At 32.8% G+C, this 109,918-nt stretch overlaps 11 protein-coding genes and 2 pseudogenes across 17 annotated transcripts; 7 read left to right on the top strand and 6 right to left on the bottom strand.

Moving 5' to 3' along the window:
- Positions 1-9,271: 9,271 nt before the first annotated feature.
- On the bottom strand, positions 9,272-10,184 carry LOC114413505 (indole-3-acetic acid-induced protein ARG7-like). Its single transcript, XM_028377960.1, has one exon. The coding sequence runs from the start codon at positions 10,025-10,027 to the stop codon at positions 9,575-9,577; it is 453 nt and encodes a 150-aa protein (XP_028233761.1). The 5' UTR covers positions 10,028-10,184; the 3' UTR covers positions 9,272-9,574.
- Positions 10,185-13,244: 3,060 nt separating this feature from the next.
- Positions 13,245-20,781, top strand: LOC114411404 (isoamylase 1, chloroplastic-like). The gene is made up of 9 exons (XM_028375097.1): positions 13,245-13,259; positions 15,148-15,321; positions 16,529-16,615; positions 17,423-17,533; positions 17,833-17,991; positions 18,912-18,995; positions 19,203-19,283; positions 19,363-19,445; positions 20,230-20,781. Exons 1-9 carry the CDS (start codon positions 13,245-13,247, stop codon positions 20,354-20,356), a joined length of 921 nt encoding a protein of 306 aa, XP_028230898.1. The 3' UTR covers positions 20,357-20,781.
- Positions 20,782-21,792: 1,011 nt separating this feature from the next.
- On the top strand, positions 21,793-23,636 carry LOC114413504. Its single transcript, XM_028377959.1, has 3 exons — positions 21,793-22,009; positions 22,103-22,247; positions 22,991-23,636. Exons 1-3 carry the CDS (start codon positions 21,914-21,916, stop codon positions 23,356-23,358), a joined length of 609 nt encoding a protein of 202 aa, XP_028233760.1. The 5' UTR covers positions 21,793-21,913; the 3' UTR covers positions 23,359-23,636.
- Positions 23,637-24,053: 417 nt separating this feature from the next.
- On the bottom strand, positions 24,054-28,161 carry LOC114413503 (ethanolamine-phosphate cytidylyltransferase-like). 2 transcript variants are annotated; one of them, XM_028377957.1, is made up of 10 exons: positions 27,928-28,161; positions 26,950-27,384; positions 26,581-26,816; positions 26,321-26,472; positions 25,941-26,012; positions 25,723-25,790; positions 25,513-25,633; positions 25,133-25,192; positions 24,922-25,044; positions 24,054-24,510 (listed from the first exon to the last, which is right to left on the bottom strand). In XM_028377957.1, exons 2-10 carry the CDS (start codon positions 27,306-27,308, stop codon positions 24,439-24,441), a joined length of 1,263 nt encoding a protein of 420 aa, XP_028233758.1. In that variant the 5' UTR covers positions 27,309-27,384; positions 27,928-28,161; the 3' UTR covers positions 24,054-24,438. The 2 variants fall into 2 exon arrangements, with proteins under 2 accessions (XP_028233758.1, XP_028233759.1); XM_028377958.1 differs by lacking the exon at positions 27,928-28,161 and adding an exon at positions 27,765-27,877.
- Positions 28,162-32,919: 4,758 nt separating this feature from the next.
- LOC114413502 (ABC transporter I family member 6, chloroplastic-like) lies at positions 32,920-36,464 on the top strand. Of its 2 annotated transcripts, XR_003666918.1 has the most exons (6): positions 32,920-33,244; positions 33,328-33,549; positions 33,802-34,101; positions 34,633-34,736; positions 35,408-35,561; positions 36,046-36,464. XR_003666918.1 is itself a non-coding variant. In XM_028377956.1 (5 exons), the coding sequence occupies exons 1-4, from the start codon at positions 32,987-32,989 to the stop codon at positions 34,720-34,722; spliced, it is 870 nt and encodes a 289-aa protein (XP_028233757.1). In that variant the 5' UTR covers positions 32,920-32,986; the 3' UTR covers positions 34,723-34,736; positions 36,046-36,464. The 2 variants fall into 2 exon arrangements, 1 of the variants encoding a protein (XP_028233757.1); XM_028377956.1 differs by lacking the exon at positions 35,408-35,561.
- Positions 36,465-37,759: 1,295 nt separating this feature from the next.
- On the bottom strand, positions 37,760-46,927 carry LOC114413501 (homeobox-DDT domain protein RLT3-like). Its single transcript, XM_028377955.1, has 17 exons — positions 46,776-46,927; positions 46,213-46,548; positions 45,679-45,737; positions 45,365-45,595; positions 45,169-45,246; positions 44,870-45,086; positions 44,651-44,751; positions 43,186-43,272; positions 42,916-43,047; positions 42,616-42,756; positions 41,632-41,754; positions 41,081-41,533; positions 40,492-40,860; positions 39,689-40,306; positions 38,997-39,101; positions 38,704-38,905; positions 37,760-38,281 (listed from the first exon to the last, which is right to left on the bottom strand). Exons 2-17 carry the CDS (start codon positions 46,520-46,522, stop codon positions 38,259-38,261), a joined length of 3,249 nt encoding a protein of 1,082 aa, XP_028233756.1. The 5' UTR covers positions 46,523-46,548; positions 46,776-46,927; the 3' UTR covers positions 37,760-38,258.
- Positions 46,928-47,971: 1,044 nt separating this feature from the next.
- On the top strand, positions 47,972-48,618 carry LOC114413500 (mitochondrial import receptor subunit TOM7-1-like). Its single transcript, XM_028377954.1, has one exon. The coding sequence runs from the start codon at positions 48,062-48,064 to the stop codon at positions 48,278-48,280; it is 219 nt and encodes a 72-aa protein (XP_028233755.1). The 5' UTR covers positions 47,972-48,061; the 3' UTR covers positions 48,281-48,618.
- A 14,237-nt stretch (positions 48,619-62,855) lies between these two features.
- Positions 62,856-69,745, top strand: LOC114413499 (auxin response factor 19-like). Of its 5 annotated transcripts, XM_028377950.1 has the most exons (15): positions 62,857-63,185; positions 63,281-63,396; positions 63,486-63,584; positions 63,665-63,721; positions 63,926-64,081; positions 64,160-64,244; positions 64,352-64,442; positions 64,619-64,783; positions 64,937-65,059; positions 65,334-65,409; positions 65,574-65,712; positions 66,298-68,108; positions 68,234-68,424; positions 68,885-69,054; positions 69,207-69,745. In XM_028377950.1, exons 1-14 carry the CDS (start codon positions 63,131-63,133, stop codon positions 69,018-69,020), a joined length of 3,300 nt encoding a protein of 1,099 aa, XP_028233751.1. In that variant the 5' UTR covers positions 62,857-63,130; the 3' UTR covers positions 69,021-69,054; positions 69,207-69,745. The 5 variants fall into 5 exon arrangements, with proteins under 5 accessions (XP_028233752.1, XP_028233751.1, XP_028233750.1 ...); XM_028377951.1 differs by having other exon boundaries at positions 62,856-63,185; positions 66,298-68,081; positions 68,885-69,745; XM_028377949.1 differs by having other exon boundaries at positions 68,885-69,745.
- A 1,172-nt stretch (positions 69,746-70,917) lies between these two features.
- Positions 70,918-83,759, top strand: LOC114413498 (annotated as a pseudogene).
- A 1,791-nt stretch (positions 83,760-85,550) lies between these two features.
- LOC114413496 (biotin carboxylase 1, chloroplastic) lies at positions 85,551-93,819 on the top strand. Its single transcript, XM_028377946.1, has 16 exons — positions 85,551-85,722; positions 85,822-86,150; positions 86,262-86,403; positions 87,090-87,188; positions 87,290-87,346; positions 88,246-88,317; positions 89,012-89,101; positions 89,835-89,894; positions 90,461-90,646; positions 90,748-90,840; positions 90,906-90,987; positions 91,138-91,244; positions 91,825-91,900; positions 92,216-92,262; positions 92,385-92,447; positions 93,436-93,819. Exons 1-16 carry the CDS (start codon positions 85,666-85,668, stop codon positions 93,493-93,495), a joined length of 1,620 nt encoding a protein of 539 aa, XP_028233747.1. The 5' UTR covers positions 85,551-85,665; the 3' UTR covers positions 93,496-93,819.
- A 114-nt stretch (positions 93,820-93,933) lies between these two features.
- On the bottom strand, positions 93,934-97,975 carry LOC114413497 (U-box domain-containing protein 35-like). The gene is made up of 10 exons (XM_028377948.1): positions 97,710-97,975; positions 97,429-97,547; positions 97,165-97,286; positions 96,833-97,056; positions 96,677-96,737; positions 96,134-96,422; positions 95,826-95,927; positions 95,313-95,723; positions 94,450-95,229; positions 93,934-94,359 (listed from the first exon to the last, which is right to left on the bottom strand). Exons 1-10 carry the CDS (start codon positions 97,885-97,887, stop codon positions 94,276-94,278), a joined length of 2,370 nt encoding a protein of 789 aa, XP_028233749.1. The 5' UTR covers positions 97,888-97,975; the 3' UTR covers positions 93,934-94,275.
- A 2,205-nt stretch (positions 97,976-100,180) lies between these two features.
- On the bottom strand, positions 100,181-103,473 carry LOC114413495 (pollen receptor-like kinase 1). Its single transcript, XM_028377945.1, has 3 exons — positions 102,222-103,473; positions 101,282-101,875; positions 100,181-101,154 (listed from the first exon to the last, which is right to left on the bottom strand). Exons 1-3 carry the CDS (start codon positions 102,886-102,888, stop codon positions 100,517-100,519), a joined length of 1,899 nt encoding a protein of 632 aa, XP_028233746.1. The 5' UTR covers positions 102,889-103,473; the 3' UTR covers positions 100,181-100,516.
- Positions 103,474-104,543: 1,070 nt separating this feature from the next.
- LOC114413494 lies at positions 104,544-109,121 on the bottom strand (annotated as a pseudogene).
- Between the last annotated feature and the right edge of the window lie 797 nt (positions 109,122-109,918).

The raw sequence follows: 109,918 nt of genomic DNA, 5'->3' as shown, positions 1-109,918 counted from the left end.
TTTAAGTCTTTTCTCAAAATTGCATCCATTGAGTTATTATTATTATACAGTATATTTATTTAATAAAAAAAATAAAGTTAGGATCCCGTGTAAATTACCTAAATCATTTACCTGTAAGCCATCTCACTAAGTTTGACAATCAATGTCTCTATATTTTAAAATTATATTATGTAAAAATAATAACACGTGGTGGTATATTTTTTATTAATATTTTGTAATGGAGAAATATCAGAAAAATGTTTTTGAAAATTTACTAAAAATACAATAATTAAGAAATGCAAAATCTCTTAAAAAAATATTCCAAACTAGAGGACAAATCGGATAAGATTGTCTACTAAGCCTTGGCTGTATGCAGCAGTGTGAAATTTTTTAAGGTCGGTTGTTTTCTTGCGTCAAATGACACTTGGGAAATATAATTGTTTCCCGTCGTTGGATGATCTAAGAAGACTTTTAAAGTCATCTAAATGAAGGGTATATGATCTGTTGCATGTAATATCTCAGTCTCTCCCCAGTACAGTGTATAGGTGTGGGACCCGATTCCGTATCTCCGAATCATACCTACGAAGCCACTTTTCACGTTTTCATTGAGACAATATATTCTAGGCAGGGAAATGAAAAATGGAAAATGCGTGCTCATATTTCAAGATGTGGGTTTAATTTTTTTTAATTAATGTAAGCATCTTGTTAATAATTTGTAAGTCTTTTTAAAAACATATTTTCACTCTTAAAGTATATTTTAGTTATGATGAGTTCTGGGGTCCAACTTATCAAAAAATAATTCATAAAAAAATAAAAGATAGTGACACATGTCTATTAGTAATAGGTCATAAATTTAATAATAATATATGTTATATTTTTCTTAATATTTTATTATTTAATATTTTGAAAGTACAAAACACATTTTATATTTATCATGTCAAAAAAGTAGGAGAATCAGTAAAACAAACTTATTTAAAATTATTGTTTAATAATGGAAATAGAATATTTAATTTATCTTAATTAATTCTAAAAATCACCTTTGAATCAAACCGTTATTAGAAAAAAAAACTACTCAAATATAGTTATTAGAAGGGAAAAATAACTCTTTCAGTGTGATAGTTATTTACATCTTTTAACTATTTTTATTTTTAATTTAAAACTAAAAAAAATGTTTTGTTTCCAACTAGTCTATAACAATGGTAAATAAGAAATACTTGATTTTGGTTTTTATTTTTTTACCTATTATAAATATGCATTTTTTTTTTAAGTAACGTTTCAAATTTAAATATAGTGTATGAAAAATTAATGTTGGAAGGATGTATTGTACCAAAGATGTTCTCTTAACAAGATTGTCTTTTAGAGATACATATATTATGATCTTAAACTGAAATTAAAAGAAAGTTAAAAAAACATTTAACAAATAAAATTTAATTTTAGTGCATTATTTTTCACATTAATATATTGTATTAATTGCTTATTAATTTAGTGATTATATAACATTCGTAATTATAAAATCTAACTTTGTTGAAGTCACTTCACAACCTCAACCCATCATTGAAGATGCCTTGGCCACGGTCAATACTTTCAACACTCTTCGTGAGATAACTCCCTTGACTGTCTTTGCTCCTACGGGTGTATTCGAAGAGAGAATACAAGAATTGTTACATTTTCAACAAGCCAACCTGGGAAAAAACTATGAAAGAAATGTTCCTTGCTAAAAGCATGGAAATCAATCTACCGATCAAGAACACACTAGATTCCTCACTCAAGTCCTTCAACGACTTTGTGCTCTTTAACATGAACATGCTAATACAACAGAGGTTGCCTCCCTCTGTCCAACCACTTTCGCCTCCTCCAACCACTACTCCTGCACCTTCAACCGTTGCAAATCTTGTGCATGTGCCTCTACCTTCACCACAAAAGTCACCACTAGTTATCCCTCAACCTCCGTCCATTGAAGGTTGACCATGATGTCCAAAGTCATTTCCTTTTTCTCTTCAAACCCATGTCTCTTGATAATGACAAAGGGGGAGAAAGTAGAATAGGAATTTTGATTTATACAACACTTGTACTTATATGTTTTTTTATAAAACAGGTGCTTTGGTGTTCACATATGTGTGTTTTTCATGTTTTTTTTATTTCTCTACATATACTATGTATTTTTTGATTAATACATATTCTCTAATACATGCGTAAGATAATGAACTCAAGCAGAGTCTCATTTATCCTCACATAATTTTCCCATTCATTCTGATGACGTATTTGTCCTAATTATGCAATATCTACTCGAATTATGTCTTTGAAAGATCTCCTCATGTTGTGATGTTTAACAAGTTTGTTGTATATCAAAGTTATATTCCTCAAATACACAAACCAACAGTAAGTGGTGTGCAAAGTACAATCTAAATTGCTCTGATACTCTAATCTTTATCTCATTGTCTTACTCTTTTGGTATCAAAATTTATATTGTTTGTAATCATCGAGAAGTGAGAGATTATTAAGTTTGGTTGCGTCCAAGTCACATTGGACTAAACTAAACAATTAAATCCCTAAGATTTTGATGTTAACAAAGTGTAAATTTTATGTATTAACCTTTCATGCTTAAGCTACAGGTTCATCTATCTCTATGAGATACAAACAAAAAATCATAAACAAAAAGACTTTGGATGATATTGCTTAATGTCCAATCATGAGAAGACAAGTGTTTTAGCACTTGGCTCGTAGTACAAAAGCAATGGAACAGTTACTCAATTATCAAATACTAAAAATAATCATCAGAAAATAATGTCAATAGGTTCAATAAGAAACTCGTGGCATAGCACACAAAAAGGAAGATTTAAATTGTCTTGTCTTAACATTCTTAATTCCTTTAGTCTCATGATGTTAACGTTTCTTTCAATTTGTATGCTGAAAGTCAGCTTTAAACACTAGACGACACTAACATATTGTACTCCTCTGAAGATATGCTACATAAAGTGTTTATGGTCCCCAATCTATCTTTGCACGGTAGCGGCCAATTGGGATCTTTCAACGGATCAAAGCTCTGAAGTCTACATAAAATTTGAAGATTGATGTTCGTATTAAAGTTGTTGAAACAGAAGAGAATAATATGAGATAAAACAAATAAAGTGTTGTAACGCTGTTAGTTTACCGGACAAAGAAAACTTGAGCAAATTAAGTGAATCTTAGCTTTGCTAAGTTAGCGAGTTTCACTATATTTGAGTCTATTGTGTAATCACTCTTTGTGATTATAATATATTTTCTATCAAACATTTATTGTTTGTAAGAGCCAAAAGTGACTTAATAATAAAGGATACTTGAGTTTTAATATTAGGGGAAGTTAAGGATAGTATTAGGAGTGACCTAGAGAGTACTCCTCGTAGCAAGAAGTGATATAGAAAAATACTTAATTGTAATTAAAGAATTTATTAGTGGAATTCTTCAAGGTTTGAAGGACAACTAAATGTAACCCAAGAGTTGGAGTAAACCAATATAAAATCTTTATTTTTTTTTTACTACTTCTATATAATTAGTTTTTTTTTTAAGTTACTTCTACACTACTGTATTCAAGTTTTATGAACTGATTTTGAAGCACAACATGATTTTGAATCCTTTGGACGAAATTCATCTTCCATTAATATTTGTTTGTGAAAAACTTTTAAAAGACTAAATTTTTATCTATTATATTATTTAATTTTCCCCCTTTTAGTGTGTTTCAAGTATTTCGATCTCAGTGCCAAAAACATTTACTTAGTTTAACAAATCTTGCACTGTGACAAGCAAATTCTATTGTTCATAACTTAACTAGAGGAATTGATTCTTTTGTTGGTCTCCTCAATATATATGTTGATTTTCCATCACGGTGTTACTGATCATATTTTGATGGGGAAAAAAAATATTTTTGTTTTTAGAAAAAAAAAAGAAGAAGGAAGGGGAGTTGCCCACTGCCCTAATTATTCTTTAGTCTATGTTATTTTATTCATCCTAAAAAATTAGTCTTTGCCAAATAATTATGACAGCACTTTCCAACCTTCCATGCTTTGCTCTTAAGTTTGATCAGTATATGATAAAGATGACGGGAATCAAGGTCGGAATGACCACATTGATTACTTTCTCCTAAATCCTCATATTTAATTCTTTTTATTTACAGTTTTGAATTATAGTACCTTATTTAAGAACAACGGAATTCCTTATCTGTCAAATTATTTAATATTAATAAAAGCGTGTGATTTTTTTGGTGCTCAATAAAAGCGTATGATTGTTGGTGTTTCTTGGTACAATATAATTATTTGTATTTGTACTTGTTTGTTAGTAATTGCCACCAAAATAATTGTTTAATAGTAATCAATAAGAATAATAAAATTTTAAAATGTCTCTTCTTTAACTTTTGATCAAGTGTTTTAAATCGTAGGTTGGGAATTAATAGACTAAATTTTGTTTTATTTTTTAAACACAATAAACATTGTTTAGGCAAAAAAGTTAAATGTAGAAAAAAGAAAAACGATACCAGAATTTTTACACAAAAATATATTTAATGTGGGTAAGAAGAAATCAAAGATTAATTCAACAAAATATCTATATCATATGAAAGTATGATTATAAAATTTGTCTTTTCTTTCTCAAAATATACAAAAGTTTTTATACTCTCGTTACTTAACAATAACGGTTGACATATCACTTTCTATTTTTTCTTAAAAGATGACTTGTTGATGGGATAATTCAACTTCCTATTGTCCTTTAATAATGAAAGGATATGATATCATTTATGAGCATAAGTCTTCATATAAAAAGTGGATATCAATTGTCTATTATCCAAATTTCTCGTCTCCCTCATCCGTTATTAGTGGTAGCAATCTGGAATTGTGTAAGGGAAATGTTATTCTCACTCCCAAATTTTCTATTCTCACCCCATGTATGTAAAATAAAAAATTCATTCTAAAAATATTTTTTTAACAGAAATAGTTTTTGTTATATATTTATACAACATAAATACGTTTTAATTGTATACTTTATGCAACAGAAACATATTTCTAATGAGTATTTTATTCCACCTCCTTTTACACGACAAAATACATTTCTGTTTTGTTAATTTTGCAGAAAAATACAATTAATTATAGATATAAGTTAAACTAATCAAATTAATGGTGATATGAATTATATTTTTTTAAACTAAAAAATAAATTAGTTAAGATACAATTTGTCCTTTTTAATTGTAATAAGTATCATATACATTATCATTTATAAAAGTAATTAAATTAATTATTATAAAAAAATAAATTTATTAATGGTAACCAAATTAAACATGACACTAAATTTATATCATAATTGATTTGATTATGATTAAAAAAGATAACTTATGTCGTCATTAATTCAAATTTCAATTAAAAAGGTAACGTGTGTCACCATTAATTTGATTAGCTTAAAAAATAATTTACACCTACAATTAATTAATTTTTTCTATTCCTAAAAATTTAACAAAATGGAAATATATTTTTGTTGTGTAAGTAAAGATAAAAAAGCTACACCACGAAAATATGTTTTCATCGTATAAAATATATAAGGGAAATACATATTTCCCTTGTGTATTGTTTTGCATCCATTTTAAATAATGAAAAAGTATTTTCATTAAAAGGATAGTTTTGAAATAATAAAAATTTAGAAGCATGTGGGAGGTGAGAATGCAATCTATGAGATGAGAATAACAACTACCATTTTGTAATCAGAACCTTAACTTGAATTGGACCTCCTCAATGTCGGGTAGTCCTAAGTTAACTTGGGCCTTAAATTAGCATTAGATGTCTAAATAGGATTATGGTGTTTTTCTTTTTCATTTTCACCTCAATCCGTTTTTTCCTTTTTTTATAATTTTTCTTTGAATTTTTTTACAAATTTGAGATGTTAGAATTTTCTTGCTCTCAATTCCTTGACAATATCCTCAACCCTCTTAGTAAACATTATCCTAGTCTGATCATACCAATTGAAATATGTATATTTTTGGTCAAATTTTGATTTTAGTCCCAGAAATTTGGGATGAATTTGATTTTGGTCCCCCAAATTCATAGAAGAAAATATTTTATTTTTTCAAATTTGAATAAAAAAATACAATTTTAGTTTCTTAGCTCTGGCTATCAACAATAACAAAACTACTAACGTGACTAAGAGGAGTCATGTTAGCAATTGCAACAAAATTTAATATGTTTGTCACTAAAATCCACAGAAAAAAAAATACAGGAGTGGTAAAAAATAAAAGATGCAAAATATAAAAGCCCAACTCCCCTAGCAGTAGAGTGGTTAAGAACAACCAAAACACATAAATACAAAAAGAGACATTGAAAGGCTTAATTCCCTATATTTTGTGAGCGTTATGTTCTTGTCAAAGGCAAAAGCCAAGTGAAACATAGCCCTGCAGTTTGTGCGCATACCCATATGAAAAGGCTTAATGAATAAATGTGTAAAATCCCACACCAGGCACAGTATTGCATCAATTGCACTCAAACTAAAGGTGATAGACTGATGGTCATCAATATCGTGGCATTACAAAATAGACTTATCGCATATACACTCTCCTTAGACTCCTCGTACCCTAGATGAAAAGTCAGCATCAAATAGATGTGGAAAAGACTAAATATCACTTCTAAATTAGCAAATAAGGGTTTTAGGTTGGTGAAGGTTTTCTGAAAGGAAGAAAAAAAAACAAAGAAAAAATAGATAAAAGGATTGTTCGCACTTGATGTCATTTAATTGAGATGGTAAAAGATGATTTGATTTTGAGTTAGTCACTTTAACATAAAATATATATTATATACCTACTAAAGGAAAAGACTAAACCAACAAGTTATTTATTCAATTGTTCATGAGTTCAATTTTGATAAATAAGATTTTGGATTCGAGTTTTGTTTAAAAAAAAATGTCATGAAGAAGAAAAGAAGAGAAAAACTAAAAAAAAAATTGTTTTAAAATGTTATAGAAATTAATTAGGAGAAATTTTATAACGAACAAAAGAAACTTTTATATTTACAAGAACTTAAAATATATTTAGGGCTGATTTGGTAGCTTAACAATATTAATAAGGCTTAATTATGGGTTTGGATTTTATGATATTTTTCTAATATTTTGCTTTTGTTCGGTTGAAGATTTTGCAACTGTTTGTCTGTTTTCTTTTCTTGCATTTCAAAAGAAAATTATTTTTGAAAAAAGAAATGATATAAATATATGCTTTAAACATATGTATAGTATATTTTTATTGTTAAACTATTTTTTTTAATTAAAAGTTCATATTATGATCAAGAATTAGGCTGGACACGCGTTAGATTTAATAAAGAACAATTTGATATGATCGTCTAACTCATCCTCTTAAAAAAAATTAATTACTAAATTATGTCAATATTAGATACTATATTTTTAAATACACCAATAATTGTTAAGATGATACCTAACATAATGTCATTTTAGTAAAATTATACAATTTGCATCATTAGCTACTTTCGGATTGTGTATGGTCTCATATGTTCTTATTGTTTTTTTTTAACAATTTACTTTTTATGAAAGAACTTTATTTGAGTTAGATAAAAATTATTAAGAGTGATAAGTTTGTTTCTCCAAACATGTAATACACTAGCATATTCAAAATGTTAACCGATTAAATTAAAACAAACCAATTTTGTATAAATTAAGATAACCATATGTAATATCCGATTTTTGGTTATATGGAAAAATCTGAACCCAAACTTATAACTGGTCAACTCGGATATTATTAGTTAAAATCAGAACGAATTCGGATGGATATCCACGAATACGGATTTTCTTGCCATATCTACATGCAATGACAAGACCCATTGATAAAATACAAATTTTGAGGGTTGTAAATGAGAACTGGCTCAAAATCCATATCCCTATCTTGCAAGGGCCAACAAATTTCAAGAGCCCAAACAAAAGAATGAGAATCTGATCAAATTCATCACCTGTGTAATCATGTGGAAAAAACTTAATTGGAATCTGATCAATTTAAGCTAAAGGAGAAGAAAACACTTTTATTTTAAAACTAGAAAGATCATTGGAATCTCTCACGCCAACGACTGACACATGCCCAACATTTTCTCTTATAAGAAACAAAAAGAAAAGGGAAAAAAATAAAGTAGCGGTGTTTCGTTGATATCTGCGGAATCTAAGGGTTGATAGGTAAGGTTGAATAGGCCTCAGTATACAATTCTAAAATTAGATAAAATAACAGAAAGATGAGATTCCATTGCTAAAATTCAATGTGAAATTTTTCACAGAATCTCTTTGTGCCTGTTTAGACTCTAATAATAAGAATGGCAACAAATCAGGTTGAGTAGTATTAAAAAACACGAAAGTGGGTCTAGTTGCTCAAATATCATACAGAATGACAGATTAGACTTTTCCATGTACAGCTCATTTTGATTTTATTCACTTCACTAAAACAAGGCTCTTCCTCTTCTAATTTTCAAAATGCACGTTAGATTAGAGAAAAAAACGTGTTTACTTTGCTAACTCCATGACTATTTATTCTAATTGCAAAAACATCTATAGTTTCTCTACCCACAAATGGTATACTGACGCAGCAAATGTCACTCAAGAGAGGAAAAAATTGCGTGTTCTTGAAAGTAAAAGTATTAATCAATTTAATTTCTAAAACCACAAAAATGTTGGTTAGAAATTTTATTTTCTAAAACTTTTTTTCGTTGTTACAAGTTTTTGTAAAACTTTTTGCTGATACCACCATCTCTGAACACCACCTTTGTATTCTCCAGAGAAGATAATGAATACCACATTTGTATTTTCCAGAGAAGATAAATTTTATTGAAATAATCGGATAAAACTATTCTTCATAAAAAGCCAATCTTATTTGAATTCGATTGAATCATTGTGAACGATAGAACAAAAAACTTGTGTTCTTAAAAAATAAAGGCATCAATCAATTTAATATCTAAAACTATAACAATGTTAGTTAGAACGACTAATATTTTTGTAATTTCATTTTGTTGAGACCACATCTATGTTCCAAAAATAAATCTCTATTCTTCATGCAAGACAATATTACCCAAGAGGCCACGACTATTCTCCAGAATCTCAACAACAAAACAAAATTTACTCGAGTAAAAAAAAAACTATATATGACCAAATTTTTCTCCTAAATATTTATTATAACTGCGTATTCAAGATTCAAAACTGATACCATCAATTAAGCTGAAATAAATTGCAAACAAATGATATACAACATTTAAAAAAACAAACACAAATGGAGAGTATAAGTATAAACACAGATCCATAGTTACCGTAAAATTCTTCATTGATCACTAAAAATTGATCATCATCATGAAACTGGGCATCCGTTGTAACAAATAGTGAAAGATAACCCAAAAAGCCTAAGGACTAGTTCAAAGACATCTCACTGAAACCCACCCACTAAAATTTTTGGGGGAATGGATCCAAGGATGAGTAGAACCAAAAAAACCCATTCCATTACAAGGGGGCAAAAAAGAGATTTTACAAATTCCTGAGTTCATTTACAAAATTCAGAGAGGCTAAGAAACGAAAACAGGGGAAATCTGAATCGGAATGGCAATCGAGAATGTCAAACCTCTGCTTTCTGGAGCAGAGGAGCAAAAACGGCGACGTTTTCCTTACAGGAATCGGAGGAGGAGGCGGAAAGCATGTTAACGAAGTCTTGAAGAGAGAGACTTCCGTACTTGTGTTCGTCCTTGTGGAGGTACTTGACGACGTTAGAGAAGAACGGGACTTGGCAAGGGAGGACCAAACCGCCGTTACCTCGGAGTCCGAACTCTTCTTCGGTTTGTTTGAGGAGGCCCTCGAAGAGAGCAAGGTTGAGGAAGCGCGCGGGGATGGCGAAGCGAGTGCGTTCGGGGCCCACGTACACGAAGATGAAGCCGGAGGGAGGGCGTCGCACGGCGGAGGGCTCGTCGGAGGAGCGGCGGCGGAGGCTGATGTGCTTCCAGCGAGTCATCAGCTGCTTGAGACGCACGATTTGGCGAATCTTGTCGACCTTCATACCCATCGCACCCGCCATGGCACCTCCTGCTGGTCGCGAGAGAGAGAGAGAGAGAGTGAAGCAAGTGCTATGGAAAGAGTTTTGAAAATAGAACAGTGTGGGAGAAATGAATGAGAATGGGAATTGATACTAATACTACTACTACTACTCCTCCGCTTAGGTTAGGAGAAAGAAAGAATTATTGTCTTTTTCCCCAACCCAATCACTAACCTTAACTGCCTTTATCTTTCCCAAAATCTCAATATTTTTTTATTCCTAAAATTAAATAATAAAGTGTCTGCGTACAAGGTTTTTTTTTTTTTTTTATTAATAATAACAATCAAAGATAAATAATTTCAATCGTTTAAATTAAGTTTTTTTTTATTGTATTCAATTTATATCAAACAACGGAAATTCACTTTAACCATAAAATAAATAAAAATCAATCTTTATGTAAAATATACCGTACTTTTCCTACTATGGTAATAATAATTACTTTTAAATGTGTATTTTTATATAATTTTAATTAATTATCAATTGTGTATCTACTTTTATATGATAAAAGTAAAATAAATAATTTAGTGAATGAGATTTTCACAATCTCTATTAAGCATGATTAATTTTTTAAAAAACTGAAAACATGCTTATATTATATCATTTATAATCAGAAAACGAAAAAAAAAAAATTGGGAATCAAATCAAATACATGTTGGCTAGTATAAAACTTAAATATCCTTGTTAAACAATGACCGAATTACTTTGTTTCTCAACAAACAAATTGAATTGAACAATTTTGAATGTTTTGTCACTTCTCCGAGCATCCTTGCAGTATGATTCCAATTTCATTGTCACTGGAACACGATCACATGATCAATATTCTTAATAATCTAAATTATTACCCTTTTATTTTTATCTACAAATATAATTTTTTAAATTATTCATCTCTATCTATTACCCTATTTTACCTCCAGATTTTGTCAATAGTTTTATTGTAAGGATTTAAAAAGAAATACAAAGGATTCATAATATATACATGTAACTTTCATATTTTTAGTTGGTAAGATAAAGAAAATTACTTTTAAAAAATAGTTTGAGAGAGAGAAAAAAGTTACTGTATAAATTACTTTACATATGTATCCTAAATTTTTTTTCTTCTGCAAAGCTATTCTCATAATTAAATTTCATGAGACTAACACTTAGACATAAAAATTACTGAAATAGATCGATCTTATTTCTCCAAACAAATTATACTAAAAATATTAATTTCCTATAGTATGTATAAAAAAATCCTAAATTCCTGGTATGCAAAATTATGTTTACACATAATATTTTTTAGATTTTATACATCATTAAATCCAATAAATTTGTATCGATAAATATGTTAATTATTTTTCAGATGATAATCTCTATATCTTTTCATTTTTTTTGTTTTTTTAGAACATATATTTTTTCTATTTAATCTCATGTCACATATTATCTTCCCAATAATTCTTTTTATCCTAGAATATTTAATTATTTTAATTATTTTCACCATTTTAGCTCATGAGTAAGTAAAACATTTAGTTTAAATAAAATAAAATTCTAATAGTTTTAATTTATACTTCAAACATCACACTCAAATTAAAAATATCATACAAAAAAGTAAAAAAAATAATTAAAAATAGCAAAAATACTGTGAAAACCTTTGCAGTTCAAGTTGGGAAAAAATACAAAAAAAAAAAAAACTGTCGAAGTTTAATACAGAAATGTATATTGAAATAAATTTTAAAAAAAGAAATTAAACTTTTATTCAACCAAAAGTAATTAGTTTAGCTGAAAATTAAAAAGGAAAAGATACTGTGACCGTACAAAAGCAAAAGAAAGTTAGTGCACGGCCGGAGTTTCTCTGAAAACGCCGTAGTACTTTTCCGTATGCATGCGGATACTGAAAAAATGGCCATTCTCACATGGATTCATAATAACATATTCTGTTTTGGTTGGCTTGTCGGGTTCTTTAACACAATTTCTACCACACGAGTTTCTATGAAATTTAATTTTATGCTAGAAGTAGAACAGTGATTATTATTTCTAGACCTGTTGAGAAAGCAACTCAAGTTTAAAAAGTGGGAGAAAAATATTCGGATTTACCGGTCAAGTCTTCTAAGTCACTTCACATGGGATCCGTGATTTCTTCACCCGCTCCTCTCTCAAAAACTTTACTTTTCCATTGCTTCAAATTAAACCTTACTCTTCTTTTTTTACGGATCCGCTGCCGCAAATCACTCTCTTATCACTTACCAAAATACATTACAATACTCACCACGTGAAAACTTTTTTATTTGCGGGAAACATTTATTTCACATGATGATATGATATTGCATTTTAGAAATTATATTTTCAGGAATCATATTATTCTTTGATATATTTAAAAATGGTTTGGTTATATTTTAACATAAGTTTAATGTCTATGACATGTATAAATATTTAATTATAAATTATTGATTTAATTATTTTAAAATAATTCATTTAAAAGCCATTAAATTTATTATGATAATTTTTTATTGAATGACTATTAGTACATAATATTTTTTTCTTTTAATATTCCTAGGGTTATTTTTTTCTAATTAAAAAAATTTAAATGAAATAAATAAAAAAATAGAAGTTACATGCATATTAGAGAATGACTTTTCATGTTTTTATGGGAATAGAAACACGAAAAAATATATTAAAAATAAAATTATGGTATCACAGGAATAAAAAATACATGAAAATAAATTTTTAAAACTTATAACCAATATAAGAATGTTATATTTCTATGTTTACATGTGTAAGAATAATCTCTTAATCCGTGATTACGCAGCATTTCCCACCACTAAGTTGATTTGAATATGAGGATCAACAAAGGATTCGGTTTGTTTTTAACAATAAGATCTATTACGTAAATACTACTACTATTTATTATTTTTATAATACATACAAAAATGAAACACAAAAAATAAATAATACATACAGAGTAAAAAATAATTTTTACACCATGGTCCAATAATAAAATATCATGCATATTAAGTTTATTAATTTTAAAATATTTCCCTTAAAGATTATAAAAATAATAATTTCTGATTAATTCACGTCATGAATTTTTTTTATATTGAATTATTACAGAGAATTATACTTGTTTTTTTTTATATAATTAAGAAATATGACTTTAATAGAAAATGAAAAAGTGTGATGGCATGCAGAAGAAAAGATAGTAGTTTTGCGCAGGAGAGCACGGAGCATGCAGAAAGCAGAGGTTAGTGTCGGGTAAAAAATGGAAGGACGCTCAGCAAGTACAGATTCGTGGACCCACTGTTGTGTAGATACGTGTGGTGCACGGTGCACCACCACCGGAGGAGTGGGCTGTTTCGGTAACACGCTGCTCGATCTGCGCGTCATGCTATGATAACTCATCCATCCCTCATCAGTTTGGTGCACCACACCAGAGGATCACAAATTAATAACTATGATCATCCACGCTAGGGGAGACTTCACTTTCTTTTTCTTTTTTTCGTGAACAAAAAAAGTTAATCACTAATCTTTGGAGTTATTAAGATTTGTTTAAGAAATTAATATTTTTTCAACTATAAGAGTCAGAAATTCAACCCGTAATTACATAAATAATAAGATTATATATTAATTATGTCATGTTGTATTGGTGGGAGGTTTCACATTGTTTCTCCTTCTTTATTTCCAGATCTGTTCCGTCTCGTTCGTCTGCAACTGCTGGAATAATAATAAAGCGGTTTTAATATTATGATATCTTTGGTTTAAGAAAATAAAATAAAAGTGAAATGATTGATTAAAAAATATTTTATAGAGATGTGTAAAAGTAAAATAAAAGTATCTGTATAAAATTGTTTAAATATTATATGAGTAAACATATTTTTAGTCTTTTGGTGTGAATAGTCTGTCACGTTCGAAATTAAAATCAAACATAAAAAATATGTCAGTTATTTTTTAAAAACTAATTTATATTTGAATAGAAACATATTATACGGATTTGAATATTGAGAGGATAATAACTTCGTAAGAGAATATCATTTCTTATTTGTATTAGCTACAGAATTGAATAAAACTCAGGTGTTGCTAAACTTTTTCACATGTTAAGAAATATATAAAATGTGACCTTTGGTTGCTTCAAAAAAAATAAAATTATAGAATAGAATTGAGAGAGGGATAAGTTTTCACGTGAAGATTCATTAGGAACATAGAAATGGGATACAATGCATTAAAAACTCCTTTCGTCGTGGTGACATGGGATCGTTCAAACTCGTCACAAAAAAAAAAAAAAAAATGCCGTTAGTCTCCTATTTCAAATAGGGGGGCATATGCAAAAAAAATACCTTTGTTTTCATGTTCAGTTGCTATCAAATAGGGTCATCTGCTTGGGGCACCCGGTATTTTTTGTTGAAACACCTAACACATTTTTAAAATATCAAAAATACCCTTTTTGGTTATAAATAACAGGTTTTGTTTTTTCATTTTTGCAGGATCTTTTTCTTTTCCTTAAAATCCCACTCCCTTGATGTAATTTGTTTCTGTTAGTCTCCTATTTCAAGCATTTGTTGTCTCTGATAGTGTATGTGTGTTATTTATAAATATACGGTGAAGTTGGGTAGGTTTTCATTGTCGGAGAAAAAGAGATGCATAATTTAAAAAAAAAAACATATGAGTATTCGACATAAGGGTATGTGTGTTATTATCGACATACGGATAGTCTCCTATTTCAAGCATAATTTTTTGACATACATTGTAAGAGACAACAAGTGCTTGAGATAGGAGACTAATGGAAACAAATTACACTAAGGGAGTGAGATTTTAAGGAAAAAAAGATCCTTCAGAAATGAAAAACGAAACCTGTTATTTATAACCAAAAATACCCATAAGGATATTTTTAGCATTTTGAAAATCTGTTGGGTGTCCTAACAAAAATGCTGGGTGCCGCAAGAAGATGTCTCTGTTTGATAACAAGTGAACATGAAAACAATGGGCTTGGGTTGCATTAGAACCATGACTTTTACTTCCTGCACTTCCTCAATTGCTTCCTGCACCTTCCAAATGACTTGAATGGACAGAACTATCCCTCACTAGAATGGCACCCCTACCCCAACCCCCTCATTATTTCTCAATTTTTTCTGTAGACTGATACATCTTACTGTTCTTATTTCCTCTCCCTGGTTGTTATCAGTCTCTGGGATGGAGCTAATGCATTTGGTGCTCCAATAGAAGGTGACTTGCTGACAACAGGAGCCCCTCTAAGCAGCCCACCATTGATTGACTTGATCAGTAACGATCCTATACTTTGTGGAGTGAAGGTATTTCAACTTAATTCTTTTAAATCATTTGTGAAGCTTTATCTGTTATCAGTTTGAGGACATACATTGAATAATTTTCAAAGTATATCAAAGTAAATTTTGAAATGAAAGAATTTTTTATGGCAATTTTCATGAAATAAACAAATTTCACGAAAATGATAGTACAAACTTTGTTGGAAATTGAGATCTTCTGTAAGTTAAACGGGATTGTACATCATATATGATTTGTCTGTTTACCTGGCAGATAAAGGGGTTTAAAGCATATGCATTAAGTTTTCTTCTATATAAGTGAGGCTTGATTTTGGGGTTTGATCTGGGATTGAAACTTTCAACGGTAGAGTGGCTAGATTGCTTTGATAATTCTCGTTTCTAAAAAGAAAAGATGAATTCTGACATTTCTGTTGAAAGAAATAATGAAAGGAAAGATCAGTGTGCCTTGTTGGTCATGTCCATGTTTTATGGTTAAATTATGTGATTAGTATAAATTGTTTTCAGTGAAACAACGAAAAAAGTTGGCATTGTTAAGGGGCAGTAGACAATACAAGGAATAAGGTCACTTAGGAGAAAAGAAGTACGGGAAACAGCAGAATCATTATGCTAATGAAAGAAATTCATCAAGTACCCCAAAGATTTGGTAAGGAAAATTTTAAACAATTTAATTTCAATAGTTGCTTAAAGATTCTTCTAATCTAAATAGATGATTAAATAATTTAAAAAGATGGACTAAACTTGGTCAGAAAAGTTAATTAGGTGATAGAGCTGTGTTTTGCAATGGCACTTACATTCAGTGGCTATTTACATCACCTTTGGAACTTGGATAGTTACAAGTAAAAGTCCACTGATCTGAATTGATGTATATGCTTGATTGAGTAATTTTAAAAGAGATGGGTAAACGGTCATAGAAGTTATTTAGGTTATTGAGCTGTTATTATTTGCAATAGGTGCTTAGTTTTGGTGTTTATTACCTTATCTCACCTTTGGAACTTGAATAGTCACAAGTAAATTTTTAAGGTGGTATTTCCTTCTAGGTGCTGTTTACTATCTGCCTCAGATTGAGTGCCTAACACAAGTCGCCGGCTTGACTTCGAATTCCCTTAAAAATATTTTGATTGGTCATTGTAATCATTATATGTTATATAGATTAGTTTTTCCCTCATTTGGAAGCAGTTAGCTAATATGCAGAGTTTCTTAATTTATCTCTTTATAGCTTATAGCTGAAGCCTGGGATGCTGGTGGCCTCTATCAAGTTGGCATTTTCCCTCACTGGGGTATTTGGTCAGAATGGAATGGGAAGGTCAGTGCAGACATAACTGTTGGATTCTTAACCCCATTATTATTCTGCGACAAGAGGATGTAGTAACGCAGTTTGAAATGGAACTGTGATTTGGAAAAAGAGAACTTGATAACACAACACTGAAATATCAAAATTGCTTCCGTTTGACATCAGCATATCATATGTATCCTGTAGTCTATTTAAGTGAAAGTGTAAGAATAATTGCATCAGGTTTCATTTTTATTGAAAATTACCTGGTTTTGAATTATATAAACTTGTCAACATTGGAATGGAGTTAAACTTTGCATGTAGTTTATATTTGTCTTCACTATTTCTTTCTAGAATTGTAATTTATGATGGGATCTGCTATTTAATAAGTGGATCACTGTAAACTACATGGTAGTGGTGACTTCTTCAAATGTTCAATCTTGAAAAGAACTGTTGGACTGTGGACTTGGCATAAAAGCAGTCAATTAATTTGTCTGACTAAACTGCAATGAATTTTCTCCTTTTCTTGACCAGTCTGCAATGTTTGTAGTTACTAGGACAACTAGACAAGTGGTCATATGTACACATGTAACTAAATTTTTCTTGATTCCCTTCATGCAAGCTAAATTGTTCAGAATTTAACCAAAGTCTATGAACTGTTTACCTTCGACTAAATGTTTTCCCCCCTCTACATGCTCCCTTCTTCTGCTTTCAATGTATGTTAATCTCTTCAACTAAATATTGACTGTTGTATGCTCACCAATTTTCTGAATATAACATGCACTGGTGGTGATGTGCATGAACTATCAAAATCTAATGTGCAATTCTTGCATTTTGCAGTATAGAGACACGGTGCGCCAGTTTATCAAGGGTACAGATGGCTTTGCTGGAGCTTTTGCTGAATGCCTTTGTGGGAGTCCTAATTTATATCAGGGTTATCTTCCGTCTCATGTTATACTACAATAGTAGTTTTTTTTATGTATAAACTCCCACATCTATTCTTATTAATGCTATCATTTTTATTGTCAAAATCATTAATTGTCTGAATGGGTCCTGTTGTTGACTTCAACTTTATACAGTGAACATCCTGTTTGACTGCCTTTGAGCTTGCTCAATTATATTTTATTCTCAGGATATTAATATTTGTTTCAGCTAATTATGAAGCTTTAGGTCTTTTGTTGATATCATATTTTCTTCTACTTCATTCTTTATTTTAGTAGACATGACTTTATTCTATATCTTTGGCACAGGGAGGAGGAAGAAAACCATGGCATAGTATTAACTTTATATGTGCTCATGATGGGTTCACTCTAGCTGATTTGGTGACCTATAACAACAAGAATAATTTGTCAAATGGAGAAGACAATAATGATGGAGAAAATCATAATAATAGCTGGAACTGCGGACAGGTAGATGTTTAGAAACCTGCTTCAGAGTTGCATTTAAAGTTATTTCCCTTTCAGTTTTCTTTCTACTGAATGGAAGTACTTCGTTTCATGATTATTTCTTTTCTCCAACCTGAATATCATTAATATTATAATATTCATGGCAATATCTACACCCAAATATTCAATGGTTATGAATTGGACGTGCTAGATTCATGTAGATGGTAATATGTAAGTCAAAACTGTTCACAGGGAATGAATAAAAATAATTTATGGAGCTAAGAGAACTTTTTCTTTTAAGTCACAAATTTCACACTCACTGACACAAACTTGTCCAGTGTGCTCCCTTCATTATAAAACTTCACCAGAATCCTCCAAACTTTTTCATGATTATTTCCTCTTTTTCACTCACCGACATTATTATGAAAAGTATAATTCAGGTTATATAATCCAGATCTTTGGTTTGCTGATTCAGGTTGGTTAGCTTGTATTAGGTCACCATAGTTCTGCACCTTGCAAATGCTAGGATGTATATACAACAGTACCCCTTGTACTAATTTTAATGTTCTATATATATACTTCTGCTGATAAAAAAAAAATTATGAAAAGTATAATGTGGCTACTGGCTTCTTGAAAGAAAAATATTTTTAGATTGTGCGCTAGGCTTTAGTCCAACATACTTGCATTCACCTCATTTCCTGCCTGATATCTTTGTCTTGTACATCATATTCTGTAGAGCCTTGACTGTCGTTGTCAGTTTTCTTCTATTTTCTCCCATGTGTGTGTGTATGCATTCCTGGGCTTAGTCTTTATGGGGGACATGGAGCACTTTCTGATTCCTTAAAATTGTTTTCACCCATAAGTATTAGAATTGTTATGTAAAGTTAAATGAGTTAACAAGACCTTCGTATTGAATTTTAATCCCATTTCCGTTACTAATGTAGGAGGGGGAGTTTGTCAGTACCTCAGTGAAGAAATTGAGGAAACCACAAATGCGAAATTTTTTTCTTTGTCTCATGGTTTCCCAGGTAGAGTCCAATTAACACTGGTCATCAGTTGGACTTTTAACTATAATGTGACTTTTATTAGGCAGACGGAGAAGCAATGAATATGTAAAACTACTTTAGTTCAATGCTGTTGTGCTGTGTTGGCATTGTTAAATTGATCAAATTATTCTTTATTTAAAGATTTAACAGCAAGAGTTCTGTTTACTGACTTTTAGTTTATCATATCAGGGAGTTCCAATGATATATATGGGCGATGAATATGGACACACAAAAGGGGGAAATAACAATACCTATTGCCACGATAATTATGTGATCCTCTTATCTACTAGAAAGTTCCATTGCACATCCCACCACATTGTCAATTCTATTAACTTCAACCATTTTGCAGCTTAATTACTTCCGATGGGACAAAAAGGAAGAATCCTCATCAGACTTCTTCAGATTTTGTCGCCTTATGACTAAGTTCCACCGGTAAGTACCTTGTGTTTTCTTGTGGTCTGAAACCAGCCGTTTTGTGGCTTTTACCATGGTACAATAATTTTGTTGCCCATATTTCCATGTGGATATAAGAATTCTTTTCCTGTTGAAAAGCTACAAGAATCACATGTTAGGTTCCATTTCTTATAATGTTCGCCTAAAAATATGGAATTACCAGTAACTAAACTTTGAGCCTCTACTTAAACCAAGAAACTCTGCATCTGACAGTGGTAGCATGTGCATCCTAGCTAGGTTGAGGAATAAGCATTATGGGGTTGTTGTTATAACGACAAAGATTTTAAGGTTAGCAGTCTCCTGGACATTAAGATTGGCAGAATATATATGTTGAGTCAAGAAAAGTTAGAATTCCCATTATGATTGTTTGTTACGTCCCTGGTACCAATTTGAACACAAGTAAAGAAGCATTTATTCTAAGCCTGGGTTTTGAATTTGAAAGGCCAAATAATTAAATATGATATATATATATATATATATATATATATATATATATATATATATATATATATATATATATATATTGCCCTATGGTATAAAATATAGGTTTAGCTGCTCCTAGACATAAACCAATACCTTCTCATGCAAAGTTGTCAATGCAACGCTCAGATTAGCATCAGTAGAGAACTTTTAATCCTCAGTTGCTTCATTTACTTTGAGTTCTTTTGTCTTAACGAAAATGTTAGATCCTGTACGTTCTATTATCGAGTACTCTCCATTAGTGACTAATACCCTTGTTTGGCATGAACTTGAACCCAGGTAGACTCAGTGAAGGGAGAAATTTACATTGCTTTGAATATGAGTCATTTACCTTTCAGAGTTACCTTGCCGGATTGTCCTGGATACAGATGGGAGCCTCTTGTAGACACCAGCAAGCCTTCACCATATGATTTTCTCACTCCTGACCTCCCTGGAAGAGATATTGCAATACAACAGTATGCTCAGTTTCTGGACGCCAATATGTATCCCATGCTTAGTTATTCTTCCATTATCCTCTTGCGCATTCCAGATGAAAATCCTGCTTCCTTGTTATTATCAGCTATATATATAATCCTGTTCCTAGTATGCTGGAAAAGAAATCGTTTGATCAGTAAATAAAAAATAAAAAATGCATTGAAAATTTTCTTTTACCTTTACCTAGGAAAGAATAAGAAGTAGAAAAAAGAAGCTGCATTAGTGATGTAATGACACGATGATGGAAAAGTGGCTCAGTTGTATTTGAGCAATTTAGATGTGAGTTTGCTCCACGTTTTTGTAATGTGTGATTGAGTGAGGGAACAAGGTATGAACCTGGTGTCTGGGCACCTTCAGGTAAGCCTCCTGTGGCCACTCTATTCCTACTAGCAACCAAGAGTATCTCCAACCGAGAACCTCCATTTGGGTGCTTCGCTGACTTTTGAGGCAGAAGTCATTCTGCCAAAGGATCAAATTCTTAATTTTACTTTTATTCTTTAGATATGCATTGGAATGCGCATCACAATGATTTTAACTGCAAATCCAAATCCATTATACATAAGATTCATTTTCACTCTAGTCTTCCCTCTACAAGCACCTAATAAAACACTTTTTCTTTCCAATCCAACACCTTTGTCTGTGTTCGTCCCACAAAAAGACTCACATCCTTATATTTTATTAATAATTTATTTATTAAGTTATATTTCTTTTTTACAAAATAATGAAAAAATATAATCAAAATATGAAAATATTTTTTTATCACAACATAAAATATTTTTTTATTGATAATACAAAACAAAAATTGATGTTACTCATTTACATATATGATAATATTAATAATTAATATGTAACGATAAACTAAGAAAAGTTAAATTACATAATTATCCTTATATATTTTATTGAAAAAAATTTAGATGAATTATTTCTAAATAATATATATATATATATATATATATATATATATAAGAATGATAATATATCTTAAATCTATTATCATTATGATCATTTTATCTTTATTTTATATATATATGGGGCTTATCATATGAAAATGATCGATCCCATCAAATTAAAATGAAAGATAGATTTTATTTAATCACAAAATCACTAAAAGATTTAACAAATAGAAAATTAAATATATATAAAATTATCTAAATTTTTTTCAAAACTTTTTATATATATTGAAGGATAATTTAAGAATAAGAAATCTATACACAAGAGAATAATTATTTTTATTAATTGTTATAGATAGATAAGGTAAAATGCACGGGTTAATAAAATTTTCAAAAGAATTAGTGAAGATTATGACACGTGGTTTAAGAGGTGTGTGGAAGGTTTGGGGATGCAAGATTTAGCACTGAAGAATTCCAGAAAAATCTAGACCCCACTCAATAAATACTCCTTCCCTTCTTTCTTCAATTCAACATAAAAATCACAACACACCAACTTCTCCATCGTCTTCGTTGGCTCATTCGATTCCTTAGCTTCACATCTCCATGGCGCTGCACCGGTTACTGAAGAGGAAAGGAGGCGTCGATGAACTTAACGACGATTTCCCTCTCGCTTCTCCGGCAACCAAGATTCGCCGTCTCGTTAGTACTTCCTCTCTCTATTCTTCGCCATCAACAACCAACCAAACTTGTTTGTCATTATTTACTAATCGATTCCGTTTGTTACCGTTTCAGGACGCTGAGTTGCCGCCAATTTTGGAAGAGGACGAACCGTTACCTAACGAGGAGAGAGCTCTCGTTCTCTTCAAGCCTCTCGTCCATTCCCCTTCCTCTTTCTCTCTCACTCTCGATTCTGACCTTATGAAAGGAATTAGGAACAGTAAGTCTTTTATTCCATCAAATCAAATGTGTTTTACGTTTCTAAATTTTCACTTAAAATTTATCTTAATTCCTATTGTAGTTAGGTCCACTCTTTATAATAGATTAATTTGATACTTAGCATACTAGACTGAGGGATGAAATTGATAGGTGAAAGAATCTACTCTACTTTTACTCCTATCATTCTATGACTATAAAGAGATAAAAAAAATATTTCTGTTTCTTCATTACTCAATGGAATTACAGGGATATATAAGCAGAGCACCAGCAATTGCTAACAGAATTCTAAAAATAATATTCTAGAATCTACCTGAGATATTTATTCTAACAACCAAAAAAGGTCTATTTGTAAACATCATAACCGTTCCATTTCTTAGCTACTGAAATGATCCTCTTGGGGGCCAAATATATTAGATGGATCGTAACAGAAATTCACCAATTATGAAAAATACAAGGACCGTAATTATTTGTTCTAGCGAGAATTGTTACCCAATTGATGTTTCTGACGTTGTTTATTTTGTCGGAATTGTATGACAACCTTATTTAACTTGAACGTGAGTTGCGGAAGACTGACCTAATTTTCCAAGAGGACCATGAATACCAAAGATATCGTTTAAAATACAGTGATTAAGGTTATTTTTTGATAGAAAATTGAGGATGTAAAACTCATTTTTATCTAATTTACTTGTGTCATCTTATTTATTATTAGTGTTCTTAATTGAGATAGCATGATTCTAATTGCAGATCAATATCTGTGGTCCAAACAATGTGAGCGCGTGACAGAGTTAGAATCACGTGAGGAGGAAAATGATGATGAATTGGCTCTTGTGCCTTGGGTACCTTCACCTTCTTACCAGTTCTCCGCTGTTGATGATTCTCTCAACACAAATGTCGAGTTGATGGAAGCTGATGAAATGGGAGAAGGAGAAGGTGTGGGATCCATGATGATGGATATTGAACAAGAAGATGACACTGACACTGACGCTAAAACTTCAACATCAAGCATTCACTACCCAACGACACACGGTGGAATAACAGAGGGGTTCCAGCAACACTGCTTGTTACCAAAGCTTCCTCACAACACCTCAACTCCCATTACATGGACCCGCTGAAATTTGTTTTGTTTTTTATTTTGATAGTATATACCACTATTTTCTTTGCTGTTAAGCAAGGTTTTCTCCTATTTGGGATAAAGGGGTACTAGACTAGAACCTAGTGGACCAAACTAGTATTTAGCTTGCTTTTGCGGTATGGGAATCTCTCCTTGGAAGAGGCCATCCAAGTGCAACGAAGAAAAGAAATTAATGTATATAATGTCTTGTTGTCGCCATCTTTGAATTGCTGCAAAGGAATGATCTGGATAAGAAAAGCCAATTTATTACTACAGTAACTGTCATTGTGCCGAAGTGGAGCTCTGTTTTGTTTTTAGTGTGCTAAACTGTAAACTACTAAATCCATGGTTGAAATTACGATGACACAGATCACTAGACTGAAATTATTGAGAGAGATTTTAGGCTTTGGTAAAAGGAAAAAAGATAACCATAAGGAACTCTATTTAAATTCTGTTTTTCCTTGTTTTGTCATTTTATGTTGTTATTTTTACCAATAAATATTAATGTTCTCGCTTCCACTATGATTAATTGTCATTGTTATATATTATATATTATCATTGCTATTATCATCAGTAACTCTGTCATTGCTATTGTTATTATCGCCGTGTATGTGTTGGTTCGTGCCTTTTATATGCATGTTAGCGTGTGATTTTCATGTCAAAAACAAAAGCTTCAGAATAGATCCACACTCCAAATCAAATAACTCTGCTGAATAGAAATAAATAAAGGCAAGGCCCTTCTGATGCGTATAACTTCTGATAGTCACAATACATACTATCAGAGTAAGGAATCTCTAATTGGAGTACACTAAAAACATCAAAACCACAGCAAAAACCAAATGGCATAAAACTGGTGAGCAAACCACATGGTTGCCTTTCAGAAAACAGAAATAAAACGTCAGGACATTAAAGTACATCGGTATTCCCGAGTTATCGCCACTCCTATGTTATACATACCCTGTACTAATGTCCTTCACAAAGTGTGTATAGATTCAATTCATACTATAGTGGTGGCATCTCTGTGACAGGGTCAAGCTTGAAGAGCAGTACCGAACTAATGTAAAAGATCATTATATACACTCTAGTCTCCAGAGACGTATTTTTTCTCTTCATAGTATCTCTGCTCACTCCTAGTTTTCTTAGCATTGCGTTTCTGCATCAGACAGTAATAGGAAGCAGACAATTATTTCATCTTTACAGCTGAAAAATCTATCACAATTTTGACTGAAAAGATAAAAGAAAAAAAGATCCAAAAGGGTGAATGTAAAGCATACATATAACCCTTTCAAATGCTTCAGCAGTATGGAATAACTCTTTGGTTGATCACATCAGATTCCAGCAAGTGGAGTACACTTTCAGATATAGATGTTTAATAAATCTTTGACTTGATAGGGAAACTATGTAAATTGTGAAGGATTATAAAATTAACAGCACCTTAGACAAATTTGATATTGGCCTTAGATATTAGAATAACCGATTAACCATATCAACAAAATTTGCAGGTTGCTCAAATATTGAGAAAGCAAAAACGGAAGAAAAAAAAAAGTTGCGTTAAAGAAATTACCACATAAGCTTCATGATTAGCCATTATCCTTTGGGCAACTGTGGCAGTAGTAATATCTTTTGGGCTTTCGAGCAAGCGGAATATTCCCATGCTCTTAGGGATCTCATATGGATCTAGTTCACACTGCATATTACAACTTGTTCAGTAATATGCCAAAAATAGGAAAATGATATTGTATCCCAAGTAAACAGTAAAAGTACAGCACGCTTACATTTAATGACTTCTCAGAAACAGTACCATGCACAACTACTGAGATATTGAAAGTGGTGATCTGTTTGATTCCAAAAAATAAACCTCATCATAAAGAAAATATCCAATGGATTCAAGTTATGATCAAGAACACTTCAGATGAAGCAACAAACGTGTTAAAAAAAATAAACCTCATGATAATGAAAATATCCAATCGATTCAAATTATCCAAAAAAAAGATGTATTTGCAATGTATGCGTTCAACAAATATACAAGAGAAAAGGTGGAGATGAAGTTTCATGAAACCACAGTTAATATTAGCCAATGCACCAAGAACAATTTCAAATTAAATGGCGAAGTTACTTCAATGAAACCCAGAAAAATGTAGAATCAGAGACTTACCATGTCGTTTGTAATTTCCCAAGGTGAACCAATAATAACTTCATCAACATAACGGCAAGCTAACACACTAAGGCTACGCTCATGCAGATGCATAATTGGATAGTGATTTCCTCTATGCTCACTGCAGAAGAGTTGTTAGTTTCTTATCTGTGGTTAATACCACTGGATAATACCCATAAAATCAACTTTGCACAATAATAAATCATATACCTCACTGTCTCATCTGAGTGGATACCAACTAGAAGAAAGTCTCCAAGCTCCCTAGCCCTCTTAAGTATCTGAAAGAACATGGAAAAATAAATGAAACACAATTATAGCACAACAAATAAGTAAAACGTGGCCCGCCTGTTTGATCATGAACTTTAGCATTCAACTGAGTAGATAATAAATCACACCCAAATGACCCAATACAAAACTTAACAGTGTACCTCAACATGGCCTGCATGGAAGAGATCAAATGCCCCATCAATGTATACAATACGTGAATTTGGTCCAGGACCCTAAAATAAGATGAAGTGACAATGGATCATCGCATGAAAAAGTTCTGCAAACTGTAATGAAGAAGACAAATTGCCTCTAACTATTTTCAACTGGAACCCACTAATTGTCCCATAAATTTTGAACCATTGTTTGTTGCATTAAGCAAAGCCATGTAAATCTTGGCATGGTTTAGCATAGCTCTTAAAGAAACATCAATAATATATCTAAATAAATATTCACCAGAGAATAAGTTGGTTTCTAGAATTATGAACCAAATATACACCATTTCTTTAAAAGAATAGACATGACACAAGCAACCAAAATATACCTTGCCATTTGAAAACTGGACAATACGTCGAGAAGTTGGTAGGAATTGGGCTATGTGGGAAGCCTGTGACTGGTTTTCTTCTTGAGGTTTTACCTCAGTGCCATTATGATCGTCACAATTCTTTTGATCTCTTAAAGAAGACAGTATTCTTCCTGTATTGATACATAGTTAGATCAAATGCATATTATTAGCTTGACAATGATTTATGAAAATCATTGGGGAGTATCAAGGTATCAATTATCAACATGGAAGCTTAGTACCTACGATATCTGTACTGGAAACTCCTTCAGTACGTTTAATTTGCTTGTAACGACCAGCTTTCTTTGCTGCAGCATATGCATCTGTTCCATCTGGAAGCAGGCAAGGATCATCGCCATGTATGACATAGTCAATCTTGTATTCATGAAAGAGACGATTCAAGAATTGCTCGGTAATTGCATAAGGAGCATCAGTTATGACCTCATCCACCCACTTCAATCCACTGACAAGGGCCAGCCTGGAAGATAAATAGATTTTCATATAAAAACTTCACTTCCATAATTCAGTTTTCAGAATCGGCAATACAAGAGAAGGGGCAAATATACATCACTTTAGAATAAAAAAGTCTATACAACATCAAATATCTATACCTCTCCTCCATGGACAAAACGGGTGGCCCTTTATTGGCCACGATCTCCTCATCACTCACAAGACCCACAACCAGTTCATCTCCTAGAGCCTTTGCTTGCCTGAGTGCATTGGCATGGCCATAATGCATCAGATCAAAACAGCCATCCATGTACACCCGAATGCGCCTCTTCCCCGATTTCTTCTTGTGAAAAATCCCCAAATTAGACCAGGAACATGGCAGTGACAAATATGGAACCCCAATCCCACCAAAGTAGCTGGTTGACAAGCCCAGCAAGGCTGCTGTAACCATTAGACCACCAAACACACGCGGGTAGTAGTTTACCCCCTCCCAAATCCAACTGTTGTTTTCATAATCCATGTGGTCCTTTTATTTTTATTTTATTTTTTTCTTTTGTTTCAGAAACTATCTATTACATATAAGAGGAGGCACAGACCTGCAACCAACCATCATGTTAAAAGAGAATCAAATGCATTTTATTCTCACCAAAATTCAACCTAGCATATAACATTATTTTCAAGCTCAATTCCCACAAACATCTCAAATAAGAAAATAATGCTTCAGAAATGCAGAGAAAAAAAAGTTGAATAACCACCACAACCAAATTAAACAACCACTTGCATGCAAAATCCAGAAGGAAAACAAGAAAATTAACAATTGGGGCATTGACATGTTTCTGATCTAGCTAATAACATAAAAAAAATGCAGCTTTGCTGCAATGAAATTAAGAGTTAGAACGAATCTTCAATAGAGCGTGCAGATTCAAGAGAATAAAGCAAAAATATGCGTCCAAATTGAGAAATAACGGAAACCCACCTGAGATCCCGAAGAAAAAAAGAGAATTGAGGAGTAAGCAAGTGCGGAAATGAAGATGGTAAGAAGGAAAAAAAGAGTTTGATGAGATGCAATTGCCGAAAGAAAGAAAAAATAAATAAAACAGATATGAATGGAAGAAAAAAACAAGAGATCGAATCTGAACCTTTTTTGTGTGTGTTGCTTTTTCCGTTTCCTTTGTGTCTGTGTCTCCTCTCTCCTCCTTGGATTCGTATGGAGGAAAGCTCCTCGTAGTTTTTTGCTTTGCAACAAAACTTTGTCTGAAACAAAATAGGAGTCCCTCTTTTGAAACACGGAATAAAAATAGGTGAAATGAAAGAATATCACAATCTTACTAGTCAATTATAAAAGGCGGAGACTCTTTTACTACTCCTACGAATAGTATTACTATTGTTCTAGAAACAAAATAGAATTCATTATTATCAATGAAAAAATAACACAATTAATTACAAATGAAAATATCAGCACAGCAGTAGTATCTGATTTGAGTATTTGTCCCACCACCAATGGACCCTCCCTGTTGCGTCAGAATCTATATTTATGGGACAACACCAATTGCGTGCTTGCCCTTTACTTGTTGTGAAAAACCTTCTATACAAAATTAATGAATTATTAAATTAGTGCATTCGTCTCTCACTTAAACTAAAAAAACTGATTAGTTTTCTCCTTCAAGATATTATATTTGTAAGGAGAACACAATTTACTACCATGTTATAATTTTTTCAACTTAAATAAAATTATCTCCTATGTGAAAAAAAAGGTATGGTCTAAATTAGAAGATTTAAGTGCACCACAAATGTGGTAATATGACTAAATAGTAAATGGTATATATTGATAATGTAAAAAAAATTCTGCATTATTAATTAATCATAAAATATCATTTATGTTATGTTAGTTAAATTTTATAATAATTATATCAATGAAATATTTTATCTGTTTGATAATGTAAAAAAAAATTATAATAACAATGCATGGAAATTAGTTAAAATAAAACGAATCAACTCACTTGAGCCAATTTTGTCAGGAGTTTCAATCAAAAGTTATGTATTTGAAAAATATCATTAAGAGAGTTTTTTATTTCAAATAAATGTTAATCAATATCTCAAAGAAACAATAATTTAAAAAGTTTTATTGCGTTAAAAGTATAAAAAGTAGTATTTATGTATTAAAGTAATCAAAAACATTTTTCAATGTTCATGACTAAAACTTTTCAAATGCTCGGTAATAAGGATGGTTAGAAGTCACTTTCTTTCAATTTTAAAGAAAAATGAATTCATTAAAAACAAACTATTTAACTTTTTAGAAGTATTTTGTCTCGTCAAAGTCAAGTCCTATCTGATAAAAACAAATTAGTTTGGTTTGAGAATGATGAGAAAGATTCAAATAGGATAATAGACTATCCATTCTCATGCACACGTTTGAAAAACAAAATCTACTTCTCAAGCCTATACATTTATTTAATTTTGTAGGAGATACAATGTCCCTCAATCACTAAATCAAATATTAATTTTAATGATGATACCTGATTTTTGTAAGTAAAAAGAATTTCTTATATACAAAAAATCTTATAACCCTTAAACCCTATCAGGGTTGAAGAAAGAAAGATATTTGGACATCCATAAAAATACAAAAATTTAATAGAATTTATAATATGATAAGAATAAATAAATAAATAAAAGATATTAATGAGATATTTAAAATAAATGATAATTCATATATTATTACTCTCGAAGAAATCAATCATTCAATGATTTTAGTTCACTGTGACAAAAAATTCTTTCAAATTATTATAAGTTTCAAACCATACTAGATCCATAAATGAGTTTATTAATTTTTTAATAATTATTTTAAAAAATATATTCAATAATATTTTATTGGTTGAAAATATATATTTTTTATATTCACATTGCATAAAAATTAAACACAAAAGCATAGCCTTCCAAATATAAATATAAATATATATATATATATATATATATAGATAGATAAGGATATATTTTTACAAACAGATTATTTGTCACATTTCTTTCCCTAATCAGGGATAATCATATGTTATATTGATGCTTGTTTTCTATCTTTTCACTTTCTATTTAACTAAACAAAGAAAAGTTTTGCTTTTCTTTCTTCTTCTTTTTTTCCTACCAAACAATTTAAAAAAATGTCTCTTTTTACTTTTTCCTCCCTTTTTCTCTTTTTTTTTCTTTACTTTTTTCTATTTCATTTTTTCTTCCTAAACTAAACACAATGTTCATATTAATTGTATTTTGGCAGTACAATTAAAATATTCAATGTTAATACATGATATATTATTATTTAGTACACCAAATCATGCTTTTCGTAAGTAGATTTGATAACATCCTCTGAAGAGAGGGTTGCTCCTAGTTGGTCTGAGATTGAGAACATATCTGACATCATGAATAGCTTGCACAGCACTGTGTTTATCCCACAATATATATTCCATTGGCATAAAAGCCGTGTAGTTGCCAATTTATTCAGCAGAATCATAAACCCTACTGTCGCCGATTCAGCCATTCTCCTGTTTACACATTAGTGATACTATTACACTCATTCTACATCTCCATATCATACGTAATATTTACAAATATTTGTGATGATTATATTCAGAGGAATAATAATATCATACTAATTACACTTTTTTTTTTAATGAAATACACTTTTTTTATTAATTAAAATTTACTAAAAACTATGAGATTTTATTATGTTGTTCATGATTTTTTTTATCCTCTTTTATGATTTATAAAATAAATATTTTTTCTTTTAATTTCTCAATTAATGTCCTAAAAATATTATTTATTAAAATCTTATTTATATGTATATCTTGTTTCTTACGTATGTTTATATGAATTTAATTTTGATATATTATTATGAATATTTAAATTATTAACTAATTAGAAATCAGTCAAAATTCAACTTTAAATTTAATTATTGTAAAATTTAATTATTTTCAATTATATAGTATATTGTAGTTGAATACCAATATGAAATACTTTTATATTAATCAAATTCCTTTTACATCACATTCTCCCCAAACCCTAAATAACAATAAATAATAGATTCCAATATAAATATTTTTATATTACTAAAAAGTATAAATATATAAAATTTACTAAAATATGTTTTCATATTTATAAAACTACTAAAGTATGAAATTTATTTTTGTAAAATTTTGTATTTAGTTTTTTCTATGTAAAATTAAAATATATTATTTTTTTATTTGAAGTTAGATTTGGTTAATTCTCTTATCTAGGTGTGACTTTCTTATTAGTCCAATTATTTGTTACTTTTCTTTCAATTTGTGGGAGTTAAAAAAAAAAACCCATAAATTACAAAAAAAACTGCGGCGGAGTTTCAAACCTCTCTTCCTTTTTCTAATCTTGAACGTTGATGCCCCATCCAGGCCGTATAAGTAACACCACTCATCACTGATTTAATTTCTTCCATAATTAATCACAATTCATAAGACAAGACCCAAACATGTTTATTTGCTTCTGATAAACATAGGAAATCGTTTAATACTGATCAATGGACCTGCGGTGAAAACATGCATTTTTTGAAATCTTAGAACTTTATTTTTAGAACCCCATTTAGTTTAGGTCAAGGATCTTATAATTTGTTCATGCTCGTTGTTTATTTTTCTTACTTGCTTAGCAATAATTTTTTGAATATCTTACTCTAACTATTGGCTGAACGAATCACATAGGCAACTGCAACCTCACCAGTTTAAGCATCCAAGAGAAATTTGAAAATTTGCGGCGGCGGCTCTTTTTTTTTTTTCATTTTGTGGGGATTTATAACCCTACTGAAACAACCAAGTTTACGAGAAAGTGACACATAAAAAATAAACAAATTTTTTTATACGAACCAAATTTATACTTTAGTAATTTTATAAGCACAAAAAAATATTTTTTAACTTAAAAATTATATTATATGATATTTATCTATTCTACTCTTAAACGGAATTCTATTTACTTTATTAGTAATTTTTATTTGATATTGTTGTTTTTTACAAAGTTGTAGCCTGGTAAGAAAAACATTCGTTTTAGAAAAATTCATAAATTAATTTCTCTGAGATTTAAATGTGTTTGGAGTACTGTAATAAAAATAGTACTAAAATGAAGTGGGATGAAGATGCAGGGCCTTTAATTAGGACATCTTCAAATTAGTTTTACTCCCCCGTGTCGCTAAAAGTAAGGAATTTATAACAAATTTAGAAAATTTAGTTAATGATATCAAATTTATTTGTAATTGTAATATTTTATAAATTACAAGGACTAATTATATAACTTTTTTCATCTAATTACTTTTCTACTTGTGTAATTATTGTATGGAAAGAAAACAATAAAAATGGAGTTTTAAAACAATTTTTTTATTAGTCATCTTCTCAAATTCTCATATAAGAGAAAGAAAATGACAATTCATATTATTTATTATTTATGGACTAAGTATTTAACAGAATTTGGATAAATAAAAAGAATTAATGCAAGAAATAATTAGAAAAATGAAACTTCAAAAAACTGTCTTACATCTAGGACGAAAGAAATATAACGTTTTGAATATGATATTTTATGGACTAAATATTTAACAGGTTCTATGTTTTGAATATGATATTTTATGTTTCGAATGTGATTTTTAAGAATTATTAGTTATAACGTTTACATTTTAAACTTGATTCCTCTATTAACAAAATTTCAAACCTGTTATAAGCCTACGCTGAGTAGATCCGCTTTGTATTTCTAAATTTTATTGAGCGGCTCAAGTTGATCACGTTGCTGAGTAGTTTAAAGCATAATTGAATTTTAAAAAAAGTTAATTATTAAAGAATTTAACTCTTGCACCTTTGATATAGAGATATAATTTATTTTGAACGTTAACAGATACATTTCTTTAGGGTAAACAATTGCATTTTGAAGACTAACATTTCATTGATATGAGTAAAAGTATGTTTAAATTTTTTAAACAAAGTTTTAGATTAAGTTGTGTAGATAAAAAAATTGATCCATAGGAAAATTTTATTAAAAATGACTAATATTTTTTTATAAAAATTAATTATCAATAAAATCAATAATTGGAATGGGTGAAAGACTACTTGAAGAAAATAAAATGGGAGGAATGAGTAGAACGAAAACAAAAACTGAAAACAATCATAGCAAAAGAAAAGGGATTTTCTACGTATCAGTGCAGCGATGGCGTTATCCCTTCCCACCCACCCTTCTCCCACCGTTAATCCTCTCCGACGATCCCCAAAACCCACCCTCCGCCGCGTCAACCACCGCGTTTGCGTGGCCAGCGCCGCCACTCCCCTCCTCCAAGTCAATGACTTGAGGGCCAAGATTGTCGAATCCAACGTTGACATTCTCCACGGCGTTAACCTCACCATCAACCAAGGAGAGGTCCACGCCATCATGGGGAAAAACGGTTCCGGCAAAAGCACTTTCGCCAAGGTTTCTCACTCACTTACCCTATCCTCTCTCATTCAATTGAAAAGAAAAAAAAAAGGATTTTTAAGTAATTGAACTGCATGCAGGTTCTTGTGGGGCACCCAGATTATGAAGTAACCGGAGGCAGTGTTGTTTTCAAGGGGGAGAATTTGCTTGAGATGGAACCTGAAGAAAGGTCTCTTGCGGGTCTCTTCATGAGTTTTCAATCCCCTGTTGAAATCCCCGGTGTTTCCATTGATCTGTTTCTCGCCATGGCCTACAATGCTCGAATGAAAAAACTTGGTCGAGATGAGGTTGGACCAATCGAGGTATTATATAAGTTGATGGGATAAATTCAAGTCATTTAAGTGTTGTGAAGAAGTTTATCCAAATAGGACTTTAGTTTGTTTCTCATCTATCGTTATGAGGTCATTTTTCGTCATTGCGTGTTTTTTTTTTAAATCGGTAAATGTTAGTTTGTTAGTTTTGTTAGAAATGTCATTAGGGGATTCGAATCCATGACTGCAACCTTATATCTCCTCGTCATTGCATGTTATGATTGGGATTGTTTTGCGGTGCAGTTTTTACCTTACCTGATGGAGAAGCTTCAGCTTGTTAACATGAAGCCTGACTTTCTCAATAGGAATGTGAACCAAGGGTTTAGTGGCGGTGAACGCAAGCGCAATGAAATCTTGCAGCTTGCGGTTTTGGGGGCGGACTTGGCTATTTTGGATGAAATTGATTCTGGTTTGGATGTTGATGCGCTCAGGGATGTTGCGAATGCAGTTAATAGGATTCTCACCCCAGAAAAGTCCTTGTTGATGATAACTCATTATAGACGGATTCTGGATCTTTTGAATCCTACACATGTCCATGTTATGGTAACTTACTGTTGATCTTCAATATCATTGCAAGTTTTGAATTTGTAATATGTATGATACATGGGTTTTCACTTTTCATTACTGGAATTAAGGTGCTAGTCCTATCAATTCAAGTGAAGGATGAGCTTGAAGAAGTAGATTTCCTAAAGAAAGTAGTTGACACTAACATGCTCTCTCATCTCATCTAACTTTTCCAAAAGCTAAAAGGCATAACTTGGTGTTAATTTATCAGAGAAGTTTAACTCATTTTACCTCACAATGTCTTCTGCTATAAGTATTATGGATTTGTGATTTGTGATTTGTGATTTGTGAAGAAGTTTATTCAAGCTGAGCTCTAGTGTAAAAGTCTTTGTTGATGTCATCCCATTTCTGTATATGTATAGACATTTATAAGCCTTCTGATAGAATATTGTTTTTCTTTCTTAGAAAGCAGCTCTAGACAGTGTATGGGAAACTGAATGTGTATATGTATTATGTCTATGATATGAAATAACATGAATGGACTTCTCTTTTTCTTCTTAAAAAAATCAGGACAAAGGGAAAATTGCAAGGACAGGCGACATATCAGTGGTAGAAGCTATTGAGTCAGATGGATATGAAGCAGTCTCTGCTTTAACATAATACAGCTAGTATCGGTATCTATTCTGACTTAAGTGTTTCTGTCCTTGTTTCAGTTTAAATTCACTTTCATGTTGTTAATATTTACATGAGTATCCCTTTCAAGAGCATAATTGGGAATTGACGGTATATAAATTTGGTGAAATGAACAAAAAATTCTTAACGGTAGTAGTGAGATACATCATAAGGTGTAATCATTTGCGCTGGTCATAGATATATTTTATTTTCATGTTAATTTGAAATTTTTATTCATTCTGTTTTGATTTTGGTTCTTGCTCCATACCCAGATGACAGTATTGCATGGGCTGACATTCAGTAATTGCATCTAATGGAACTTTCTTCCATAAGGATGAGTTTGGGAAATTTGATTGTTTCACTGCTGGAAGCTGTAGTTGAATAATATCTTTGTGGAAACTGGATATAATTTCATTTTGATTATTTAACCTGCCTTAGAACAAAGCATGTTTCTAGGCAACAAGATTTTGTACTTTTCTATGGCTAAGAATAGCAGCTTCTGACCGTAGGGATGTAAATGTGGTATTAATTATTATTAGTGAAGTCATTCTTGTATCCATCCATCTAATGGTTTAGCATTTTGCTTGCATTGTTAAGAATAGGGAGGCATTTAGCAATCAAATATTCTTTTATTGCTTAATGCTTTATGAATTCAAATTGTAATTGCTTACAGATATATGGCTTTCTCGGTAGTAAAATCCTGGAAGATAAGAAACTCTTTAAACTTTGAATCTCAATGCATCAACATTAGTCTCAATATCATCAGTACGAATAAGGAGCAGAAAAACATTTTCAACGTAGAGTGAGTTGAGGTGCACTACCTGCTGGTAAAATCCATTCACGTTCAGTTTTGAAAGGCCTATTCCAAATTCTGAGCATTTCATTTAATTAGTATGATAATAAAAATTTTCAAATCATTTAAGCTTTTTTAGTATAGTTTCATACTATGGACTTGCTATAGTTTGCTTAGTGTTTAATCATTACTGGTAGTGGTATTGGTAAATTTATTTGACTAAGCTAAATGGTGAAACTTATTAGTTGTTTTTGGCCCTTCAAACATTGATTGATCTTATCAAGCAGCTTAGTTGGCCGAGTCATTTGTTAGAGAAAAGTTGTCATATTGCTAGTCTAAATCTGGATTGTATTTTTAATCATATATTCCTATGCAAGAGTTGTATATTAATATAGCGTTGCTTTTTCTGATTATCTTTTTTAAGAATGGGAAGGGAAAGTACTTATAATAGTGTATTTCAATTAATATTCGTATACTTAATAAAACTTTCTTACAATACCAGTCTGTTTGTGTTGCAGGCATGGATGCAGTCACAGTGAGGCAGTTGCACTGATATGCTGATGGCTCTTTTCATCTTTTCCCTTTCTTTGTTCCATTTTGAAAACGAGGAAGCAGACTGTCTAAAGCTCATGCTGGCAGATGTTGATGTTTCTTGACTTGGGACGTATATTCTTCTGGGTATTATTTCAGTAGGCTTTGATAGAGAAATATAGAAACTATTGAATTTCGCTATTGTTTTGTGTTTTTAATGTAAGGGCTTTTTCCTTGTTAATTATCAACTTGGGGGCACACGTGCCACGTTTGCTGTAAATGCAGTAAGGATTGAAATAGCTGTCAATCTACATTAATATTAGCCACATTTTTGTTTTGGTATTGGCTGTTGACCTTATCATGGTTCGTGGGCATATTAAAGTACTTAAAATTATTGCTTTGAGAATATTCATCCATACACGTGATTTCAGAGTATTTATGAATAATGATAGAAAAGCTTCATCAACATGCCCTTTTATGAGTTGTGAATTTTGGACAGCCTCTTTTGAGTTCTGATTTTTGCACACTAGCACGGTGCAAATATTCTATTAACCCTTCTCATTTTTTCTTTCTCTTCGTTATTTTCTTTTCCTTTTTTTTTTTGAAGAATTGTTGTATTATATTGAAAATTACATTTATATTTCTTTTCATTTTATTCCTTTCTCTCTAAATGTTTACTAGCATGAGGTATTCATGTATCATTTTTCTTTTAAAAATACGGTGGAAAGGAAGGAGGGCGTCGGACGTAGATCGAATTCTGTAAGGGTAGATACTGTTGGGTCTATGTCAGCAAATCAAATAATGATCTTTATATTATAATTAAGCATTCTCCATCTACAACCTCTTCTTTTTAAAACTGCTACTCATAAATTATAAATTTAATCAGAATATATTGGCAATATAAAAAAATTTAAACTTTATTTAATTATGAATTGTCATATAATGAAAATTATTTTTGTAATAATTGTTTCAAAAGTTATTTAGGATCATTTTTAATTGAAGTTTAATAGATAAAAAAATAGGATTGTTATTATAAAAGCTTAACAATCTTACTATTACATGTGGAGATTTGTGATTAATAATTGAGAAAAATGACTGCAATGATATAAAATAATTTAAATATAATAATTACTTTTTTATATACTATTAATTACTATCAGTATTATTTATACTTTTAATTAACAAAAATCTTTGTATTAATAGTAATCATTAATCAAAATAAATTTATTATAATTCATATATAAGTTTACTAGGATATTTTGCTGTCCTTATAATAATTGAATCATTTAAGTTTCTTTGCATATTTATGGTTTTTTATTGCTTTATTTTTTTTTGTCAATTTAAATGATTTTTCACTAATTTAAATTATCTTTTTACCGAATTCTTCACTCACCATTTTTTTACCAATTAACTTGGTTATTTGAATTTTTATTTTTATTTTTTGCTTATTCGAATGATTTTTCTATCATTTTCTCGCTCATGTACATAATTTTCCCCCACTCATTAAATAATTTTTCTCCACTTTTTTTTTTTGCTTGTTTACATTACTTTTTCACTTAGCTTTATAATGTTTTCTCATTGATTTGAATATTTTTTTCTTGAGAGATGATTTACATTTAATCTTATTTTATAATAAAAATTCTTTATAATGCAAACTGTACAAAATTAAATTACTACTACTAACAAAACTGGATCCCGGTCAAACAATCGGAAAGGTAGGCAGTTTACTTGCTCTATTTTTAGGGTATTTAAAGCAAAGCAAATTGTACATTGCCAGTCAGTTTAACTTTATAGACGGCCTAAAACTCTATCCTCTCATAATACAAATTATTTTCAATCAGTACGACATTATTATTCTGTAAGATACAAAGACAAAATTGATTTCTCGAACGAGAAGACCAGACATCATGAAGCAAGAAAAATGGGCGACCTTGTAGAAACCAAGTGGCATTACGCACCAAAAAACTCGAGCTACCTAGTATTTTTTTATATAGAAAAAATGTAAACCTATACATCTGACCAACAAGATTGCCTGTATAAATCGGGGAGGGGAGGATTAAAAAAAAAGCCTCGGCCAAATTGTAGTCGTTCTAGAAATTCAGAACCAAGTGAAGCCAGCACATGAATCTCTGATCAAGGAGCGGAACAGGTAGTTCCTTCATTTCAATTCGCATGCCCTTCAACAAACGTAAAAGTGCACCTATCGCCAAGCACCATGTTGACCTGAAAGAGAGAACAAGTATATATCTTAAGACCACGCTAAGTTGAAAACATGAAAGCACACAATTATCACCTAACTTCTTATTTTTAAGCTCCAAACAACCAAAAACAATTTGGCAACTTGGAATATAGTCGAGTCAGTAATTTTTCCAAGTAAAAAAAAAATCACACCGAAAGGGTACACAATTGGAACTTGACAATTTTAAAGGAGGTTTCATCCTGTTATAGTTTACCGCCTTTAAAATATCAGGATAGTGGGCGGAGAGGGATAAAAACAACAATCAGAAGACCGTTGGGCATATATCCTTAATTTTCAAGCAGATGACCAAAAAACTAAACTAAGTGAAACTCTGTAACCAAAACAAACTATAACAGCCTGAATAAGTATCTCATGCCATGTGATTTATTATTTCTTAAACTCTTACTGGTTCCCTGTTTCTTCTGAAGATGGACTCTGTCCAGGTAGGGAGCAATTATGGCATCTAACTTCACTAACCACAGAGCAAGGGCAGATGGTGTATGGGGCATAGATGCAAAAGATGCAATGATTTCTTCAACCACCCCATCCAGAAATTTGCATTGATACAACCAATCCTTATTGATGGCACCAACAAAATCAGTAAGAACCTATAAAATTACAAATTCATAAGAAAATAGATTGAGTTAATTAAGACCAATAGAATTTCAAACACTTAAAACAGAAAGTTAAAACAAAAACCTGCAAAAGCTCCACTAAAGTTGAGGTGCGTCTGAGCCGTTTTACCCATAGCTTATGAGCAGATTTCCTCCAAGCACCAACCATGGCATCTTCAGGCATAACAGACTGTACAAACAGTGGTATACGTCATGGAAAAGTTAATTAATCTTCAAAATGCCCACATGCTTAAAAATAACCATGTAAACCACGCTAAGTTTGCAACATAAAATATCAGAAAGTTGGAGCAGATAAAGAGATAGGGTATCACATTTAAGTATGTTTAAAATAGGAGAAATAGAGGGATAATTGGACTGAAAACTTTGTCAGAGTACATGGCGGATGTGTGTTTATATAGGTGAATTACATTAATTATACATAAATAGAGGATATTTTGTTTCCTCTAAATCAAAGATTATGTTCTCCTATAAACCACTATTATTAATAGAATCAGAATATTATATTTTGATCTTCAACAAGTGTCAATTTAATATCATGCTTATATTGGATTAGAAGAAACATAAGTAAAATATTTTTCTAGAACAGAGCATCCCTGTTCAAACAAAACCAAGTGGCGCAAAGAATGAAGTATCAATTTCCCCGCACAAACCCCTAGCATTGCATTTGTGCCCTAAAAGGACTAATATAACAAAATAAGACATCAATGCCAGTATGCAATGCATGACGAAAATTGAAGCAAATGAATAACAACTCACCTCAATAGCATAAACTGCAGCTTTCAGTGATTGAATCTGTGATGATAGCACTTTATGATTAGGAAATGTATTGCTGTCTTCTTTCTCCCTGCATGTGGCTATGTGGATTGCATATCTTTCTTCTAGATCAAAATCAAGCTCAAATGTCATATGGCAAATTTTACAGTGTCTCTCATCTCTCCAGTATAGATCATGACAACTCTTACATCTGGCAAGAGAGTCCAGATAAGACCTTTTACCATATTTTACAACATTGAGATCTAAATAAAAGGAATTCCAAATCCAAGAATCATATTCTTGAACACGGATCCATTTTTGAATTTGTTCCTCTCCTTTCTTTCCAGCTTCAATTACCACAGCCCCAGCAGACGGCAGCGAGTCTTCTGCAGTCTCAGTCAGGTTCAGGTTGTCTACATCAGATGCGGGAGAATAACTGTCATCTTTGACCATATCCAGTTCAGATTGATCAGAATGTGACATAGAACCCATTCCAGTACTATTAGCATTAATCCTGGACATAGATCTGCATAGTGATGTCCGTCTCCTTTCCAAAGATTCAATAAGAAGAGCCTCCCTTTTTCCTCTATCATCCAGAACTGACAACAAGGCACACAAGGCCTGCATACATACAGGTTAACCATATGCAAAAAATTATTAACACTAAAACAGTAATGCATAAAATAGACACACTAGACCAATAAACATATTACATATGCATTTTTGATTGTTTACTCTTCCATGTTTCCAATATATGTAACTAAATATCTTCTCTTACACAAAATAAGAAAACCAAAGAAATTCACCTCCTCAGTATCAATAACCTCCCAGTGACCATCTTCAGAAGATTCAAAGTATATCCTCCTGTGGCCTGGATCATCTACATTACAAGGACCCAAGAAAAGCCAGTATCTATTGTACCGACGATCAGATCCCAAAAACACTGATTGAATGGGGTGTGAAATAAAGGAAACTTTTCCCTTTCCAAAGGAAGCTTCATGAGTATGGAATCTTGAGATTAATGATGAGGAATCAACTGCACAGGGATCAGAATTCAAGTGTACTTTCTGGTTCCAAAGTGGCCCAGGTTTCTTTACTGCTGATCTCTTTATTTTAGCTCCAGACCCTCGTAATTGGATGCCAGAATTGCAATCAGCTGTAACTTTGGTTGAATCCTGTACAAAAAAGATAATTTGGAACTTAATATGATAAGACCACTTCATAAAACATCTTAGGGGATGTTTGGGAGTTGGCAGGGGAATCAAGAGGAACGGAGACAATCCAAGGCCTTTAACTTTATTTTTATCAATTCAAGATTCCACTATAATTTAAGAGAGAAAGGGGGGGGGGGATATAACTTAAGGCCAACCTTCGCCTAGAAGTTTTGTATTTTACCTTCATCCTGATGCTAGATCCAGATGAAACAAGATCAGTTAAAGATGCCAATGCATTCAATTTTTCTTCAATGTTCAAGTCTGAATATTCACTCTCCATCAGTCCTAATAACCACGCTTCTCCTGGATGGCTCTCATCAATTTCAGTGTATACTTTCAGCATATTATTTTTATGACTGTTTGCACGCTTCAATTTTCTTTTACTGGAGTTTATTGAATCACTTTCAAAATCATCACCACTGCTACATGTATCAGCAACATTAAATTCATCATCAACACTACCAGAGTCCTCTGTATCTGAATCAGATTCGTCACCATCCTTCGTAACACTGCTCATACGCAATCGGTATGCAGTTGATGAAATCTTTTCAAATAAAGTAATATCACTTGAAAGCGTGGAACATATTAAAGACTCGAGTCCCTCTGTTGTGCTCGCAAGGTTTAATTCAGCAATCTACATAGTATAAAAATACAGTTAATTTCACCAGTGATATATAGAGAAAGATTATAATCCAAATAAAATGATTCAGATAACAACAGTTAGTTAGTTACCTGCATTGACTTTGCCATCTCAGCTACTTTGCATCCAATGTTTCCTCTCTCTGACAAGATGTTAAACAACTCACTCTTCAAGGTGCCAGGGCATAGACCATAGTTTACAAGAAGATTCAATTCCTATAGAAAAAAAGCATATAAGGCTAAACCTTAAAACCAAAACATGGAATAACTGAAAACTTGGACTGACATCCAAGAAAAGCATATTGAAAGTAACTGAACAACAAAAATTAACAAGATCTCCTTCGAGCATCTCTTGTCATTTAAGATTAAATTTTGCACTAGAAAATGCTGACTATTTATTCTCATTCCTAATAACTACCTACGTCTATATACATGGTTGCATTTTTTGAGATAAAGATACATGCCTTCATTGTTAACAGTTTTTTTTTTTAAAAAAAAAGGTCACACTAAATGTTTCAGTGATAAAATAGGAACTTTTTACACTGTCAATGGATCAGAATTAAATCCAAACAGAGAAATATGGTAATCGGATAGAAACTGGTTCAGATTAAGCACACAAAAAACGTAGTGTTATTAAATAAAAAAAATTCCCTGGATGTTCGAGAGATTCAGGACCCCCCTGACCACAATGATAACTCACCTACTGACTAACTCCTCTCAACCCCTCTTCCTATTTATGGTTATTTCTTCTAACTATCTCAGTGTAACATCACTGACATTTTTTAAACCTACTTTTGCCATGACTAAGTAAATATCTTGCATACGCCTTCAGTTACATGAGAATGACATATATGATTCAAATATTATTTTACCTCAAAATCTGCCAAAGTAGACATACAAGAAAACAGATGTGCACCACTTACGATATGTCATATCACAAGGCAGCTTATACAAAAATATACACTAATCAAAAGCATCTACAATGTTTGATCTTATGTAAATACATACACACGTAATAATATAAACATGTTCAAGTCAAGTCAGATCTAGAATAGGCTTGTTTGGACTTCAGAATACCTTGTTAAGGACCTCTCTACGTAAGGAACCTTGTTTTGAACCAAATCCAGAAGCAACCAGCACTTGACGGAGTATTTCAATCCAAGTAAGAGAATTTAAAGATCTTCTCCAGAAGTCCAGGGAATATTCTTGACTTTCAACCTGACAAATCATTATTAAAATAAACATGCAATGAATTTGTACCTCAGCTAAAATAGATAAATGTTAGATTGTTGGTCATTCTGTATTAAATGTAGAAGACAAGAAGCATGTAATAATCCATAACCTCCCAAAATGAGGTAAGGAAACCCAGCAACTCACCGAGTGAAGCAATGCAAGAAAGTTACACGATTTATTTAAATGAGGTGAAAACCCATTAGTAATCTCCACTTCAATGTCGGATAGAAGAAGTGTGAGAAGGGCCACATGAATCTTGCCAAGTAACATTGAGTCCTGGAAAACACATGCAGTAAGGTGAGAGACATTTTGGATGTAACTTACAATTTGACATGACTCAGATAAGATTAAAATTAAACAAGAAAACTGGAAATGCTTCCAAAATACAAGCATGGGTCAAAGATGGCATATTACCTTATCATGAAATGCTTGAACAAACTCATCAAGAGTGAACGGGCAAATATCAACAATTATAGCATATGTATAAATGAAGTGGAAAACCTGCCAAAATAAAGTAGTTCTATGTCAATTTGAAGTTCTTTGCAATAGAAAAAAAGGTTTCCAAAGAATAACAAATTAAGCAAGATAGTAACTTCAGTACAGCTTCACAATGATAATGTTAGCTAATCTAAGAAATAACTTCTTTCTGTCCCATAACAATAAATCCAGCAGGGTAACTAAGAAAATCCAAACATCAGTAATAATTCGTCCAAGTTAAAACAAAAACCCGTAATGATTTGTCCGAAAAATAACAGAGTGCTAGAATTAGGAAGAATTTCCTTCACTTTCACATTATATAACCTATTATATTAGTCACGTGTTTAAATTCCAGAAGCCTAAACAAAATATAAAAAGCAAGAATGTTGACCTCTAACCTTAGGCAGGTTCTGCTAAAACAATAATGGTAGGAGGGATTCAAAAGAGGAGAACTAGTCATGGTCTCATACAGCACATAAGAGAGTACAATAACAGGAGGTGAGCAAAACCTCCTCCTACGGCGGATTTGATGCTCCCCAGCATAAAAATTTCCAGGCATGGCTAGTTTTCAGTGGCAGGAGCAAAACACACCATGTGATCCTAGTAGTGGAATCCCTCATATCCCCTCCTTTACCATCAATAGCCTTGTACTTTTTTTAGGTGTTCTATGTGTTTTGGTCATGTCCGTGTCTGAAAACAGTTTAGTTCCACCTACAACACCTGTCACATCTTTCAAAGACAGGCTGCAACAGAGGTGTAGGGTGCCCAACTCCAATGAGTTTCGAACTCACTTGAAATATTCACATACCTCTCCAAAATTCCCTTTTGTCTTCGTACCATCCAAATTATTAACAGATCATGGCTTGTTGCATTTCATGTGATTAGTGATTTTACCTTTTTATCCATGGCTGCAATGGAACTTTCAAAAGGAGGCAGAGAATGAGATGGTGATGGGAAGGTTGAGCTATGAGAGAAACCATCACCAGGAGAATCATAAAGAAAGCAAACCAATGCTGTGCAAATTTGCTTGACAAATTATTATATTTATATTTTTTTTGTATAAACTACTACGTCTTTCATTTACTTTACTTTTACAAGTGTGTTGATTAAATTTTACATTTTTTCTAGCATGGCAACCTTTCCTCTGCATTGACCAGTATGCAATCCACAATAAGCTATGCTGGATTTTGGGTCTGTCACCATATAATACTGACAAAGAACAACATAGGTGAAACTTTAAGCTATTTGAGTAGTAAAAATTTATGTTATAGAAGAGAAACTTTAGTCGATGAGTGTAGAAACACATATGCACATAAGGCAAGTACCAATATATAACAATGAGCAAATACATGTCATTAACATAGTCAGATCTTCCAAGTCATAACTGATTGGTTATATGCACCTTAAATAATTTCTTCACAATTTCCGGAGACGAGTCCCAAGGTTGCAAATGGATAGGTTTCTTCATCTTGACAATATCTGGCGGAAACTTCACTAGCACATCTGTAAAAAGCCACATACAACAATGACTGACATTAATCAGAACATTTGAGCTTCACAAACATTACTCATTTGAATATAACACAGAATACAGGTCAATTTTGGTCCCTTCCAAAATTACCTTTACAAAGTGAGCAGCCAACCATTCCACTGCCAGCAAGATGATCAGAACACATAAACAGATTGGTTCCTTCTTGTAACTCCCTCAGCTCTAGCTCTTCATCATCAAATAACATTGAAAATCGATCAACCCCCTCCTCAGATATTGCACTATCCAAAGCTAGTTCACATTTTTCCTTTGGTGACTGATTCTGAGTCACATTTAGGTTCAATTCCCCCTGCCAGATAAGAGAAACTCAAAAAACTTGCCAAACCATTCAACAGTAAGCACAAAAATGCACATTCAAAATTTTCAATTACCACTCTTCTTTGCATGGTAAGTTTCCTCTTGTCCTGCGACTTATTTCTCTTATTCTGCATTTTATTTTTTGGCATTCCCTGTTCGGGGAAAAAAATGAGATCTACTATCATAAACAAAAACTACCATGCTCATTCATGTATTATAAATAGGAAGAAGATAAAAGTGTGCATAATATTATGGGTTTCGATAACTTACATTCCTGTTTACGGTTTTCCATGACCTGTTGTTCTTACGGACTGGTTTCTGTCCTATAGAATTTGAGATTAGAGGAACTTCTTGGCCAGAAACGCCAAAACCAAATGGAAGGTCTCCAGCATCAGGATTTGTTTCCCTCCAAACTGTCATCAGGCCTTTGCCAATGCCATGTTTCTTCACAGGTGCTTTCATATTACAATTGGCGAGACTTTGAAATGCACTGTTGGGAACCTGAAGAAAGAGGACTTGTGACAAATGCAAAGGAATGTAAAAAGAAACATAAAAAAACTTTCTTGTGGAACACTAAAAGTCACCTTCCTCCTTTTGAAGGATCCTTGGTCCTCTTGACAAGCAGAAGTGAAATATTTGGGTCCTAATCAATCAAAAGAGGAAATGGACAAAATAAGGCTAGTTATAAAAATTATAACAGTGAGAAGCAAAAGACTAAAATGAATTAAAGAAATTCTCAGAATAATAATAGAAATGGAAGAAGAGGAATGAGTATTTGCCAACCAAAAAATCATAGAATGGCCAAGTTTAAATTTGAGACTGGAAGGGTTGTTTGCATAGGCTTCGTAAACCTCTAAGAAGGTCAAATGTAATGTATTCTAAAAACTTGATTTTCTAGACTTTTTAAACTGCATACTGCACTGCTCGTGTTGTAATGCACAGTATTTTTAACAACTAAAAAAATCCACTGAATCCGATCAGCATTCAACACCAAAAAGGACTACTACCTTTTGCCCCTATCTAATACCATGGTTCCACAACTATCTTATACAATAAAAGAAACAGAGGAATTAGTGTTCAGCGCTAAGTAGAATAACTATAAACCATTCGAAACGCACCTGAAGGAAGAAAATCAAATTCCTGACCAAGTGTAGGACCATCCTTCCGTAACACGCTGTTCACAATGTAATCAGTTGTAAACAGTTCCCGAAGACCCTTACGCTTTTGCTTTTTCTTAATATTCCTCGTCACAGCTATATCGTAACTTGAAGTCGAAGAACCATTTCTTGCAGCCGCAACAGCAGCAACTCGCGACAGTACTTTTCCACCACGGGGGCGAAATTCGTCGCGCGGGCAAGCACGCGATGCCACTATCACTCCATTTTCACCTCTATCACTCTGTGCTATGTAACTATCATAGTCTTCCATCACCCTCAGTGTTCAGTGCTCCTCATCTGCGCCAAAAGAAAAATAGGAAGAGAGTCGAAATTAGAGTTCGGAACTGACGCTGAAATGAATTTGCGGAGAAGATGTAATTGGTTGTTATGGCGATCAATCAAACGCTGGAATTCGTTGAATTCGGACGAAAGTTAAGTGTTGTGGCGGTCTGTGAAGAAAGTGTGAAAGGAGAAAAATGGAAGGGAAAGAGAAGAGTGATTGGATATAGATGTGAGAAACGTACCGCAATTAGAGCTTCTGGAAATGAAATGAAATGAAGTTTAGGAGAGGAAGTAAGTTGGAGAAGTGAAAGGAAGTAGAGATGAAGATAATATGACAGGAGAAGTAGGGTTTTGGGTTTTATGGAAGAAAGAGAAATATCTCTCTCATTTTACCAAACAACCCATCCCAGCCATTAGCTGAAACATCATTTGTAACAAAGCCATTTTCTTCCTACACCCAACATATTCAGAGAAAACCGAAAATACCCTTACGTTGCAGCCCTTTAATAAAATACTATTCCCTTCTATTGGACTCCGTTGCAGCCCACTCTATCAGATCAACGGCAATTACTTCCTCTACCTCCCATATTGATTCATGCATCTAATCTGAAATGTAAAATTAAAGGTCTTTCCCAAAATGTATATCTTTATATTTTGGAGAAACTTCTACAAAATGTAAAGGAATGTAATTTTGCATTTTGGATTATCATTGGAGTGCGAAAAATAACTACCAAAATCAACTTGTCATTTGTCGATCAAATAAAACAACTCATCACTAAACTTATAATAACAACAAGAAATTTAATCTAGAGTAAATAGTTGGTGGTTGACATATTGTATGTGCAAAGTAAACGAATATAAATTATTATTTGATCATAAATTATCATCTATAATAATTTTTTTATTTTTATAATAATTAATAGTTATAAAACATGTGGTCATTCTTTAATTATTTTAAAAGTTATATCAACAACAACTTTTTTTTTGTTGATTAATGATGTTAAAATTTATTACTTTCACAATACATGAGACACTTTTATATTGTCAATTTTCCACTTTAGAAATAAAATGTAAGTAAAAAGTAAAGATATTGAATGTATTAAAAATATAAAACATATTTCATATTCACCACAAATAGAAAAATTAGTAGGAGAGTGTTACTTTCATACACACAAAAAAGTGTTACAGGATTTAGAATTATTACTTAAAAAAATTTAGAATTATTAGTTTATAGGAGTAGAAAATTTGATACAGAATTATAGATGTATATTTCCGGGAGAGAGAGTTTAGTGCAAATGTGTTTTTTCGTCTAAAAAAAGTGCAAGTTTTTTAATATAAAAAAAAAATTAAGCTTTTAAACGACGCAATTCCTATTGTCGTTTATCAAAGGGTTATGCTTGGTTTAAAATAATCACGGTAAACCGACAAGTCGTGCGACGTATACGACACAGCGGCTATAATTAGGGTTTATGGTTTCCACCAAATAGACCATTTTGGAGGGAGAGAAAAAAAAGGGGGGGAAATTTCAATGGCGTCAAGGGTTTCTCTGAAGGCGAAGGGTAAGAGTTCAAAGGGATCGAAGGCCGCGGAAGATCGATCTGCGAGCGAGTGCCTGAAGGAGTGGACGACATGGGCAATGCGAAAAGCGAAGGTCATCACTCACTATGGTTTCATCCCTTTGGTCATCATCATCGGTATGAACTCTGACCCCAAGCCCCCACTTTCCCAGCTTCTCAGCCCCGTCTGATCTACCTCTTCATTTCTTCCACCATCAACGCGACCTCGTTTTTTTCTTTTCTTTTGCCCCCTTTCTACATTTGTAAGTTTCTTTATGGATCAATTTTCACTTGCACATCTCATGTGGCATGGTGTGTTCAAAGTCGATTAGCTTGTCTGTGTGTTTGGATAGTTTTGAAAGACGCGGTAGTAAATAATCCGTTTTTTTTATAATTACAATGTTCGAATATCGTTCCCGAGTTTTGGTTTGTTTATCTTGATGGATTGTGATTTTTATGATTTTGATGGATGGTAATGGGTTGATGAATGGATGAATGAAATGTGATTTTGGGTTGCTCTGTTTTTTCAGTTCATGTGTTTATGTTTGGTTGAGCTGTTGGAAAATTACTGTGTTCTGTACTTTAGGATATTGAATTTTGAAATTCTGCTTGATGCGTAAGATTGACTGGGTTTCTTAGGAAGAAAAAAAAAAGCTATTCTGGTGCCTTGATGATTTTCAGAATTTGAATTTGGTAAGGATTATTACTACTGCATTAATTTGATAGTGATTTTTTGCTTCAAAATAGCCCTGAAATTACCATTTACCAGTACCAAATTGAGGTCATATGGTAATCTTTCGAGGCCAAATTGGGGGTTTGTGCTTCTTCATTGATTAGAAGAAAGATGAAGTTTGTTTTTTTTAAAGCTGTTTCTGTTTTTCCTTCGGGTTGTACCACAAAAAGGGGTTTCATTTGAATAAGATTTGAAGAGGGCTAACCATCAGAGCTTTCCTACTTCAAGACTGATATAGCTGCAGTACTGAGTTTTCCAAAAGTTTAAAGCCGGAAACTGCAAACAATTTAGAGAGATCATCTAGAGTCAAGATTGTATGATTGAGATAATTCCATGAAACTAGGTTTCAAAACCTCGTTTGATAGCATATTGAATTTTATATGAAGATCATTTAGAGTCAGATATTGCTGGTATCAAGTCATTTGAATTGAGTAATGCACTATATAAGTGCTTGTTAATGTTTGGGATTGGGAAATAATCACTCATTGCTTTAAAAAAGTATGTTGAACCAAAATGCACTAGAATAGGTAGGGATTGATTACGAGAAAAATCACTTATTTTTTGAAAGTTATCCAAGAAAACTGATAAAAATTTATAATTATTTTTTTCAAAATAAATAGGACCGAACAAGCTTCTATCAATTTAGTCCTGAATTTACCAAGTGACTGTTGTTTTAATTCTTTATGTGATTAAATGATAGTAATTTTAGTCTTGAAATTAAAAACAAAAGATAAAATGATTGATGAATAATAATTCTAGAGACTACAATGTCTTTTCAATAAATTTAGTTTATAATTTGGTGTGTAAATGTATTGCTTTGAATTCATAATCATGATTTCTAACGGGTGGTGATACGAAGATATTTGGTAATTGGTGTGCAATCGATACTGTTTACACTGATGATAAATTTGACCGGTGTACATCTTCGATTTCATTAGTTTCACTCCTAAAGTTTCAGTTAAAAAACAAAATCAAGATTAATACCCCGTTATCCTTGTAACTCTTGCTACCAATCGAATAAAATAAAGACATCCAGCATGGTAATGAATGCCCTGTTTGATTCAATATTGAGTAAGAGGGTTTATATCTCCCTTGTACCTAAGTTTTGAACCAAACATGAAAAATTTATAAAACCTCCTTTTCACTTTTTTTTCTCTCTAACTAAACACTACAAGTAAGGATGATTGGTATTTTTATTGCAAGCTGTAAGATACAATTTGGGTAATTTATTTTTTTCAGAATTTTGGGTAAATTTTCAGACATTTACAAGAGAAAAATAAATCAAGTTCCTTCCATATAAACTTGATTTATACACCTTAACCTTTGAAAATTTTATTTGGGAATTGAGAAATTTCTAAATTAGTTTTTTTTTTCCTTCTATAAGAACTTGTTGGAAAACCTATTAAACTCATAAAGAGCTACCTGTGGGCTGGGTAATGCCCACTTGGATAGGGGTGGGTAAGCGAGTCGGCTTACCTTGCGTAAGGTCTGTTTGCATAAACCTGCATTGGTAGCGGACCAGGCCAGTCTGTCTCGCTTCTTACACGGATTAAATAAATTGGTTTGCCCTCACCCCACGGACTCCACGAATCAAATGGGCCGGTCCGTGGGTCTAGTTTTAAAAGAATTTCAATTTTAATAAAAATACAATATAATCAAATTAAGTTCAATACAAATGTAAATAAGATCTCAATAATTAGTCAATTATATCAATAAAATATATAATGTTTTAACAAAAGAAAATTCAAGCAATAAATCTAAAATATGAAATTTAAACATCTCCAAAAACAAATGATTTCATATTTGAAGTAACTTGAGTCTTCTTCATCAGTCTCAACAAAAATAAGATAAAAATAAATTCTAGGGAGAGAAGAGATGTACTTTGTGTGGTGGGTCAAGGCTGTGCCGTTATGGTGTGTAGCGTGACTGCGTGAGTGTGAGTCGTGTAGTCGTGTTTTGTTTTGCGGTGGTGGGTCGAGGCTGTGTCACTATGGTGTGTCGTGTGACTGCGTGGTGGAGAAAAATCGTGAGGAGAAAAAGTGTTTTTAATCTGCTACAATGATAATGATAATTACTCAATATGATGCGAGCTATATTTTTATAATAAAAGTATATTGAAATATCTTTAAAAATATTTATTTAACAATTATCTTTAGTTTAAATGATAAGAATTGATATTTTTATTATTTATTGTTTGCAGATATGAAAATGATAGATTAAAAGAAAAAAAGATTGAGAAAATATTAAAAAGAAATATTTTTAGCATGTTATTATTTATATTTTTTATCTTAATCTTTTATTTATGTTATCTTTTAATTTTCTTATTTTATTATTTTTTATCTTTATCATCTTTTAATTTAAATTTTTTATTTTTATCTTTAAATCTTCATCTTATCTAATATATTTATTTATTTATTTTTTATTTTAAAAGAAAAGTTTAAAGTGAAAAAGAGAAAATCAAACCAGGGTCACACAAATCAAACCTAATGCGGGCTGCGGGCAACCCGTGGATCCCGCGGACCAAACTCGCATAGTTCGCGGATTAAGCGGGACGTGTCCAAAAATATGACATAACTATGAACAATTTAAAAAAATTGGTCCGTAACCTGCACAGACCACGGGCTCCACGAGCCAGTCCATGGATCTGGGCCTGTTTATCCACCCCTACACTTGAAGGTAAGGGTGTTTGTGGATTGAAATGAATCAATTTTGAAGAAAAAAATCATCTGATTTAATTTTTTTAATTTTTTCAATTAATCATCAAATCAGCTTGATTGAAAATTTTAATTTGATGCAATTTAAAGTAATTTAGATTTGGTTGATTTTTTATTTTATTTTTATTTTTCTTTGGAGAAAGTATTAAATAAATGGCAATAAACACAGTAAACGATTTTAAGGTATTAAATATCTTCAACTCAACGTATAACTCTTCAAATATATACTATTAAAAGTAAATTTACATATTTTAAAATTATACTTATGTATCTTTATTGAATAGTTACTAAAAATTATCTTCAATTAAATAGTTTTTTCACATATAAATATAAATTATGTGATAATTTTATAAATATATAAAAGAATAAAATATAACATGAGTAGTAACATAAATCTATTTATATATATATATATATAACTTTGGTTGGTATTAAATTGGATTTCAATTTCAGAAAAAGAAAAGATTCGATTTTAAAATCAAATTCGAAATTCAACAAATCCAATAAAAAATTGTTTTTTTTTCTTTTGATCCATTCAATTTTTTTATTTTTGGGATTGATTTTTTCGATTTTGATTGAATTGAATTTGTTCATGAATATCCCTGTCTAGAGGTGCCACACCGATAATATTAACAGCGAGTGAGATTAAGGCATTGTAAGATTTTCCCTATTGAAACTCTTTGTCTTTAAATCCAGTTAAGTTGGTTTTACATTCTTCTTACAGATTTATTACTTTTTTCTGTTAACTTTTTAACGAACCAAAGCTTTCTTATATTTTTAAGAGCTTTGTATTTACAAATATGCTTAGTGACATGGAAAAAAAAAATCTCCTGAAAAAAAAGGTGTTTAGGTTTAATAACTTTGATTTTATCTATGAAGTCTAGATATGGGGTACAACACGACGCAGATACAACGATATAACAAATTTTTTGAAATTAAGGATTTGATATGTCTTCAATACGTTGATAAATAAAATTATATACAAATGTACCAAAAAGTGTAGACATTTTTTTCAAGTAACGAAACTACACAATAATAACAACATAACACAACATAAAAAATAAGAAAAGAAAACAGAATTGAGAAGTCAGAATTGAAAAAACATAACACAGCATCAATAAATTTATATCATTTAAAAAACAAGGAATAAATCAAATTTCAAAAAAAAAAATAACAGTTAAGCCACAGAGAAATCAAACACACAAAACAAAAAATACAGAGAGAAGAGATACATCATTGGAGACGCACACATAGTGGTGACCTTGTTGCAAGAGAAGTGAAACCGCCGTGAATGGTGCTGGAAAAGGGAGAGAGAAGATTGAGAATTATCGGGATTTTACTGTCTCTTTTCATGTTGTCTCTGTGTTGTCCCATCAAAATAATACTATATAACAACTGTTGTGTTAATATTTAATGGTGACATTTAATTTTAAAAATCATGAAAGATACATAGTTTTAAAGGGATAACAAAGAGACGAGAAGAAACAGCACAGAAATCAAATCCGAATCATCGTTTGTCTGCATTTTGTCCTTCTCTATTAAAGAGGGAAGTCGTGTGTCGAAAGAGAGAAGCATGAGTTATATTAGAGTCTTGTCCCCCCAACCCAAGTCATGTTTAGATGTCAATTGGAAGAATTTATATGTACTTTTATTTTTAAAGTAATCAATTTTTTTCTTTATTTTGCGTCTTGAAATTTAGGGATGTACATTCAAATGACTAAATATATTCTCCACTTTTATTTAAAAACACACTGTTAGAGTCTCATTTATTTTATTTTTTTGGGGTTGGAAAAAAAGGAATTAATAAGGACTAAATTAAATGGAGATAAGTATATATTTATGATATGAAATTAAGATGAAATACATCAAGCTTGTTGGTACCAGGTCAGTTAAATTTCTTAGATAACACTCTATAGTCGTAACTCTCAAAGCATATGCAAATATTACATAAATAAATAAAACAAATAAATATTCATGATTCTACATAATAATGAAATACAACATGTGTTGTATTGTCGTTTAGGATTCACACCACCACCATTGTTTTGGCTAAGTTTCTTCATATTAATCAGGTGATTTTTTCCATTCTCAAAGGCTCTGCATAATAATTTCTAAGGATGAAATGTCTAGCCTTATGGTGTTGAATCTAACCTTAGGTACATGGTAATAATGATTTTAGTACATTTCACTGAATGTTTATTTTTCTTTGATGATAATGATGTGTTGTTGCTTTTATCCATTCATTTAGTTCCCATGGATGTCTCAGCTATATGCTTTTTTCCCTGAATATGATCAATCAAGCATTTTTTACTTGTTGTAGTAATGTGACACAACTCCCAACTCCATTCTTGCTTGGCTTTCTTATGCAAATTTTCACTGTGATCACTTGCAAATATTGCTACTTTACGCTTTCCACCACAATGAACAACATTTGGTCTAGCCTACAATTGAACAAACAAAATCACTTATGCTCACTGACCAATTAAGAGCTTCAATATGGCAAAATATTCAAAGGATATTCTCAAACAAGGTAACGTTTTTTAATCAAAAGCTAAAAGTGAAAATTTCACAATCAAAAAACATGAAAGAAGGAACACGAAAAAAATATAGAAATTTAATATAAAGATAGAGATGCAAATGAAGAGTAAATTAAACACAAGTATCTACACTAACCAATTGGATCACTTTATCCTTGTAAATATGCGTAGAAGCATGCCTATTATCAACCAGGAAATAGGAGAATAAATTATGAGACCCACCAAACATGTTAAAATTGTTATTAAATGGTATCTTCTCCGATCTTTGCATCGGGATTTCAAATATTTTTTTCGATGTAATTTCCCTCCTCACTTTCTCTTTTAAAGTTATCGTCTTTGTGGCAATGCCTTCTCATTGATTGTTATCTCACTCCCGATCTCGTATTTCTATTTGAAAAACTCAAGATGTTGAAACATTGTTGGAAAATTCACTTGACACAAACTCACACCCTAGAAAGCAAACAATGAAAAAATGAACTCATGTAATAATTTATTTTATTTTTTTAAAACTACAAAACAAATGGGTACATATATTGAAAGAAACGTGAATGGAGCATTATCTTATAATGGGTATCTAGAAACATAAGTGGTAATAGAAAGGGATAGTGACAATATTGTCCTTCCATTTTGGCCATTAGAGAATTTGAACTTCATGACAAAGTTTTGAATATGAAACAAAGGAAAAGATGATGAGAAAGAAAAATAAGTGTCGATGAAATAAAAGATAATGTGAGTATTTATATGCAATGTTAAGTTTGAAATAACATTTAAATAAATTTTTGTGTGTAATTTTGATTGGAAATATGTCTCACTATTTTGATAAAGTTTGACTACAATAAATTTAATATGATTTTTGTACTCAACATTTAATATAAATAGACATTTAAAATGGTAAAAATTTAAATATTTATTGTTTCAAAATTCTAGCATTGAATAATAATTGGTTACATGAATATTTTTAATAAATTAACGCGTGGAAGACTCTCAATTACAATTAATTTTTTTTATACCAAAACTATAAAAAAAGTATCATGATTAATATAACTAGTATTTTTTTTTTATCGTCAGTTACGTAGAATAATTAGTTGTTTTTATATAATTATCACCTACAATCAATAAACATTTTTGAATATATCAGTTATATTATAATTAAAATTTATATTTTATATTAAAATTATTTTGAATACATAATTTATATTTTAAATTCATATTAAATATTTTCTGTAAGAAACCAAATAATATTTCATTTGGGCATCTAAATATTAATTAAAGAATAATAACATATTTTATTTGAAAGATATAAATTGATTAACATTTTTTAATGCTTTCAAATAAAGGTATTTTATTTTTAATTAATTGAAGGTATTTAATTATTAATAATGAATATAAATATATGACAATGAAAAAGAGAGTTAAAATCTTGAGTATTAAATGAGAGCATTATTTTGATGCATTCTCCTTATATTTCATAGCTATAATACCCTTAATAGTTTATTATATTTGATGAACCTTTTTTGTTGATTTTTTTATTGAAATAATAATAATAATAAGTATGTATTGATAAAATATTAAATATAATGTTTTGAATAAAAAAATCAATATTATTGTGTGAAGTTATTTTACATTGTTATCAAATTACAAATTATTGTATATAATAAATTTGTTAATAATAAATAATTTAAAGTTTATATTTAAAAAATATTAGTTGATTAATAGAATAAATTTTTTTTATACTGAAAATATATAAAAATTAATTTCTTATTACAAAAGTCGACCATCTTATTATACTTGACAACTTATTTACGGATGTAAGTATATAAAAATATTTATACTATTAATACATTTTAATCAAATTTATAATATATTTATATTTTTTGTATGATATAAAAAAAAAGAAGAATAAAAAATTGTGAAATAAGTTATGCAGTAGAAATAAGTTTTTATAAAAGTGACAAAAAGTATATTGTTGTAAAAAGTGGTACAAGCACATTATAATTTTTAAGGAATTTGTGGGCCGTGGACTTGAAAGGCTGTTCCAATACAATGCAAGTAGTAGTAATAAGGGGTGTAGTTGTTGATGGCGTGTGCATGCACATGCAATGAATGAACATTACACATTTTTTCTTATATATTATTTTGAATACACTCGTTATTATTAATTAGAATTTATAAAAATAAAAAATATTAAAAAAAAAGAGTGAAACTTTTAAAAAATTATATTTTTCAATAAATTATAACTAATATTCAAAAGGGTGTTACTTATTTCACGTAAGTAATGAGGATCAAATTGGGGTCACTTTCTTTCTGCCCCAATTATTGTTATTATTGGAACCTTGGAAGAGTCAAGAGTTCTACTTGAAGGAGCTGGCCTAGCCTGTCCATGGTTGTGGGATGTAGCCTCCTCCTATACTATAGGATATCAATATCAATTATCAAACACAACCCACCGCTTTATAATTGGATTGGTTCCCAGAAAAATTAGGAACACATTTTTTGATAAATTTATTAAAAATAATAAAATTCTATTTTTGTTTATTGAATTTTATTCGTAATTTTCTATTACTTTTTAATAATAATAAGTATGTTAGAATATTAAAAAGTGTCTTATTAACACAATAACACCTTCGGTCTGCCAAACTCATCCACATTCACGCCTCGCATGAAACACGCGTTTGACTAGTTTTTATCGCCCTAACTTGATAGTAGCACTTAGTGCAGGCCTGTTTGACAATTTTTTTTTTATCATATCGCTAGTAATGAGTATTCTTTTATTTTTTTAATAAATAATTTTTTTTTGAAAAATTTGACTGATCAAATTAATGAAATTTTTATTTTTTTAATTATATTTTTTTATCTATAAAACTTAAACTTAATATTTTATTTTAAAAAAATCGAATGTGATATCACTTAAATCAACTATTTAATATTACATGTTTGACACGTTTAATGTTTCATTCCAATTATGCCCTCCTTTTTCAACTTTTCTATTGATTAGACCAACGAGTATCCACTATCAACATACTATTATCAGTGCTTAAAACTTACTATTTTCGCTATACATGTTTCATTTGGTCAGCATAACTGCATAAGATTCTCATTGTCTTTCCTGAAAACTGAAAAAGTAGGTTGACATCATATTCTTCATAGAAATAATTAAGAGTGCTAGTTTGGATAATCCAAAAATGATAAGTATTGCTTGTAAAAAAAATGGAAAGTGTTTGCTTTTATTCTTATATAGTTTTTGTCCCGCAAGTTCTTGTTTTTTAACCGCTATTATTTAATAAATATTGTCTCGCTATTTAAAGAATTATAGTTTACCATATATAATGGAGGCATTGTATCACTAATGTTAGTAATATGTTTTCAACACACTTGTAAAATTATATTATTTATTATTGATTAAAATTTATAAGCAACATTATCAAACTCAAGAATTTACATATACTTATGAGAATTTTATAGACTCAACTCATCAACTTAACTCTTAATTCATAAGAGTCTACTTCATATAAAAATAATAATAAAATATCTATAAATAAGATACCAATTAAATATTTTAACAATATAATAAAATAAAATCATAAATCATAAATTTTATGATACTTAAATTAAATAATCAAGTCTAGTAATACATTACTACTAGATAATGACTTGCATATGTTATAGTAGTAGTAAAATATTTCCATCCACAATGATGATATTAGAGAATAAGAGTTTAATGTTATTAAATGTGAGAATTTTTTGATTCAGAAAATACTAAATGAATGTATGTTAAACACTAAATAAATAAAAAGCAACAAAAAATAACTTATATTTTTATCTAATTTTATTGACTTGGTGATAAACTCGATAACATATCGAGTTTTTTTAGAATTTATAAACATATTTATGTTTATAAAGACTAACAAAAGAGCAAATGTTATTTTGCACAAAGTGCAACTAGACAAAACACACAAAAGCATGACCATTATTGTTTTTTATAGTAAATATTAATTAAAAATCTAAAAAATATATAAAATATCTTCTAACAGAATACACAGCTTCGTGCGTATTTGACGAATTAGTTTTCGTACCAAATATCATTTTCCTTAACAAAATTACACGAGTTACACTTTCTATTTAATAGATTTCATATATGATTTTGTTGGTCTTAATAAAGTTAAGATAATGTTAGAATTTTTATTTGATTTGTAAGAGATTTTTTTAGCATGATACTCAAAAGGAATTGATATTTAATATCGAGCTTACAATTATATTAGAGTAATCACGATTGTTTTATTTAAATTTATTGGTTTATTTTGTTTATTTGATCAAGATTAATTATTGTCACGTAACTATCTCTTGGACACGCTTCCTAATGATTCTGAATCTCTGAAGATCAACCTGTTTTAATAAGCTGGTAGTAATATATAATTAAATATTGATTAAATAATATCGATCATGTAAAAATATTAAAATTAAAGGGAATCATGTATCCAAGTCATCTTGTAATTAATTCTAATTTTAATAATAAAATATTATTTTATTTTTATTGTTATATTTCAATATTTGATTAAATGGTCTATTTGATAATGTCCTTGATTAAAGTTAAAGACTTGCTATTATAATAGAGATTATGATAATGAGAAACAAGTTTGTTCTAATTTTAATCTAAACCATTCTTGATTATAGGATTATTGTAAATATGATATCAATAATTCGGATAGATTAATATACAAGTGATAGTATTTATTGGATAAATTTAATAAATCTTATTTATTAATTTGCATATATAGATGAGTCACATGTTGATGAGATAATTGAACTGACTCAAATGAAATTTTTTAATGGTTAAAATTGACCATAAACTGTCAATAGATAATTCTTAAGAAGAGATATAATAACTTTCTTTGACCTGAGATTGTCCTAGTAATTAACATGTTATTTGTCGTATTTTGATTCCAGACACCTAATGCTTCAAAACACTTGTTGAATGAATATTGAATATGATTAAATACTTGTAGAATTAATGATTAATTAAGAAGGAATTCATCAACTCTTGGTTTTGCTAATGAGTTTGAGCTCTATGAATAAAATTATATACTGGTCAGGAAAATTAAATGAAGGAAAAAATGATTTTTTTAAGTCATTATGAGTTAACTCAAAAGAGTTTGATAGTAATACTATACTCTAGAGTTAATCCAGAGCTATAAAGATGAAACAAATTATTACACTACTTTTCTAATGGTTTTTGAAAGTAAAATGTTATTTCATGCTATCCAGACGTTAAAGAGTGTTGCTAGACGCTTACCTTGATTAGTATATTAATTTGATTAATATATTATCGACTTAGTATTGAACCTACAGGGTCACATACAAACGAGTGTTCTAATTTCTGTTAAATAAATTATTTTAATATTTGATGATTAATTAAATTAGAGAATTTAAGATGATCAAATGATTAATTGATTTCAAAAGGTGGAATATTATTATATTTTTGCTAGTACTAAAAATATAAATAATATGAAAATTTTGGTGAAAAAAGAGAAACAAATATGCATGATTTTGTATTTGAAATTTAGGTTGAAAAGACGGTTAGATACAAGTTTGACTTAGTCAATTATTATTTCAATTTTAATTGTTAAATGGTTAGCAATAGAAGGTAACTTAAAAAGGATATTATCAATAATAATTTTGATTTGATCATAAATTAGGTATCCTTAGCGTGTTATAAATAGAGCCTTGTGGTGCACGTTGAAACAATTTCAATATCACTTCTTTATTCTAATCTTTTCACTTGTCAAAGTTGTTGACGAATAGAGGTCCATCTCGGTGTATGAATACACGTGCAGTCTTACACTATTGAAGAGTTTTTATGCTTAAAGAGCTCATCAACGTGTATATTTTTTTAATATGTCATCTGTTTATAATATAATTTAAATATAAAATAGATTCTTTTATTTTCACAATGTGTGTTTTTTGAACACCCTTTTTTTCCTACAAAAGCAAATATATATATAATGAAACAAAACAAAAAGCAAGCAATTTAGGAGAAACCTTAGCAAAGTCAACCATAGAGATTTATATGATTCATATTTTAAAATTAAACTTTTAAATTTATTATATTTTTTATACAATTATGTATTTGTGTTATCATTAAAATAAATTTATGTTGATTTAATTATTTTTACATAATACTTTAATTTTAATTGTATAAATATATTCCTTCATTGAGAGAGACAAATGTTTTAAATAAAGATAAAAAAAATTAATTTTTTTATCAAATAGTTTTTTTAGCTAGAAAGGAACTTTAAAATCTAAAAATAAAATTACCAAACAACTTATTCTTTATTTTCAAAGCTCTTATATTTTGAATTTTAACTTTAAAATGATTTTAAAGAAAAAAAAACCCCTACGACTAAACATAACATAGATCAATACTTTAAAAAATGTCAAGCATGCTTTGAAAAAGACTAAAATATATTATTCATTATTATAAATTTGACAAAGTTCGAATTTTATCCTATAATTTTTTTTATCTCATAAAATTATAAATTATAATTTTTTTGGCAGAGTAAGGTTTACATATATGCACCTACATCTGCTATTTTTTTTTACATCAATTATATGTCAATTTCACTAGATCAAAAACATATTTTTAGTCTTTTAAAAATTAAAAATTAGAATATTTTGAACAAATAAGAGGATTTAAGCAATATATTTGAGAAATAAATTAAATTTAGATCTTATAAAACCTAAAATAATCTATCTTTTTTTAGAAGAAAATAATCTATCTGTTTCCACTTCTACTTGTGATTCAGATGAATGCATTGCTTGTTCAACTATACAAAGGGAGATGAATAATGGGTAGCATATCCTATAGGGTGGACCATTTGAATACGCAAGCTTTACTAGCATACATAATACATATTTACATAATTTATTGGCGTAGGACATAACAAATACAGGAAAGATAAATCCTACGAAAAATTAGTTCCAGAAATTGCACAAATCCAGTTGAAGAAGTTTTATCGAAATTAAATAAATTTTCTACTTTGTCCTTGCCGTGCATAAATAATCAACGATTGATGAGCTGGTCGTTATTTTTCATATTATATATTCTTTCGTACAAAATATATAACACGGTTGTGATTTGTAACTCACAATTCTGTTCAGCGCAGGCGATGCTAATTTAGTGCCAAAAAAAAAAAGCTAATTTGTATATTGTTCCATGGTTAATTATTGTTTGATTTTGTTAAATCTGTTATGAAAGTTGAATATTATATATACCATTTCACGGATTGATTTTCCATCGTTCGTTCTTGCTTTTATCGTCCATTATTTCATCTTAACCCCCATCATGGCTATGAGGACTATACATGGCACCTAAGACTTCTTCATTATAATTAAGATATTTCAACCGCAATCAAGTATAAAAGGAAGAAGGGATAGGAAAATGCAAAGAATATGATATTATAGTAAGCCTTTGTCAACGGCTGGGGTTTTGCAAGTCCAAAAAACACGCTGATGAAATCATGAAAACATGCACCATTATGTCCACTCAACTTACCCTTACGTATTATCACACCAAACTCTAATTCACTTTAATTTTGTTTATGAAGATCTTCAATCTCGTAGAAGACCTATAACGACAAACCCTAACTAATTTGTTTGATTAATACACACTTGCACTACACTAATGGAAAAATTAAATAAAGTTATATTTAACAATAATGATAATCAGGTGAAGGTAATAAATACACACTGCATGATATGTGTTTGATGGTGATCATCTCGCGCGCATTTAATTGGTAACAATTTCTTGCACCAACAAATCTTGGATTTCTGACCCCAAAATTTCTTAAAGCAAGTTAGATACACTTTTAAAAGTTTAATTGGAAATTGAAGGACTACAAAATGATAAAATTAACTTTGATAACCTGTTATTATACCCAGACAAAATCATGGTGGACCACTTTGTTCAAGTTGTCGAGATCATACTAGTATAATTTAAGCACCTTGAGTTCTGATGGGTTGTGGTTGTGGATTCGAGCCATGGGGGTCAAGGTTCTCGTGCTACTGATGCACGGTAAAATACTAACATGCATTTGACAATTGACAATCACATGTGTGTTATGGTTCTTCTTGAATACACAAGAGTCCAATGTGCTTGCTCCTAGGAAATCAAAATCCAAGTGTTTGAAGAAAGAGAAAAGTGCTGGGTGAATTTCCTTGGCTGCCAAACGAAAAGGGCATAGTACTAACATTCCAAGCAATTCGAAACAAAATTTAGATATGCATGTCGGGACTAGATTTTTTTTTTTCCTTTCAATTACAATATGATTGATAGAAAAAAGATGTTGATAATACATGATCAAATTAATTTTTGTGTTTTAGGTAAAATTTAAGAGAAGGAAATGGTAGAGGGGAAAGGTTTAGGTAGAAAAAAATCCATAAAAATAAAATAAGCAAAGGTTTAATTTCCAATTCCGTACATACGAAGAACATGCATTGAAAGATATCATAAATAAATTTCTTTAGAAATAACAAGTCTTTAACTCTGAGCCAGCCGAGAATATTTGGACATAAAAAAAAGGAGTATTTATCTATAGAAAACGGTACAGAAGTAGTATTAAATAAATGAAAGATTTTGATAAATTTATTTTGGATTTGATTTATTAAAATTGACGAAGAGGATCCTTTTTCGTAAACTCCACGTTACCATAAATTGGACCTCATCCCCATGGTTGAAATTGAAAAGGAGGGTTAGTTGGGAGATATTGACGATGAATTGTGGGGAATATTAATAATTAACGACAAGGATACTCCTCGAACCAGAAAAAATAACAAAGACACAGTGGTCAACCGTCTTCCTCTAACAAATAAGAGAGTGTCTGTCTGGCACCTTTGACTCCGAGACTATCTTCGCTTCGCCATTCCTTGATTTGACTTCACTATCCATTCCATTCCGATTCCCTTTCCCTACCTTCATTTCCTTTGCTTTTCACTTTTCGCTATATCACTACAAGAGAGATGCATCGCCGCTAACCTAAAACAACCTCCACGCCCACCGAAGCAATGAAGGCGCAACCACCAGACGGTGCCGCCGCCGTCGCACCCAACGCCGGCGAAGGTTACCTCTCTCTCTCTCTCTCTCTCTCTCTCTCTCTCTCTCTCCGTTTACAACTTTGTTTTCTTCTTCTTAAAGTGAATTATGGCTTAGTTTAGGAGGAGAGAAGAAAACCATAAACGCTGAGCTATGGCAAGCTTGTGCGGGGCCGCTTCTCAACCTGCCTTCGCCTGGAACTCACGTCGTTTACTTCCCTCAAGGCCACAGCGAACAGGTCAGTTGTCGTTCCAGCGTTTAGTTATTCTTCACCTATTTGCAACTTGTCACCGTTTTTCTAAATCCGTTCGTTTTGACTTGCTTCAGGTAGCAGCGTCTTTGAAGAAAGACGTGGATGCTCAAGTCCCGAACTATACCAATCTCCCCTCCAAGATACCCTGTCTTCTTCACAATGTCACGCTGCATGTATGCTGAAATCTCTGCTTCAGAAGTGTTTCTTACTTTCCTTTTCTAATTTTGTGCATTTTTCGTGTTTGTATTCCCAGGCAGATCCAGACACGGATGAAGTATATGCTCAGATGACACTTCAGCCGGTTCCTTCTGTAAGTAAACTATTTAAAACTGTATTACATGCCGGACATTGAATTATAACGTGGTATTGATAGAGTTTACCCCTTTTACCTGGACGAATTAGTCCTTGCCTTCTAGTTGCGGGATTTCCTTGGTTCACCAAAAAAAGAAAACATGGTCCTGTTTACGAAGATAGATATTAGAAAAATTCTTATTTGTTAATGTTATGTGTGCAGTTTGACACGGATGCGTTGTTAAGATCGGATATCTTTCTCAGGTCGAGTAAGCCACAACCTGAGTTTTTCTGTAAACAACTGACGGCAAGTGATACGAGTACCCATGGAGGTTTCTCTGTACCCCGCCGTGCTGCAGAGAAGATTTTCCCTCCTCTTGTAGGCTACTTTCCTATTTCTGTTCCTCAAGCGTGACTTTGGAGTTTGATTTGATTCTCTATTTTTTTCCGTATACAGGATTACTCTGTGCAACCTCCTGCCCAAGAACTTGTAGCCCGGGATTTGCATGATAATGTTTGGAGATTCCGCCATATATATCGTGGTATGTTTACATACATCCATTTGTAAATGGAAACTGCTGTACTATCACATACTCATCCTGGCCGTAACATTTTTCAAGCCTACTCCTGAAAATGTTTTGCCTACTAGGACAACCAAAACGACACTTGCTTACGACTGGATGGAGTCTATTTATCGGTGGAAAAAGGCTTTTAGCTGGTGACTCTGTTTTGTTTGTAAGGTAAGAAGGGTTATAATGCTTACCTTTTTATACTTTTGGTGTTGGAGTTTGTGGTTTACAAACTTCTCTACCATATGTTAATGCAATTCAATCAAACTTTACCATTTAGGCTCAGCTTTTTTAAGCTAACAACTTATAGTTTTGCTAGATTTCCTGATTTGAATGTTTCTGGGCAGAGATGAAAAGCAGCAGCTTCTTTTGGGTATAAGACGAGCTAATAGGCAACCCTCCAATTTATCATCTTCGGTACTATCAAGTGATAGTATGCACATTGGAGTTCTTGCTGCAGCTGCTCAAGCTGTTGCAAACAATAGTCCCTTCACCGTGTTCTATAATCCTAGGTCAATATCTTTGATTTACTCCATTATAAAAGTACTAATGCGTCATTTCTTTGACTATCAGTTTTCTTTCCTGTATGTCAAATCAGACTGCAATGGCATGAACCAGTATCCCCATTTCCAATTTTTTTAACTTAATCATTCCTTTGCATGCAGGGCTAGTCCCTCAGAATTTGTTATTCCTTTAGCCAAGTACTCCAAGGCAGTGTATAGCCACCATATATCACCTGGTATGCGCTTCCGAATGATGTTTGAAACTGAAGACTCAGGAACAAGAAGGTGTGTCATTTTGAGACCATGCAGCATATTTGTGAACTTTAGATGCTAAGTTGAAAATAATGCCTTGATGATGAGAACTGGGTGGTTGAATGTTATAGTAGGAAATGGAAATAGTTTATCTTGCAAGTTTCTGTCTTAAACGACACTTGATTTCTTCATTCAGTTTACTTAAGAATTGACATTTCATATAGTATCACTGAGATGATTGTCTGGGAATGGATGTTATCTTGGAAATAATTTTTATAAAACAATATTACATTCAATTATATTGCAGATATATGGGTACAATCATAGGTGTCAGTGATCTGGATTCTGTGAGATGGAAAAATTCACTATGGCGTAATTTGCAGGTACAATTTGTCACATCTTTATCTTTTAGCAATTCAAAGAGGTAAAATATACCATCCATAAGTAGATGAACCTTTGATTGCTGGTACTTTTTTTAAAATCCCCCTCCCCCCTCCAGTTTTTAGCATCATAAGCAGTCATATGTAAGTGACACATATATGTTCAGGTTGGTTGGGATGAATCAACTGCTGAGGAAAGGCAAAGTAGGGTCTCAGTCTGGGAAATTGAACCTGTGACTACTCCATATTTCATCTGCCCGCCTCCTTTCTTCAGATCCAAGATACCTAGACTACTGGGAATGCCAGGTGAATAAATTTTTGGTGCATAACTTTTAGGAGCAAAAACTAAGTATGTTGGATTTTTCACTAGAAACCTTTGTTAGATCCTTTCATTCTTGACCTTCTTACTTGTTTCCACCAAAATTTCTTGTTTATAAAACTGGAGCACGCTAATGAGAGTTAAGGAAATAAAAGTAGAAAATATTTAATGAAAATAACAAATTTATTATATTGATAACACAAATCTTTCAGTACTTGCATTTTAAAGTTATTTGAAGCATTTAATAAAGTATATTAAATGTTCTTTAATCAATGTCCTTAAGGCAATTGATGAGAAATTAGGGCTTTGGTTAAGGAAACAAAAGTAGAAAATATTTAACGAAAATGAGAACACTTGTTGATAACACAAAAACATGCAGTACTTGCTTTTTAAGTAGATTGAAGCATTTAGTAGAATATATTGATGTTCTTTAACCAGTGCCCCTATGGTGATTAAATCATTAGCAAGAATGTATCAAATTTCTCAATGAAGACAAACTTGAATTCAGTATGAACATGGGAAATTTATTTAGGATGATGTATTTTGTAAGTTATTTTTCAAACCTTTTGCAGATGATGAGCCTGATTTCAACAACCTTTTCAAGAGTACAGTTCCCTGGCTTGGTGATGATATGTGCGTAAAGGGTCCCCAAGCTCTCCCTGGCTTGAGCTTAGTTCAATGGATGAACATACAGCAAAATCCTGCTCTTGCTAGCTCATTGCAGCCAAATTGTGGGCCTTCCATGTCTGGATTGGTTCTGCAAAATCTTCCTGGTGCAGATATTGCAAATCCGCTGGGGTTTTCTACCTCACAAATCTCTCAATCAAACAATGTATCTGTCGATGCTCAGAATATACTTCAGACTTCCCAGCAACTCGATCACATTCAGAAGCCACCATGCCCATCCAGTGCATTGGGAGCAGTCACACAGCCGCTGCAGCAGTTGGGTGATATCACTCAACAACCAAGGAACTTGACAAATCAAACTTTACCACACGATCAAGCTCACACCCAACTTCTGAATCCCCAGAGAGTTGTCCAAACTAACAATATTCATCAACAGCAACAATCGTCCATTCAAAAGCAACAACTGCTTAGAAGCTTGTCTCAGAACCGAGCTCAGAAGCATCAACAAACTACATTGGGTTTGAATGAACGGCAAATTGTGTTTCAATCCCCTATGCCCGATCATTTTAATCAACAATTACAAATGTCTGACAATCAGGTTCGGTTTCAGTTGTTACAGAAGCTTCAACAGCAACAACAGACACTCTTGGCACAGCAGTCTGCATTGCAGCAGCCTGCTCTAATTCAAATCCAAGACCAGCAGAGGCAGCTTTTAGACGTTGCAAACAACTCTAGTTCCCCAATTCCTGGTCAAGTACTGGAAAATCTTCCTACGCTTCAAAACTCACTCCCTGAGGCTAATTCTATCACCCATCAGATAACAATGCCAAGTAGCCAGAAAAATTTTCATTACTCTCATCTATCTCAGCAACCTGCCTTGCTGTCTGAAATGTCTGGCCATGTTGGACTTCCCCCTACAGTTACAACCAATCCACTTTCTGCTTCTGGTGGAAGTATACTGACTGGCGTGGGGCAATCGGTAATTACTGATGATGTTCCATCTTGTTCCACTTCACCTTCCACAAATAACCGTGCCAGTGTACTTCCTCCGGTGGTAAGTTCCCAGATCCATAGGAGCACAACAATAGGGGATGACATGGCTCAGTCTGCTGTCACGATCTCGGGTGCAAGTACCCTAGAAACCATGTCATCTAATGCAAACATTGTCCAGCCGAAGTATGAAGTAAAGGCTTCTTTAAATATTTCAAAAAATCAGAATCAAGGGAATGTTGCCCCTCAGACATACTTGAATGGTGTTGTTCAGACAGACTATTTGGATTCATCATCTTCTACAACATCACTTTACCATTTTCGGAGTGATACTCATATGCATCAGAATACCAACCCATTTTCTTACAATCCACAGTTGGTTTATTGTAGAGACAATAGTCAAAATGTTGAAGTTCAGGCTGATGCTAGGAACAATGTTCTGATTGGCAATAACGTTAATGGCCAAATGGGAATGCCATCGAATCTAGATTCTCTTTTAACCAAAGGCACAGTGGGGCTGGGGAAGGAGTTGTCTAATAAATTTGCCTCCGGAGGCTTGCTTAGAGACTTAGAAAATAACAAAGGTGTTCCGCCAGAAATTTCATCTTCAATGGTTTCACAGACATTTGAAGTCCCTGATATGAGCTTCAATTCAATTGATTCTACAATAGATGGTAGTAGCTTCTTGAATAGGGGTCCATGGGATCTGCCACCACCACCTCCACCACAACAACAACAGGTTCAACGGATTAGAACATACACCAAGGTTTTAATATTATTATTGTTGTAGTTTTAATAGTAAACATGTCTCAATGGTGGATGTATGTTTCTTGATTAGTATGCTTGTTTATAGCCGTTACGTTGTTCTAAGTTAGTCTTTTGTTCCTATAGGTATATAAACGTGGAGCTGTGGGAAGGTCCATAGACATAACACGATATTCAGGTTACGAGGACCTTAAACAGGATCTGGCTCTTAGGTTTGGTATTGAGGGACAGCTGGAGGATCTACAAAGGATTGGTTGGAAACTTGTATATGTAGATCACGAGAATGATGTTTTACTTGTGGGAGATGACCCTTGGGAGTAAGTCCTATTATTTCTTTTCTGGTTAGATTTGCTTTTGCGCACATGATTAATCCTCACTTTTTCTAAATTCAAAAGTCATTTTTTCTCATTACTAGCCTACAAGCAACCACAACAGAAACCTTTTCCTATGGGGTTGATTGCATGGATCAACTAATACTATAATAAATCATGTCTTACTAGCATACTTACCGTTAAATTTTCCCACTTCCCTATTTCTTGTATTTTATGAACATCAAGATCATGAAAATTAGAATTAAAAACAAATTGTTTGGAACATTTGTATGATGTAAAATATCAAGCACCAAAATAATTGGATAATGTGCTTCATGTACAAGGCGTGATTCCTGAACTTGGAGTATGTAGTTGTATCCAATGTTGAAATTAGATCAATTCCATAAACCCTATTATTGTTATTATTATAATTTGATATCTTAATTGCTTGTTATGGATATTTCAGGGAGTTTGTTAACTGTGTCCGCTGCATTAAAATACTTTCTCCTCAAGAAGTTCAACAAATGAGCTTGGATGGAGATTTTGGCAATGGTGGCCTTCCATATCCAGCAGGCAGCAGCTCTGATGGTGGGAATGCTTAAATGGCATCCAGGAATCTGCTAATTATTCTTCCATGTTAGTAACTTACATCGTTTTTAGGACATATTCATCAGTGTTGTCCAAAAGGTTGTGGGGTCGGTCGGCAGATGATTTTGTCCTGCTGCAGCAGGCTGGGTAATATTTGCGGTTATAACTTATAAGGAGAAATTTGTCTCTGCCATGTACAGGCGAATTTGAAGAGCCAAAAGAAGAAAAAGGTGGAAAAATTTGCTGCCCTCAATCTACGACTTACATTTAAGGTTGTTAACCTGGTGATGAATGAGATACTTGGACCACACGCACATGGCACATCCCAACAAAGATGTGTTAAGCCATATGCATGTGATGACGTTGAAAAGTTGAGCAGAAGTTCTCTTGGCAGCGTTTGAAATATGTATTAAATGCAGCGTACTGTAGAAAGAAAGGCTGAAATATCACGGCATAGTTCAGTGTATAAAAGTAGGTTTCTTGTGCGGTCTTTAAAAGGAGTTATTGACATCTGAATTGAAAGGTGGCTTTTTGGTTTTTTGTAAAACACTAGGCAGCTAGATATGTATTGTATGGCCGACTATATATTGAAGCATCAAATACAGAATGCATTGTTTTGCTGCAAAAATAGTCCATCAAATTAACTGGGGACCTCGGCTGACTTGCATTTTTTTTTTTTTATAAATCATAAATGTACCCGATCAAATCATGTTCTTCATCAATTGACTATTCTTCATGTGATGGATTCTCATTCTAATTCTTGATTAGGAATGCCATCGTTGTGCCAAATAAAGGGCGAATGAAAATCAAAGAGAACAATAAAAGTTAAATTATTATATTATTATAAAGATGGTGAATTGGTTGTCAAGTTATTCTAAGAATAATTTTTATCATTTTGTTTATCAATTCGTTATACATATAAAATTATCAGAATGCTGGATTTTTGAACATTATTTCATTGAAGTATATCTAGTTTTAGATAAATATGATATTTATAGTTACATAATCTTATATTTAACATTTATTTATATTTTAAAAGTATATTGTATAATTAATTAAATCTATTTAATGTTTTAATTTTTTTATAAAAGTATGTAGACTATATATATATATAAAATAAAATTATTAAAATTGAATATATAAAAAATGAATGATTTTGACCAGGATTATGTTAATAATAATTTCATCTCCAAAGAGTAACTCTTTCTCATCTTCATAATTTATTTTCTTCAAAAATTATAATAAATAATTAATCTTAACTATTAAATAAATAAAAAATGAATGGTGAGAATGATAAGATAAAATTACTCTTGTAGTAATTTATTTTCTCCTCATTATTATGGTTTGGGCCTAGTAGACAAGCAAACTTGAAGGCAGAGAAACATGAAATTATTTTTTCACCAATCATTTTTCTTCAACATTCAACATACTTTTTAATAATTCTAACATTTTCTTTAAGTATAGTCCATATGAATTGTGAATCCGTAAGTTTAATTATCTTAAAAAATATTTAACGTGATTAAATATAACATTAAAATTTTTAATATATATTTAATACATATAAATTTACATAATAAATTTTGATTTAATAATATATTTCTTTTACATATATAAGTTTTAAATAAAATTCATAGGTTCAATAAAAAAAATATATTTTAAAAAATAGATAGATTAAAATTAATTGTTATAAAATTTATTATATATATTATAAATTTTAACATTATATATCATCATATTAATTATTTGTAACATAATTGATCCATTAATTTAATTAATTTGACGATAAAACATAGTTTTAATAAAATATATTTTTAATAATTGGTATTCAATTTTTCTCTCTCATTATTGGCTGACTGTATGAGAAAATTTATTGAATACAGAAAGAAAATCACAAGATACAGACGCTAAAAAATAACAAAAAATTGTGGACATACAGAAATTAGGGTTTTAGGGGTTCTGCCTGGAAATCAAATACAATTACACTCCCCACCGTTAGATTCAAACTGTGAGTGGTGCTGGTAGCAGCAGCAGCTGAAGCTCGCAGGAAATGGAGATGGAGAAGGAGAAGGAGTCGCCAACACTGGGAAAGCGAAGAGAACCCGATCTCCCAGTAACAGTAACAGAGACCACTTCAATGCCGAAGAAAGCTCGCAGTTCGGAACGCACGTGCGTGCACGAGGTGGCCGTTCCGAGCGGCTACGTCTCGAGCAAGGACGAAGATCTCCACGGAACTCTCTCGAATCCTCTCCACAACGGTCCCATGGCGAAGTCCTATCCCTTCACTCTCGACCCCTTCCAGCAGGTCTCCATCGCCTGCCTGGAGCGCAACGAGTCCGTCCTCGTCTCCGCCCACACCTCCGACGGCAAGACCGCCGTCGCCGAGTACGCCATCGCCATGTCCTTCCGCGACAAGCAGCGCGTCATCTACACCTCTCCTCTCAAGGCCCTCAGCAACCAGAAGTACCGCGAGCTCAGCCAGGAGTTCACCGACGTCGGCCTCATGACCGGCGACGTCACGCTCTCCCCCAACGCCACGTGTCTCGTCATGACCACGGAGATTCTCCGTGGAATGCTTTACAGAGGATCCGAAGTTTTAAAAGAAGTGGCCTGGGTTATATTTGATGAGATTCATTACATGAAGGATCGCGAACGAGGCGTCGTTTGGGAAGAGAGTATAATCTTTCTGCCACCGGCGATCAAGATGGTTTTCCTTTCGGCTACTATGTCAAATGCGACGGAGTTTGCTGAGTGGATTTGTAATATTCATAAGCAGCCTTGCCATGTTGTGTACACTGATTTTAGGCCCACGCCATTGCAGCACTATGTGTTCCCCATGGGGGGGAGTGGGTTGTATTTGGTGGTGGATGAGAATGAGCAGTTCAGGGAGGATAATTTTTTGAAGCTGCAGGATACTTTCACGAAGCAGACTTTGGGGGATGGGAAGAGGGGTGGGAAAGGCGGTGGAAGAGGTGGGAAAGGTGCCAATGCCTCTGGTGGTTCTGATATTTACAAGATTGTTAAGGTTAGGTCAGTACTTTTGTGTGGTGTTATTATTAGTGATCAAATGAGATGTTTTTCAGCATGTCAGTTGTACCAAGTACTAATGAATGATTATGACACTGTTTGGATAAACTTATTTGTAAGTACTTATAGAAGAAAAAAAATAAAAATGGAAAATGAATTAGAAGTTAAAATTAGCTTATACTGTTATACATAAGTTCAAATCAGCTTTTTGAGAAGTTAAATGAGAGGCCAGTTTCCCGAGTGACTTGTTGACAACTCGGTTTGAAACTAGCAGTAAAAATTAAGTTAAATGAGAGTTTTTATAAAAGTTGAATGCATAAGTTGATTTTAACTTATGCCTGAAACTTAATTCATTTTACTTTTTGTATTTTCTTCTCCTATTAGTGTTTTTTTGTGAACTTTATCCAAACAATGCCATCTATATATTAAGTCTGGATATCATCTGTTATGTTTTTGATGGTTTTTTATTTTCTTTCTCTGTTACGGACTTAGGGTGTGGATATTATTTTGAACAACTTATTTGAGCTTATCTTATGATATAGAGAGAATTTGTGAAAATAACTTATTATATGTCCATGAGCTGTTTACAGGTTATTTTAATTAGTTCTCTAGGATAACTTATGAAAACAACTGACAAGTTATATAAAAACAATTTAACCATATTTTCTTTTCGATTATAGAAACAACTTATGGGAACTTAGATGATACACACATTCAAAAGGAGTTTAATTGAGCTGTTTACCCTAACATAACCCTTAAATTGTTACAAGCTTATTCTGTATCATCATTGTCATGCAAAAGGAGTTGACTTAGTATTCTGTTGTTGACAGCTACTCGCTCCAGTCTTAAATATAAGAAAAAAAACACATTTTTCTTGATCTCAAATACTTCCTCCTTCCCTAATTATAAAACTCTTTCAACTAACTCATGCCCCTTAAGAAAAGTAGTTAATTTAGTTAATCACATTAAATACATCAATTATTTATACTATTATTCCAAAATTATCATTTTCCTATCTCTCTATCATTTTCCTATCTCTCTATCCATTTTCCTGCCTAGGGTAGCTTTGCTATTCTTAGCCGGTCCCAAGTCCGGATAAAAGGAGAGGGTTGTGTTAGGCTTTCGACAGCCAACGTTAAACTTTGTCGAATCTCTATGACATGGATCAATTACGTAATAATGTGAATGCTAGGTCGTTGTCCGGAAGCAACGCGCTGTATGGCTCGAGTACAGTGTCAAAAGAGTAAGGGCCGCTGCATCGCCGCCCGGATGTAGTGAAAAGTAAGCAAGGGTTCCCACATTTTCGTGAACGGGTGTGGGTAAAGAAGCTAGTTCATGACAGGAGGATTCGCTTTGGTACATGGAATATAGGCACACTTACTGGAAAATCTATGGAAATAGTGGATGTTATGGTGAGGAGGAAGATCAATTTTATGTGCCTACAAGAAACTAAGTGGACAGGTGAAAAAGCGAAAGAATTAGACAACTCGGGATTTAAGCTGTGGTATACGGGAAAAATCAGATCAAGAAATGGGGTAGGGATTATTGTGGACAAGGAGTGGAAGAAGGATGTCGTGGATGTAAGAAGAATAGGAGATCGTATCATAGTCTTAAAATTGGTAGTGGGACAGGACACCTTTAATGTTATTAGTGGGTACGCACCTCAGGTTGGGTTAGCAGAACACTTTAAGGTAAAATTTTGGGAGGATCTAGAAGGGGTACTTCAGGATATACCCCAAGGAGAGAAAGTTTTCCTAGGAGGGGATCTCAATGGACATGTAGGTAGCGTGGCTAGAGGTTTTGAGGGGGTGCATGGGGGTTTTGGCTTAGGGGAGATGAATGGGGAGGGTAAATCCATCTTGGAGTTTTCGGAGGCTTTGGATCTTTCTATAGCCAATACATGGTTTAAGAAAAGAGAGGAACATCTTATCACTTACAAAAGTGGAGGGACATGTTCTCAGATAGATTTCTTCCTTATCAGGAAGTCTGATAGGAAGTATTGCTTGAACTGTAAAGTTATCCCGGGAGAGAGCTTGACTACCCAACATAGAGTTTTGGTTATGGATGTAAGAATTAGAGATAGGGCGAAGAGAAGAAGTCCTCTGGTAGCACCAAGGATCAAATGGTGGCACTTGAAGGGTGAGAAACAAGGAATCTTCCAACAAAAGATATGGGAGGGTTGGTGTGGACAATCACAAGGAAGTGCAAATGATATGTGGAACAAGATGTCCCAAGAGATTATTAAAGTGGCTAAAGAGACGTTGGGTGAATCTAGAGGTTTTGGACCTAGGGGTAAAGAATCGTGGTGGTGGAATGAAAATGTTCAGAGCAAAGTTAGAGTAAAAAATGAGTGTTTCAAGGAGTGGTCTAGGTGTAGAAATTCTGAAACTTGGGATAAGTATAAGATAGCTAGAAATGAAACCAAAAAGGCGGTGAGTGAGGCAAGAGCCCAAGCTTTTGACGGACTATACCAAGCTCTAGGAACCAGGGACGGAGAAAGATCTATATATAGGCTTGCTAAGGGTAGAGAGAGGAAGACTAGAGATTTGGATCAAGTAAAGTGTGTTAAGGATGAAGAAGGCAAAGTCTTAGTGCATGAAAAAGATATCAAGGAAAGGTGGAAGGCGTATTTCCACAACTTATTTAATGATGGATATGGATATGACTCTAGCAGTCTAGACACAAGAGAAGAGGACCGGAACTATAAATACTATCATCGGATTCAGAAACAGGAAGTAAAGGAAGCGTTGAAAAGAATGAGTAATGGTAAGGCGGTGGGGCCAGACAACATACCTATTGAAGTGTGGAAAACTCTTGGAGATAGAGGTCTTGAGTGGCTCACCGAACTCTTTAACGAAATTATGAGGTCAAAACGCATGCCGGAGGAATGGAGGAGAAGCACGTTAGTGCCAATCTATTAGAACAAGGGGGATATACAAAATTGTGCAAATTATAGGGGAATCAAGCTCATGAGTCATACCATGAAATTATGGGAAAGAGTGATCGAACGGAGATTAAGAAAGGAGACTCAAGTTACTGAGAATCAATTTGGTTTCATGCCGGGAAGGTCGACCATGGAAGCGATTTATTTATTACGGCGGGTGATGGAGCAATATCGCATGGCCCAACAAGACTTGCACTTGATTTTTATTGACTTGGAGAAAGCGTATGATAGAGTGCCTAGAGAGATTTTGTGGAAAGCTCTAGAGAAGAAAGGGGTTAGGGTTGCATATATTCGAGCTATCCAAGATATGTATGATAGGGTATCGACTAGTGTTAGGACACAGGGTGGAGAGTCAGACGATTTTCCCATCACAATTGGTTTACATCAAGGGTCAACCCTTAGCCCCTACCTTTTTACCTTAATCCTGGATGTTCTCACGGAACAAATCCAAGAGATAGCGCCGAGATGCATGCTTTTTGCAGATGACATAGTCCTCCTTGGAGAGTCGAGGGAGGAGTTGAATGAGAGGTTGGAAACTTGGAGACGAGCTCTAGAAACACATGGCTTTCGCCTAAGCAGAAGCAAATCGGAGTATATGGAATGTAAGTTCAACAAAAGAAGGAGGGTTTCTAACTCAGAGGTGAAAATAGGAGACCATATTATCCCTCAAGTCACACGGTTTAAATATCTTGGGTCTGTAATACAGGATGATGGGGAAATTGAAGGGGATGTGAATCATCGCATTCAAGCAGGATGGATGAAATGGAGAAAAGCATCGGGGGTGTTATGTGATGCAAAGGTACCGATCAAGCTAAAGGGAAAGTTTTATCGGACTGCGGTAAGACCGGCGATTTTGTACGGAACAGAATGTTGGGCGGTCAAGAGCCAACATGAGAATAAAGTAGGTGTAGCGGAGATGAGGATGTTGCGGTGGGTGTGTGGTAAGACTCGACAGGATAAAATTAGAAACGAAGCTATTAGAGAGAGGGTTGGAGTAGCGCCTATTGTAGAGAAGATGGTGGAAAATAGATTTAGGTGGTTTGGGCATGTAGAGAGAAGACCGGTAGACTCTGTAGTGAGGAGAGTAGACCAGATGGAGAGAAGACAAACAATTCGAGGCAGAGGAAGACCCAAAAAGACTATAAGAGAGGTTATAAAAAAGGATCTCGAAATTAATGGTTTGGATAGAAGTATGGTACTTGATAGAACATTATGGCGGAAGTTGATCCATGTAGCCGACCCCACCTAGTGGGATAAGGCGTTGTTGTTGTTGTTGTATGTAGGGAAAAAATAATTAATGCATCTAGAAATTAAAAAAAGGGTTTTATAAAAATGGACAAACAAATTTCTGAAAAGGGTCTTATGATTAGGGACGAAGGGAGTATAAGAAAATTTCAGCTAATTTTACCTTATTTAATGCTACTATCTCTAAAATACCCTTCATTTAATTGAGGTGTTAGTTTTAATGACTCTATTATTTCTAATACCAAGTTCCAATAAAGGATAAGTTAGGAAAAAAATTACTTCTTAATTGAATTTGGTGCAGTTAAACATGGTTAACTAACTTTCTTAGTTGGTGTGAATCGATTTTTTTCTTCTTATATTTGGTACTGGAGGGAGTATGAGCTTTCGATAGTTTTGACATATTGGCTGGTTCTAATGATGGTAAAATCAGAAATGTGGCCAAACATGCTAAAGCAACACTCAAATGGAGTAGTTCAGATCAGAGAATTTTCCATTTTTCTGTTTGAACCAGACAAAATATACTTGTTAGAACTGGCACCAATTCTTTGATAATGTCTGTTAGTATGTAGACCTAATATAGTTAATTACAGAGTGCTTGATTTATTATTGTTACTTTTCAACAAAAAAATACGATGAAAATGAAGAATGGAAAAGTATATACATTGGGGAGGGGGGGTGTTTCCTGGCAAAGAGGTGAAGGGAATGTCAAGACAGATAAGCACATTAAACAACAATACCCTACTCGAGTTGGGAATCTACATTGTTTTTACACTAGTCACAGACAAATTGGCAGTCTGTCTGAGTCTCTTGATCCCTTTGGTTTGTTTTCTTGCATTTTTTTAAGAATTGTTATTCTTAACTCGTTGTGTGGAAAAACATTCACCTTATTGAATTTGTTGGAAGTCTAAAGCTCCTCTAAGGTTACTTGAATTTTCGGAAAAGCATTTTTTTTGGAAACAATTGCTTTTTTTTCCTCCCAAAAACTTTCTCGGGATGCTGTAACAAAAGAAGCACTTTTGACTTTGAAATAGCCCAAACATGCAAGTAATTTAGGTGTTTGTCTCCCTTCCATATGGTGTAAAGCACATGGTCTTTTCAAAGGAGTTTCCTTTACAGATATGATGAGAGATTGAGTAGCTTTACTATCATGGTGTCTATTGTTCCTAGATGCATATCTTTTACGTTTGTCTTTTTTAGGGAGGACTTCTTATCCTCATTTCCCTCTAATTTTTTTTCCTGTCTCAATAAACCTCTTCTATATAATAAACACCAATGCTTAGGCTTTATTTGAGCTAGAATGTTTCTTGATTTTCAGATGATCATGGAACAGAAATTCCAACCTGTTATCATCTTTAGCTTCAGTAGAAGAGAGTGTGAACAACATGCAATGTCTATGTCCAAGCTTGACTTCAACACCCAAGAAGAAAAGGATACAGTGGAGCATGTTTTTCGAAATGCAGTGCTCTGTTTGAATGAAGAAGACAGGTGCTTACCTGCTATTGAGCTGATGTTGCCACTTCTTCAGCGAGGAATAGCTGTCCATCATTCTGGACTTCTTCCTGTTATCAAAGAATTGGTTGAGCTTCTTTTCCAGGAAGGACTTGTAAAAGCCCTCTTTGCTACTGAAACAGTAAGATTTTGTCCAGCTTCTGCTTTCTTTCTGTTACTTTTCGCAATGTGTCTCAGATGCACTTTTCTTCAGTTTGCAATGGGTTTAAATATGCCGGCAAAAACTGTTATATTCACTGCTGTTAAGAAATGGGATGGTGATAGTCACCGTTATATTGGATCTGGTGAATATATACAGGTGAGAGATGATATATTTTTTGGGCAATGGTGGTTGTTAATTTATTCATTCTAGTGCCCACATTACTATTAGTGATTTGCTACCTTCAGATGAGTGGAAGGGCTGGGCGTTGTGGCAAAGATGAACGTGGAATATGTATCATAATGATTGATGAACAGGTGAGTATACTAGTGGTCAAATTTGTTTTCTGTTGCGTAATGTGTTTCTTATTAATTTTGTATCATAATGATTGTTTATTTTGTCTTATCTGTCATCTATATAACAGTCACATATTTGAAAACTAATTAGTTTTACATTCATCAGCTTACTATTTATCTGATTATTTTATGCAGATGGAAATGAATAACCTCAAAGACATGGTTTTGGGTAAACCTGCTCCTTTAGTTAGTACATTCAGGCTTAGCTACTACTCAATTTTAAATTTGATGAGCCGTGCAGAAGGCCAGTTCACGGCCGAACACGTAATACGAAATTCATTTCATCAATTTCAATATGAAAAGGTTTCTACTGAACCATTTACTTCAAAATTTTATTAGCATTATTTGCACTTGGATCTTATTAGCATTTGCTTACCCTTGTTCAGGCCTTACCAGATATAGAGAAAAGGGTGACAAAGCTGGAGCAGGAAGTAGCCTTGCTTGATGCTTCAGGAGAGGTAATGTTTGTTTGTGGGTTCTCAGTTTAAATTTCTTAATTATATGTTTGGTATTCTATTAATATATTGACATTTGATTTATTATAATTTATAATTATGTAGGCTCAAGTATCTGAATATCATAAGCTAAAACTGGAAATAGCACAGCTGGAGAAGAAGATAATGTCAAAAATAATGAGGCCTGAAATAATTCTTTATTTTCTTGTCCCTGGTCGATTGGTAAGTGATAGCATACATCAGCATGGAAATGATTTTGAACTATGTTTTGCTTCTCTAATTTTTCTTCAGCGACTGTGTGTAAATGAGTTTGTGACATCATTGACACGTCAATATTTATTAATTATTACTTATTAGTAAACATTTCATATTTGTTTGGTTCTTTTTTTCCCCTTAAATGTCTTTGTCTACAATTTTTCATTTTTTGGTTCTTGTTTAGTGTTTAATTGGTCATTTGCTCCTTTTCCTTGTCATACTTTACTGAGTTAGATGGACTTATTAACCTTTCAGATCAAAGTAAGAGAAGGTGGAACTGATTGGGGCTGGGGTGTTGTGGTCAATGTTGTTAAGAAACCTTCTGGTGGTGGTTATATGGTTGATACTTTACTTCATTGTTCACCTGTTTCAAATGAGAACAGTTTGCGGCCAAAACCATGTCCGCCCCGCCCTGGAGAGAAAGGTGAAATGCATGTGGTAAGTTCACATTTCAAACTGTTACTTCATTTTTCATGGCTTTTGGTTGTAACTCTTCTTATATCTGAAAAACTTATGCTGCTATCTGTACAATTACCATTAATAGGTTCCTGTTCAATTACCATTAATCTCTGCCCTTGGTCAACTGAGAGTATCTATACCTCCTGATCTTCGACCCTTGGAAGCAAGGCAAAGTATACTGCTTGCTGTACAGTAGCTGGGCAATCGTTTTCCCCAAGGTCTTCCAAAGCTTAACCCTGTAAAGGTAATTATTTGTCACATACGTCACAAGTTGCTGGTATGTTATTGTTCTCTATCTTATAAACAAAGAGTTAGATAAATAAAATAAAATTATTCAACATTTGACCTCAAAATTAGGGCTTAACTGCACTTGATTTTTCAGTGATGCATGCATTTTACGTAAACTATAAGACCAAATCTTTTGTTAATTTATTGTTTGCTGACATTCTGTCTTTTCATTATAATGTTTTTTTCCCCTGTATTTACATGTCATAGCCAAAACTGTTAATGGCCTTTCTATGTCATATTTTCTCCTTCATTGCATTTACCTTGTAACTTCTCTATTTGATTCTTCTGTTTTTTAATGGGTAAGATCTTTAACCATATGATTTCTATTAATTAAAATAAAAAAAAGAAAATCTTTCTTTTTGGTAACCAAACCTCTAGTCATAGGTTTTAATAGGCACACTATTTTCTGATTATTTTAGAGAACAAATCAGCAGACTATTGAGCTTGAGTGATCCTTGACAGAATCAGAACATTATTTATGTTTTGTATTCTCTAAAATAATATTTTCAGGACATGGACGTACGGGATTCAGAGATAGTTGAACTAGTGAATCAAGTTGAGGAACTTGAGAAAAAATTGGTCGCTCATCCTATGCATAAGGTTTGTTAAAATGAACCATATTGTCCATGTGATAAATGCAGTGTTGCTTTCCCTTTGAGTGTTACCTTAATATTTTCTTACAAGTTAGCATCAAGATATGGATCAAATTAAATGCTTTGAGAGGAAAGCAGAAGTGAATCATGAAGTTCAGCAACTGAAGACAAAAATGCGGGATTCCCAGGTATTCACTTTCTTTGCTAGACTCAATCATGAAGTTTGGAACTGAATGGGAGTCTGGACAGTGTCAGCTAAGCATTGCATTGTATTTGTATCCAATGTCCATGTGGCTCCATGTAATTTAACGGCTTAACAGCAGTGGATTGTTAATGTAGTGATTTTATTCATGACAAATTCTGAGTGCACTATTGTGGATAACTGTACTCAGTACTCCTTTATTTAATTTCTTGAACTCCTTTGTTGCATGATTTCTTTGTTATTTTAATGGGTTCAATGGTTATCAAAATAAATTTGTGCAATTTTCAGCTACAAAAATTTCGTGAAGAACTTAAGAATCGCTCACGAGTCTTAAAGAAGCTTGGTCATATTGATGCTGATGGTGTAGTTCAGTTGAAGGGACGAGCAGCCTGCTTGATTGACACAGGCGATGAACTCCTTGTCACTGAATTAATGTTTAATGGTGAATCAATATTTGTTTCCCAATTATAGTTTACATTTCATTATGTTTTGTAACCTGTTTTTTTCCCTTCATTTCCCCTCCACCATTAGGTACTTTTAATGACCTTGACCATCATCAAGTTGCTGCCCTTGCGAGTTGTTTCATACCAGGAGATAAGTCAACTGAGCAGATACAACTGAGAACAGAGCTTGCAAGGCCTCTGCAACAGCTTCAAGATAGTGCAAGAAGGATAGCTGAGGTAGGTGTTTTTTCACTTAACCTGAATTTATCTTCTGAATTAAACTATAAATGGTATCACCCTTTTGTCACAGATACAACATGAATGCAAATTGGATATAAATGTGAATGAGTATGTGGAATCAACCGTAAGACCATTCTTGATGGATGTGATATACTCATGGTCAAAGGTTAGTTATACCATATTTTTGGCATGAATTCCTTGTATACTTTTAAGTCATTTACTTGGCCTCCTGCATTAAGGAGCATGTTAGAAATATATTATAAAAACCATTCATGTGTCTTCACCCAATAGCTTAAGCTTTTGGATTGATGATTCATGACAGTTTTTATTTGCTGGATAAGTTTATTTTTATTATTTGGTTAAATTAAAAACTGTTCCAACCCTTGACACCATTTTTGTGTTTCAACCCTTGCACAAAAAACTCTTCATTTTGGTCTTAACATTCAAAAATGTTTAAAAATTGGTCTGTGCTGATTGTTGAAGCCATAATTTTTTTTTTCATTCAAGGACAACATGTAGAGTTTTTTTATAGCAACTACGGGCCAGAAAAATGTAGAGTAAACATTATGGATCAATTCATAAACATTTTTTCACGTGGGGAGGAAAATGTGAGTTGTGATTTAGTGAATAAAATTTTAACAATATATCAAATTGTTACACAACTGATCATGGACCTTGCCTGAGCCTGAACCATCATTTTTTTTAAGTTAGAGCTTTAAGAATACAGCAGGACATAATGTTTTTCTTGGAGTAGGAGAATGTGAGGTTGGCAGTGGAAAGATGCCTGTTGCATTTACTGTCTCTTGATCTGTAATTGTTTTTTGGTCCCTTTATTAATAAAATTGAGTTGAGAGTCATGACTACAGGAGCTGAAACTATTCACTGAGCAGTCTTAGTAATATATACATTAACAAAAGGTAATATACGTATACAGACTTTATATTTTTATTTTTTCAATTTAGGCGTCCTATACTTCAGTGACAGACTAGTGTGTGGTTTTTTATAACTTCCAATTTATCTTCCGAGCTTGACCGTTGATTCTACATTGCAGAGGGAAAAATCCCATGAATTGGTTAGAGTGACAAGTCCCATGGTCTACTAGTCTTTATTCTTTACCAAGTAACATACATAGTATCTTCAACAAGGACTTATCTGCATACATTGTGGCACTAAAATTCATTTTATATCGTAAATTTGAAACCCAAGACATGTATAGACATCTCAGCTGCACAGTGAGACTAATGGTGGGTAAGCATTCTCACATGCGTGGGAGAAAAAAGGAAAGATTTACTTGTTTTAAGTATATATTAATTTATTTGGTCTCTCCTTTTAAAATCTTCTCCCAGGGAGCAAATTTTGCTGATGTTATACAAATGACTGACATCTTTGAGGGGAGTATTATTCGGAGTGCTAGAAGGCTTGACGAGTTTTTGAATCAGGTACACGAATGTCCACCCTCTAGAAAACAACCACGTGTTTCAAGTTTTACTATGATTTTGCCTAAAACTTGCATCTTGCAAATAGGTCCTTTTCTATTCAAGAGATGGAAAAGAGCAAGTAAATGTGGTTAAGTTGGGTGGTTTGATGGCATGACTCAAAGTGTGCTATTCTGGGCTATTGCATTTTCAATTAGGTTTCATAACTTGATTACTGATGCAATATTTGACGTATGTTTGAAGTTTGAGGTGTTTTGCCACAAGTGAAAGTGTAATTTACTAGAGTCAAAGTAAAAGTGGTTTACTTGTATTTTGGAAATTGGTTTATTGTTGGAAAACCTTTCCACTTACCTCTTAAATATTAGCAGTTTTTGAAATTCCTTAACTAAGAACCCAGGTCGACATAAATTTAATGTGCCTATTTGGGACAGAAGAAAGTCATAGTGCTCCGGCTCAGTTCTTTAAATGTTGCAAAATATTCAAATATTAGCTTTAAGGGGCTTATAAGATAAACAATTGGTATGCTTGATCATTCTCCAAGTTATCTTGTTTAATTCAATATTTGAAAGTCAAAGATAATACAGTGACATGATGAATTTTATCGAGTTCTTTTCGTCTCGCTTTTTTCCAGTTGCGTGCTGCTGCTAATGCAGTTGGAGAGGCTGACTTGGAGAAGAAATTTGCAGCTGCAAGTGAAAGCCTTCGACGAGGTATTATGTTTGCAAATTCTTTGTATCTGTGACTTGTTTTTCTCCAGACCTTACGTTATATCTCACGGTCATTCCGGCTGGCTGAAAGTTTACTTTCCCATCCAACCTTTTGGCATGCACCCACTTCCTTCTCTTAAAAGCTTTCTGGTGTAAATATTTGTATGCTGTCACTAATGGTAAAGGGTGTGAATATAGAGTGATAGAAAAATCTGGTCAATAGATAGAAAATTCCGGTCAATAAAGGTTCATCTTGAGAGTCGCAGATCATTCATTTATTTACCTTCAGAACCTCTAGTCTGTCTGGGGCTTGAGGAGTGAGGGTGCCGAAGATATTTGTTTGTAATTTGCTGAAAAATTTTCAATACAAATTTTGATTGATAGTTCATTATTTTAGTGATCTATCTGTATTATTAGATTCCAGATGACTGAAGGAATAACAATTTCCTTATGTAAAATGCGCCTCTTGGTTCTTGTGAGTTGTGATGATTGCAGTGCGGTCAGTAGATAAATAAATCATAAATGTCTCCCCAACAGGCCAAAAAACAATTGGATTAGATAATTTTTAATAATAAATTTAAAAATGCTCAATTATACTTTAGTTCTAAAATTTATTTATACAATTATTTTTATATATTTAAATTAAAATATAATCGATAACTTGATATGTTATTTAAAATATGTTAGCAAATAAACTTTTTAAAATAATAGGAAAATTCCTCCTAGATAATAATAGAGGTATGTTTTCGGTCCCTTGAAATATTTCGGGATGTTAGTTTTAATTCCTACCAAAATTTTATTAGTTGAATTGCAAAATTAAGGGACTATAAATGTTATACTTGGAAAAATTAAAATAAAATATACCATATCTTAATTTTTTTTTTAAGTGCTCAAACTTGTCAAGTTACTAGTTCGCTTGAAATTGGTTTAATTGGCTAGTTTATTGTTTTACTCGGAAAACTAGGTAAGTCATGCTAGTTTGATGACATCTTTTATTCAACGAGCATGTCAAATCAATTATTGGTGTGTGGGAATAAACATTAACTTCTATTCATGTTGAAAGCGCTCTGGAAAGTGAGAATACGGGTTTAAAATTTGGAAAGTTCATTTGATAAGCGAATTGAATTCAATTTTGATAACCATGCTTGTTTCTTTTAATAAAAGTTCGAAAATTAAAAAATGCTCTGGGTTAAGATGAATATAACAAATGAAGTTAATGGGATGGGTAAATTTTTATTATGTATTTGAGTCAAAAGAATGTACATTGATGATGTATATAAATAAAACTTACAATCAATAGTGCGAAAATGAACTTATTTTGGTGGTTGATCTGTTGATATACTTGACGTAATATAACTTGTTATTTTTGAATTATTATTGTCTCGCTTGGAATTATTCAGTGTCTTCATGATCAATTAGCTACTTTTATTGTTTGATTTGTTAAAATCTACTATATTAGACAAAACAAATACATTTATTACATATTTGATATTTTTTTAAAAAATAATACAAACAAATGACAAAAAATACACAAGACAAACAATTGTTCTCCAACTCAAGCTTTTGTCTTATGTGATTTTTCTTGTGTTGTGCTTTGGTGTGTATCAAAGACACTCTTAAAATATAATTAACTACTAACACATTTTAATATTATGTAAACATATTTAACCATTAATATTGCAAATACAAAATGATATTTTTATATAATTACATTAATGTATTTTTCATGTGTTGTAAGACAAAGTTAATTACTATTAAGTATTTCAATAATTCTATAACGTTATTAACTGCATGTAAGACATATTTAACTATAAGTACCACAAGTATAGATTAATAATTATATAATTTTATTTTAGACTTATTGTATTTACCTACATAATTAACCACGTTGAGTGAACACCAAATATAAAATTATAAAGAGGTTGAATATCAATACCCCTTATTTGCGTAGAGATTTATTTATTTATCACCATATTATTAGTATGAGATATCATGACTTTGTTGATAACTTATTTTTGCTGAAACCTAACAGAAAGAGAAAAGAAATAAAAGATGGGAGTGGAGTATTTGAATATTTGAATGATTTAGATGTCTAAATATCAAAACTCTTTTCTCCTCTTAAAATTAAATTTTAAAAAAGTGAACCAGGCTTTTAAGGTCGAAAGAAACCCAATTGTGGTGGGCCACGTAGCAGTCCAAATTGTCCGAGTACCTTCCAACTAGATTTAGATTTAGGCGGAGCTTTCAATTTCGCACCTCCCTCGTTTCCATCGACATCCGCATCAAAAGACCTTCTCTTTCTCTTGCCATCATTTCATTCCCCATACGCTCCATCCATCACCCTTTCTTTCATTCTGTTGGGAAATGGAAGTCACACTTTCAGCGTGCAAGTCCATTAGCTCGCCTTCTGTTCCCGTCGCAGTAAGCACCCTCTCATTTCATTCGCTAATTACAATTACTATATTCATTCATTCATATGCTCATATTGTTCCATTGCTCTGAATCTGATCCCAAAACTAGGCTTTATTTGCGGGGAAAGCAGGAACTAAGAGTTCGCAATGCAGTTTTTTAGCTGGAGCAAACAAAGTGAGGTTTCCTAGGCAAGTCGGTCAAGTTAGCCACGTTCGCAAACAGCGCCAAACGCGTCACTGTGGTGCTCTCCACGCGACTTGCAGCGGTGACAAGATCCTGATCGCGAATAGAGGCGAGATTGCGGTTCGCGTTATTCGAACCGCTCATGAATTGGGGATTCCGTGTGTGGCTGTGTACTCCACCATTGATAAGGACGCCCTTCATGTCAAACTGGCTGATGAAGCTGTATGCATCGGCGAAGCGCCGAGTAGCCAGTCGTAAGTCACTCACTGCCTTTTCCTTTTGTTAGTTTCACTTGTTGTTCTGGCTCATGTGTATGTGTCTATCTGTGTGTGGTTAATGAAATAGTTTTTGAAATTCCTGTTTAGGTACTTGCTGATCCCGAATGTTCTGTCGGCTGCTATTAGCCGCAGATGCACGATGTTGCATCCTGGCTATGGTTTTCTTGCGGAGAATGCTGTGTTTGTTGAAATGTGCAGGGAACATGGAATCAACTTTATTGGGCCCAACGTGAGTAGATTATGCAGTTTGTAGAATACACAGTTTGTTTGCTTCTTGTCTGGTGACCGCACTGATTAGAGCTTTACAATTGGCTCGCCTGGATTGAATAAGACTTATTTAAACTGTCCCATTAAATCGTACTATTGGCTTCGCTAATTAAGAGGTCTACAATTGCTTCTGTCTAAAGTATCTTGAAGCCCTGGAATTTGATTTCCAGTTACTATAAATACACTAAGTCATCAAAATATCTTAGGTATTAGTATATAGACACATCGAAAAGGTACGAGGATTTCTGTTTAGTGTTTAACCATGCTGACCAGCTTGAAAGATTGTAACTAAAGTAAAGTAACAATATTGTTAACCTGTACACAAAATGTTCTTGCAGAGTTGTGTTTGATATTCTGTTGTTTGTCTGTTTAATATTGAAATTTTTTGTTGAAATTTTTCTGTATACAGGTGAGGTTCAGTTTTTAAGCTTTTTTATAGCATAGGCCTAGTCAAAGGTGGCCTGCAGTTGCAAGTTACCATCTGTTATCACATTTTTAATTTGATTTTAATGGATTAGTCTTAATTTTTAATGTTTTCCCTGTTGAATATATATAGCTTCTTTACTTTATAAAGCTGTAACTGTAAATCGATTATTCTAATATTTCCCTTTCAAATGCTAATACTGAATATTTAGTTAAAACTTTCAGCCTGACAGTATTCGGGTTATGGGTGACAAAGCAACTGCCAGAGAGACAATGAAGAAAGCAGGTGTTCCCACCGTTCCAGGAAGTGATGGCCTTTTACAGGTATTATATTAGGCTCAATTTACAAGTAGCCTCAATGTAAAGGTTGGAGGCCAATATCATATTCTATGATATCTTTTTGATGAATTGAATTATTGTAACAGAGCACAGAAGAAGCTATTAGGCTGGCAAATGAGATTGGTTTCCCTGTGATGATCAAGGTAGATTGCTTTATTATTTTGTATTTGTAACCTTGTGCCTATTTGAAGCAAATTCCAATTTTTTGGATTGATGTAGATCATTCTACACATGCTTTATAAATACACACATAAACATATATTCTCTCATGTGTAAATACTATATATGAATCTAACAAAGCATAGTCTCGTAAACTTTTACCTTCCTTATTCCTAGTTCCTATCCCTTAATCAGTAAATATTCATCGGATAATGAATCTTGTTTGAAAGTAAAATTATATTATGATTATGATTAATTTAAAATTCTTGTGGAAATAGACTTAAGAGTATTTAGAATTTAATGTAGAGTAAAGCTACCCTATAATTTAATATCAGCTAGGTTCTTAACAAAAGTCAATATGTCTGTTTGAAAGTACTATGTTGGCATACTCTCATTTGTTTGTGTGTTTGCCTTTTTCCCCCCAACAACAATGACATTGAAAAAAGTTAGCTTCATCTCTAGGTATGATCCTCCATTTGTATTAGGGCTTAAGCCTAGTTAAGAAAGTTTTGGCAAAAATGCGCAACATATGCTGAGTTTCCTTTTCTTTACTTTGTCATCCTTAAAATAACTTTTGATTTGATGTTGGAAGAATTTCTGCAGACTTTTGTAATTACAGTCTACAGGAGCAACTTGCATGATTCTATTTTAAGGATGACTGTTTCAAAACTGGAAAATTTGTAATTAGGCAGGGTACAATTTTGTACATTGATTCTTTTTTTTTTCGTTAGTTGTGCATTGAAAAGAAATATTTATTAGTCTCTATTCTATGTTGTTTATTTCATTGCTGATTAAAAAACTGATTGAATGGGCCTTGTGAAGTTCTTGTGTACAATTTTCTTTAGCAACTTTTTTGAACTGACAAATGTATGGTGTTTCTTAGGCAACAGCTGGTGGTGGAGGACGTGGCATGCGTCTTGCTAAAGAACCTGATGAGTTTGTGAAGTTGTTACAGGTATTTTTGCCTGAAAGGAAGTTCTTGTTATGTTGGCTGTACTGCTGAACTAATTACAGTCTTTAGTTTCTTATCTGTTGTAATAGTTAAAGGGAAAAGCTAGAAGTGGTAAATTTGAAATACAAATCAAGTATAGAAGCCATAATGATCAATAGTTTGTTTTTTCATCTATTTTTTCATGAAAAATTACTTATATTTTGGGGGAAAAACAGTTTTTTTTTTTTTGCTGTGTTTAGTTTTTTTATTCTTTAAATAATCGGAATCTAAAACAAATCAGATTTTTAATTACTTTGAGAAGCTGCTTTGAGTATCTTCTCAAAAACACTATAATTATAACTACCTTTTAAAATATAAAATGCTTTTGATAATCATAACCAAATAAAAAACAACTGCCTCTAATAAATCTTTAGACAAATAAATCACTTTTTTATACATTCTTTAAATCAACTTTTTTTAAAAGCTTCCAAAATCAGGTTAAAGAAAAGAACTGAAGGAAGCAAGAATGCTTGCACCTTGAGGACAGTCTTTTACCATATATATCTTCTAACAAAGCAATGGATCAAGATGGATTCTGATTAAAGGGAGATGATTTTATTTTGAACGTAAATAGTTGTAGTCTGGTAGAGAGTTTATGCCATTGATGGGGAAAAGATATATGGTAAAAAAAAAATTCTTCAATTTGATTTATTTGCAGCAAGCTAAGAGTGAGGCAGCTGCTGCATTTGGCAATGACGGGGTTTATTTGGAGAAGTACATTCAAAACCCAAGGCACATTGAGTTCCAGGTAATGTTATTTTTATTTTTATTTCTTATTGAAATCTATTATCTGACTGAAGCCTGGAGATTAGAAAACCTTAAGGAAATTTTATCTGTTAAGAACTTGGATCTTGGGGAAACACTGAAGTTGGGAATGACTTAAGAACTGGAGCTTTTGCATTTGAGCAATGTAATAATCAATTTCTTTTTGCTTACATATGAATGTCCTGATTGTCTTAGAGGCTCTGAAGTAGTAACTTACAGTGTCTATTGATGACATTATTCCATTTGGTTAACTAAATCCATACAATAATGAAGGAGTTATAACTCTAAACCCAAAAATTCCACATTGTAGTTTAAATTGTTCTGTCCATAAAGTCAATTTAAATTCTATATTTTGTATTCATGCCAATTTCATGGATCACACAGTTAATTATTTAACAATGTAGAAGCACCTTGCAGCCTCCTTTTCTGGCTATAAGTTAGAGCAGGTTGAAGAAAAGCTCTGCATTGGTGATTGAGTAAATGGACAGTCTTACAATTGATTTGACAAATTCTTAGTTGGTTTGGGTTCTTACATTTTTTAGTGCAAGACCTGTATGATTTGAAATACATAATGAAATTATTTTGTTATTATTATGAAATCCTTAAGTCTTATTGGAGTACTTACAGCTTAATGCCTTTATGATTGTTGGTGATCGCTTGGATTTGTAAATAATATTGTATTTATTTCATCTATCCCTTTGCTTCATGGCTGACAGGTTCTTGCAGATAAATATGGTAATGTTGTTCACTTTGGAGAACGTGATTGCAGCATTCAGGTACTGTCATCTAAATTCCTCTATTTCCCATCTGTCTGTCTATGTTTAGTTTGTCAAATTAGTTGTTTGTATTAAACATATTAATACTCATCTCGAATATAGATGATGTTTAAATGACATTGAATAAAGCATAAAAACAGTGTTCTGTGAACTTGTAATTTGTGTTTCTGACTGGAGTTTTTTTTTCTTGAGTCTGCATTGTGAAAGATTAAAGCAATGTTTTTGGCAGTAATTCAAGCAAATTATCATCATAATGGTTACTTATAGTTTTTTCCATTATATTTATATTAATGGAGTTTCAAATGTATATCTAGTATTGCATGATAACAAATAACGGAGATACATGTGATAAAATGCAGAAAAAAAAACCCTTGAACTTGATTGTGATTTGAATGTTATTAAACAAGCTTTATAGTGCTGAGCAAAAAAAAAACAAGCTTTATAGTAAGATAGCAGTATCAAAAGGTGTTCTGAACTTCTGATTTTTTTGTTTCTGTTTTCCTAATCATGTTGCAAGAGATTGTACCTGAAGTAATGGGTTCTGTTGAATGCGTTTTTCAATGCAGAGGCGTAATCAGAAACTGCTTGAAGAAGCACCATCTCCTGCCCTGACCCCTGAGTTGCGAAAGGCAATGGGAGATGCAGCAGTTGCTGCTGCTGCATCTATTGGTTACATAGGTGTTGGAACGATTGAGTTTCTTTTGGATGAAAGAGGTTCCTTTTACTTTATGGAGATGAACACACGTATCCAGGTTGGAAATAATTTTTAATATTCTTGTATTATATAAAATGAACCTAGGCAAATGTTCAATATTGTGAGTGAATAATTTCCATTATTTTATTCTTTTGCCAGGTTGAGCATCCTGTGACAGAAATGATTTCCTCAACAGATTTGATAGAAGAGCAAATTCGTGTAGCTATGGGAGAAAAACTTCGATACAAACAGGTAATAGAGGAGATATTTTACTTTTGACTTTTTAGAATCTTGCTCTTATTGTAGTTTTTCTGCAGGAGGATATTGTCCTCAGAGGACATTCTATTGAATGCCGTATCAATGCAGAAGATGCTTTTAAGGGATTTAGACCAGGGCCAGGTATCTTGATCTATCAGTGGTGTATTTGTGGAAAAATATGTTAAAAAATAGCTCAGTATTTGAATTTGTTGTGTCGAGTGCTTGCATTTTATGGTTGATTTATTTTTTATTTAAGATTATTAATATAAGGACATTCCCCTCAAATAACAGGTAGAATTACAGCATACTTGCCATCTGGAGGTCCATTTGTTAGAATGGATAGCCATGTTTATCCTGATTATGTGGTTCCTCCAAGCTATGACTCCCTTCTTGGAAAGGTGTGCCAATCTGTTCTCTTTTATAGAATTGATTTGCATCCTCATCTGGATTGCTATACTACATGATTTTAGTTTATGTTTTTATGTTCCATATGAACTTCAAATTTGTGTAACTTGCCTATCTCCTGTCAATATATAAAGTATCTAGTTGTACAATTCAATGTAATAAATAACATCAATATTTAATACAAATGTATATTAATCATAGTCTTTTCCTTTTAAACTCAATTGCATTTTAAGTTTGTTTCTCTTCTTGATGCTTGGGCTTTTTGGATTTAAACAATGATAAGTTATAAATATAAATTAAAAGGTTACTATATTTGTTAAAAAGGAGAACATATTGCCTATTGGTATGTGTTTTGTTTTCCCACACAAGTGGATAGAATGAATGGAGGAAAAAAGCAAAAAAAAAAAAAAAAAGAGGGTTCAAAATATTAAATGAACAGGGTGTAATATATTCTAAATGTAAGTTTCAATTTATGTTGTGAGGAGGCTTAGATGTAATAAACACAACTATATGTGAAGTGCACCTTTTATTTCAAACCCTTAATCTTGTCTTGACTTTGTGAATTTTTTGTAGCTGATTGTATGGGCTCCAACAAGAGAAAAAGCAATTGAACGCATGAAAAGGGCACTTGATGACACTATTATCACAGGTAAAATAATAGGATTTTTATGATTTTGATTATTCTGACAAAAAAGAATCAAATACTTTTTCTTTGCACCTCAGTTAATATACTTTGCTAAAAGAACAAAAAGTTAGTTTAAAGAACTGATCCTCTGTAGTTTGAAACAAATTGCTGGAGGTTCAGTTTTTTGATCCAAGGGATCATATCTACTGAACTAATTTTGCCACAAAGATCTCTGCACTTTTAAACCTTAGTTGTAAAAAGAATGTGCTGATGATCTTGATCCTTGTTTTAAACCCTTCACTTTGTATCGTATAATTAACAGTTTCAATTTTGTTACAGGAGTTCCTACTACAATTGATTATCATAAACTTATCCTTGACATAGAGGTAGGTGTGCCTTTTATATGTACTTTTGGTAACATTTATCCTTTAACAATACTTTCTGTTAGTCAAAAGTCAGAATTTAAATGACTAAATCTAATATATGTCATACCTTCATTGTTTTACAGGATTTCAGAAATGGAAAGGTTGATACTGCTTTTATTCCAAAACACGAGGAAGAGTTGGCAATGGTAAGAACCCAATATAACCTTGAAAATATTAATGTCCCTAACAATGGATTTAAAAATTACTTTCGTTGTTGAAGCCGACCAATTTTGGTAGGAAAACTCACTTGAACTTGCATGTAGAATCATACACTGAATCCTTCAATACTACCTATCATGATTGATTGTATAGTGTTGAAATCTCCTGTTCCAGCTGATAGACCTTGTCCAGGATTTTGAGACAATTATGGAAAGCTGCTTTTAGAAGTTTTTGGCTCATCAAATCAGGGTTTGGATTGGATACAAAAATGTAGTGTTACAGTCTAGTTGCTTGTGCATCAGATGCTCACAAGTTTGGTGTGAGACTCAAGGCTCACATCAGATGCTCATGTGCGTGATGTAGGATATAGTTATCCCAAGATCATGAAACAATTGGTATAAAAGCTTGCCACTGCTCATGTTGCAAGCAAACGGCACTTGAGCATGGTGACACTGGCGTAGAAGTGTCTGTCCCTGGCTAGTGAAGAGCTAGCACACAGCGACACTTGGATGATGGGTGGTATTGAAAAAGGTCAGATGGTCATGACACTTGAGTTTGGTGCAAGAGCGCTCGTGAGCATACTGTGAGATTTATATCGTCCTAGAGTCTCCAACCTCTTGAGCTAACTTTTGGGCTTGTGGTTCTCCCAATATCTTAGTTTTTTTAATTTGACCCTAGATAACTAAATCATTAAGTGCATGCGTATGCATTATGTCAAAATGGTGTGTAGAAGATGAGGAGCTACTAGCAAGTTTATAAATTAAAGACGTTCTTGAGTGATCTTTGAGAACGAACGAAAACAAGAATGGTCCTATTGCCGATAGTATTGAGCATCCTTGCTAATGTATTCTGGGAGTTTCTAAACCTAAACGTTAAAAAAAAAGTTGTCTTAATTGTCCTATTTTATTGTAATTTTTGTTGACAATTTTTTATTTATTTTGTAAGTTATTTGATTTGATGTCTTTTTCAATGCAGCCTCCGCAGAAGATGGTACTCGCTAACAGGGTGAACGAACTAGCTGGTTCAACTGCCTGATGAATATGATTGTGTGATGTCAGAATTGCTTTTTGTAATCGCCGTGTTGTCAGTGCCTCGAAGTGAATGTTTTAATGAAATTTTGATAATTAGTCTCGTACATTCCTTTTCTTCACATAATTATATTGTAAAATCAATTAATTCATGTTTGATTTCATCCCAAATATTATTGCAAGGAATTAAGAATAGGTCCTTGCATTTTTTTCGGAAGTCATAGTTGTCACAATGGTTGGTTTAGAGGATCTTGTATTAAGAGCTCGATGCTAGATACAGTAATAAAAACTTAACCTTATCCTAATAGACTGGGTTTGTTATATGGATCAATTGGCGTCGCTAGATACTTAGAATAGATTTTGTTTATGTTATCTTTTTTATGATCCATGTTAATTGTATTCATCGAGAAAAGAGAGATTTAATGTAATCCAGCCCTTTTCGTGACCTTATCAGCCATGGAAATTGTCGTCTGGGCCGTCAGACATTAGTCACGGAACAAAGAAACGACCTTTGATATTTGAAAGCGAGGTTAGCAATTTAGGGAAAAAGGTACAGACGTGACTTAAGTTCATTGTGCTTTCTAGAAAAAGTTGAATGAAGTTGAAAACTAATCAAACTCGACTATGGATTTTGTAGATTGACAAAAACCGCTAGATACATTCTCGAGTTTCTTCAAGACAAAGTAAACTAAAACTTGGCTTTGAAGTGCTTGTTGTGATGTCATCAAGTTGTTAAACCTGCTGCCTTGTCGTCCACTTGTAACATATTAGCATTATTAAGTGCAGTTTACATTCTCCCCGGTGACGATGAGCTTGAGCGGCTTTCATATCCAGACATCCCTGACATTGACTGGGATTCACTCATGGAGTCCTACAAAAAGAAAAGAATGTGATGTTACTGACTGTAATATAAGGTGAAGAAATTAAACGACTTAATTATGAGTGATGGTGACTGACTCACTTGAACTGAGGAAAAGGTGGAGCTTGAGTAATTGTAGTTGTTTCTGGGAGTGAATCCAGTGGACATACCGAACATCATCATCATGGGCATGTTTTCTTCAGCAAAATCTCTGAGTTTGTTGAGCTCAGGCAATACAACTTTTCCAAGATCAGGTCTATCTTTTCTTCTCATTTCTGCACACGCCAATGCAAGCTTGGCAAAATGCAAGGCATGTTCAACTGGCCAGTCCTCAACGGCTGGGTCGAGCATATCCGCAAAAGTCCCCTTCTCAATAGCTCTTCCAACATGGTGAGTCAGTCCCATTGGTGGCTTGGCTGTTATCATCTGTAGAAGCATGATCCCCAGTGAATAAATATCAGATTTGATTCCCAGCATGCCCGTTTGCTGATACTCAGGGTCAATGTAACAGAAAGTTCCAGCAGTTGATGTCATGCGATACTGTGTCACTGTGTCTGCAACTGTAGGAGGGACAAGCCTTGCCAATCCCACATCACTGATCTTGCTCACATAGTTACGGTCAAGCAAAATGTTTCCGGGTTTTAAGTCGCGATGCACCAGGGGTTCGGGCTTCGTCTGGTGTAGGAAAAGGAGCCCGGTGGCAATCTCTGCAGCAATTCGGAATCTTAGTTGCCAAGGAAGAGCTGGTTTGTTGCCTCTCCGGAAGAGGCAATCATCCAAACTTCCATTAGCCATGTACTCATACACTAAGCACCCAAACTCTGGGCATGCTCCAAGGAGGAGAACCATGTTTGGATGCCTTATGCAACTTAGCACTTCAACCTGCATGCACCAAATGTCAAATTCATTCATTCAATTCAACTATAGGGTACAAATCATGTTTCTATATATAGTCATTTTCATACCTCCTGCTGAAACTGTGAACGTCCCTGAGCTGCATCTGGTTTTAACACTTTTATTGCAACTGGCGTGTGGTCTAGTTCAGACCTGTAGACTGGTCCATAACCACCTTCGCCAATCTTGAGAGAGTTGGAAAAGAATTTTGTTGCCTCTTCTATCTCCTCTATAGTGTATTTTCTGTACCTGGCAGGACTATGTGAAAGGATATCTGCGTTCTTCTTCTTGTGAGCGGACTCTACACTCATTCTCTTTTGTGCTTCCAACTCTGCAATTTTTCGAGATGTTTCTGCTGCCTCCATGGCAGCCATACATTTAACTTTCTCCCTCTCAGCCATTGCCAATGCTGTTCCTTCAGCTAATCGTGCGTCTTCCAATTTCCTTTGTTCTTCCACTTTCCAACGCTGAAGTTCTAGTGCCTGTTGGAGAATAGTGTCAATTAGTCAGTATGTGATTTGTAGATTACATGATTTAACAACTTTATGACACAGTAATATTCGAAGAACTTGCATGTTAGGTACCTTTTGCTTTGCTGTCATAGCTTCCTTACACGCTGAGCTGTACAATTCCATTGTCTGCTTCAGTTCTAGCTTCAGTCTCCTCATTTCAGCTTCCACTTCATCCTATAATTTCAAACAAGACATTTGTTAAATCTTGTCCTGCCATGTTAATTATCTCTATAGTATGCCTTAGAGCCTCAAACTTGATCTTGACAAGTTAGAAAGGCAAGCAAAAGTCATGCTACATCAATCATGGGTGTTTTGGCATGTCAATAACGTAGATTAGTTAACCACACACACACAAACACACACATATATATATAGCCTACCGAAGCTGAAAACATTGACGATGACATCGATGTCCCACTGTCTTGTGAACTGAATGAATAGTCACCATGATCTATTGACTTGGCTCCTGAGAATGAAGAACCAAAGCTTCTGACATCAAAATCTGAGCCTGTTGAAAGCCGATTAGTTCCAGAGTCCATATCATCATACATTGAAGGGAACATCCTATCAACACTTGGCCTTCCACTGCTCACGAATGAAATATCAGAGTCGGGAATTGAGGACTCGTATGATATGTAATTTCCTCTACCAGATCTGGTGAATGGTGATCTGTCCATACAATATCAAGTTAGTTCTCTCAGTAAGCCATGAAATCTGTCTGAAGCATAAATATTCATTCATCTCCAACTCTCATATACATCTCCATTTTAGAACATATTGACATTTGTAATTAGCATTCTTATGTTTCTTGCATGGCAATGATATCATTATAGCTTATGTGATTTTTGAACTTTAAACATATAAGGTTTCTACTCCAATCACATTATTGTGTCACTCCAACTAAGGATTCATGAGGTACTTACATGATTTCGTCTTCATCTGATGATAGCTGGCGGACAATGTATGATGGCTTCTCTGATGATGCTGGCAGAGATACAAATAATGTTGTGTTTCTCATGAACAATGTTACCAAAGTAAAAAAAATAAAACAATGAGATATTAAAGAGAAATTGGCATACGTCGTGGTGGGATGGGGTTACGTGTTATTTGTGTATCCATTCTCTCAGGAGTTTGGAGAGACTGCTGCGGCTGCATTGTATTGTTACGGGCTGGAGGTTTAGCAGTTAGTGGAGCAGTTGCAGTTTTCACAGATGAGATTTTTCCTTTGGCAATAATGTACACAGTGCAGAATGGTGGTGCCCCTTTGGACACAAGACTTGGAACATCAGATGTCCTAAATCTTCTGTCATAAACAACTAATCAAAATTAATGTTCTCCTAAGACTTGGCTAACATGTAATTCATCAAAAATAGGATGCTTCCGTGTTTTGATGAGGAAGGAATATTATTACCTGACAAGACCACTCCTTGAAGCTGCCCCGAGTACCAGAAGCTCCACGGAATACTTAGAAATACCTTCTATTAATCCCTTACTTATATCCATGTCCTCCAATAAGATTTCTTTGCATTGTATCTGTGGTGAATTCAAAAGAAAAAAGAAAAAAAAGACATTGAAAAGGAAACCAATTAAGAAAAAAAATAAAATAAAAGACTTGTATGATAATTTTATTGTGGAAAGATGGAAATGAAAGGAGCAATAATGTGTAAGAACTAACGCTCTTTCTATTGCAGAAGACACGAAATGAAGCGAAAAGCTCCTTGGATTCGTTGTCCATTTGTTGCATGTATGCTCTGGCCACATCATCGTTGCCTTCAAGGGATACAAGGTTTCCCGCTGCATTCAATTCAAGTCACTAATGTGTGTCACAAAGTATTTATTTTGATTAAAAGGGCCTAAGAACATTAAACAACCAATGCTAATGTACACATAAAGTTACGAAATTGACCTTCCATGTTTGAAGCAATATATATAGGCAGATAGAGATTTAATTATTACTTGGCGTAGGAATGGAAGATACTCTTTGCCTAACATGGAGCAATAGGAGAGCTTGGTCTTTGGGAAGAAGATTGTCAACTGCCCATTTCGCTGCATATTGGCTTGTTTTGTTGTTTTCAATTGCCACTGCCACAACACGTCCTGCACCCAGCTTCTTCTCTTGAATCAACCTTGACATCTTTATAATTTCCCCCCTTTGAATTATTTGCTAGCTGAAATAAATTGATGTTTGAACAATTTGTCTCGGGGGCATTAGTTAGTTTTGGATTCTCCTAGAGACAGGTTATATATATGAAGCTTTCAAAGAAACAATTTAGTAAACGTAAGTGCACAAACAACCATAACGAGTTGTGACTATTGTCAGCGCTATTTTAAGCATTCTTTGAAATTCTAATAGAAGTTTCGAGTTCTGTTGGCAGATTGCCAACCCTTTTATTAGTTTGCATTTAGTTGTTGCCTTCCAAAATTAGTAAATATTCACGCGTACATCAAGTGGCACACATTGCGATAATCTACAAGGGTTGACACAAAAGCAGCCATAATTAGTTTTAGGAAGATAGACATGCTTTATATAAAAGAAAAAAAAAGTTTAATACAAAAAGATTGATTTATAATTAAAATATTTATACCAGTATACAAAGGGGATACAATTTTGTATAATTGTTTTTGGTCTCTACATTCTTTAGACTATTTTATCCTTACTAATATTAAAGTAATAATAATAATTAATTCTCTTTAATTTCTTTTTTTAGAATTCTTTTGTGGTTTTGTTTTGCTCTTCACTTCTATCCCAATAAATTAGTTTCTACCACAATAACACAATAGTATGCATATTAATATTGACCCCCTAACCAAAATGGTAACCACCCACTAATCACTCTCCACTATTTCATTTTTATCTCTTTTTTCATTTTGTGTCATTATGGATGACGTAAGTACGATACAAAATTTCAAGGAATTAATCTTTATCTTTGATTTTTTTTATTCTAATTCATTGTAATTATTGTTTAATTAATTTAAGTTAACAAACCTTTCATGTGATATATAGTTGGAACTGTCATTGTCAACTAGAAGGCAATTTATGGAAAAAGAGAGAGGGAGACTATTTCTTTCAAAGTCAATATTATTATAGTTTTCATGTGGTAATTAATTATTTTTAGTTGTGTTATTCAATTTGTTTTCAATTACATTGGAAATTATTGCAATATATTAATTTTTTACACAACAACACAATAGAAATGCAAACACAATATTTATGTTTCTACTGGTATACATGGTAGTATTAAAAAGTATAAGTTATTATTTATTAGATTTTATCTCTTTCAAAAAAAATATTTATTAGATTTTATAATATTATATTATTTATTTAGTATCAACGGATATATGTGCACTTTTGATTTCTCCTCCATTAATATTATATATAATATATTTGATATATACACCAAAAAAGTCAAGTGGCATGATACTTCTCATATTTTTTTTATTTGTAAAAATGGAAGGCATGTATTTAAAGCTTTACAATAACTCACATATTATCTTCAATTAACTGAATTAGCTCTCTTGATTCTTATGTTGGTTTTGAAGAAAAGGATCTTGGAGCAAGTGACTTAGGGACTTGAGTGACATTTTGGAAAAAAAAAATTGAACTTAACATGCACAATTGTACATGAGAGGATCAAAGTTACATAATGGTAATAGTTGAGAGATCAAAATTAGAATTACTCCTTCTTATTATCTTTAAAATTAAAAAATCAAGTCTTTTCATCTAAGTATTTGTCTAAATTTTAAAAACATGTTTAAATAATTATATATTTTCCAATAACCTCTAACCATATATCAATAATAATATATAATTACATTTATTTACTTTTAATCATTTAAAAATATCATATTTATACATATAATTGATCATGTTTCCATGTGAACCATGGGTGTGGGCAGAACTTGGGTGGACGATTGATCTTTATTCAAGAAATAAGACATGTCTTTGGTGACTCAATTTGGAAAAGGAGAAATGTAAGCCCGGTGAACAATCGACATCTACCTAGCACACTTGATTTGTGTATATATACGATTAATTTTGTTTCACAAATACTTAAGAGTAAATAAACTTGATTATATAAAATTATAGATATGTAGTTAATAATGTTATAATGTTATTGAAATGTGTTATGGTAGTTAACTTTATATGATAAGTAGTTAAAGTGTCACAAGATTATTTACGACCACACGTACAGTAAATGTGATTAACTTTACTTCATAACTAATTAATAATAAATTAGTATGATTATATACAATTATTGATATAATTAATAGTGTTGTGGGATTATTGAAATGTCTAATAATAGTTCATTTTACCTCATAATGATTAATAGTGTCATAATTTTTTAAAAAGTGACTAATAGTCATAAAATTATTATTAAAATGTTTAATAGCGATTAACTTCATCTCAAAAAATGCAGTGAAAAAAAAACTTTATTTATCTAAAAAATGGTTAATATTAACCACGTCTATAGTTGTATACAATCCTGTTTATCGGATAGACGCTGGTTATACAAATCCAGCAAAACCCTATCATATTACTCATTCAACTTTAACTTCAAGCCCATATTATAATACCCTTCTCTATTATTTTTTTCTTTCCTGCATTATGCATGGCTATTACATCATGAAAGACCATAGCAGAAAGAAAAAAGTCCCAGATATTCCATCTCCCGTTCATGTCATGTGGCATTCTTTTCAAAGGGACAGAAAATCTAGGAATCAATAACTAATTAAGGTACGTAGTCTCAGCAATCATACAATATTCAAGTTGAAGACTTCATGTCTGCTTCACTAGCATAAGAAGTAAAAAAATTCTCTTGATCATGATCCCTCTGCTTGACCTCCTGGATTTTCTCAACTGCTTCTTTCAAATCCCACCTCTTATCCACATCCCCTTCACAACAATTCAAGGCAATCTTGAGAAGCTTCCCCATCTCTCCCTCACTGTTCTTTGTTGCCCCCATTTCTTGATCAAACACAGCACTTGTCCACTCTTCTGGGACAACTGAATGAATCCAACTTGCCAAACTCACCTCACTCCCTTTACCTTGTTGCAAGAAGTTAGCAGGGAACTTCCCAGTTAGAATCTCAAGAATTAGTATTCCAAGGCACCACACATCAGTCTTCTTTGTAATTCTTCCTTGTTGCAAGTACTCAGGAGACTTGTATATCACCATGATGTCCTGAGCCAGATCCTGGTTTATCACTGGGACTAAGCCATAGTCTGTGAGGAGTGGCTCGAATGATTCAGTCAAGAGAACATTAGAGGACTTGAGATTTCCATGGGGTGCAATTAGGCTTGGCATGTCCTTGTATAGATATTCAAGACCTTTTGCTATGCCTTTCACTATCTTCAACCGGATTGGCCAATCAAGGCTTGGTTCTCCAATGGATTGGTGTCCTGAAACAAGTAAAGATATTTGTAAAGAAATGTTAATTTGTCAATTTATATATGAATAAATAATAGAAGTCACTAAAGGTCATTTAATCACAATGCACAGATTGTTAACTTTTATAATAATTATTACCGTGAAGGCGAACAGCTAGGCTGCCATTCTGAACATAGTCAGTGACGACGAGCTTCTCCTCCTTTCTATAATAGTAAGCCAGAGGAGGAAGCAAGTTAGGATGGCTCAACCTCCCTAGCCTTCTCATGTGCTCTTGAAACTCTTCCTTCCCCACATTGTTCATCTGCTTGAACCTCTTCACCACTATTGTTGGGCCATTCAACAAAGCAGCCTTGTAAGAAGAGCTAAAACAGCCACTGCCCAAAATCTCTGCAGAGGCTCTCAGCAACTCATGCAAATCAAACCTCTGCCTATCATCTCTCAGAAAAGATAGCTTCGTGTGGTCCCCTCTTCTGCTGTGGTTGGAGCTTATTGATCTTGTTGACCTCATACTTTCACTACCCACTTCCCTCAAACGTCCTTTGTTACACCCAGAGGGTGGATTCTCCACGGACGTTGCTGACCCTTGATTTCTTCTTCTGTGAAGGATGAATAATACTACTGCTGCAATCATAATCACTGCCACACAAACAACCACCACAGCCACAACAATGCTCAAAGTCGAGGGCTTCGAATTACATGCTCCCAACGGGCCTCCACATAACCTTTCATTACCTGCATGCTCATTATTTAGAACATTGATGCTATGCTTTAGTGTCATGTCAACACAAAAAATCAAAACATCTATATATGTTATGACAAATGCTGACCACTTCCCTTAGTGCACTTGTTAAGGAACAAAGTAGAAACTTTTTTTATTGGAATGGATAAAGTTGTATTGTTCATGACTTTTTTACTTTTTCTATGATTTTCACATTAAATATTTTCTCATTTTTTTTATCAATGTTCTAAGGTTACTGGTTAAGACTGATATGTTATATATTAATAATTGAAATGCTAATGAAATATTTTTTTGATCGGGCAAATGTTAATGAAATATTAATGAGTCACTAGTACTGACCAGAAAAGGAAGAAACTGGCATCCTTCTAAGGGAGGCAGGAATTTCGCCACTCAACTCATTGTTAGCAACGCTAAATGATTTCAATTTGTTATGGCGAGTAAAACGTGGAATGGGACCATTGAATTTGTTTCCCTCCAACCTCAACTCTATGAGCCTCGGCAACAATACGAGCGAAGTTGGAACAGCACCGGTGAAATGGTTGTTGGACAAATGAACCTTCTTCAACCACTTCAACCCTTCAAAAGTTCTAAAAGGAATCTCCCCAGAAAACTTGTTGTTGGAAAGATAAATAGACTTTAGACCAATGAGGTGGTCAATTTCAGGCCATGCACCCTCGAAATCATTGTTCATGAAACTCAACGTTCTAAGATAAGGCAAGCCTTTGAGAGAGTCCACATCAATGACCCCTTTGAGGCCCATGTTCTCAAGCTTCACGCCCCACACTTTTCCTTCGTGGCAGAGAACCCCGCGCCAATTGGAACGAGCACCAGAACAAGGAGGAATCGAAGCGTTCCACGAGGACAATTCATCGTTGTGGGTTTGCAAGTTCTCCTTGACTTGAAGGAGCAATTCAGAGTCAGAAGCTCCAAAAGAAGGAACAACAGTGAAATGTGACGATAGGTAGATGAATAGTATTGTCCAACAATGCCAACCACTTAGTGCCATAGTGAAGGGCTATAGGCACTAGGGGCGGCATGCACGCCCTAAAGAAGAGACTGCCTCGCAAGGGGGGGAAAGGGTGCTAGTGAAAATGAGAATAAAGGGTTGGGAGGATGGAAAAGTTTTGATTGCATTGGATTTTAGAAAAGGAGAGCCAAGAATAGGAGATGGAAAAAAGGGTTGGTTTTAGGAGGGAAGGAATAATTTGCATTGCATGCAGAGGTTGACCAAGTTCCTTATTATTTTCTTGGTTGCATGAGAACGTGTATTCAACGCGAGAAGGACCCGGAGAGCCCTTAAATTTCCACAGCACCCTATTTTTAAGGCTTCCTTTCTGTTCTCATGACTCTGCTTTGACCAAACATCGCCCAACAACGTTACACTCCCTCCCACTAAAACATCATCAAACCCTGCATATGCATGTTAGCCTACAAGGGGTGTTTTTATATAATACCGTAAGTTTCATCGTCTATCCCTCTCTCCGTTGCACTTATAACTTATCTCAGTTATCTGATCCACTTGACCCTCTCGAGTGGGTCTCTAGGACATAGTCAACTTCCACTCCAGGACAAAAGGATTGGTGCAGAGATAATTACCTATTATTAGACATTAATCCCGATTAATAAAAAATAAAAAATATTTATCATCAAATAAACACAAAATTTATTAACTTATCATAACCTAAAAATAAGTGTCAAGGATTAAAGACAAAATTATTATTTTATTAAGGACTCATCTCAAGGTAAAAATTTATTAGAAAATAAACATAAAAATATGATTTTGATTTCTAATAAATATTCAAATTTTATATTTGTTCCCTAATAAATTTTTGTTTTTGGTTGAGTCCCTCATAAAAAACACTTTTGTTTTTTATTTTTGGTCCTTTATATTTTATTTTAATCCCGACTAATAACAAATAAAAAATATTTATTATAAAGCAATCATAAAATTTATTAATTTATCAAAGACTAAATCAAGAATCAAAAATAAAATTATTATTTTATTAGAGACTCATCACAAGATAAAAATATATTTAAGCTCATGTATAATCACATTCATTTAGGCACTCAATGAAGAACCCTAGCAATATGTTTATCATTACTCATCTGTAATCAGAAAAGATAAAAAAAAAAAACAATAAAGGATAATGATTTTGAAGAATAAAATGAGTTATTTCTTTTAATTGTGAAATGGATTTTAAAATGTGTGTGGGTATTTATAAGCAGAAATAATTAAATATAACATCATATCAATTTTATAATAACAAAAAAATAAAAAATTTAGAGGGTGGTCATTGCTAGTATGACAACTATCATTAATTGTTTGTTACTCAAGTCAGTAAAAGGTGAAAATCAAAGCTGAAAATCGACACTCACTGATTTGATAAAAGGTGAAATGACCAATAGCATTTCTACATTATACCTACAAAATACTTGCATATACGTTATCAAGTCAGTGAATACGAGTTTATATTAGTTTATTTTAAAAAATTTTAAAATTGTAATTCTCTGATAAAACTGGAAAAAAAATTATTTCTCTAAAATTAACTTAAACTAAACATACCATCAATAATGTTTTAGATTTTCAGTAAAAAAAAATAAAAATCCAACTTATATAGTGCACATGAGAATGGAGGGACAAAACCATATACACGCATCACATGGAAAAGCAACTCAAAAAAGGGCTATATTTCAGCTGTAAGAAAACAATAAATAAAAATGTAAATGTACAGAAAAGGAGAGCCAAGATGCCAATTTTTAGTAATCTAATACAATTTCATCGCCGGAGCGGCTCGTAATCATAAAATGACAATGTGGAATGTGAAAGATCCAATTGCAAAATATTGCATAAAAAATGCAGCCCCGGATTAAAATCTGCAAGTGTGACTGACTCTACAAATTTGGTCAGGAACCTAGTAGACATATGAGCTTACCACTTTTTTCCATCAAATGAAAGATTTCTTCCACTTTAACGAAGCTTTACTCTATCAGAATGAAGCATTTTTTGGGATCAAATTCAGTATACCCTACATCAACTAGACATAAACCATCAGGGGGTGCTGGAGGAGCAGTAGCACGTCTACATGTGGCATCCATGAGCTTTATCAAGGCATCATCTTCAGCACCAGCAGCAGCTTCTCTAATTGAGGTTGCCACAAGTACTCGAACCATCTATAAAAATATGATGCGCCTCAACCAAGTCAGGGAGTGAAAATAAACAAATACACATGCCACAGAAGCAGCAAATTTTAGCCCAAATTAGCACGCCAATTATTTTACTGAGAGGAATTAAGACTAAGATTTTCACAGGAAAACAAAAGAGAACAGTACTTTGCAAATATTATGGAGAATAAAAGGACTATTGAAGGCAAGCTATGAGCCAGAAAGCAATCAGGTAATTAGAAAAACCTTCTATCGGTAGAAGGATAAAGCTTGTGTCCTTTAAATTGATTCATCTGTGTTTGGAACATCAACTTGTTATAATATTTAGAACAATAAAAGGTTTTACTCCAAGCCATGTTAATATATCAACTTCTATTCATATTAAGTTACATTAACCTTACAATCAAACTTATGATGCTTTACTTTTCATATTTGCATCAACAATTTCATTATCTATATTTAGTAACAGTTCCAAGTAAGAAAAGCCAAAAACTTCAATGTATATATGTTTCCTCTAAGGAAAGCAAAAACACAACAGTTACCTTACGCAAAAAGCGATCAGCTACCAGCTCAACACACATAACCTTTGTTTCTTCTCCATGATCCTAAAAATGTCACAAGTGAAATCAAACATAAATATAGCTTTTCTCTCAGCAAGTAAAAGAATCTCCAGCTAGTTAACAAGATTCCATTATATATCTCATAATGTGTATGTGAATGCATTATAAAACCATTGAGATCCTAATGAATGAACAGAAGGTTCTCTAGTCCTTTAAATGATGCTTGTGTCAAAAATTCCCATTTAGTCATGCACTCTTCAGCAATTGCACTTATTTCCCATATTTGTTATTCACTTGGAAAAATTTACCCCAGCCATTCTGATGAATAATATTATGAATAATTGATTTTTCATCAAATGGTTAATGAATATGACTTGAATTCAACTCTTGGTTTCTCAGTCATGTTTCTGCCTAAACCGTGTGAAAGAATAAGCGTGAAGCTAAGCTAGAAATAAAATGAATCTATTCTTCCTCTAATAGAGCCAGCCATATTTGGGCAAAGCAATGTTGCCAATCTGGGGCAAGCCACATCCACAAGCTTAACCACACATACCAAGAGCCGCACAAGCTCAAATAATTTCATTTATAGAATAACAATTGTGGGCAACAAAAAAGAGATAAAGGTAAGACACAAAAAAAGGTTACATGGCACTCACAGTTGTAGGCGGCTTAACTTCCATAGCTCGAGCATGGTAAACAAAACACTCAGTTGGGGGACCACTGAAACAGAATGACAGTCATAAGCCAATTGAATGAATGATAATTTTCCTCTTTTAGGTCATGGTAATTGGTAACACCAAGCAAATATGCAAGTGGTGTCATGCAACAGCAATCTCAAAAGTTTAAACTATTAGGTGAAAACATATGAATGGTTTTATATCATATTTCTAACATGCTCCCTCACACAAGAGCCCTTTCAGCCTTGAAGAATATTATGTGGTAATTTCTATAATGTGCACTGCAGATGAATGAGATAATGAAGTGAGCAGAGATAGAAATTCAAGAATTAAGTTCTTACTCATTTCTTGAAGCTTTTGTATCACGGGCAAACATTTTGTAGGATAACAATTTTCCTTCTAATTTTCGCAAAAGCCGGTTTACTTTGCTTGTGCTGAACATGTAGGATTTCTTTCCATTTTCTAACTCATCCTTGCTGGCAGAATCATGAATTTCGTTATATTTACAACTGTTGTAAAAGTGCCCATTGTCATTACTTTGGTCAGTATACCTTCCATTGGTGAGTGGAAAAATATAAAGGTAACGCCTCCATTTGGCAGAGAAATTAGGATGAAAGACACGTGACACCTACAGTAAGTCATACCTTATCAGATTAACTATACTGTGAAGTGTGAACAACAAAGAACTCAATTCTGCAAGCCATATTTTTTATTTCGTTTGCTTTTTTCTTTGGATTCAAGGCAATTGATATCTCTATTGAATATTAGCTTCACATTGCAGATTACTTAAGGATATTACCTCAGAAACTGATATGACCCTAAATTTTCCTGGTGTTGCATGATTGATAGCATCCTCAATATCTCTTGGTTTAACATCCTTCTTCCAAGTGTCTGTGCATAATGAACCCTAGATCAGGGGCAAAAAGGCTTAACCAAAACCAAAAAATGCTAAAAATGAACCCACTCACCCACCCGCCCTGCATGCCTCAATAATTGGGAAAAAATTATGTAACTTCTGAACATTTCCTTTCCTTTCATGGCATAACAATAATTTAATACATTGAAAAATAAATCCATGCATAATTAGAGCTATTTCCTCCAAGACTATAACTTGTGTTCGTGCAAGAATGTTTTAGTGTTCTTGATTCCATACATAAGAACATGGGAACAGTCTACTGAAGAAATGAAGATTTCTTTGCTTCTTTAACTAGTATTTAATATGTTATAAATAATTTCTATCAAAAGTTCTTACATGCTTAAATCAGAGTGTGTGACAATTCATATATACAAAGGCTTGGACATAGCAAAACCATTGCTATGAACAGCCGAACAGGGAAATGACTTACAGAAAGAACAGACTTGTTGAAGGCCTGTCACTCCTTTGTCTGTACGACCAGCAACAACAGCACAACCTTCAATAGGCAAACCATTGTCCTTGAGCAGTTGAGTTTTCTTTTCATCAACAAATTTACCAAGTGACCCTTCTACTATGCTGCATGAAGAAATGAGTACAAGAGCAATAAGCATAATGATCATCCAATAAAAAGATAATTCATGGTAACACACTTGTTCATTTTGACTACCGTACATATTAATATAGTTACAAAACAAAAGGCATGTGTGTTGAATCCAGAAGTGGGGCATAAAGCAGTGAAGGAAGAGACAAGAAAAAAAAGTGTTTAATTGTATCACAGTTTTCTCAAATATCAATATGCAATGTAAAGATTAAATACTAGGTCATGGATTTTTCATACACATAAAAATGAAGTACAAAAAGAGAAAGCTAATTGGTAAAGGCATGTTATGTGTGACCGAAACCACCATGTGCTCGTATTTTAATTCTCTGATAAGAAAAAAGCATCCCATCCAACAATTCGTAAGAGCCCTGGACAAATCAACGATGCTTCCTAAGACATGTCGTTTGAAATATGCACAAGACTGTAGAATTTGTAAGAAGAGCAACATGCCTTTGGACGGTGTTCAAGCCTGGCTGCTTTTGCCACCCATCAAACGAACCCCCGTGATACGAAAGAATGATTTTGAACGTTGTCCTTGCCCGCCTCCCACTGCGATCCTCAGTTGCAACACTTTCCAACTCACATGTATCAGAAAGTGCTGCAATTCCAGTATCATTATGATCAACAACAAGTGTCTGATTGAAAGTCGCGAATTAACATACAAAAATAGTGAAAGGCAGTACCCACACACCTAATCATGCATAATTTTCAAGTACAAAGTGATAGCAGCATGTAAGATAGCATTCCTTTTATATTGAAGCCATCGAATCGAAATGAGAAAATTAGGGCTCAAATGTTAAAAGCAGGAAAATTACAAAATTACCTGGGCTCCGAAGAGAAGTGGCAGAGACAAGTTGGCACGGACAATGTTCAAGTAGAAATCATCGACTCGTTGCCAAGGCCTTGCATACATAAATTGGAAGCTCTCTCTGTGAAATCCAAATAACATAACACCCATCGCAATCAAATCAATGTCAAATTAATATAAAATGTAAGCAAAAAGAAGAAAGTTAGTTACCTAGCGGTCCATCTTGCGTATTTGGAGGGATGAGTGTGTTGTAATGCACGTGAGTTTCAGTTTGAAGTTCGTTATTCATGGAAACGGAGGATTGAAAGAGTAAGCGATGTTGACGCTGAAGGTTTCTGGGGAAACAGAAGAATATGTGTTTACCAATGCCAACAGAGAAAGAACTCAGCATAAAGAGCATAAGCAATGGAAACCTGTGACGAATTCCAACCCTGAATCAATTTCGCTATTTTCTTCCACTTTGATTTTTGATAGACGGTGTTAATCTGAGATTTTACCATGTCTTTTTCGATCGGATAAGAAGTGAAACAAAGGAGGAAAATAATAGAAAAAATAAAATAAATAAACAAGAAGAATGAGAATAAAAAGAAATATTGAAGAAAAAAGTTGCTTAAAAAGGAAATAAGTAAAAAAATGTTTTCTTTTTATAGAGTAAAAAAATCATATTAAAAATCTTTTTAATTATTTAAAATTTATTTTCTAAAATCTAAATGATAAAACTGTTTACTGAAAATTGGAGACAAAAAAGTGCATTGTAATTATATACACTAACCGAAACAAACCCAATCACAGGCACGACTCAAGTCCTTGCCCCCGCATTTTTATTGTGTTAAAATTTATATATTATAACACATTTTCTCATTGTATATTGACATATATATTAATTTTAATTTAATAATTTATTTTATGTCTATCTATCTATGTATATTGGCATTCTTTAATTTTTAAATAAGATGTTAGGATTTTTTTTTATTGAGAATAATTTAAAATAAATATACATAGTCTTAATTGTTCACGTGAGATATCCTAAAAGAAATTTTCATATATTATGAAAAATGATTATGTTACTAATAAAAAATATAAGTATTATAATGCAGTAAACATATATGGTTATAAAATATACGAAAAAGGCTTCAACATCCTTTAAAAGTTTGACTCGTTATTTGTAATTAATCATTCAACTTATAGAAACACACAATAAAATATCTAGATTGGTTTAAATAATAATGCAATCATTATCATCATTTATTCTGTCTGATAAAAATATATTTGATACCTGAGATATACACTACAACATTTTTTGTCTACAGCT

The sequence above is a fragment of the Glycine soja genome, chromosome 5 (assembly GCF_004193775.1).
Source record: "Glycine soja cultivar W05 chromosome 5, ASM419377v2, whole genome shotgun sequence".
Classification (NCBI taxonomy): Eukaryota; Viridiplantae; Streptophyta; class Magnoliopsida; order Fabales; family Fabaceae; genus Glycine; species Glycine soja.
The sequence above is the reverse complement of the archived record's forward strand: the minus strand, read 5'-3'. Positions and strand labels throughout refer to the sequence as shown.

What these genes read in the sequence shown, in the direction of transcription:
- LOC114413505 (XM_028377960.1), bottom strand. Translation starts at nt 10,027, where the DNA reads ATGGCGGGTGCGATGGGTATGAAGGTCGACAAGATTCGCCAAATCGTG.
- LOC114411404 (XM_028375097.1), top strand. An exon ending in ATAGCTGGAACTGCGGACAG is followed by an intron (nt 17,992 to 18,911) that starts GTAGATGTTTAG and finishes TTACTAATGTAG; the next exon opens with GAGGGGGAGTTTGTCAGTAC. An exon ending in TTTGTCTCATGGTTTCCCAG is followed by an intron (nt 18,996 to 19,202) that starts GTAGAGTCCAAT and finishes TTATCATATCAG; the next exon opens with GGAGTTCCAATGATATATAT.
- LOC114413504 (XM_028377959.1), top strand. Translation starts at nt 21,914, where the DNA reads ATGGCGCTGCACCGGTTACTGAAGAGGAAAGGAGGCGTCGATGAACTT. An exon ending in CAACCAAGATTCGCCGTCTC is followed by an intron (nt 22,010 to 22,102) that starts GTTAGTACTTCC and finishes TTACCGTTTCAG; the next exon opens with GACGCTGAGTTGCCGCCAAT. An exon ending in TATGAAAGGAATTAGGAACA is followed by an intron (nt 22,248 to 22,990) that starts GTAAGTCTTTTA and finishes TTCTAATTGCAG; the next exon opens with ATCAATATCTGTGGTCCAAA.
- LOC114413503 (XM_028377957.1), bottom strand. Translation starts at nt 27,308, where the DNA reads ATGGATTATGAAAACAACAGTTGGATTTGGGAGGGGGTAAACTACTAC. An exon ending in GTTTTGTCCATGGAGGAGAG is followed by an intron (nt 26,817 to 26,949) that starts GTATAGATATTT and finishes TTTATCTTCCAG; the next exon opens with GCTGGCCCTTGTCAGTGGAT. An exon ending in GGGAAATTACAAACGACATG is followed by an intron (nt 25,193 to 25,512) that starts GTAAGTCTCTGA and finishes GGAATCAAACAG; the next exon opens with ATCACCACTTTCAATATCTC.
- LOC114413502 (XM_028377956.1), top strand. Translation starts at nt 32,987, where the DNA reads ATGGCGTTATCCCTTCCCACCCACCCTTCTCCCACCGTTAATCCTCTC. An exon ending in GCAAAAGCACTTTCGCCAAG is followed by an intron (nt 33,245 to 33,327) that starts GTTTCTCACTCA and finishes AACTGCATGCAG; the next exon opens with GTTCTTGTGGGGCACCCAGA. An exon ending in ATGAGGTTGGACCAATCGAG is followed by an intron (nt 33,550 to 33,801) that starts GTATTATATAAG and finishes TTTGCGGTGCAG; the next exon opens with TTTTTACCTTACCTGATGGA.
- LOC114413501 (XM_028377955.1), bottom strand. Translation starts at nt 46,522, where the DNA reads ATGGAAGACTATGATAGTTACATAGCACAGAGTGATAGAGGTGAAAAT. An exon ending in ATTTGATTTTCTTCCTTCAG is followed by an intron (nt 45,738 to 46,212) that starts GTGCGTTTCGAA and finishes TTGATTGATTAG; the next exon opens with GACCCAAATATTTCACTTCT. An exon ending in TTACCATGCAAAGAAGAGTG is followed by an intron (nt 45,087 to 45,168) that starts GTAATTGAAAAT and finishes CTTATCTGGCAG; the next exon opens with GGGGAATTGAACCTAAATGT.
- LOC114413500 (XM_028377954.1), top strand. Translation starts at nt 48,062, where the DNA reads ATGGCGTCAAGGGTTTCTCTGAAGGCGAAGGGTAAGAGTTCAAAGGGA.
- LOC114413499 (XM_028377950.1), top strand. Translation starts at nt 63,131, where the DNA reads ATGAAGGCGCAACCACCAGACGGTGCCGCCGCCGTCGCACCCAACGCC. An exon ending in CGCACCCAACGCCGGCGAAG is followed by an intron (nt 63,186 to 63,280) that starts GTTACCTCTCTC and finishes GGCTTAGTTTAG; the next exon opens with GAGGAGAGAAGAAAACCATA. An exon ending in GAAGACTCAGGAACAAGAAG is followed by an intron (nt 65,060 to 65,333) that starts GTGTGTCATTTT and finishes ATTATATTGCAG; the next exon opens with ATATATGGGTACAATCATAG.
- LOC114413496 (XM_028377946.1), top strand. Translation starts at nt 85,666, where the DNA reads ATGGAAGTCACACTTTCAGCGTGCAAGTCCATTAGCTCGCCTTCTGTT. An exon ending in CGCCTTCTGTTCCCGTCGCA is followed by an intron (nt 85,723 to 85,821) that starts GTAAGCACCCTC and finishes TCCCAAAACTAG; the next exon opens with GCTTTATTTGCGGGGAAAGC. An exon ending in TCAACTTTATTGGGCCCAAC is followed by an intron (nt 86,404 to 87,089) that starts GTGAGTAGATTA and finishes TAAAACTTTCAG; the next exon opens with CCTGACAGTATTCGGGTTAT.
- LOC114413497 (XM_028377948.1), bottom strand. Translation starts at nt 97,887, where the DNA reads ATGTCAAGGTTGATTCAAGAGAAGAAGCTGGGTGCAGGACGTGTTGTG. An exon ending in TCAGATGAAGACGAAATCAT is followed by an intron (nt 96,423 to 96,676) that starts GTAAGTACCTCA and finishes TTGTATGGACAG; the next exon opens with ATCACCATTCACCAGATCTG. An exon ending in CTATGACAGCAAAGCAAAAG is followed by an intron (nt 95,724 to 95,825) that starts GTACCTAACATG and finishes ATTCTCCAACAG; the next exon opens with GCACTAGAACTTCAGCGTTG.
- LOC114413495 (XM_028377945.1), bottom strand. Translation starts at nt 102,888, where the DNA reads ATGGCACTAAGTGGTTGGCATTGTTGGACAATACTATTCATCTACCTA. An exon ending in GCCAGTTTCTTCCTTTTCTG is followed by an intron (nt 101,876 to 102,221) that starts GTCAGTACTAGT and finishes ATGAGCATGCAG; the next exon opens with GTAATGAAAGGTTATGTGGA. An exon ending in CCTAGCTGTTCGCCTTCACG is followed by an intron (nt 101,155 to 101,281) that starts GTAATAATTATT and finishes TACTTGTTTCAG; the next exon opens with GACACCAATCCATTGGAGAA.